Source organism: Diabrotica virgifera, chromosome 4 (assembly GCF_917563875.1).
Source record: "Diabrotica virgifera virgifera chromosome 4, PGI_DIABVI_V3a".
NCBI classification, from domain to species: domain Eukaryota; kingdom Metazoa; phylum Arthropoda; class Insecta; order Coleoptera; family Chrysomelidae; genus Diabrotica; species Diabrotica virgifera.
In genome coordinates this window covers 259,145,033-259,289,211 of record NC_065446.1, presented here as the reverse complement: position 1 = coordinate 259,289,211, position 144,179 = coordinate 259,145,033, and the positions used below count along the sequence as shown (strand labels likewise).

General features: G+C 32.5%; 1 protein-coding gene across 3 annotated transcripts; it reads right to left on the bottom strand.

Moving 5' to 3' along the window:
* Positions 1–52,899: 52,899 nt before the first annotated feature.
* Positions 52,900–133,066, bottom strand: LOC126884135 (aromatic-L-amino-acid decarboxylase). 3 transcript variants are annotated; one of them, XM_050649993.1, is made up of 12 exons: positions 132,969–133,066; positions 105,770–106,085; positions 96,098–96,149; positions 95,975–96,045; positions 95,535–95,771; positions 88,266–88,541; positions 87,707–87,970; positions 86,289–86,454; positions 85,979–86,049; positions 57,460–57,668; positions 54,808–54,891; positions 52,900–53,188 (listed from the first exon to the last, which is right to left on the bottom strand). In XM_050649993.1, exons 2-12 carry the CDS (start codon positions 106,082–106,084, stop codon positions 53,032–53,034), a joined length of 1,902 nt encoding a protein of 633 aa, XP_050505950.1. In that variant the 5' UTR covers position 106,085; positions 132,969–133,066; the 3' UTR covers positions 52,900–53,031. The 3 variants fall into 3 exon arrangements, with proteins under 3 accessions (XP_050505950.1, XP_050505952.1, XP_050505951.1); XM_050649995.1 differs by having other exon boundaries at positions 54,808–54,888; XM_050649994.1 differs by lacking the exon at positions 132,969–133,066 and adding an exon at positions 132,835–132,924.
* Between the last annotated feature and the right edge of the window lie 11,113 nt (positions 133,067–144,179).

The window sequence follows — 144,179 nt, the reverse complement described above, 5'->3', positions numbered from 1 at the left end:
CGTGTCACACAAAAAACTGGCCAGCGCAAGTACATGTAATAATTATTATTACATGTACTTGCGCTGGGCAATTTTCTTTGTGACACAGTGACAGGAAAATACAGCGTGTTTTATATGTTCGTTCATGGGTATTCTTTCATTTTTTCGACTGTATATGAGATGAAGATTTGTAGAAAGTTTGTTCGTAATCAGATTATGTAAATTAAAGCATTGCCTACTAATAGGTAACTACATTATTTTGTTTACATTTTCCTAATAGATAGGTATTGAAACTATTAGGTATTTCCAACTCAAACATTTAGAATTACGTACCTGCGGCTTTTCAAAACTATTAAAGTCACTATAATTTTAAATTTGATTTTATTTCTGTCCACACATCAATAAAAACTAATATTATACAATATTTTTGTTTACCGATAATCTCCATATTGAACAATTATTGACAGATCATTTCAAAATTTCAACACCCAATCAGAGCCCGTATAACCACTAATACCATACTGTCGGTGTGCGCATGCGCGTGGTAAATCAAATTTTACCCTCGATCGATTCGTCGCTAAAGAAGAATATCTTCAAAAAAGAAAATAATATGAATCGTCCGGGATTTAAACCCGCAATCTCGCGATTTTTTGATCTCTGGTCCAATGCTCTACCAACGACGCCATCAAGCCGCATGCTACTTACCTTTCAGATATACATAATTATACATCACGGTGACAAGTGAAATATAAAAATAGATCTTTTATTATTTTACGCCCAAGGAAGACAAATCCAAAGACACAAAATTATAATAAAAAACCTTTTAAACCACCTTTTTCAAATTGCGCAAGTTGTATTATTAATATTAATGTTAATAAATGAAATATAAATATTTTGACGTTTCACAATTTGACAATTCACTTTTAACTGCAGTGCCTTAAAAATTTTAAAGCACTATGCCTTAAAGTAGCATTTTTAACGCTCCTATGGAGTCCTAAAAATTGCATTTTTAACACGTTTGTAGAAAAATATATTTAAAAACACTAATATATTTTTTCCACACCTTTTCTGGACTGATACATACATAAATTAAAACATTTTGAAGTATAACTTCAAAAATATAATATGAAAACTATTTAAAAAGGCAGTATAACTATTAACTAACCTTTGTTGTTTCTCTTCCCACAAATTTTAAAACGCAACAACCATACATAACCAAACCGTCAACCGTCCAAACCACAGCTGCGCTACAGCTGCCATATTGGATAATTTTTGACATGTAATTTGAACATCCAATCAGAACAAAGTTATAATGCGCATGCGCCGGGATCGTAGGTTTTAACATATAAAAATTCACCCTCATATCGCGCGTAAAGAAGTATAACTTCAAAAATCCTCTTGATACTACGATAACCGAGGTGAAATTTTCTCTTTTGAAATTGACACTGGTAGCTTTAAAATACAATTGCTGGATTTATAAAACAAGGAAGTAGTACAAGTGGTGCTCTAAATTCGAACATATTTGTGTTGAATTAGAAATATTGAAGAAGAAAAAATGTGATCTTGGAGATGGAAGACATGATCATTTTCAATTCTTGGAATAGCATTTCTGATTCTTACGATCAGCGGAAAAAGCTCGCGTTTGATGTTCTTTCCCTTTTCTGTTCTACATATCGATATATCAAAAAAATTAAATTTTGCGCCAAAAATTAAAAAAAAATACAATTTTGTAGGAAATAAAAACCCTACAAAATGAAAGAAAATAGAAGTTTCTATGGAGATTCGAAACAAAAATATTGCCAAAAAACGAAAAAACACGTTTTAATTTTTTGGGGGGTTATGAGTAGGGTCTAAAAATTGAATACTTTTTTATGTAAAACAACATGGTATTTTTATTTTTGGAATATTGCTGGGGCTATTTTTCACTATCCTAACCGGTTAAACCCTATAGTTTTATTTAGTGTACTACTTATTTAGTATAATAAAAGTTCACTGAACAAGCAGATTTGGCTCCCAATTTTTTTTCAATTGTTATAATGTTCAGATTTGGCTCTTTGGCTAATAAGTTTGCCGACCACTGGCTTAGTGGGTATATCCTATGTTTTTAACATTGTTTTAATTTTGAGGTTTATTTGTGTATTTGATCGCAATCACTATTTGCATACTTGGTAAGTCAAAGTTTCTTTTTAAATTGTAATATATTGTTTGATAATTTGTATTTTAGTTAATAATGTTTCTTGAAAAAGGTATCCTGTCGAAACGTTTAAAGCTTAAGATTAAGGCCCGCTTAAAGTAAATATTTTTGTTGCACCTTATGTCAAACTCGATTTAAACCTCACTGAATATAAGTTTTCTTAGGCCGATGCCACATTATGCGTTTTGACCGGATGCGTTTCCGCCGCATCCGGTGAAAACGCATAGTGTGACAGATCGGTCCGGTTGCGTTGGAAACGGATGCGTTTTGAGTCATCGGTACGCGCTTACAAACTGCACCAGACTAAACGCATAGTGTGACAGGTCGGTCCGGTTGCGTTGGAAACGGATGCGTTTTCAACGCATCCGGTCAAAACGCATAATGTGGCATCGGCCTTAAGCCGCCGAATTTGACGGCTTAAATTGTTAAAGTGAGGTTTAAATCGAGTTTGACATACGGTGCATCCACGGTTCTTAGACATTACTACGGTAGCCTAAATCGACTAACCAATGAACATTAAGGGTGAGATTACGTCACGAGAGTTTACTGTCATTTGAATCGTAATATGATTTTTTTCGAATCCTGAGGAAACAAAGTATTTTAGAAAAATTTAAACGCAGGATGCAAGATTACATTATTACTGAGAGCGGAAAGCCCCTTAGAATAAACAAGCAGATTCTATTGAATGAAATATTTGAAATTAAATATCACACTTCTCTTTTATTTTCAGCCCTGTAACTTATTAAAATAAACATTATAGAAGTTTTCAGGGACTTTCAGCCCTCGGTAATAATGTAGTCTTTCATTCTGAGTTTAAATTTTTCAAAAATATTTATTAGTTTTCTCAGGATTCGAAAAAAATTAATACAATTAAAACACATTGGGAATTTTGACATGCGTCAAGGTTTTGCATTAACTCAATGTAAAATTCTGAACTGTTGAATTCCAGCTTCCCTAATAATTATTTTACATCAAAAGACATTAGAAACTATTTGAAGAGGATTGAAATCTGTATTGGAAATAACTGTTAAAATTGGTCTACGTAATTAAACATATTCCAAAATTTTGTAAAAATGTAATACATTTTAGTTTTCAGCCCAAACTTAGGCCACACACAATGCAATAATCTTCACATTTTTGAACTGTCAATATTTTTATTTTATCATCTATTGTTTAAAAACAATACAGTTGATAAGATACCCTCAGTTGCGGAGAAAGGATTAATAATAAAGATTTTTTTATTCAGTCAATGGTGTGAGCACTGTCAGTTAAATAGTAACGTGTGGCCTTACTTTTACACGCATACCTATTGTGGCAAATGTATCATATTTTTCAAAATTCTGGAATGCATTTAAATCGTAGAACAATTTTAACTTTTGATTTGAATACAGATTTTAATTCTCTACAAGTATTATCTCATGACTTTTGATGTAGAATAATTAGGGAAGCAGGAATTCAACAATTCAGAATTTTACATTGAGTTTCCTATGGCCCTTTTTACGATTCACCACCCGGTATAAGATAAAATGTGTACTATTTGTCTTATTATTTCATAATAACACAAATAATACACATGTATACACAATAACACACATTCAATGATCGAAAATAATTTAAAAATATGGGAATGTAAACTCTTGTGACGTAAGGTCAAAAATATAAGTCTCCCCACCACCGTCGGACAAGACAACCGTAATAAAGTCTAATAACCGTGCGGTGCATCGAAAATATTTACTTTAAGTGGGCCTTAATCTTAAGCTAGTCTTAATGTAGTCGGTGCAAACGGCCCTAAGAAAAAAATATAAACCCGTTGTTTGTGGCAGTGACGAATATGAATAGCAAAAAAATCTTTACATTAAATAATATATTTATGAAGTACCATATACCACGGATTTTGTTGTGTGCATATTGAGTCACACTTTTTATGAATTTAATGAAGCTATTACTTTACTGTTATGACATAATAGATGATTTGAAATGTCAATATTTATTTTCCTAATAGTCTTTCTCATCTCCGCACAATTGGCGCCGTTCCAAAATATGCAGGTATTTTAATGTAAGTACGTGATTTGCTGAATTTGTATAATTTAATTACTAGTCTGTGAAGATCATGCCATCATTAAAGAAGAATTTTTGGTAGCACAATAAAAACTACAAATAGATACGAAACTACAAAATGTGAAAAATAACAATAATCAATGACAAAGGAGCTTATAATAAGGATAAAATAAAGGATAAACAATCTGAACACGTTATAGAGTATTCAACAGCAGATTAAGACAAAATGGAAAACACAAAGGAACGGCAGGCGAAGAAAAGAATGAGGAAGCAACAAAAATATTGAAAAAGCAAGTAAAAGGAAAAGAAATACAACGGTACTGGACCTTTAGACTTATTAAATGATGAAGAATTTAATAATTAATAAATGTTACAGTAGACCAAGGAGAAAAGGAAAATATATTGGTAGGAATGGAGAAAGAAGATTTTAAGAAACTAGTTATATTCGGCTTGTATTGAAATTTTTCTAGTAATACTACTCCTCATTCCTTGAGCCCTTGTCAGAACGTAGACGCTCTAAATTACTATTGTTAGCTTGTTGTCTCCATTGGTTGCGATCCTGTTCCAGATGGCTTCATGTAGGGATTTTTGCACTAGAGTCTTCATTTGGTCTACCTATCGTATTGGAGATCTTCCTCTTAGCCTTAGGCCTTCTTTCGTTTCCTTCTACTACCAATAGTTCCATGGTCCCCGTTCTTCTGGCTTTTTCGGCTGAAGTAATTTAGGTATGCTTGGTTTACTTTTTTTTAATAGCCATTCTTTTATGTGAAGACCTTCCAGAAATGACAGGTTGGTTTTGTGTTCTGTCAAGTACATGCGTAGAATTCTTCTGCAGACTCATATTTCTAAGGCTTTGATCTTACCTCTATCGATTTTTTTGAGAGTCCATGTTTCAACTGCGAATGTAGCAATGTGAAATATTAGGACATTGACAAACATTGATAAAATCTTGTTGTTTATTTCTGAGGATCAATCGCCATTGTCGGTTATCATGGAGCCCAAGTATACAAATCTATCTACTACTCCGAAATTCGTTACTTGGTGTATTGGCCCGTAGATTACACTAGTCAACAAATAAACAAAAAAAGCTGCGACTGATGTTAAAATGGCTGTAACGGGGAGTTTAAAGCGTCCTGAATGCGAATTCAAACACTAAAATTTTCCACCACGTATATATTTTGAGTTATCTTCTTTATTCTTAAGGTGCCGTGCATTTCTGCGTAGGCGTCCACGTTACATTGTCTTGTCAGGTGAAATGTGAAATATTAGATTTTGAGTTATAGAATGCATCAAATATTGCTGTTTATTATAAAAATTGTTATATACTATACAGGGTGATTGATTAGTAGGGTAAAGCTCAATAGCTCCGCTACAGTAATAGATAGCAATAAAAGTTAATAACAAAAATTTTAGCCACCTTTGAGCTTCACATTACAAAATTAGTTAGAATGTTACAGGGTGTTCGATAACACAGTGGCAGACCTAACTTATGTTTTTTTTTTAATGGAACACCCTATATTTTATATTATATTCGAAATCCTGTTAACTTCTCCATCACAAAAATATAAAGGTTGGTAATGTTATACAGGGTATTTACAAAGTTATAACCAATTTTGTATGGAAATCGTAACAAGTTCAACTCCCTGTATAAATAAAAATAAGCACAACAGCAATGGTTTATTAATGCCATATTTTTTATTTATTGTCAAAATTTTTAAGAATTATTTATATTGCTAATTTTCTTTATATCAAATACAGGGTGAGTCAAAACGCAAGTACATTATTTTCTCAGTAATGTTAAATGGAACACCCTGTATTTTATATCATTATTGAAAAGTAACATTAACGTACTTTAATTTTTATATAACATTCCCTATGCCCAAATTTATTAGTTTTCGAGATATTTTCATTTTTCAGAGCAAATTATTTTAGGTGCTTAAATTTATCTAAATTTTAAGTAAGCCATGACTGAATTGACAATTGAAGATTACCGATTATCAATCCGGTAATCAATGTAACACTGTAGCAAATAAATAAATAAAAATAATTTATTAGTATTAAAACACAACCACTACATGCAACATTTTTGAAACAATTAAAAACTGTCTTTTTATGTAAATGCAACAAATAAACAAAGAAAATTAGTAATAAATTTTACAAAAAAACACACAAACACAAAATACAATATTTTGTGAAGACAATTAAACACTACTTTTGTATGTAAATGTGACAATGTAACAAATAAAGAACGAAACATAATTTATCAGTAATACATTTTGCAAAAAACATGTTTGAAAAAATTAGAAGCTACTTTTAATAAAATATTTTTAATATTTAATTACATAAGGTGTTCAAAATTATCTCCTAACACATTTATGTACGCCTAAAAACGATCATTGGATGAGCTACTTACTCTACGGAGCATTTGTAAATTAACACATCGAAATACACTTTGTATTCTCTTTTTCATCTCATCCCTTGTTTTTGGAGGTATTTTATAAACTTCATTATTAACGTAACCCCAAAAAAATCAGTCCAGTTTATTAAATTCTGGTGATTTGGGTGGCCACGCTACTGGTCCATTGAAAAATGAAAATATCTCGAAAACTAATAAATTTAGACATAGGGAATATTATCTAAAAATTAAAGTACGGTAATGGTACTTTTCAATAGAGATATAAAATACAGGGTATTCCATTTAACATTACTGAGAAGATAATATACTTGCGTTCTGACTCACCCTGTATTTGCTATAAAGAAAATTAGTAATATCGACCATTCTTGAAAATTTTGACAATACGTTAAAAAATATGGTATTAATAAACCATTGTTGTTTTGCTTATTTTTATTTATACAGGGAGTTGAACTTGTTACGATTTTCATATAAAATTGGTTATAACTTTGTAAATACCCTATATAACATAACAAACCTTTATATTTTTGTGATGGAGAAGTTAACAGGATTTCGAATTTAAAATAAAATATAGGGTATTTCATTTAAAAATACAAAAGTTTGGTCTGCCATTGTGTTATCGAACACCCTGTAACATTCTAGCTAATTTTGTAATGTGAAGCTCAAAGGTGGCTAAAATTTTTGTTATTAGCTTTTATTGCTATATATTACTATAGCGGAGCTATTGAGCTTTACCCTACTAATCAATCACCCTGTATACACATAAGTTCAGAACTAGAAACAACTCTTTTGTACACAATTTTGTGCATATCCCAAATTTCCCATAACACTACATATTTGGATTAACACAAACACACATTTTATCCTGTATAGTAAAAAACCAGGATAGCTCCTGGTTACGACTCCTAAATATTATACTGGCTAGTAAATTCCATTTAAAAAATCCATTATTGTAATCTAAAATCTAGAGTTAAGCATGTCCTTTGGACAAGTGAAGGTCTCAAACTAAATCATGTAATTCGGCTTGTTGGATGCAATAAGGTGCTTTTTCGTCGCTTTCGGGAAAATAAGAATCATTCTTTTCTGATACAACATCTGGTTCACTTTTATCACCATACATTTCCACATCTTCCTCCCAATTTTCCGGGGATCCTTAAACTGGTAAATCTTCTCCATGGAAACCAGTTTTATCGCTGAGGTAATATCCTGGATATTCAATTTTATGCTTGCTTTTCCTTGAAAACTCACACTTTTGTCATGAAGAAGTACCAGTCGTTAACACGGTTTAGAACTATATAAGTATAAATGGGTAGTTGATGGATTCGACCGTTACTTGATGGAAGTTCATTTTACAACAACTTAAGCAAATATATTAAGAACAATAAAAGCCGAAAGAGAAAGCAACTACAGAGTGGTGTGTACAAACTAACATGTGGTGACTGTCCGAAAACGTACATCGGTCAAACTGGCAGAACTTTTGACAAACGGATAGCAGAACACAAAAGGGCATTCAACAATAGAAAAACAGACACTTCTACATACGCACTTCACCTTCTAGATCATAATCATTCTTTCAATGAAGAGTTTCAAATTCTACATATTCAAAATAAAGGCCTTAAGCTATATTTTTTAGAATCTATGGAAATTAATAAACTGAAAAATACAGATATAATTCTGAATGACCAACTCGAGACAAATAGCTCCCCACTCCTCAACCTCTTCAGTTGAAGATTAAAAAGGCAAACACATTGTAAACTATATTACTTGAGAAAGGCACTCCGCCGAAACAGCTGTAGTCACTTAGATATAATAAATTTTGTGGAAGTATAGAAAACAAACGTTTTCAGTCTTTTATTGTTAGATAAATGGGTAGGTTTACTGATTAAGGATAACCTTTGGTTTATTCTGTATTTAAATGATAATGTGTTATTCGTAGACATTAAATGTTCCAGTGTTGCCAAACTATGCACAATTTTTTATGAAAATCGTTAATTTGATAACATCACGCCCCGATATATTACAAATAAGTGTTTTTAAAAATTTTTAGTAAAATACCTACTAATAACTCATAAATCGTAACTCATTTTTTTTAATCATAGCTCAAAAATCTTACGTGTTAGGAACTATTTATTATCATAATCATATTCAGAGAGAAAAAATTAACAAAAAAAAAACAGCATTTTGCATTCGAGTAGCAAATTGGTTGTAAACTAGTGTTATTATTTGCCCTGTCTACGATTATTATTTTTGTTTTACCTGTGTTGATGTGAAGTCCGAATTCTATGCTTATCCGGCTTAATAGTTCAGTGTTTGTTAATAATAATCTTCGGATAGTAATAGTTTCAATTTTCAATAAATAAAGTTAGTTATCATCTTTTTTGTTGCCTAAAAATAGACGAATATCTTTATTTTAGTGCTACCAAAATTTGTTTTTCTTTGTCTTTTAAAGCCTTGATCAAATGTTGGTTCCTTCATAATTTGTTAGGTAGGTACCCTAAAAAATTCCCCTTTTAAATTTGTTTCCGTTTTTAGATGGATTTTACTTTAGAAGCTAGCTTCAAATCCCTTTGAAAGTTTGATTACAACATCAGTGACGGACCAAACTTCCTTTGACTGCCCACGTAAATCATAACTTTATATATCAGGTGGGATAAAAAGTTCGTAGGCTGACATATACATAGCACTACTGGTGTTAAATCCATTTGATTTTTAGTCAGTGCCAACCTTCAAAAGATGCGTGTATAAATTTGACAGCTGTCGAACTATTAGTTTATGAGATATAGCATTTTGAGTGAAGCCACTTGTGAGAACAGCGACTATTACATTGCGTTATTGGAGCTTTTGAAGGACGAAATTCCGAAAAAATGGCCCCATTTGAAGAAAAATAAAGTACTATTTCATCAAAACAACGCACCGTGTCACAAATCAATGAAAACGATGGCAAAATTTCATGAATTGGGATTCGAATTGCTTCCGCAGCCACCGTATTTACCAGATATGGCTCCCAGCGACTACCACCTGTTCGCTGACCTCAAGAAGATGCTCGCTGGAAAGAAATTTAGCACCAATGAATGAACCGCCGAAACTGAGGCTTTTTTTAGGCTAAAGACAAATTGCTTATAAAAATGGTATTGAATGGTAACTACATATATTAAATATTAAAATCAAATTTTATCAAAAAAAATCTTTCTATGTTAGCCTACGAAATTTTCAGCCCAAGGATTACTAGGCAAATCATGGTAGGTATATATTATTTTTGAACCTATATCGTCTTCGGTCTGCTCGACTTGATTTTCTTAATTTATTTATGGAACTTATAAATGTATTCAGGGCCCCCGTAAGAAATACTGGCGCCTCTGTGCAAAAAAGGATTTTGGCGCCCCTTAAGGCATTTTGATAATGTTTTTTATTTATTTTTTTGAAGGTAGGTAGGTAGGTGCTTTAAATAAAGAAAAATAGGTACAAATAACACCATAGCAAACCTTAATTGAATAAGGTTTAAGGGGTTTTATTGGCTGGACCATCTTGTCACACTGAGGGTTTAAACTTAACCCAAAAACATTTTTTCTCACCCCACCCACAACATTCCACCTTTTTGTGTACGACGAAGTACCGCGATTTTCAAATTTTGTCCATTTAGATGGGACTGTATCGTCGCCCCCGTAAGCGAAATTATTCTGATTCGATTTTTTGCACAAACTTACTCAAAAAGAGGTCTCTTAAAACAAAGCCACAGGGTGCCAGGCGGTCCTGTGGTCGAAAAATTATTTAAACAATTTTTTTTAAACAAATTCACAATTTTTTTTTATTTCGAACAACTTGTAGGCTTGGATCTCGTATACAAAAAAATTAATTAATAGCAAGCTGAAAATTTGTTAATAGCTTAATGGTCGGACAAACTTTGATGTAAAGAAACACTGGAACAGGTGATGTTTTAATTGTGAAACAGGTTAAAAATTTGGAACGTCAGACTATGAAAACGTCCCATGTATTTTGTCGGATAGAACTTCCAATTGATTTCTTGCCCTTTCATTAAACTCTCATGCAGAAATCAGACTGCTATTTATCACCAACATAATTCCTGTCATTTAACATATTCTACGTGTCGGACTTATTAAAATACCCAGTTGGTGATAAATACTAGTCTGATTTTTAGCATGAGAAGTTAATGAATGGGTAACAAATCAACTGGAAGTTCTGTCCGACAAAATATATGTGACGTTTTCGTAGTCTGACGTTTCATATTTTTAACCTGTTCCACATTTTAAACTTTCCCTGCTCCAGTGTTCCCATACATCTTTCCCATACATCTTTCCCTTTCATTAAACTCTCATGCAGAAATCAGACTGCTATTTATCACCAACATAATTCCTGTCATTTAACATATTCTACGTGTCGGACTTATTAAAATACCCAGTTGGTGATAAATACTAGCCTGATTTTTAGCATGAGAATTTAATGAATGGGTAACAAATCAATTGGAAGTTCTGTCCGACAAAATACATGTGACGTTTTCGTAGTCTGACGTTTCAAATTTTTAACCTGTTCCACATTTTAAACTTTCCCTGCTCCAGTGTTCCCATACATCAAAATTTATCCGACTAGACACGGTTAAACCATTAACAAATTTTTAGCTTTAATCAACTTTTTTTTGGTACTCGGGATCCAGGTCGATTGGGTAATTTTGAGTAAAAAAGGTCCCTTGTCATTTTTCTCTAAAATTGTTGTCGAGTTATACGCGATTTAAGATTTGAAAAATGCGAAAATTGCCATATAACTCAACTTCAGAATGACCCAAATTATCTAAAAAAAAATTGTTCAAAGTGAAAAAATTATTTTTGTGAATTTGTTAAAAAAAATTTTTAAACAATTTTTCGACCAAGGTACCGCCTGGAACGCTCAGGTTTAACAACCTGAGGGTTTTATTAATAATCAAAACCGACAGCTTTGTAATAAAATAATGACAAAAAAATTTCTTCAGGATCTTCATGGAGGTTATAAACTTTGATTTGACTTTATAATTCACTTTTTGACTTTCATAATTATAATTTTTAATCGAATTATTAAGCCTTGAAAATGGCTATTTTGGCATTTTTCAAATTTTAAATCGCGTACAACTGATAACTCGACAAGAATTAATTTTGTGAAAAATGACAAGAGACCTTTATTACTCAGAATGACTCAAGTGATCTAAAAAAATTGTTCGAAATGAAAACATTATTTTTGTGAATTCGTTTTAACAATTTTTCAACCACGCCAACACCTGGCACCCTGTGGATTTGTTATAAGGACCTCTTTTTTAGTAAGTTTGTGCAAAAATCAAATCGGAATAATTTCGCTAACGGGGTGACGATGTAGCTCAGTCTAATTAGTCATTTGATAGGTATGCGATTTTTAAATCTTGTCGAATTATCATTTGAGCGCCACATAATCGTTCACTTATCGATGAGATAGAATTACTGCCCACACACTATTGCACTATGTCTGGAATTTTTCCACGAAATCAGGGTATAATTAGGTATTTGTTATCTACAGAATGGGTGTTTGGTATTTTTATAGCCGGATTTTTTTTATTTTATATCTATAGAGAGACTAATAATGCCATATTATGCCATCCAAACAAAGTAAAACTGAACTATTTAATTCCTCAACTTTTGTTTTAAAATTAATTTTTGCTTTTTGATTTTTTTTGTAAATATTTTTGCAAATTTTTACCCTCTGTTTTGGCGCTCCTAAAGGATGGCGCCCATGTGCATTGCACACTTTGCACATATGGTAGCTGGGGCCCTGAATGTATTTATGTATCACGCACTTCAGTAATAATAATAATTATATGTAAGACATGCAGGCAGATCAACAACGTGCTTTTGATGGATTGGTATCGGTAAATACTATGACGTCAATACCTAAATACCAGCAGCTTTCTCGACATTATTATCGCATCTTTTTGTCTGTTTTACATCAGAGGTTTATCTTGGGAACATTAACTACATTTTGTTGCAATTCAAGGTGCTAATCAGCGGAAAAACCACGCAAAAAATTATTTTCACTTGTAGATAAATTGAAAAGATTAACATTATTAGTATAATACCATTATTTTTTAGAAAACAGCACAGATTTTAGGACATAGTTGTTAATATTCAACGGAACTTCATAAAGCAGAAATGAAGAATTTTAATAGTTATTTATGATATAAGTGTTAAAAGTACAATTTTTAGTCCAAGTAATGAAGCTTAAAATAGGACAAAACCTCGCAATTTTTACAGAATCGATCGATTTGCTTAAAAATTTGAGAATAAGTAGTGGATAGTCCAAGGATCAAAATCTATATGATTCCGAAAGGCGATTTTACCATAGGGGTGTTGCCACCCCATCTCGGGGATGGAAATTTTTTATTATATTTTGACCGCAAAAGTTGGTAAAAACATTCATTCTAAGCAAAAAGCGATCTATACATTTTTTTTTTGATAAAATTAATAGTTTTCGATTTATTCGCTATCGAAAATGTTAGTTTTATATCGAAAAAATCAATGGTTTTAATAAGTTTTCTGCTAATAACTCCAAAAAGTTTTCGTTTTATCAAAACAACCTTACTTAACAAAAATGTACCATTTAAAAAAATAAACAAAACCGTCTTTTTTAATTTTCTTTAAGACCAATAGTAATCGAGCTATACTTTATTATATATTAGCTCTTCTTCGTCAAATGCTAAATATTGTAGTTTCAAAGTCAAAATACGGGAAAACTGTGCATTTTTCGAGGATAATTTGTTTAAACTAATTTATTTAAGTATTTATTTTAAGTATTTAAACTAAGTATTTAAAAATATATATCTCTAGAAATAAAAAAGTCTCTAGCTCAAAAATTAAGTGACGTAAATAATGAAAATAATGTCAGTCCCTATTTTTTTCAGCGAATAAGTGATCGGAAGCAACCTCCTAATCATCACCCTAATTAAAATTAGTCATTGACTTTATTTGGTCTTCTTTATTTCTTCTTTTGCCCTTTAATTCGTCCAATTTTGAACATAGGCTTCCCCCAGTTTCCTCCATTTGCTTCTGTTTAGTGCTTTCTGTTTCCAGTGCGTTCCTCCTATCTTTTTAATGTCGTCTACCCATCTCATCTGGGGTCGTCCTCTTGCTCTCTTTCCTGTCCATGGTCTCCATTGTTGTATCGTGCTATTCCACCTATTGTCCGTTTGTCTAGCGTTATGACCTGCGAAGCTCCATTTTAGCCTGGCTATATGTTGTCCTGCGTCTTTGACTTTTGTTTTATTTCTTACCCAGTTGTTTTGCTTTTTGTCTGTCAATTTTACTCCTAACATTGTTCTCTCCATGGCTCTTTGTGTCTTCATTATGTTATCCATGTTTGCCTTGGTCAAGGTCCATGTTTGGCATGCTTATGTGAGAATTGGGAGTATGCACTGGTCAAACACTTTTGTTTTTAAGTATTGTTGTATCATTTTATTCTTTAGGACCCATTTTAATTTTCCAAATCCTGCCGAGGCTAATCTGACCCTTCTTTTTACCTCCGCTGTTTTATTTTCCTTATTTATTTTTATCATCTGTCCCAAATATATATACAGTCGAACCCGCTTATATGAATACCGGTTATAGGAATATCCCGCTTTAAGGAATAGAAATTTAAGATTCGGAAACCTTTCTACTAGCCACCAATGATCGGTTATTAGAATATCCCGTTTATAGGAATATTTTTGCTGCGCACGATGGCTATTCCAATAAGCGGGTTCGACTGTATAATCATTAACCGCTTCTATTGTGGTGTCGTTTACTATTACGTTTCTATTATCTTGTGTGTTTGTCATTGTTTTTGTTTTGGCAAAATTCATTTTTAGACCTATTTGTTTGGATTCATTTGCTAGTTCGGTTAGCATGGTTTGTAGTTCTTCAAAACTTGATGCTATGACTACTACATCGTCTGCATATCTTAGGTGGTTTAGTTTCTTTCCATTTATGTTTATTCCCATGTTTGTCCATTCCATTGTTTTGAAAACATTTTCCAGTGCTAATGTAAATAGTTTAGGAGAAATAACATCTCCCTCTCGCACTCCTCTGTTAATTGGTATGGGTTTTGTGGTTTCTTCCAATTTTACTGTCATTGTTGCTTTCTTATATATATATATATATATATATATATATATATATATATATATATATATATATATATATATATATTATGTATTAGCATTCTGTATCTGGAATCTATTCTACAGTTGTTTATAGCTTTTTCTATTGCCCACATTTCCACGCTGTCAAATGCTTTTTCATAGTCAACGAACGCTAAGTGCAGATTTTGTGGTTTCTTCCAATTTTACTGTCATTGTTGCTTTCTTATATATATTATGTATTAGCATTCTGTATCTGGAATCTATTCTAGAGTTGTTTATAGCTTTTTCTATTGCCCACATTTCCACGCTGTCAAATACTTTTTCATAGTCAACGAACGCTAAGTGCAGATCTATATGATATTCGTTAGCTTTTTCTATTAGTGTCCTAATTGTTAGAAGATGGTCAGTGGTGCTATATCCCTTTCGGAATCCTGCCTGGTCTACTGGTTGATACGAGTCCAATTTGTGTGTCAGCCTGTTGTTGATAATCCTCATGAATAGTTTATACGTTGGCGACAGCAGTGAGATGGGTCTGTAATTTTTTGTGTCCTTTCTGTGGCCTTTCTTAAATAGCAGGATTGTAAGACTTTCGTTCCATTCGTCGGGTATTTCTCCTTTATGTAGACACTGATTAAATAGATTTCTTAATGTTTGTAAGATTTCTTCTTTCAACATTTCAGCAAGGATTCCATCTGGTCCTGGTGCTTTGTTGTTCTTTAATTGTGATAGTGCTGCTTCTATTTCATAATTTTCTATTTTTGGTAATGTTTCTGAGTTTACATTCGTGATTGTTTTCTTGATATATTCCTGAGTGTTGAAGTTTGCGTCTTTCTTTTGAGGTGTATAGTTCTTTATAAAACCTTTCTACTTCTTCTGATAACTTATCTTTTCTCCTCTCGTCCCGTCCTGTTTCATCCTTTATTGAAATGAGTAGAGGTTTCCCTAAATTTCGTCGTAAGCATTTTAGGCCCTTATTTCTCTCAAATACTTTCTCGATTTCATTTTCAGTGTGTTTTCTTAGATCCTCTCTGGTTTTTTTTTTCCTAATAAGTTTGTTTAGTTCTACGTATTCCACTGTTTCTTTTGTTTTCGCTTATTAGTTTTCGTCTACTTTCCATTAATTTAACTGTCCCGCTACTTAATCTATTTTCTTTTGTTGTTAGTTTTTTGGCAGTTTTCATTCCCGCTTCCAAGAGTTTTTCTTTCATTTCTTCATTAATCTTATTAATTTCTGACTCTTCCTGTGCTACTTGTTGTTTATAGTTTTCCCTTAAAGTCTGTCTATATTCTTCTGCGCTGTGTCTTATTCTGCTATGGTCAATAGCCGTTGGTTTTCTTCTAGATTTCTGCCTCTCTAGTTTGCCTATTTCTATTTTGGCTCGTAGTATGTGGTGGTCGCTGCCAGTGCCAGTTGAGAATTTATTAAGTGTAGTTACGTCTTCGCAGATTTGTTTCTTCGAAGATTTGTTTCTTCTTTATTTATGAATTATTAATAGGTTCTAGAAGTGTGATAGGCTTAAAATAATTAGTTTAAAAAAATGGAGTTTAAAGCGAATCGCGAATTTTTGTAGTTTGGAAAAAAATGGCTTTATCTTCAGAATAGAAAGATTAGCATCAGAGATACGAAAAAATGTTTAAATATGAAACTGTAGCTTATTTAATTCCCAAGAAGCTGGTTTGCAAAATTTTTTTCTATGGTTAAGTAAGTTAAAGGTTGAGTAAGTTATTGACAATTAACACTTGTAATAACATGCAAAAACCACATTTACCAAACCTTTCAAAGTTATCTCTTTTTGCGACTAAGTATTTTAAAAAGATTTAATATTAATAGGCTTATATAGATTTTATAAAAACCTACAAAATTATTTTTTATTAAACTTTTTAAGATAAGAAATAAAAAAAGTTACGGTTAAAAAATCAATATATTTTTTTTTGAAAAAAAAAGGAGAAATCCAATTGTAAGCATAATAATGTATGTTAGCGGTATTTTTAGTCATTGACCTTATTCAGTCTTCTTTGTTTATGTATTATTAATAGATTCTAGAAGTTTGACTGGATTAGAATGATTAGTTTTAAAAAAACTGAAGTTAAAAGCGAATAACGAATTTTTGTAGTTTGGTAAAAAATGATATTTTCTTCAGAATATAAAGATTAATATCAGAGATACGAAAAAATGTTTAAATATGAAATTGTAGGTTATTTAAATCCCAAGAACTTGGTTTGAAAAAAATTTTCCTACTGCAAAAATTGAGTGAATCGTAAATGAGTATTTTCGAAAAACATAGATTTTTTAGATATAAAACTAACACTTTCGATAGCGAATAAATCGAAAACTACTAGTTTTATCAAAAAAATGTATAGAACATTTTTTGCTTAGAATGAATGTTTGTATCAACTTTTGTGGTCAAAATATAATAAAAAATTTCCACCCCCAGGATGGGGTGGCAACCACCCCCATGGTAAAAGCGCCTTTCGGCATCATAAAGATTTTGATCCTTGGACTATCCACTACTTATTCTCAAATTTTCAAGCAAATCGATCCATTCTGTAAAAATTGCGAGGTGAAAGGATTCTGTTCCTGGACTATTTAGGGCACGCATGTGAAGGTTTCAGGAAGGAATTCGCTTCGCTCATTCTGCAATTCACATGAGTGCTTTAAAAATGTACTTTTAACACGTATATCATACAATATTGTTTCTACAAACGTGTTAAAAATGCAATAATACAGTTTAAATTAAATTTTAAAAACCTTGTATGATATAAGTGTATATAAATATAAATAAAGATATTACTTGCCGATGCTGGCTTAAATTTGACGACAATTAAGCGTCATGGGGTGGAGATCTTCTACCGTTGCTGAGAGGTACATCGAGGATTCTTTGGAAAATAAGAATTTGATTGTCCGAAAACTGCTGCCGGTGCAGCGAACATCACCAACAACATCCGAAGATATGGTGGCCTCAACTTTGACTGGAAATTCAGTTATTTCTACTCATTTCGCCTTATCCATGGAAAATGGTAAAACTGCAGTGCACGAAATTCATTTTTCAAATTGCGCAAATTGTATTATTAATTTTAATGTTAATAAATGAAATATAAATATTTTAACGTTTTACAATTCACTTTTAACGGCAGTGCCTTAAAAATCTTAAAGCACCCAGTGCTTTTAAGGCTCCTATGGAGTGCTAAAAATTGCATTTTTAACATGTTTGTACAAAAAATTATTTAAAACTTTCTTATCTCAAATGTTGCAGTACCTAATTTTAATGTTAACATGTCACTGTTAAAAATATGCTGTAAAAAACTAGCTCCGTATATATCAAAAAGTTCCATCAGACAAAGATATCGGTATAATAATCAAGTATATGATTTCCAAATATTTGCATCGTACAATAATTCAAAAGAACAACTTAAGCCATGGAAATCATCTGAGAAAATTATTCTTTTTATCCTCCGGAGTTTTATCCTTCGTTCCTCCTTGGATCCATTGCACATTTATACCTCTCCATATGGAGGTAACCAGGGCCGCGCCGTCCATAAGGGCGAAGAGAGGCGGCACCCCTCGGTGCCGAATCAAAAAGGCGCCGGGCCGGTAGGTGCCGAAAAAAAATTTGACAATACAGAAATTACTAAAAATATTAGTAATATTTTATTATCTTGTAAAATCGAAAACTTACCATTCGTAGGTAAATATTAAAATAGCATTTATTAGTATTACTTTGATCCCATAAGTGTACGAACCCTTATTTCTCTCATTAAACTGATCTATTAGTCCATTCACTCACGGTAAAATATTGCAAAACCTCTGAATCTTAGAACAGGTTAGATTTGACATCAAATTTGGCATACACATAGCTAACATCTCAAAGAAAAAAATTGATATTGTATCGACGTGTGCTTTTGCCCTGGGGGTGAGTACTATACCTCACCTTCTCAGAGGTGAAAAAATATAAGTTCAAAATAAGACCGGAGGTGGACAAACTGACGAATTATAAGTACCTATAAAGATAAATTGTTCTATAAAGTTTTCAGATACGTTATTACCTTCAGATACACAGAAAAGTCGATACTTTTCGAGTTATTTGTGAGTGAATATGTTCATTTTTCAATAAAAAACACGTTTTTAGACGCGTCTTTCGAAATAACAGTAAGTATTTTAATAAAAAAATATTCTTGGGAAAATTCTTGAAAAAAAAAGCATTTTTTTTCAAAATTTAAAATTTTTCTTAATAACAAATTTTTTTAAAAATAATCACTTCGAAACAGTGAAACTTAGAGATCATATAAAAATACATAAGTACATAAATACATAAATACATAAGAAAATTGTAAAGCGGGAACGATTCATTTCATTTATGATGCTAATTAGGCAGAGATTTTGGCGATGTTTTTTATCAAAAAAAAGACACCAACTTTATTTTTAGAGTAAGTGGCTTACTTTTGATCCTAGAAACATTTTTAAAAAACAAAAATAAAGCTTTTTTAAAGACTCTAAAAAAGGTATGATGAGTTTTACTCAAAAAGTGCTTCATTTTTTGGTTATCTCAACTTCGATTTGGAATTTGACTAATAAGAACCCGTTTTCCACAAGCTACAACTCTGCCTCTACTAGGTCTACTGACTTAATGCATACACAATTTTTTTCATTTTTTTATAAGCTATATTTCTGCGAAGAAAATTTTTTTCAATAAAATACAAACTTTTTGTGTTATTTGCAAAAACAGTCTAAAACCATGGTTTTATGTTGAAAAATGTAGTACCACCCCGAAAAAGGGTGGTACTCACCCTCAGGGCAAAAGCACACATGGACGCAATATCAATTTTTTTCTTTGATATGTTAGCTATGCTTACACCAAATTTCATGAAAATCCAAACTGTTTTTTAAAATATGGAGCAAAAATCGTGAGGAAACGGACTATAATAATATAAATATCTGTTCTCTGACAGTGTAATCGTTGTTTTGTAAATATTTATAGTATTCATAATAACTTATCAGAATATTAGCTTCATGCTGCTGAAAATATAAGAGCAGATAACTAAGAGTTACCCAGAGGGCCATACTAGGAATCACAAGGAGAGACAGAATACCAAATAATATCATCAAGCAAAGAAAAAAAATCAAAGACATAGTAGCAAAAAAGAAATGGAAATGGGCAGGTCATGTGGCAAGAACACCGAACAACAGCTGGACTAGAAGATTATTGGAATAGCGACCGCGGGCGGACAAACGAAGCAGGAGATCGACCACCAACGAGCTGGAGTGACGAAGTAAAAAGAACTGCCGGGAACTAAATGATGGTAGCTCAAAATAGAGAGACATGGAGAAAATTAGAGGAAGCCTGTGTTCGGTAGTGGACGATAACGGCTAGATTATGATGATGATGTTACTTTCCTAACACATAACAAATAGTTTGTAGGTATCCGTATACCGATTACCGATTCACTAAGTTGCAAAAAAACACTTACAAAGGGAGGAGGAAAGAGGCGCTTAAAATTACCTGCCCCGGGGCACTTAAAAGCCTTGGCGCTGCCCTGGAGGTAACAGCCCAGCTGCCTTGAACGCATAAACAGCTATTCTCCTCTAAGCTATACCCTCTTCCGCAGAACACACAGTGATTTATAACATCCAACGAGACCAGTGTGGCCACAAACAAACAAGAACACAACCTGAAGAGGCTCAAGAAGATACCTAAATTGGACAACCAACACAAACCAATCTAGCGACACCCGTTACAAAGAAACACGATGACATCGAGGCCTAGACAACAGTTTTTTCGAACATCTAAAAAAAGCGGAGCTAATCTGTCTTGATAATGGCAAGTGTGATGTTGCTGAAACGTCGATAAATTAATAGTTTTCTAAACACCAAGAGATTTCTTGAATTTTTTGTCCCTATTTTATTTTGCTGAAACTCTTATCCACGACCAATATCAAGTTTGTAGTTCTAGCTCCAGGAAAGTCTCTATCTAGGAAAAAGGAGGGTTATAATGCTATGCAGATGCAAGATATACATAAACAAAGGAAACTTTTTTATTCATCAATGCCAGTGTCTTGTTTTTGAGGATGGCTCAATGATAAAAGCAACACAAAAAGAAACTCAGTCTTAAGAATCACAAGAATGCGTTTCTTTGTTTCAGATGATGGAGACAGAGGAAGTGAAATCTAATTTGAGATAAACAATGACATCACTGAACTTAGTTGCTGAAATTAAAATAGTGTGTAGATATTACATTTTTACAATTAGGCGATTCTTCAAGAACCAAGAGGACGCCATTCTTTTCCTTAGTAATCTTATTTTTTTCTTCACTTTTGTTGCTATTTTAGGACCAAGAAAATATGGATATCTATGTATTAAGTTAACATTAATATATCACCTTTTCTTGTCATTGACGTTGTCACAGTCTGGTCTGTACTGTATCTTTTATCTTGTTCTTGTCTTAAATTTTTATTTCCTTTCAATTAATAAAAAAATCCACAGTATGGTAACCTCTATCAACAAGAACTTCTACAATGAAAGAATTCCAAATGAGATCGTTCAGCAACTTGGCACTTCAGCCCTAAGTACGAAATATAACTAAATTTTCATTGAAACGATTTTAAATGAATATCTGTTGAAAACTCACCAGGAATTGCGTAATATCGGTGAATTAATTGGTGCGATGCTAACATTAATTAAACGATTCCGTTCTAAACGTAACTAAAATTAACAAAATATTGCATAATATTTAATTTATTTTGATAGAACTGTGAATAATGTTTAAAGTAGTTGAAAGATAAATAAAAGCTTAAAAATAAGCGAGAAATTGATGGCCTGACCTATTAAAACCATTGGCAAATAACAAATAGGTAACTGTTATTAAAATATTTGTTGTTCTATAAAAAAATTAGTAGACCAGTAAGGATCTGCGAAAAAACGTCTATTTTTGGATGTGAGAGGTGGCATTCGGATTTTTGCAGATGAAGTTAGGTGACACCTTCAGTAATAATAATTGACTTATGCTCCTTCTCAAATATGCCCGGAACATTAATAAAAAAATTAAAATATTTAAAAATTTCGAAAAACATCGATTTTTTTCTGCTTTCTTTGCTTATAACTTTAAAACGATTCGTTTTGAAACAAAGTCGTAGAGAAATAAAATAAAGATAATTGAATTTTGTATGATATACATATGTACGACTGGTAAAAAATGTCTTAAGGTATTACCTTTTCTGCAATATAGCAATAAATACAAAATAAGGGGGCAAAATAAGTCTGTTGTTATTCAATATTTTTAGCCACTTTGGTGGCACTTAGAACCTTAATAATTCACTTAGGAAATTCTTTGTAACGTACTTAAATCGTGTACTAAATTTCGTTAAAATCGACTTAATAAATTTTGCATAATAAATTTGTAATCTAAATGTTTTTAAGAAAGTTCAAATTTTTTAAAATCTTTCTGAAAAAAAGTAGACCATTTAGAAGTTGGCTAATTTTTTTACATATAAAGAGGTGCTCTACCCATCTAATACACTTTACAGAATTAAAATCGGATTATTCAAGGGGCCCAAGCAATGTTTTAAATTTATAAACAATTTTTTGGCTTATAAACAAATAGTTTAATAATAAAAAAAATTAATTTTTAGCAATGCAAATAATTAAAACGGGTATAATTTGACTTAAACTTTCAAATGCTGTCAGCAGAATTGCTATTTTATTTTTTAATCAAACGTTATTCGCGTTCAAAAATTGCAATTTCTCGATTTTTGTAAAGTTCCACCGTGTTTATCTCGAAAACTATGCATCCTACGAAAAAATTTGTAAGAACATTTTTTGCTTAGAATTACCCAAGAAATACAAAAAAATGTTTTATTTTGCAGAAAATCGATGTTATGTAATTCCTCAAGTTCTTTGTTTATAACAAGCTTATCGGCATCCGGATCAACAAACAGTTACCCAAAAAAATCGTGTTCTACGGGTCAAAATACATAAAAAAACTTGGGTAAGTCCATCTAAATAAAGGAGCCCGTAGCTCCCCCTCCTGGCCACAGCACTAATTTGTTTATAAGCCAAAAAATTGTTTATAACTTTAAAACATTGCTGAGGCTGCTTAGTTAATCCGATTTCAATTCTGTAAAGTGCATTAAATAGGTGGAGTACCTTTTTATATGTAAAAAAATTTACAAATCTTTGTATGTTCTAGTTTTTGTTGTGCAAGATTTTAAAAAATTTTAATTTTTAAAAAAAAAGTTTAGATTGCAAAATTATTATGCAAAATCTAGTAAATCAATTTTAATGAAATTTGGTGTACGGTTTTAGCACATTACAAAAATTTTCTAAGCGAATTAGGAAGGTTGCAAGTGTAACCTAAATGATGGAAAATCATTGAATTAAGACAGGCTTGTTTTGCCCCCTTATTTTATATTTATTGCTATTTTGAAGCAAGGGTGATAAATTAAGACATTTTTAACTAGTCGTATATGATAGAAAATTTAATTATCTTTGTTTTATTCCTATAGGACTTTGTTCTAAAATGAACAGTTTTTAAGTATAAGCAAAAAAAGTAGAAAAAAACGAAATTTTTTGAAATTTTTAAATATTTTATTTTTTTATTAATGTTCCGGGCATATTTGAGAAGGAGCATAAATCAATTATTATTAACGAAGTTATCACCTAACTTTATCCGCAAAAATCTGAATGCCACCTCTCACATCCACCTAAAAACAGATCCTTACTGGTCTATAGAGGCACGGCTGCATAATCTCTCTAATTTTGTTTAATATATACAGCAAATACAATATGCGAAAGATACTAGATGGATGGAGGGATGGAATATCGTTCAGAAAATCAGTAACCTGAAATTTGCCGATAACACATAATTCTTCTTCGTCAACCATTTGCCATCACTTCTGAATGGAAGTATTTCCCAGTTGCTTCCATCTTTCTCTATCTTACGCCAATCTAACTCACTGTTTAACTGCCACTGCTCTTATATTTATCATCTACCCATCTCTTTTGATGTTTTCCCGTGCTTCTTGTCATCCTTGCTCTCCATTCTAGGATTCTCCGTGTCCACCTTTTTCTTTGGGAGGTGGGAATCTTCTTAAGACCGTCTGGGAAAGTGTCCCAGGTTTGTCGGATTCGGTCCATCCTATCTGTATCACGGGCCACCTACCGACAAATCCCACCCCCTCTTTCTCCAGCCGACGGGTCTGGAACCGCTCTTAGCAAGCATATCTGACCCGTCGACATGTCTTTTGATGTCTTCCAATGCTTCTTGTCGTCCTTGGTCTTCATTCTAGGATTCTCCGTGTTAACCTATTGTCATCACATCTGGCTGTGCTACCTGCCCAGCGCCACTTCATTTTTTTTTCAATTTCTTCTACGATATCTCTGACCTTTCAGATCAGGGAAATCGTGGAATAGAGACTTTTGAGATGTGATTGTACTGCCGCATGTTAACAATATCCTGAGTTAAACATCGAATAAATGTTTCAATATTAGAACAAAGAGGTCGTTTTCCTTCCCTAGGTCTTTTTCCATCAACAAAAGTTGAAGGAAAAAGATCTAGGTGAGATCACCAAGCATTTGAGTAGATTAACAAATGGGTTACACTAAGCCGAAAAACTAGCCCAGGACAGAGAAGAATGCAAAGGAATTGTAAAAGAAAATTATAAAATTTATAAAAATCAAAATACAGAGAATGCAAAGGAATTGTAAAAAAAAATTATAAAAATTATAAAAATCAAAATTAAAATAATAACAACTGTCAAAGTAATTTGACAGAAAGGGAAAGAGAACTTGGAAAACTCTCTTCCACGTAGTTCGTTCAAATATTTTGTCATATTTCCAACACTAAATTTCCCTGTTCTTTTCTGAAATATTCAGTTTCCTTTGGATAAACATGTCTCGTCAGCGTTTTTGTAGGGATGTGTGATTGATTTTTGATTTGGAGGAAATGGCAGCTTTATAGGGATGGATGACGCTCAGTGAATCAAATTTTGATCCAATAAGATTCTGGGTTTTAAATAAGCGGTTGAATCTGCATTTATTGCAGAAATGTGAGGGAATGTGTGTGATGTATGTTTCTGTATAATTTTCTGGGATGGGGCTGGCAGCTTGGATAGGGGCAGGTGTTCTGTGGTTAGATCTGTTTGTTATGGATAGGTTTTTGGCTCCGGTAAGGACTTTGAGTTTTTTGTCGAGGGACTTGGTATTTATGGTGTATAGGTAGGTTTTCTTATTCGGGTTTGTTAATGATTAATGAATGTTTCATGATTAGTGGGCCTTGTCCTTGGTAACAGTATTTGTATCGGAGGTGGTTCGTGATCGTAGTCGTCCCATGTGCTCACCGCTGCTTGTCTGATCTCTTCACCTGTTTGAATCGGGCGTCTATCTATAGTGATTCAATATGAGCATGTGCACGCTCAATCAATTGACCATCAATATCTTGTTTACTGTAGGTTGTATATTGGATGGTAGTCTAAAGTGTGGTATCTATCTATGGTGTGGTTATTATTCTAATGGTCGCTAGTGAGAATGGAATGGGCTCTGGTAGAAATGGGGTGTTCTGTGTCATACGCCTTTCTCCCCGGTTGACCTTTCTGTTTGTGAAACCTCTAGACTCTAGAATTTCCACTTCTTCGAATATGTGCCTCTCTAGCGAGCCAGTGACCTTGGTTTTGGCGCCCAGGACACTGGCTCTCCGCATTGGGGTTTTGTGTGTGCCGGATGATCGGCTGCCGACTTGATCAATGGTGTTTGCTTACCTCGCTAGTCGACCAACATCCGTAGGTCCCTAGGCGTAAGGTCTGACCACCATACTGGCCACCCAACTCGTGCCTAACGGTACATTGCCTCAATGTTCTATTAGATTTTTTAAAAGTTAAAATATTCCCTACTTCATTGAGAAACATGTGCTGGAATGCAGTTCATATTAATTAAAATCTCGCCATTCCAGCTATCAATTAGTTAAAAAGTTTTAATCGATTATGCGAAACTTTTCCGGTTATTTGTCTGACATTGAAAGTCATAAATAAAATAACAATCTGGCATTTCACAACGAGAATAATTCCGTCGTAGAATATGATGAATACAAAACGCAATTTTTTACTACATATAAAATATTATGTGTGAACGGTATTTAACTCAAATTAAAAATGAGTTTACATTTTACATAATAACTTAATCACAATGTAGCATTCATGTTTGTATAGTTTTTATTAAGTGGGTAGGTGCAAAATTTGCTTGCAATGCTTTTTCAATGCATTCATTTTTTCGAATCCTGAGAAAATTAATCAGTATTTTAGAAATATTTAAAAGCAGAATAAAAGAAAAAAGATTACGTTATTACATTACCAAGGACCGAAAGTCCCTGAAAACTTCTATAATGTTTATGTTAATAAGTTACAGGGGCGAAAAAAAGAAAATTTAGTGTAATTTTTAATTTCAAATACTTATCTTATTCAAAAGAAACCTTTTGTTTATTCTAAGGGACTTTCAGCCCTCTATAATAATGTAATCTTTCAATCAGCGTTTAAATTTTTCAAAAATATTTATTAGTTTTTTTCAGGATTCGAAAAAAATGAATGCATTTAAAAAGCATAATTGCGCCTATGCTCATAACTATGTTGTAGTAGGGTAGCATTGGGTGCTAAATTTGCAGTTACTAAAGCGTCATGGGAACCTATTGGGTTGTGCAGATTAGGTCCTAAAACCAATAAAAGTTAAGTTTTCCACTTTTTAATTAATTTTCCACTTCAAAAAACCCTTTTTTCCGATTATAGCGGAGGTCGTGTTTGGTATAAATCGATAGATTTTTGAAAAATATTGAACACGTATTGTTCACTTTTAGGCTATTGATTATATTCAAAATAAGATAGCTAAAAGGAACTACAACGTTAACGGGGTTTTATTATTTCATATGGTCAATGGACCGGATGAAAAAACCGCGGAGTGCTACCATTTAAAGGGGTGCGTTTTTGAGAAATGGGTGAATTAGTCCCTGGGCACAGGTTACATTAGGGTGAGTTCTATGCACTTTTGGTACAAACATATCTACATAAAAATTGCTCTTGGGTAAATTTCCTATCTAAATATCACTTTTTAAAGTCAATGATACTTTTTTTACAAAAATATTTTTTTACAAAAAAGAAAGAAATTTTGTTTTTTGTCCCATAACTTTTGTCCACGAGGATATAGGTATAGACATTGCTTTACAGAAAAAAAACATACATATTTCTTCTTTAAAATGTGGTTTAGTCGAGGCAATTAGGATTTATAGTTTTCGAAATATGATTTTTCAAATTTCGCCACTCACACCAATTTTGGGCAATTTTCCTTGTTATTTCGCAAATATTGTTCTGTAACTTTTTTCTACGTAACTTTAGGTATATGCAATGGTACACGTAATAGGAATAGAAATCAATTACCTTTAAAATGGTCTACTGTATAACTTTGTACGACTTTTTTTAAAAGAGATTATGGTTTTTTTAAAGTTTTATACTTTTATCGATTTTTTTATAATACCGGGTGTCCACTTATATTTTCCCCCATTTTAACTGCCTATAACTTCTAAACGGCTCAAGATAAAAATATGCGGTTTTCACTGAAATGTTTTATTTCAGTAAGAGTTTTGTCTGAATGGATTGAATTTTTTATGTCGGTTTCAAATACGAAATAAAATATTCCGGATTTTTGAAAAAAACGTTGTTGACTTTTTTTAATGGAACACCCAGTATATTCTTTTGTAAAGTGAAAGAAAGGTCATTCACCTATCTAGCAATATAAAGTTTTTTAAAATCGGTTGTCAAATCACTGAGTAATTAATTTTTAAAATGAGAGGTGCAACGTGGATATCACATAGTACCTAAATAACATAACTAACGAAGTTATGTGATTTCCACATTGCATCTCTCATTTTAAAAATTAATTGCTCAGTCATTTGACAACCGATTTTAAAAATTTTGATATCGCTGGATAGATAAATGACCGTTTTTTTTTAAGTTTTTAGGTAAGTGACCATTTTTTTATCGCTTTTAAATAAAAAATGGCGGATTTTTGAAAAAAAAACGTTGACTTTTTTTTAGTAAAACTCCCAGTATATTTTTTTGTATCTTGAAAAAACGGTCATTTACCTATCCAGTAAGTGACTGAGCAATTAATTTTTAAAATGAGAGATGCAATGTGGAAATCACATAACATAATATGTATCATTTTGCTCAGTAATGTTATTTAGGTATGTGATATCCACGTTGCACCCCTCATTTTAAAAATTAATTACTCAGTGATTTGATAACCGATTTTGAAAATCTTTATATCGCTGGATAGGTGAATGATCTTTCTTTCAATTTACAAAAAACATATTGGGTGTTTTATGAAAAAAAGTCAACAACGTTTTTTTCAAAATTCCGCCATTTTTTTTTCGTATTTGAAAGCGATATAAAAAATTCAATCCATTCAGACAAAACTTTTACTAAAATAAAACATTTCAGCGAAAACCGCATATTTCTATCTTGAGCCGTTTAGAAGTTATATGCAGTTAAAATGGGGGAAAATATAAGTGGACACCCGGTATAATATAAAAATAAAATAATATTATATAATATATTATATATTATATATTATATAATATTATAATATATAGTATATATAATATAATATTATATTATATATTATATAATACCTAATATAAAAAAAATATTATTTTTTACATTTTTTACGATTATTTTTGAAATTTCTCATTATAACTATTTTTTACATGAATATATTATATATAGCTCAATAAAGGCGGCTTACTTTCTGTTCTTTAAAATGGTGTATAATCTATAGTTAAATATGTAATGGAAACCGAGTGATTCTTTGATATTTTTTTACCTGTATTATTTAAAATTATTTCTTTTACAAAAATTACATAAACATTAGTCTTAGAAAACATCACTTTAATTAAAATTATTTAAACGTTGACATTTAAAAAATTTTCAAAATCAAAGTCCATCTCTTCGTTAGCATTAGCTTCAATATCTTCCTCTGACCCCTCAGTTATCTTAGAGTTCCCACAATTAATACCCATGCACATGCATCCTTTGCAGAATATTGAACAACTAATTCCTATCTTCTTACAACCGCAGTTTTTTGTACATCCTTTGGTACATTTACATGCTATTTTTTCAAGCAAAGCTTGTGGTGCAGGAGCTTTGACTGTAAATATTGGAATTAATCCATATTTTGAAGTCTGCCCGGCCGAGTCAAGTGGATCCAAAGTATTACCTACAAAAAATAAGATTCAATCATAACACACAATCACATAAAAAAGTTATAATGAGGAATTTAAAAAACAGTCCTAAAAAATCATCATCATCGTTGATCAAAAATCGTTGCAAGTACTTATTACATTTTGAAAAAGCATATCTTATTCAAAAATAATCCTAGAATTTTTTATAATACACCATTTTAAAGTAAACAGAATATGCTTTCCTTTTTATTATATAATATATACCTAAATGTAGAAAAAAAAGTTATAATGGGAAATTTAAAAAATAATCGTAAAAAATATAAAAACTCGTTAAAATTATAAAGTCTTGAAAAAGATAACCTCTTTAAAAGAAGTCGTACAACATTATACAGTAGAACATTTTAAAGGTAATTGATTTTTATTCCTCTTACATGTACCCTTGCATATGCCTGAAGTTACGTAGAAAAAATTTACAGAACAATATTTGCGAAATAACAAGGAAAATTGTCCAAAATTTGTGTGAGTGGCGAACTTTGAAAAATCATATTTCGAAAACTGTAAATCCTAAAGACCTCTACGAAACCTCATTTTAAAGAAAAAATATAATTTTTTTTCTATTAAGCAATGTCTGTACCTACATCCCCGTGGACAAAAGGTATGGGACAAAAAACAAAATTTCTTTCTTTTGGGTTTCCTTGTGCTTTTTCTTTTGAATATATATTCTTTTGAATATATACTATATATATTTAAATACTATAAAAGTATCTTTAACTTTAAAAAGTTATATTTAGATAGGAAATTTAACCAGGAACAATTTTTATGTAGACGTGTTTGTACCAAAAGTGCATAGAACTCACCCTAATGTAACCTGTGCCCAGGGACTAATTCACCCATTTCTCAAAAACGCACCCCTTTAAATGGTAGCACTCAGCGGTTTTTTCATATATAGAGATTCATTGACCATATGAAATAATAAAACCCCGTTAACGTTGTAGTTCCTTTCTATAGTACATAATCAATAGCCTATTTATCGATCTAATGTTCATTTCCCGAAATATCGTGGGGTTCCTATTTAAAATTTTAAAGTAACCCACACCCCCTCCGTGGGGAGGGGGTCGTGTTTGGTATCAATCGATAGATTTTTGAAAAATATTAAACACGTATTTTTCAGTTTTTCGATTTGATGTTAATTTCACAAAATATTCGTTTTTTTTTTGTGAAACTGTGTGACTAGCCCATTTTCCTTACGCCCTCGTTCAAATCGTCAGATTTTTTAAATATACATGTATGTACTTAATCCTTACTAAATCCTTACTAAACTTACCTTGTCTTAATCTGACGCTTTAGAGTTTATATAAGGATGGATTTTTTACGGACTGCCCCAAATGCACGACCCTGTATTAAGAGTCCATAATAGGGGTACATTTACTGACGCGCTCGAGTAACCGCAAAAATCCCCGCTTGGGCTCCCCTACCATTGTAATTGTAAGTAACAACGAATTTAAACCAATGATCAATATTTATATTATTTATTTATATACAGAGAGGATCCAAATTATGGAATAAATTCATTTGCTCTAAAATTGACGACGTTAGAGAAAAATCCCGAAACAGGTCGATTTTTATTTTCAAATTATTTGGCATATATTTCATACTAGTGACGTCATCCATCTGAGGGTGGTGACGTAATCGATGATTTTTTTTAATGGGGATAGGGGTCGTGTGGCACTCATTTGAAAGGGTATTCAATTCTCTATACAGTAATATAAACATTATTATCATTATTTATACAGGGTGGCCAAAATAATAATTTTTGAATTAAATTAATTGACGAAAAAAGAAGAATGTATGCAATTTATTCAACTCAAAATACATTTTATTGCTGTCATAAAATAGAAAAAAATATATTATTTGGCAAATAAACATTGCTTTTCGCTTAAATTAAATGTTCAAACTGTCAAGAGGTAAATGGGAGGCTGTTTGTGATTTAATTTAAGCGAAAAGAAATGTTTATTTGTGAAATAAACATTTTTTTGTATTTACTGACAGCCGTATTTTGAGTTAAATACATTACATACATTCTTCTTTTGTGTCAATCACCCTGTATAAATAATGATATTTTCGTTTATATTACTGGATAGAGAATTGAACACCATTTCAAATGAGGTGCCACATGACCCCTATTCTCATTTAAAATAATCAATGATTACGTCATCACGCTCAGATGGATGACGTCACTAGTATGAAATATATGCCAAACGATTGTAATTTAAAAATAAAAATCGACCTGTTTCAGGATTTTTCTTCAAAGTCGTCCATTTTAGAGAAAATGAATTTATTCCATAATTTAGATTTTAGATCCTCTCTGTATAATAGCACAATAGGACTATAAATACTATGTTCGAAAATTATATTGATAGTATCGTTTGTTTATAAATTAATTTTTAACAAATAATAATTATTAATTATTAATAAGAAGTTTGTTATATTCAATGTATTTCTCGATCAGAACTTTTGTTACTAGAAGATGGTTATATATTCATCTCGTATATTGATCTGAAACCTGCGTGTTTTTTGCAAGAAAGAAATCAATTTTATTTGTTAATCTTTCAGTTATTATCTTAGTATATATTTTATTTCATTTCATCTGTTGACCACGCTCTTGTTCTGCCCACCTGGTGGGCACATCTCTGTTTGTTTTAAAATTTTCCATATTTAGGTTAAAAGCAATAATCCTTCACGCTGGCCAGACGTGTTGAAGAACGATTTTAAGGAAGGCCTAAGAGATTTTGTTTTTTAGGTAGGGACATAAAAACTATTGACATGCCTTCCTCTCAGTGGCGAAATTAGAAATAAAGATATGGCTCGCATAGGCAGAGTCGCAGCTCTAAAGTAGACCTGTCTTCTCTCGGGATCATAAAGGAGTGTCTACCCCCTACCATATATTTTTGTCCAAAGACAACTTTGGACAACTTTTCAGCAGACATAAATAGTAACGACACTTTGCCAAGTCTATCTATCTATTGCCCTTCATTTGTCCAAAGTTGAACGTAAGCCTCCCCCTTATTTTTCCACTCTTCTCGGTTCAGTGCAAATCCTGTCCATCTGATCCCTGCGTATCTTTTCAGGTCATCCGACCATCTCATCTGTGGTCTGCCCTTTCCTATTTTATGGTTCCAAGGCATCCAGTGGGTTATCGCTTCATTCCATCTTCCGTCTCTTTGTCTGCTGTTGTGTCCTGCAAATTTCCATTTGAGAGTAGCTTCACGTTTACGTCTTTCACTTTGCTTTTATTTCTGATCCATGCATTTTTCTATTGATCACAGCTTGATACCCAGCATCTACCTTTCCATTGCCCTTTGAGACTTGGCCATATTTTCCATATTTTCCTTTGTGGAGGTCCAAGTCTATACTCTATATGTAAGTACTGGTAGAACACATTGATCATATACTTTTGTGTAAAGGTATTGGGCACATTTCTGGTTTTTCGGGATGTAATTCATTTTTCCGAATGTCACACCTTATTTCCTTTTTATTCCTGCTGTTTGATATTCTTTACTCAGTTTCATATTTGCCCTAGGTATATGTATTCCTTAACTTTCTGTATTGTACTTATTTCTATTTTCATGGTTTCGTTGTCCTCTTCTACGTCTTCTTCTTCTTTTTCTTCTTTTTATATAGACATTGCTCTGTCTGTTTTTCAATGTGCCTCCAGTAAGTTGTCATTCCATCTTTTTCGTGGTCTTCCCACTGATCGTCTTCCTATTGAGGAACCGTCTCTCGCCGTCCTTACTACTCTATTTGTTGTCATTCGGCTTATGCGGTCGTTCCATTTTACTTTTCTGCTTTTCACCCAGTTATTAATGTTGTTCACCTTGCATCTCCTTCGTATATCTGCACTTCCAGCTCTATCCCACAGCGTCTTACCATCGATTATTCGCAATGTTTTCATCTCTGCTGTTTCTAGCATTCTTTTTGTCCTTTACGTATCAGGTCATGTTTCTGCCGCGTATGCCATTATTGGTCTGATGACTGTTTTGTAAATTCTGTCTTTCACTTCTTTTCCGATGTTTTTATTTCTCCATATTGTTTCATTCAGGCAACCTGCTGCTCTGTTTGCTTTATTCACCTGATCTTCCACTTCTGTTTCGAGCTTTCCGTAGCTGCATAGTGTGATGCCTAGATATTTAAACTCCATGACTTGTTCTATTATTTGACCCTCCAGCTCTAATTTACACCTTATTAGATCTGCTGTTATAACCATGAATTTAGTCTCTTTTGGGGAAGTTAACATGTTAAATTTTCTAGCGGTTATATTAAATTGGTGCAGCATACCTACGTTGAGGAAAAACAGGAAAAACCCCATTAACGAATATAGAAGTTTAAATAAAATAGAAGCAGAACAATGGACCGCCTATATAGAAGAACTATATAAGGAAGATACTATAGTACCTGAAGAAGAGGAAGAAACAGAAAATGAAGACGAATCCAACATAAACACAGAACTAGAAATCACAAAATAAGAAATGAGGAATAACATACGTAAATTAAAAAACAGAAAAGCACCAGGACTCGATGGGATACCAAATGAACTCCTGAAATACGGAGGAGAAACCTTAATCGAAAACATAGAGATCCTCTTTCAAGAAATAACATGTAGGCACTGTGTACCAGACCAGTGGAGGACGAGTATAACAATACCTATTCACAAGAGAGGAAACATCCAACCCTAGCAACTACCGTACCATCACCTTGCTGAGCACAACTCTTAAACTCTTAACAAAAACACTTGCCAATAAATTAAATGAAGAATACACAATTAGTGAGGAACAACAAGGTTTTCGGACAAATAGGTCCACAATAGACGCCATATTCATAGCCAGACAAACTGCTGAGAAAGCACTGGAATATAATAAACCTGCATTTATGTGCTTTATAGATCTGACTAAGGCCTTCGATTGTGTAAGATTGGAAGATGTGCTAAGATTGCTAAAGGAGAAAAATCAGCCCAAGATGATAAGGATAATTAAAGACATTAATACGAAGAACAAAACCAGAATAAAAGTCGAGAATGAACTAACATCGAAAGTAGAAATCAACTCGGGAATCAGACAAGGGGGATAGCTTGAGCCCATTGCTTTTTAATTTAGTCATGGACAAAATCATAGAAAACATTAAAGGTACTGGAAAAGGATATAAGATGGCGAAAAAACAAATAAAAATCCTCTGTTATGCTGACGATGCAATCTTAATCTCCGATAACGAGGATAACCTACAGCGAACGGCACAAACTTTCAATACAGTGGCGAAGAGCTACAACATGAAAATATCAACAGCCAAGACAAAATCCCTGGTAGTGTCAAGGGAACCCATAAGATGCAAATTAGTAATTAACAACGAACTAATTGAACAAGTCTCGAGATTCCAATATCTGGGAATCGAAATATGTAGTTATGGAGATGTTAAAGAGAGCGTCCGAAAGCAAGCAAATAAAGCCAATTACGTGTCAGGATGTCTGAGGGATGTCATCTGGAGGAACAAAGATATGAGGCTGGAAGGGAAAGTACGCATATACAAATCATGTGTAAGACCGATCATGACGTACGCGATAGAAACAAGATGTGACACAGCAGAAAACAAGAGGATACTGAGAACATCAGAAATGAGAACGTTGAGGTCAATAACTGGGAAAACACTGAGAGACAGAATACCGAACGACAGAATAAGAGATCTCTGTAACATACAAGATATAGTACGGTGGGGAAGACAGAGACGACGAGAGTGGAATCAGCATCTGACGAGAATGGACAGCGAGAGAATAGCCCGTATAGCCAGGGATTCGAAGCCAACAGGCAAAAGACCAATAGGAAGGCCCTTTAAAAGGTGGCGAGATAGCTGGCAGTCAACATCACAGCTACGAATACAAGCTAAAAATCGGTAAGGAACAGGCCAAGAGGCCTGTTATAAGAAGAAGAAGAAGATACCTACGTTGTAAATCATCTTCACTTTGAGAGATTAGTATTGCGTCGTCTGCATAGCAGATTATTTTAAGTTGTTTTTCTCCCATTTGGTATACTTTTTTTGTTCTTACTTTTTTTATCATTTCGTCCATGATCAGGTTGAACAACAGAGGACTCAGGGAATCTCCCTGTCTTATCCCATTGCCAGCTTCAATTGGGTTAGTTAGTTCTTCATCTACTTTTACTTTTATTGTGTTGTTCTGGTAGATATTTTCGATCGTTTTAATTATTCCTATTCCTCTTCTACGTTTGTTATATATTTAGTTTTTGTGTAGTTCATTTTTGGACATATCTCGTTTGCTTCCTTGTCCAATCGTGTCATCATTTCGTTAAGATCTATCATAATATTGTCTGATATCACCGCTATGTCATCCGCATATCGTAGATGATTCAGCAGCTGTCCATTGGTGTTGATTCCTTTGTTGTGCAAGCTTTTTGAATACATCTCCTAATGCTTGTGTAAATAATTTTGGGGATATTGTGTCCCCTTGCCTAATTCCTCTATTTATTTTTATTGGTTTGGTGTTTTGGTGTGGATGTCTTACTGTGATTGTTGCTTTTTCGTAGATGTTTTTCAAGATTTAAACTTTTGTCAAATATAACAAAAAACAAATTATGGAAAAGTTTGCATGAATTAGACTTCGTTTGGGAGGAGCGCAATAAAAAATCTGTACTTGTAGAAAAAAAATATTAATTTGGTGGAGGAGCAGATGAAGAAATAATTTGTTGAATTTTACTGTCATGTATTTTCAAATCTGGTATAGTTACAAACTCGCTCCTGTCGCTCTATCTCTCAGCAGTCCCTAAGATATAGCCGATAGCCAATATTGTTGGAAGACCCTATATTATAATAATTATGCTTTGCTAATGTTTTAGCAAATAAATTGAGATTTTCGGAGAAAATGAGAAAACAGTTAATCAAGACTCTATGATGATAATCTTAAAACTTTAAAAACTTTTAAAATACTTTTTTACTGTCTTTCCAGATATATATTTCCCAAAATCCATTTCTGAATCATCACGTAGCTGCTCCTCTATGTTTGATTATTTCTGCCCAAACAACGTCGTACCTCAACATCAATACCTGTCACTATACAACTATCTCAAAATAAACTTGATGTGTGTGGCGTGGGACTTTTTTAACTTCTGAAATAGATTTCCACGTTATTAAGACATTCATCAAACAGTTTTTCTTAGAAGAAAAAAATAAAAATGATACATAACTTATACTTATACAGCTAATACGTCAACGTCTGCTTCCCATTTTTTGGTAATTCCAACGTACAGAAAAGTGACTGCTGTGGCAGAACATTAGAGGACATAAAATAATAAACATTGTTACTTTATCTAAAGTTAATAGGTGATAAATTTGTTAGATGATAATACTCTAAAATAGAGAGGGATATTAACTGGTATTTTTATTGATTTGAATCTCCTGATTTGATCAATAGAAAGATTCACTTACAGCTATACGCTCTAAGCTTCGCTGGTGTTGCTACTATTACCGGATTACTAATGCAACTTTCACCGGTAATTTTTAAATTTATTATTTAATTTTTATCGCTTAATATTTATAACGCAAAAAAGTAATTAAATTGTAATCGATTTTTTTAAGATTTTGCTAATCATTTAAACGTTCTATTAATGAAATATTAATTTCTTACTTCGGATACTTTCACAATTATCGTGTAGATGGCGCTTAGATTAATTTATAATTACATATTACGATATATTAAAAAAACTTAAATTCAGTATTTAAAACGTAAGTATATTTAAGGTAAAAATATACACCACAGCTTTGACCAACTAATATTTTTTCCTATTACTGTTTTTAATTTCAATGTTTTAAATTAATCACTTTGACATTTATGTCAAATTTCCACCGAATGTTCACTGATTTGTCACTACTGGCGCTCGCGAAATTTTAAATATCCCCTCTACCTACGAGCTCACAGCGTATAGTCTTGAATTGTAGGGACTGTATAGATTTTTTAAATGAGAAAGAGAAAGCTAGCCACTAAACTGTCATCAAAAAATATGATAATATGCTTGAAAATGACAAGTACAAACTCCCCTGATACTGTACTGTATCAAGTATGTTATTCGGAGAAAACGTAGGGGCGGATCTACGAGGAGATAAAATGGAGAAATTCCCCTCTCCTAAAAATGTCCAAAATTAATTTAAAAAATGGTTGAAACAAAAATATATTAGCTGACATGAAACTTTAACTACTTACCGACAAATTTCAACCAAATAAACTCGCTATAATAGTTAGGAAAATTAAGAAAACTTAATGGATGTAGATTATTATTTATGTCTTTTATATAGTTTTTGTTTATCTTTTTTATGTCTTTTGGTTGGAGTTTCATTGGAAGTTCCCCCTAAGGAAAATTTACCCTCCCATCCCAAGGTAAATGTCTAGATCCGTCACTGAGAAAATGTCATGTTTATATGTCAAAATAAGTAAGGACAGAAACAGAGTCTTCTAGACAGAGAAGATATTGTTTTATGGCGGAGACATTATCTGAAAAAATCAAAGACTACCGTTTGAAGGATGAAAAATTTACTATTTAGCTTACTTAGCTAAACGAAACAGCTAAATCAAGGCATTAGTATCTCAGAGAACATCCGTTAACTACGTTGTAAAGAGTTTGGGCTTTTAATACTCTCACACCCCTTTGTCGTAAAGCGTTGTTTACAGTCGAGCCCCCTTTTGTCGACGCGATGTTGCAATTGCGCCTCCTGGTCCACCTATGCAGTGATTTTTAAAAAAATTTCTGGATTTTTTTAAATTATCTATAAAGCTGAACTATACATTCGAGAAATAATAACAAAAAGAATTAGATTATGTTTATAGACACAATAGCGACCAATTGAAATAGGTATATTAGTATGGTATAGTTAGACCCAAACCCAGACATCCAAAGTGAAAGTTATCCTCCAACACCAAATTGTTCTATATGGTCCACATAATGTTCAGAAAAAAGTCACACCATTTTGAGCGTCGGGTTTGGGGGGAGAGAGGGGAGAAATCTGCAAATTCGTAGTTTTTTACGTTTTTCGTCAATATTTCTAAAACTAAGCGGTTTAGCATGAACAACCCTCTACACAAAATTGTTCTACATTAAATTTGAAATAAAAAAGGCCCTATGCATAACCCTTCTAAAATGAACGGTTCCAAAGTTACGGAAGTAGTATAGTATAATTGGTCCAAAAAAAGGCCTAACCCAGACATCCAAAGTAAAAGTTTTCCTTCAACACCAAATTGTTCTATATGGTCCACATATTGTTCAGTAAAAAGTTACACCATTTTGAGCGTCCGGTTTGGGGGGAGCTGGGAGAGAAGTCGGTAAATTAGTAGTTTTTTTACATTTTTCGTCAGTATTTCTAAAACCTTGCTTTAGCGTAAGGAATGTTCTATAGAAAAATATTCTACATATAATTTAAAACAAAAAAGGTTCTATACTTAATTGTTATAAAATCAATGGTTCCAGAGTTACATAGGGTTAAAATTGGAGGTTTTCGATACTTTTTATATTTACCGATTTCTCCCCCCTCTCCCCCCCCAAACCCGACGCTCAAAATGGTGTGACTTTTTCCTGAACATTATGTGGACCATATAGAACATTTTGGTGTTGGAGAATAACTTTCACTTTGGATGTCTGGGTTTTTGGTATAGTTATATCATAAATATTGCCCAAAAAATATAAAAAGTATCGAAAACCTCCACCTTTCGCCCTCCGTAACTCTGGAACCGTTAATTTTATAACAATTATGTATAGAACATTTTTTGTTTTAAATTTCATGTAGAACATTTTTGTGTATAACATTATTTACGCTAAAGCATAGTCTTAGAAATATTGACGAAAAACTTAAAAAACCTACTAATTTACCTACTTCTCTCCCATCTCCCTCCCAAACCGGACGCTCAAAATGGTGTAACTTTTTACTGAACAATATGTGGACCATATAGAACATTTTGGTGTTGGAGGAAAACTTTTACTTTGGATGTTTGGGTTAGGCCTTTTTTGGACCAGTTATACTGTACTACCTCCGTAACTTTGGAACCATCTATTTTAGAAAGATTATGCATAGGGCCTTTTTTATTTCAAATTTAATGTAGAACAATTTTGTATAGAAGGTGGTTCATGATAAACCGCATAGTTTTAGAAATATTGGCGAAAAACTTAAAAAACTACGAATTTACCGATTTCTCCCCCTCTCCCCCCCCCCCAAACCCGACGCTCAAAATGGTGTGACTTTTTTCTGGACATTGTGTGGACCATATAGAACAATTTGGTATTGAAGGATAACTTTCACTTTGGATGTCTGGGTTATGCCATCTTTTGGATCAACTATACTATACTATATATGTATTAGGTCGAATGGACACTCATGCCCCCTTCACTCTTGTCTTATACCACCGTAGTAAGCAAAGTCCCCCCTCCCTTTTCTCTACGACGTAGTTTATGAATGTTCCTGTCAAAGATATAGGTGTCGAGTAGACTTGTAAATGAATCAATCATTTAATTTCATGATTCGTTCCCTAAGAATCACAGTACCTCTACACTTTAATATACTTCCCATAATAATGGATTTGTTTGCTTGATCGACAGCGATTTCATAAACAAGATACTTTTTTAGACGGTTTTGTTACTCACTGGTGATTTGCCAACAACGTTGAAGATGTATTTACAAGCTGGTAACATAAACTTTGACTCATCTCTGTAATGAGACCGATCATCTGCTGCCTTTGTTTTGGTTCGTTGCAAAAGACGGAATTGTCGCCCACTCCCACCAGTTGATCTATTTTTGAGGAATTTCATCGTAATTGTATTTTTTTGATAGATATTTGTATTGGAGTTATTGCTTTTATCGTTTTAATTGATTAATAAAGATTCAGAAAGTGATGTAACCAAATATGGCAGTGATACGGTATAGCAGGGGTCACCAATTGGCGGACCGTGGGCTAGTTTTGTGCGGACCGTCAGTGAATTCAGAATATAGTGTTTGGAAATTTTGAAAATGTTTGGCCATGAAATTGTGTACTACGTTTGGCTCAACTTATAAATATTTATCAAGAATGAACTTTATTAAAAAACGGTACAGATCTCAGCTAACAGATGAATTTCTTAACTCCCAAATACGAATCAGTTGCATCAAATTCACTCAAAACTTCAGACAGGTTGTACATAATAAAAAATGTCATTTTTCTCACTGATAATTTAATTTTGTAAAGCGTTTTCCCCTAATTCAGTGATTCTCAACCTGTGGGGCGCACCCCCTTAGGGGGGCGCGCTTTTAGCCATGGGTGGGCGTGAAAATATAAAAAAAAACACTTAAAACATTGACTAATTTACTAAAATAAAAGCAAAACAAAATTCTGACAAACAAAACATAAAATACCCATGAACAAGGAGCTATACATAGTTATGAGCACTGAACACTAAATCAACAAGTTTAATGTAAATTAATGACTTCCTTGGGCCTGTTTTGCAGATCAAAGCTTATCGAAACAGGGTGTAATATTAGAAATAGACGCTCTCAGTTCTTTCTCTATATTTAGCTGCGATCTATATTTGGTCTTTAAAGCAGCCATCGCGGAAAATCCTGCTTCGCAAAGGTAGGATGGTGAAAACGGTAATAGTATATGGAACGCTCTGGTTTTCAGTGCAGAAACCTCATCATTTACCCCTGCCCAAAATTCAAAGAGGGATCTAATATTAAACTATTTCTTGATTTCGGCATTTGCTGTGAAGTCTATGAAGGTTTCTTCTTCTGCAGTAGAGAGCTCTTCGGGTGTTATCTGAAACGGATTCCCGACCCACTCATAACTATTAGGTACTTATTAATTGGTCGTCGGCAAAAAAGTATCTTTTAAAATTGTTTTTCAGCATTGCTAAATGATTTTCAATGATTACAAAAACAACTTTCACGTGTTGTGCTTCAACCTGGTAAGTTTTAAAATATTGATCCACATTTTCAAATATTTCTAGGTTTTTTGCTTTAAATTTCTGCTCCACAATTTCAATTTTCTACAGAAAGCGTCTACTTTATCATTCGTATCAAATATATTCGTATTGGCCCCTTGAAGTTGTAAGTTTAAAATATTTAGTTTCTCGAATATATCAACCAAGTAACTCAATTTCATCAAAAATAAACCATCGTGAAACATCTTTTCTTCTTCTACAAAAATGGCGATTTCATGTCTTAATTCAAAACACGTAAAAATTTCCCACGTAATAACCAGCTTGCCTCACAATAAAATAATAATGCTGAATGTACCTTATCCATGTCTTTGCAAAGTACAGAAAAGATTCTAGTTTCCAAAGGTCTCATTTTTATGTAGATAATTAACTATTGTTACAATCGTAGTTAGCACAATATTCAAGCCAGAGCTTCTTTGTTGATCATAAAGTGTCTCTATTTTTGCTTCATTTATATAATCATTTAACATAGCAAATAATGCAAGCGACTTTGCTATCAATTCTATTGGTGTGCAGAAAAGTAGTTCTACTACTGATCTGCCATCACAAAATCGAACGTAGGCAATAAAATTAGCATATTTATTGCTATTGTTGCCTCATCAAGCTGAATCGAAAACAGCTTTTCACGCAACTTCCTGATTAGCTGATCCTGTACATATTCAGCTATATCACTAATTCGGCGGGCAACAGTATTATTTGATAGAGGTATAAACTCCAATTTTTTAGCAAAATTATCTCCAAACTCAGTTTCTACAATTTTGATTGCAGTTGGTAATATAAGATCTTCACCAATAGTGTTAGGCTTTTTAGATCTGGCTATTTAATATCAGACTTTATAAGAGACAAGTAAAGCTATTTCATTCACAGCCAAAATTTTTATTAAAACTTATTTTTGCTTTTCACGCCATTTTAATTTTAACTCGAAGAATTCTCGGGGTTTGTTAATGTACTCACTGTGAAGCGTTTCCCAATGTCTTTTTAGTTTATTAGGTTTCATGCTGCTCAAGGTATATTATGTATTATTGCATAGATATATTGTTATTGAACGAGGGGGGCACGGTGAAAATAATTATGGAAAATTGGGGCGCAAATGGTAAAACGTTGAGAAACGCTGCCCTAATTATTATACATTTAAGTAAACTGCTATATAAAATTGTCACGTGCGTTTTTTTATATTTATTTCCTCTCTACTATAAGTAGATTTAAGTGGGAGTACTTTTCAGCTGTTCATTGAATTGAAATTGTTTTCAAATTTAATAAATTTCCAACAAACAGCTTGCATTGAAACTAATGTAGAAAAGATAACTTATTAATTACCATTTTGTACTATGATTATTTATTTTAAATTTCTCAGTTTCAATAACTGGATTTAAAGAAAGGGTCATTAACATTCAAAATATAAATTCTTAACTTTTAAAATATAACTGTGTTGCTGTGCCCAAAATAAAACTTTTCTGATTCGTTCTTTTTGCGGATTCCTGTTCAAATATGTCCCCTTTAAACAAATCAGAACAACAACATCAGAACTCTTTTAAACAAATTCAAAATGACCTTTCTGCCTTTTTTGGGTAATTCTAAACAAAAAAGGTTTCTTCTCGTATTTCTGAAAAGTTGATAGTTTTCGAGTTATCAGCGATTAAAATCTGAAAAATGCGAAAATAGGCCTCTTCGATACTTGAAAACTCATATGTAAATTATTAGTTTTCAGGTGGCCAAGTACCTAGATTGAAGTTTATTCATTCAATTTCAAGATTCTAATGGTAGGGGAGCAAAGTATGCTAAATGTGCAGTCACTCGAGCGTTATGGGTACCTATTGGGTTGTGAAGACTAGGTCCTAAAACAAAAAAAAGTTAAGTAAGGTTTTCCATTTTAGTGGGAACTTTCCATTTTTAATTTAATTTTCCATTTCCAATAATCGTTTTTTTGAAGCTATTCTTCTTTAGGCGCGATTGGCAGTGAATGTTCATTATTCTGGGCGCATGCGCACACAGACAGTATGGCGTTAGTTGCTAAATCTTTCAAGTTATGTATAAATATATCAGTGCAAAAAAAGGTGTGAAAAGAATATTATATTAGTGTTTTTAGTAAATATATTTATTATAATTTTTGCGTCTTTGGATTTGTCTACCTCAGGAGTAAGATAAGTATTATTAAAGCATTTATATTTCACTTCGTCTGTTTGTTACCGTGAATTGTCATTATGTTCGAAACGACATACACAGATGCCTCGTAGCGTAGTTGGTATAGAATTCGGCTAGAGATCGAGAGGTCTTCGGTTCAAATCCGGACCATTCCTATTCTTTTTTTTTATTTTTGGAAAGTGGTAAGTATTAAAATTAGTTTGGTGTTTAAATAAAATTAAAATAAACTCTTTAAAGTATATTAATTTCGTTGAAATCATATAATAGAAGTATAACTTCTTACGTGCGTACAAAGTACACACACATTCTTTTTTTTTAGATTATAGCGCCACCTATCCATAATTTGAAAAAATGTCTCGAATAAAAGTTATTTATTTTTACGTAAGGAATCAAAATCTACAATAAAAAATTGGGAGAGGTCGTATTTGGTGCCATTCGATAGATTTTTCAAAAATATTGAATAAGTGTATTTTTCAGTGTTTCGATCTGATGTTCATTTCGCGAAATTTCGCGGGATTCGTATTTAAAATTTTAAATTTACCCCCCCCCCCTCTCCGTGGGAAATCGTATTTGGTATCATTCGATAGATTTTTTAAAAATATTTAGCACGTATTTTTTAGTTTTTCGACCTGTCATTTATTTCGAGAAGTATTCTCTTTTTTCTTGTGAAACTTTGGGACTCACCCATTTCCATACGCCCCGCTCAAATCGTCAGATTTTTGAAATATACACTGTTTTGCATTTTATTAACTTACCTTATCTTAATCTGGCGGTTTCGAGTTTTTCTGTGGATAGATTTTTTTTTGTCCACCCTTAACAAAATCCCCTGCATTAAGACACAAATATTGTAGAGGTACATTTTCAGGATACAAGGTTTCTCCCCATGTAATAATCTGACGCGCTCGAGTAACTGCAAAAATCCCCGCTTGGGTTCCCCTACCATAATGGGTAATCGGGCTTATTTCGCGCGAATTATCGCGCGTAATTAACAATTAAAACAACGGTCTAAATAATTGAAATAAGCCTCGATTACTCATCAGAATCTTGAAATCGAATGTTTCAACATCAATTTAGGCACTTCACAACCTCAAAAATAATAATTTAAACATGAGTTTTCAAGCTTTAAAAATGCTTATTTTCGCATTTTTCAAATTTTAAACCGCACCCGAAATCTGTCAAGTTTTGGAAGAATGTCAATTTTTTTGTTTAAGATGACCCAAAAATACTAAAAACATATTTGCGGGGGGCAAAAAAAGGTGATTTTCTGCATGAAGATGAAAAATCCGCAAAGAAAGCGAATCAGAACAACTAGACATAGGTAGCATTAAATCCGGACCGCGGAAGTCTCACATGTTTTCGAAATGGACCCTCAGGGAAACTACTTAATTGGTGACCCCTGCGGTATAGTATAAGTATGAAATATAGTAGAACGGTCAGATCTATAGTAGTCTAGTAAAATAAAATTACACTACATGTAAATCAAAATGTAAATTCGTACAGGTTGAAACAAATTTTATATCAAAGTTTAGGTGGGTACAAAAGATATTTTCAAGAAAGTATCCAAATCATACAAGGGGATCATTGTTTAAATAATTAAAAAGGGGTCATTTTTGCAAAAAAAATACTTTTTTAACTGCTGAGGTCATTCAATTACCAATGAAGATCTATGGGATTTTTTTCTGCAAAGTTTAAGGGTAATTGTTTCACATAAGTCTTACTAAATTAAATTTGACCCCCTATTTATTTAAATAATTGTATATAAAACTTTAAAAACAATTTTGCAAATAATTATTTTTAGCGTTTTAAATAAGCACTATAAAATATCTTATTTTACAGACTAAGTTTTACTATGTTATCAGTATTAAGCGAAAAAAAATTGGTCCAAAAATATTTAATATTTTTTGAGATATTGAATTTGTTTATTAAATGTTACTCTATTTTCTATTGCAAAAACGCGGTTGTTGCCAAAGAAATATTCACCTGTATTAAATCTTATTATTTTTATTTTTATGTATATATTTGATAAATGTATTGATAAATTCAAATTTCAATTAAACTTTCCCCTAAAATGGCATTTGAAAATTATTCAAATTTGTTTATAATTTTTTTTAATAACGTCGCGGGGATTAAACATTTTGAAATGCCGTTTCGATAATTGGGTTCCTGGGAATTTTTCACTAATTAACAAATTTTTTTGTCTTTTTTTCCTCTTATTTTTTTTTCTTGGAGTTATATTATTACGGGCCCTTTTAGGGTTAAGTTTCATTAAGAATGTCGAATCTCTAAGTTGTAGATTCTAGACATAAAAATATTAAGATTGGTTTAAAATCACTTAAATAAAATGTGGCTACTTACTGAGTTACAGGGTGTTTTATTTAAAAATTTAAAAATTATTTTTACCAATTACTTTCAAACTATTTGACGTATCCTTATCATACTTGGCAGAAAGTGTATGTACTATACAGTCTACTAAATTGTGATAAATAAAAGTTTCTAGCTGCTACCAGAGGCGTACGAAAGGGGATAGTTAATGGTTGACCCTTCCCAAATTCTACGCCACTGAAGGAATTACTATTTTAGCGAAATTTTTCGATTCTCCAATACTTTCTATGTAAATAATATACTCTTTACTGCTAACGATTAAGTCATTAGTTTTCGATATATGGGACGTTAAAAATGAAACGGCATAGTTATTTTGATTAATTCATTCATTCATTTTAAACTTCCAATATCTCTCAAACTGATGGCTTTATCAATACCAATAAAGTTATTTACATACAAAGTATTGGAGAATAGAAAAATTTCGCTAAAATAGTAATGCACTCAGTGGCGTAGAATTTGGGAAGGATCAATCATTCACTATCCCCTGTCGTACGCCTCTGGCACTAGCTAGAAACGTTTATTAATCACAATTTAGTAGGGTGTATAATAGCCACACCTTCTGCCAAGTATGATAAGGATACGTCAAATAGTTTTAAAGTACTTGGTAACAATAATTTTTAAAGTTTTAAATAAAACACCTTATAACTCAGTAAGTAGCCACATTTTATTTAAGAGATTTTAGTTAAATCTTAATATTTTTAGGTCTAGAATCTACAACTCAGAGATTCGATATTCTTAATAAAATTTAACCCTAAAAGGGCCCGTAGTAATGTAACTCCAAGAAAAAAAAGAAGAAGAAAAAACGACAAAAAAGTTTTGTTAATTAGTAAAAAATTCCCAGGAACCCAATTATCGAAACGACATTTCAAAATACTTAATCCCCGCGACGTTATTAAAAAAACAAATTATAAGCAAATTTGAATAATTTTCAAATGCCATTTTAGGGGGGAGTTTAAATGAAATTTGAATTAATCAATACATTTATCGAAAATATACATAAAAATAAAAATAATGACATCTTAAGCAGGTGAATATTTTTTTGGCAACAACCGCGTTTTTGCAATTTAAAATATAGTAACATTTAATAAACAAATTCAATATCTCAAAAAATATTATATATTTTTGGACCAATTTTTTTTGCTTAATACTGTTAACATAGCGCAACTTAGTCTGTAAAATAAGATATTTTATAGTGCTTATTTAAAACGCTAAAAATAATTTTTTGCAAATTTGTTTTTAAAGTTTTATATACAATTATTTAAATAAATAGGGGGTCAAATTTAATTTAGTAAGTCTTATGTGAAAGATTTACCCTTCAACTTTGCAGAAAAAAATCCCATAGACCTTCACTAATAAGTGAATTACCTCAGCAGTTAAAAAAGTATATTTTTTGCAAAAATGATCCCTTTTTAATTTTTTAAACAATGATCCCCTTGTATGATTTGGATACTTTCTTGAAAATATCTTTTGTACCCACCTAAACTTTGATATAAAATTTGTTTCAACCTGTACGAATTTACATTTTGACTTTTTTTTATTTTATTAGGCTATAGGTTTTGGTAGTTATACTGCTTTAAGCTATAGGGCGAAGGCTTATTTTTCTAATGATTATTATATTTTAATAATAAATAATAATTTCGTTATGAACCGAAACCAAAGCCATATTACTTTAGTTAGTTCAGAGAGCGCCAAAAGTACTCTAAATAGTTTCTACCCTTATTGGGGTTTCCTCAGAGAGCGCATATTTGATTCTCTTTGAGAGAGCGCCAAAAGCACTCTACCTAGTTTTTATCCTTATTGGGGTTTCCTCAGAGAGCGTAAGACGGCTATTGTTTCGGTTCACAACGAAATGATTATTTATTATTTTTATTAGTTCTACTCTTATTCTGACTATTGGGAACTAATCTTTGTTGGAATTTTACAGTGCTTGGCAGGCGGGTAGTGAGATTCAACCTGATCGATCTCCATCGGCCTTCTTAGCCCCGGCAATTCGTTGGCTTTCAAATTTTAGAAGGCACGAAGGATGTAACCAGAAGATTAGTTCTACTAATACACGAGCGGGACACACTCAAAAAAGCGCTTAGTTTTCGAGATACTGACCACGGAGGGGTGAATGGCTAATTTTATTCATACTTTATATTTTCGAGGGTGCTGAAAACGAAAATGAAGTTTATTTTGAATTTTATGTGGGGGAACATTGTCAAAATCTAAATTATAACCTAAAAATAAAAAAAAATTAAATCAAGTTTTTTTGCGTTTACCTCGCTACAACTCTGTTCAATTTTAATATTTTTTTCTGAAATTTTTGTAATATATAGCTCTAACATTTCTAAATACAGCAGTACCTGTTTTAAGCTTTTATTCTTATCCTGATACAGGTTATGAATGTTTCAAAGAAAAAGGTGCGGATTTGTGCATTGCAAAGTTTAATCGCAACAGTTGTGTGACGAAGTTAAAAATTTAGCTTCTTAATCACGTTTATGTTAAAGTAGAGAGTACAAAGAAGTTTTCTGGTAAGTTTTAGATCAAAATGTTTTACAAAAAAAAAGAATGCAACTTTTAATGTCGACATTAGAAATCCCCAAAAGAACGCTTATTTTTCGAGATACTGACCATGGGTGGAGAATGGCTAATTTTGATTTTAGATTATGTTTTTGACCGCGATTAAAACGAAAATGAAGTTTATTTTAAATTTTAAATATATAACAAAGACTACCTGCAAGCAACCAGCTTAACAATTGAGGAAGCACACGGCCCAATAACAATATCTGCCTTATACTGCCCACCTAAACATGTCGTTAAAAAAGAACATTTCCTAAAATATTTTAACACTCTAGGGAACAAATTCATTGCAGGTGGAGATTATAATTCAAAACATCCGATGTGGGGTTCTAGACTAACAACACCAAGAGGCAGAGAATTAGCTAAAGCAATGGTAGAAAATAACCTGCAACAAATTTCTACTGGCGAACCAACTTATTGGCCGTCTGATTTAAACAAAATACCTGATGTCGTTGACTTCCGCATCACAAAAGGCATCGATACCAAAAAATGTAAAGCTGAATCATGCTTTGATTTATCATCAGACCACTCACCCTTTATAATAACAATCTCCGAAAAAATCTTAAACAAAGAACATCAACCAACTTTGCATAACACCAAGACTAACTGGTCCCAATTTAGAGAAAAACTAGACAGCCTGATCTCACTAAAGCTGTCCTTGAAAAATGAACTCGAACTTGAATCAGCTGTAGATAAACTAACAGAAAGCATACAAATTGCTGCATGGTACGCGACTCCCAGCTACGAACCATCTCAAAACAGAAATAATGTGTCTCCCAAAATTAAACAAAAAATTTTAGAAAAACGACAATTACGTAAAAATTGGCAACAGTCAAGAACGGCAGAAAATAAGAAAAAACTTAACAAAGCAACAAAGGAATTAAAGGAATTAATCCATGAAGAAGAAAACCATGGAATACAAGAATATTTAGAAAATTTAACACCAACTGAAGCTACAGATTATTCACTCTGGAAAGCCACGAAAAAGCTCAAACGGCCCCAACAGCATAACCCACCAATCAAAGATGAGGCAAACACCTGGGCTAGGAACGACAAAGAAAAAGCTGATCTTTTTGGCAAGCACCTTCAAAAAGTATTTACGCCATACCCTTCTACAGTATCTACAGAGGAAGAAACAGAACTAACCAGATTCCTAACAGCACCGTTTCAAATGGATCTGCCCCACACGAAATTTACAGTCAACCAAGTAAAACAAACAATAATAGATGAAATCAACATCAAAAAAGCCCCTGGATTTGACCTAATCTCTGGCAAGATTCTAAAAGAAGTCTCGGATAAGTGCATAAAACTAATCACCTTTATATTTAATGCAATTCTGCGCCTAAAGTACTTCCCTAGTTCATGGAAAGTGGCACAAATCCTAATGATACTTAAACCAGGAAAAAGACCGGAAAATGCATCTTCATACCGGCCTATAAGCCTTTTGCCTATGATTAGCAAAGTCTTTGAAAAAATGTACGTAAAAAGGTTGAAAACGATAATAGACGAAAATAAAATAATTCCAGAACACCAATTCGGTTTCCGAGACAAACACGGAACCATAGAACAAGTGCATAGGCTAGTCAACCAAATAAACAAGGATTTTAACTCCAAAAGATACTGTTCTGCTGCTTTCCTTGACATATCTCAGGCTTTTGACAAGGTATGGCACATAGGGCTACAAATAAAATTAAAGAAGCTCCTACCCTATCCTCACTTCCAGCTCTTAAAATCCTACATAGAAAATAGACACTTCCTTGTGAAGCACGTTACCGAGCACCCCAAGATATATCCCATTCACTCAGGCATCCCACAAGGTAGCGTTCTCGGCCCAATTCTGTATCTTTTATACACAGCGGACATTCCAACATCTAGTACAACTACAGTTGCAACGTATGCAGACGACACTGCTATCCTGGCATCCCACACAGATCCAACAACAGCATCAAGGAATCTTCAATCAAACCTAAATAGAATTCAGCAATGGATGAAAGTATGGCGCATCAAATCTAATGGAACTAAATCATTACATGTAACATTCACGCTACGCAGAGAAACATGCCCCCCTGTATATATTGATAATTGTCTAATTCCTCAATCCGAGGACGCCAAATATCTTGGCATGCACTTGGACCGCCGCCTTACTTGGAAAAAACATATTTTTACAAAACGAAAACAGCTTGGACTTAAATTGAGAAATATGTATTGGCTCATTGGACGCAATTCCAAACTATCTCTGGATAACAAAATTTTACTCTACAAGTCCATCCTCAAGCCCATATGGACTTATGGGATTCAGCTATGGGGCACTGCTAGCGTCTCCAATACAAACATCTTACAGAGATTTCAAAACAAGGTGCTGCGTTCCATAGTCAATGCGCCATACTATGTATCCAACGAGGTGATTCAACACGACATCCCCCTAGAATCCGTGAAAGAAGCCATACAACGTTTTAGTGTTAAATACTTTGAACGAGTGTTAGTGCATCCTAATGCGTTTGCCAGACAATTAAATGTGCGGGACGTCTTTGAAGTGCGTAGACTAAAACGGCAACTGCCGTCCGACTTAACCAACTGAACGTAATCAAAAGTGTATTCAGACTGATAAAATTTTAGTTTTAGAATTGTAAAGAGGTTACTCACTGGAGTAACTCTCTACATGTCTATATTTTTTACCATAACAAATGCTTAATGCCCAATGGGCAGATTGTTGTACTCAATGGAGTTAATAAAAAAAAAAATTTAAATTTTAGGTGGGGGAATCTTGTCAAAATTGCAATTGTACCCTAAAATTAGGAAACAATTAAATCACGTTTTTTGCGTTTAGCTCGCTACAACTCTGGTCCGTTTTAATATTTTTTTCTAAAGTTTGTACACTATATTATTATATCGCTCACTTTTTTGAAGACAATGCTTTCTAATTTAAGCTTTTAGTCTTATTCTAGTAAAAGTTATGAATCTTTTAAAATACAAGGTGCAGATAAGAAGTTTTCTGGAAAGTTGTGAATCAAAATGTTGTATAGAAACAAATGGTGCAACGTTTAACATCTACGTTATAAATCCTCAAAATAACGCTAATTTTTTGAGATACTGATCATTGGTCGTGAATGGCTAATTTTGGTCTTACTTTATGTTTTTTATGGTGCTGAAAACGAAAATCTCCAGTTTATTTTGAATTTTAGGTGGAAGAAAATTGTCAAAATCGCAATTTTGCCCTAAAAATAAAAAAAAGTTAAACCACGTTTTTCTTAAAATTAAAAGTTGCACCTGCACCTTTTATTTTTAAAAATTCATAACTTTTATAAAAAAAAAGACTGAAAGACTACAGTTACTTTCATAGTCTTCACAAAGGTAAGAAATATATGCCGTACAAATTTTGGAAAAAAATATTAAAATGGAACAGAGTTAAACATAAAAATTCGTGACTTCACTTTTTTTTTCATTTTTAGGTTAAAATTCCGATTTTGACAATGTTCCGTCACATAAAATTCAAAATAAACCTCTTTTTCATTGTTAGCACCATCGAAAACATAAAATAAGAAAAATAAGACCAAAATTAGCCATTCACCTCCCATGGTTAGTATCTCGAAAAATAAGCGTTATTTTGGAGATGTATAACGTCTATATTAAAAGTTGCGCCATATTTTTTAGTATTAAACATTTGTAACTAAAACTTTCCAGAAAACTTCTTTGTGCTCTATGTTTTAACATAAACGTGATTAATAAGATAAATTTTAAATTTTGCCTCTTAACTTTTGCGATTAAACTTTGCAATTCACGAATCTGCACCTTGTACTTTAAAACATTCATAACTTTTACTAAAATAAGACTAAAATCTTAAAACAGATGACGTTGTCTTCAAAAAAGTGAGAAACATTATAGTGTACAAACCTTAGACTAAAATATTAACATCGACCAGAGTTGTAGCGAGTTAAACGCAAAAAAGCGTGATTCCACTTTTTTTATTTTTATGGTAAAATTACGATTTTAACAATATTCCCCCACCTAAAATATAAAATAAATTTCATTTTCGTTTTCACCACCATCAAAAACATAATCTAAGACCAAAATTAGCCATTCACCACCCATGGTCAGTATCTCGAAAATTAACCGTTATATTGGGGATTTCCCGTCGATAATAAAAGTTGCACTATTTTTTTTTTCTACAAAACATTTTCATCTAAAATTTTCCAGAAAACTTCTATGTACTCTCTATTTTAACATAAACGTGATTAAAAGGCTAAATTTTAAATTTCGTCACTCAACTTTTGCGATTAAACTTTGCAATGCACAAATCCGCACCTTTTCCTTTGAAAAATTCATAACCTTTATCAGAATAAGAATTAAAACTTAAATCAGATACCGTTATCTTCAGAAATGTTAGAGCTATATACTGTAAAAATATTAGAAAAAAATATTAAAATTGAACAGAGTTGTAGCGAGGTAAACGCAAAAAAACTTGATTTCTTTTTTATTTTTAGGTTAAAATTGCGATTTTGACAATGTTCCCCCACATAAAATTCAATATAAACCTCATTTTCGTTTTCAGCACCTTCAAAAATATAAAGTATGAATAAAATTAGCCATTCACTTCTGCGTGGTCAGTACCTGGTCATTTTAGGGGTATCTCCCGCTCGCCTATAAAGTTTTATTTTCAATATTGTCAATATTGAAAGTAAAACTTTTGTTCGTATTATATTTTATTAAAAATATTTAGTTTAGACTTTCGGTTTTAGAGTTGCAACCGGAAATACTGTTTTAAAGTCTGTAAAATAGTACAAGCGATATATTATTCGACGCGCATTAGAAAATAACCAACTAGATCTCATGAATATAATTTATTATTGAAGACCTTAAGGATTTCCAATACTTCATATTGTCAGTAATTTACATTTAGATTCTTAAGTACACACATCAGACAGGTTTTTGCATAACCGTAGGACTTTTCTCCGAAGTTAGGACGACGTGCCGGACGGCGATGACCTTCGGGAAGAGATGGGAGACCTCTTGGGGGACCTGCTGTTTTCTCCATCAGGAGACACCGAAGGGGAAGGTCCGTTCGGGCCTTTGCCCGTTGTCTTCAAGCGAACTTTGGTGTCTAGATGCCTAAATCTGTAACGGAAAGTTTGTTAATGCTGTGATTGGTTAATTGAAAAGCGAGCTATTCTCCAATTTCTCTGATTGGAGAAGGGTTCTCTAATCTTCTTCTGATACATTTAGATACAATTTACCTCTAGATACCTGTAACTCTAAGTATATTATAATTTTTATAAAACACAATCATAAGATTAACTAATTACAATTATTTTAAACAAAACTCCAACTTAAGATATACAAAATTCTTAATTACTCTGAAGGACCTCTGAAGATGACGAACAGTATTTCTCCATTCACTTCTGTTTTGTGCTTTTCTTTTCCAGTCCCTCACTTTCACGTGTTTAAGGCCTTCCTACACTTTATTGTTATTAATCAACTTCGTCCTGGGTCTACCTCTTCTATTGGGATCGATTAGTTTTCTGGTCATAACTAATTTAGGCAATATGTTCGCTGCCATTCTTTCTACATGCCCCAACCATCTGATCTTTCGCGACTTGACGAACCTGGTGATGGTGGGTTGTTAGTACAAAGCTATTAATTCGTTATTGGTGCTTCTCTTCCACCCGTCTTCTGTCTTCCTTCCTCCGAATACGCGTCTCAATATTTTCCTTTCCCATCTCTCCAGAGTATATATTACTGTGCGTCTAATTACAGTTTTTATATATTTGGAGTTTGCCCTGTCTAGAAACGTATTTTGAATTCATTAGGGATCTTAAACTGCCTAATTCCCTTTTGCTATTCTGGCATCGAGCGCTCATTTCTTTTTTCCATTTTAATCGAATACAACACCCAGGTATTCAAAATGGTTCACCGTTTTAAAACTACAGCTTTTACTACTTACAGATCTCGCACTAAAGTCTTCCATTTTTCTTCTGTCCCTACCATGATTGTATAATTGGTTTTGTCTTCATTTCCAATCTGAATTTCTGCGCTTTTTCGATAATTTTCTTTCATCATCATCATTGGCTCTGGCTCTACAATCCATGGTGGGTCTTGGCCTGTTCCGGAATTAGCTTCCATTCCTTCCAATCCTTCGCCTTGGTTTTCTAATTTCGTACTCTTAACACTCGAATAATTTTCTTTACCACCCTTAAATATCATTGGAGCATCAGCAAATGCAAATCATGGGTGCTCATTTTTCATGATTTGTTCTTCCACCTTCATGCTGCATTTTCTGATTACAGTTTCTAACACTAAGTTGAATAATATACTTAGTGGATAAAGGGTCTTCCTGTCTCAAGCCTTTTGCAACCGTAAATTGATTTGAAATGAGACCGTGCCAAGCAATTTCATAAGCACAATTATTTACTGTCATAGACTCTATATACTCTATCATATACGTATCTCCTGTCTCCTGTCTAAAATCCTCAAACAAAACATGCAGAGGAACTTTACCTTCGTAATAAGTTGTCTGTATCTCCTTTAAGAAGATTTGGTCTATAGTAGATAATATGTTCTTACTAAAGCCGGTCTGATACCCATGTAGGATTTTTTCCGTACTGAAATTTAGTCTAATTCTCAATATTCTTTCCAAGATTTTCTATACAGTATCGAGTAAGGCTATTACCTCTATAGTTGTCACACTTCAGTTTTTTTAATATTATTTAAAACTGAATTAAAATGAAATTTTTTACCTAATTGGCAAGTCGCTAGCAGAACCATCTTCGGCAATTCCTTGAAATAAGAAGGCCAAAGGCCAACTTATCCAAGACGAACTTCTGAAACAAGAACCTTATTATTATTCAAAATAATACTAGGTATGTTATATCATTAAAATCCGCCAAAAATTTCGTGGAAACTAGAGAATGACCATATTTTTAAGAAAATGATTATACTCTTTAAACACTTGTCAATTATGTAATGGATATGAATAAAACATATCAATGGCTTATTGTCAATACCCCATATCATCTAATATCAGTATGATTTATTGAATATTTTCTTTATATTATTATCCTTATCTTAAATAAATTATCCAAACAAAAAAAATAGTAGAGCATCACCTGAAACACGAGAACTAACATCAAATAATTAATGCAATTAATAGTAAATGAACCTAGAGGTATTGCACAGCAATATATGAACATGATGTGAAACAGTAATTTACGAAACCAGATATAAAATAATCAAAGGGGAAGTAAACATTTTAAGCAAACATAATATTTTGAAAAGCATGATCAATTTTTAATTAAATTTCTTTTAAATTCGTACTCATATCATGACCATGAATGGATGATTTGACATGCCCCCATAAGAAAAAATTATTGGGTGACAGATTCAGTGATCGCACTGGCCAAAATATAGTTCCTTATCTGCCACATTTGGAAAGGAATTTGGAAAGGTAATACATATATAGGGTAATTTGGGAGGTACACTCACTATAGAGATGTTAGGTGAAGATCACCAATATCGTTGGAACAAGATGTCATCTAATATGTTACCAGCAATTCTACGAATTTTCGAAAAAATCGAACGAACTTCAAAAAACGATGTAGATTTGTCCGAGATCAATATCATACCCGAGATGAATTTCGACGACTAGCTGTCGTCGTAGTATTTTTGTTTTCGTCTCCCAATAGTTCCTCCATGTTTTTTTACGTTTTATAATTTTTTTGTCAGTTTCGGTAATTATTTTGTGGTTTGAATCTGAAATTTCTACAGAGCTTCATTTTTGGTATCTTTTCATTTCTTTTTATTTCTTATGGTTATAGAGATGTCATGTTTGGCTGTAGTATCTATATTCCACCGCATTTTTCCTGTAGTCATTGCTCTTTAGCCTCCTTGATTGCTCTGGTTACTTTTCTGTAAAAACCCTTTATTTTACTTCATTTCTATTCCTGTGTTGTCTTCTTTCTTCCATGGCTCCGGAATAATAAGAAACAAAACTGTTCTGTAGTCGCGCTTGTGTCTACTATGTACTTCAACAACTTCATCGTCTTTCATAATTGTTTACCACACCCGTTACCGTTTTTGTGGAGGAATAGATCAGTTTTCAAATGCACCGAGAAATAATTCTTGGATTTGTCGGAGTGCATTACCTTGGCAATACTATTTGACAATTTGACCTTTTTCTAGCAGCTTAACTTTACTTTATAAGATAAAACTCAAGAATTAAGAAAATAAATCAAGTCAGACAAATGGCTGAGAAATTAATAGAATACAATAAACCAGCCTGCATATTTTTTGAAGACTTATAAAAGACTTTTTTGAAGACAGTATCGGATATCATAAAACTCTAAACTCATCATCTAAACATGTATGTAAGAAACACAACTGAAGCAAAAATTAAAAATAGAAATAACACAACCTATAGAAATGACAACTGATATTAGACAAGGAGAATGGTTGAACCTTCTAGTATTGGTAAAGGTCATCAAACAAGTAAAAATAATAAAAACGACATTAAAAAACAACAATCTACCTACTTGAATACAAAATTCCTAATGCCTGGTTCCACCAACATATCTTAAGCTTAAGACGTGATTTAAGCTCAGCTTACGAAACATATCTACGCGTTACTCCATTGAGTCTTAGATCAATTTTCAGCTTGTCGCAATGGATTGCCACGTGGATTGGTTCGATAAGAATCGAAAATTATGATGCAAAGTAAGTTAGACTTAAAGCGGTTCTATCTATAAGCTGAGCTGGGCTAAGCTGGAGCTTAAGATTTGTTGGTGCAACCAGGCATAAGACTACAATACAATGAAAAAATACGATAAACGAGCCACGACTAAAACGCTAGCCGATTTAAATTCTACTTTATTTCATTATACTAAAACTTAAGCCTCAGGATCTACGCCAAAATAGAATTTTTATGTGTTCTGTTTTACCTTTTTAGAGAATGTATTTTCGTGGGACGCGACCTGCAATTTTATGTCCTATTAAATTATCTTGTAAATAAAACAAACAAAAAATATGTTATAAATATATATAATAATAAATAGGTACCACTGTATTACCTAGTGCAGTAAGTAGTGAGGATGTCGAAACCTGTTGAGTATAATACTCAATTTTGTAATAATATTAATCTAATTCTAACAGCATTTAACAGCATCTAGGCTGCTTTAACAGCATCTAGGCTGCTATTAGTTTTAAGATATCCCTCCTGCTAGCTAGACTGTGTTTACTTCTATTTGATGTTCAATTTTTAGAGTTACAACTATTCACCTTTCAGTTTTTCTCATTTTTATGATAGCGTCTTCTTTTCAGGCGTCGTAAAACTTATCCGCAAATATCCAACTATTAAAAACCCCCAACTAGCCCAACATACATAGAAAGAAACTTACGAGGGTGGTTGAATAGTGATATTTCCATCGGGTGACATGGGCGAGTCCGCAGTCTCTGTCAAATGCCTTCTCGTGGACGGCAGTGACTTCGCTATCGACGGATTGTATATTTTCGGATCGCTGACCATCCGTACGAAGAAACTGCGTTTGTGGGCCAAAGTTTCTTTCTTCTTTCTCTCCAAGAGGTCGAATACTTCGTCCTGTAATTCCTAAAGAAGAATAAAATGTTTAAAAATGAACATGACTCAAAACATTATTTGAAATTGTTGTTTCCTATATCGAAATTATAAAGATACAGCGTACAAATAATGCAAATATTTAAGAGATTAATTATTGTTTCTTGAAACGTTCCGTATTTGGGTCACATTACCAGAGGAGAGAAATATGAGCTGCTGAGAGTTATTATGCAAGGAAGGATCCAAGGAAAAAGAAGCATAGGAAGAAGACGCATCTCTTGGCTGAGGAACCTTAGAGAATGGTTTAAATGTAGTTCATTACAACTGTTCAGAGCAGCAGCCAACAAAGTGACCATAGCCATTATGATATCCAACCTCCGCTAGGAGATGGAACTTTAAGAAGAAGAAACGTTCCGACGAAAACTCCAAGAGGACGTCACCAATCAGATGGTCCGACCAAATGCAGAATTCAGTGGGCCACTTATAGAACAGCTAAAGATAGAGAGTAATGGAGAAAATTTTATATGAGTATTGGAGCAAATTGGAGTATCTCGGACATATTACACGTGAAGAGATATACAACTTGGTCCAACGGATCATGGAGGCAAAGATCTCAGGAAAAAGAAGCATAGGAAGACGTAGAATATCATGGCTGCGTAACCTGATAGAATGTTACGGATGCATGATACTATGACAGGATTATTATCTTACATATTATCTTATTTTTTTACAAATTAATTATACATTTTCAAACCACGTATTCACCATAAAGTAACTATTTATGAATACAGTGGAACCTCGATAAGTCGGCCCCCGATAACCCGGAGGTCCGGCTAACCCGGACCGATTTTCATCAGACAAACATTTCAACAATAAAAATGTATGTATTATGTTAAAACATTTTATCTGTAGCCGCTTCTGGAATGTCTTAAAAATATCGAGTTTCATTGATAAAACTTGGCTTGGACCATAATATAATATTTGAGAGATAATGGGTATTCGTAATTTGAACTATACGGTAAAAATGACTCATGGCACACGGCGGTAGCGGCGGCAGAGCGACGATCATTATCCATTATCGGGCTATCGCAAACAACAGGCACCTTTTATTTCTTTATTTATTTTCAACTGTCTTTTAAAAAATTATTTTTAGAACAATGGTCTTTTAAACTTTAAACAATGAAAGAGCCACGTTCTTAAATAACATAACATCGCTCCGATGGCAGACGAAATTGACACGTAACCGAAACTGACTGAGTTTTTTTTACCTAGAAATGAACAATACTCTATCTATACTGTATATGCTATACTCTATACAATATACGACTATAATAGGTAAGTTAGTTAGATGTGTACTGTGCATATATATTTCATGTTATTTTAAATATAACGGACTTTATCTATAAGTATACCGTATTTTATTAATTTTTACAATGCTCTCCGGCTAACCCGGATTTTCGATAACCCGGATTGGCCGCGGTCCCAATTAATCCGAGTTATCGAGGTTCCACTGTACTTAGTGCAACATATGGCATCAAGGGACACTCACCGTTAACAGTTCAAGTTTCAAGTTTTAGAGAGTTATCAAGTACTTCTAGGAGAATACGGTAACGTTATTTTAGAAATGGAGCATGCGTAGTATGAAGATTGAATAACGGAAATGATTTTAACTTTTACGGGCTCCGTTACGGTACGTCGAATAGCGGGCTTGAAATACGGTAACGTTAGAAGCGAATCGCACTAATTCGGCAAGACTCGGACATTTAAGTTCTGTTATGTGTGGTTATGTCATCTGTTCTTTGTTATGAAATTTTATTTCTGTACATTAATAGGTCTATTGTTTTGTCTTTGTTTTCTTGGTTGATTGACCATCTGCTAACATTTGGAGTTGGTGGAAAACATTTTATTTTCAAATTTTTTTTCTAAATCTTCGTCATTGGCTTCAAGTACCTTATTGCTTGTTCTAAGATCTCTTCCATATTTCTTTGGAAAAATTTTGAAACCCAAATTGTACAAAACCAGGCAAAATTACAAAATATTATGTATCTTGGGTGAAAGAAACCAAAAATAGAAAAAAATTTAAACAAATTTAATTATATTTATATTGCTGTCAAATACAACATTTGACTGACAGCTACCAACTTTTAACGTGAAGCACTTGATAACTCTAAAATTACATATACGTTAAAACTTATACCGTAAAAAAATAGCGTTTACGTGTCAAAATAACGGATGGATAGAATTTTACTTGATAACTCTCTATATTCATTTATAGTAATGAAAAAGCGTTGCCATATGATTCATCGTCAAAGTAAGATACACACAAGTTCCCTGGTTTAGTCTCGCAGTGACGTCATGCGCCAGTCGATTGAATTTAGAATTTCAAGTGTGTATATCTTCCTGTCATAGTATCATGGTACGGATGTACATCAAATGAACTTTTCAGAGCAGCTGTGTCTAAACTTCGGATAGCTATGATCGTTGCCGACCTCCGTCGCGGTGATGGCACTTGAAGAAGAAAAAGAAGAGTGGAGGAAATCATGATCCTCAGTAATGGGAAAACGAAAATAGAGAGCGCAGACAAGATAAAGATTGCCATGATGATCGCCGTCATTTGTCACGGAAAGTACATCATAAAGAAAAAGAGATGAAGACTGTTGAACAAAAATAATAAGTAAATTTGTCAAAACTATTAGAAAAGATTGCTTTATCATGTGATTATCCAGGCTTTCCAACTAGAACGACCAGTAAGAACTATTGGCAGATCCTTCTTATGATTTTTTATGATTGATAAAAAATAACTCAATCACAATTTTTTTGGGTCTACACGAAAAGTGAGATATTTAATTCTATCAATATAATATGTCTCATACCATGCTTTCAGATTTATTATTTATAATGTTAATGGTTCTTACGTATTTTGTAATCATCATAAAAGATCTTTCTACGTAAAATCAATTGGTGCTTTTAATAGTATAGTTATAGACCAGTAAGGATCTGTTTTTAGGTGGATGTGAGAGGTGGCATTCAGATTTTTGCGGATAAAGTTAGGTGATAACTTCGTTAATAATAATTAATTTATCTTCTTCTTCTTCTTCAGGTGCCGTCCTCGTTCCGAAGTTTGGCTATCATCAAGGCTATGCGTATTTTTGATACCGTAGATCTAAATAATTGGCAGCTGCTGCACTTGTACCAATCTCTTAAATTCTTCAACCATGAATGTTTTCTTCTGCCAATGGATCTTTTACCTATTATTTTTCCCTGAATAATTAATTGTAGTAGCTGGTACTTTTGTCCCCTCATTATATGTCCCAAGTATTGCAGTTTGCGCTTTTTAATAGTAAGCGCAAGTTCTTTTTCTTTCTGCATCCTTCGCAACACTTCCATGTTTGTCACTCTATCTGTCCACGATATTCTCAGTATCCTGCGGTACATCCACATCTCGAATGCTTCTATTTTCAAAAATGAATAACCATTTTCAATTTCGTTGCAAAACGAAAATACAGCCGAACCATATTCCAGTCCAATCAGAGAGTGCTGCAAGCACCTCTACCGGTTTCGAAACTCATTAGTCTCTCATCAGGAGGCACATATGCTGCTCTCCCTGATCCAACCAAAACAAACCCCAGCGTGCAGTCCCGAATTGCAACGAACGAAATGGCATAGATGCCCTAGCGGCAACTGCTAGCAAAAGACTAAGTTTTCACTCTAATGGCATATAACATATCCCACCAGAATGAAAACAATGGGAACCTTCATTCATTCATTTTTGATTTACATTTACTCTGTGTGGAGTATGAAGGGAACCAGTCTCGTTGGAACTTTACCGCGCTGAGCAGATGTGACGTGAATTGTAAATTGTAGAATTCCCTCATCTTCCTTAGTCTCAGCATCCGTATGGCTTGCAAATTGTAGAAGCCTCGGAGGTGTAACCAGAGAAGGTTCCCATTGTTTTCATTCTGGTGGGATATGTTATATGCCATTAGAGTGAAAACTTAGTCTCCTGCTTCTATTTTCCTTGTATCGATCTTTTTCAGTGTCCAAGCTTCCATTCCATAGAAAAGAACTGACAGCACGTAACATCTCATCAGGCGAAATTTAAGATTTAAACTTAGCTCTCTTCCGCATAAAACTGTTTTCATTTTGGTAAAAGTAGCTCTAGCTTTTTCTATTCTGATCTTGATTTCTTCAGAGTTGTCGTTGTTTTCATTAATCACAGTTCCCAGGTAATTATATTTTCTAACACGCTCAATTCTTTGATCATGTACGGTTATGTCAGAAAAATTTTGTGGAGATTTCGACACCATCATTATTTTTGTTTTTTTGATGTTAAGTGATAAACCGAACTTTTCGCTGCACTCTACTATTCTGTTTATCAGTGTTTGGAGATCTTCCGGGGTTTCTGCTATTAATACTGTGTCATCAGCGTATCTCAAATTGTTTATTAAAGTGCAAATTAATTTATGCTCCTTCTCAAATATGCCCGGAACATTAATAAAAAAATAAAATATTTAAAAATTTCAAAAAATTTCCTTTTTTTTCTACTTTTTTTGCTTATAACTTTAAAACGATTCATTTTGGAACAAAGTCGTATAAGAATAAAACAAAGATAATTAAATTTCCTATCAGATGTGATTGGTGAAAAATGTCTTAATTTATCACCCTTGCCGCAAAATAGCAATAAATATAAATTAAGGGGACAAAACAAGCCTGTCCTTATTCAATGATTTTCCATCACTTAGGTTACACTTGGAACCTTCCTAATTCGCTTAGAAAATTTTTGTAATGTGCTAAAACCGTACACTAAATTTCATTAAAATTGACTTACTAGATTTTGAATAATAATTTTGCAATCTAAACTTTTTTTAAAAAATTAAATTTTTTAAAATCTTGCACAACAAAAACTAGAACATACAAAGATTTGTCAATTTTTTTACATATAAAGAAGCACTCCACCTATCTAATGCACTTTACAGAATTGAAATGGGATTGTTTAAGCAGCCTCAGCAAGTTTCAAAGTTATAAACAATTTTTTGGCTTATAAACAAATTAGTCCTGTGGCCAGGAGGGGGTGCTACGGGCTCCTCTATTTAGATGGACTTACCCAAGATTTTTATGTATTTTTTGACCCGTAGAACACGATTTTTTTGGGTAACAGTTGATCCGGATGTCGATAAGATTGTTATAAACAAAGAACTTGAGGAATTACATAACATCGATTTTTCGCAAAATAAAACATTTTTTTTTTTTGTATTTCTTGGGTAATTCTAAGCAAAAAATGTTCTTACAAGTTTTTTCGTAGGATGCATAGTTTTTGAGATAAACGCAGTGGAACTTTCAAAAATTCGAAAAATTGCAATTTTTGAACGCGAATAACTTTTGATTAAAAAATAAAATAGTCATTCTGCTGACAGCATTTGAAAGTTTAAGTCAAATTATACCGGTTTTAATTATTTGCATTGCTAAAAATTAATTTCTTTATTATTAAACAAAGGTATTTTTTTATGAGCCAAAAAATTGTTTATAAGTTTAAAACATTGCTGAGGCCCCTTAAATAATCCGATTTTAATTCTGTAAAGTGTATTAGATAGGTAAAGCACCTCTTTATGTGTAAAAAAATTAGACAACTTCTAAATGGTCTACTTTTTGTTCAGAAAGATTTTTAAAAATTTGATCTTTTTTAAAAACATTTAGATTGCAAATTTATTATCCAAAATCTATTAGGTCGATTTTAATGAAATTTAGTACACGGTTTAAGTATGTTGCAATTGCCACCAAAGTGGTTAAAAACATTGAATAACAACAGGCGTATTTTGCCCCTTTATTTTGTATTTATTGCTATATTGCAGAAAAGGTAATAGGTACGTTAAGACATTTTTGACCAGTCGTAGATCATACAAAATTCAATTATCTTTATTTTATTTTTGTACGACTTTGTTCCAAAACGAATCGTTTTAAAGTTATAAGCAAAGAAAGCAGAAAAAAACGACGTTTTTCGAAATTTTTAAATATTTTAATTTTTTTATTAATGTTCCGGGCATATTTGAGAAGGAGCATAAGTCAATTATTATTACTGAAGGTGTCACCTAACTTTATCTGCAAAAATCCGAATGCCACCTCTCACATCCAAAAATAGACGTTTTTTCACAGATCCTTACTGGTCTATTATATTGTAATGAAGTAGAGAATGATTCCTGAAATACCTATATATTTTTATGGTGCCTGCCCAGTCACGGCCAAGAAAAAAACACATTTATTAGATATTAAATATTATAATAAAGTATTGTCTTCTTCTTCTTCTTCGCGTCAATCCTTATGCCGTTCACCATCGTGTTTATTTTAATTTTTGTTACTTATACCAACATTTCTTCCATTAGTTCTTTTCTTCGCATTGCTCTCAAGTCTTCCATCATATTTTTTTTCAATTAAGTAAAAACTTTCAATGTAGTTGGTGTAATATGTTTAATAAAACATGAAAATTTTAAAGATCCAAAAGGATTACAATTGTTCAAAACGTTTTCGGTCTTATCGGGCCATCATCAGTGAACTTAGGAGTACTTGCGAAGTAACTCCATCACAAAACAGTTGATACGTTTAGATTACATACTAAATGTGTAAAATCAAAAATTGAATAAATGTGGATGTTAAAAGATTTATTTTCAGGGGACACAATGGCCTCTACTCGAAACTACACCTGCATCTGGGTTGTTCAGAACCCACCAGCCAACTAACTTAGTTTTTCCTGGAATTCCTGAAATCGAGAAGAAGAAAAACGCGACTGCTATGATTTACCATAGTTATCCTATTATGTAAGCTATAAATAATTTATTATGGGGGTTTTCCACTAAAAGGGCGAATCAAAAACAAAACACAAACTCGTGTGGAATAAAAGCAAACTGCAATTTTTTGCAAACCTAAAGAAATGTTATATACCCTAATAGATGCCTTGCCGAAACAGAGAATCATGTAGATTCCTTGGATTCATACAAAGAAATTGCCCAATTATTTGACACCGATTGGATAGACATCCTAGAAATGCATTCAATAATATGAAACAAATATTATGTAGTAGAGTGTAAACAATGTCTCAATAGATTGGAATCATTTGAAATGTGAACATATCGAAGAATGCTGAGAATCTGCTGGACAGAGACAGAATAACTAATGAAGAAGTAGGTACTAAGAAGAATAGAGAACAGCAGGGGATACTGGATTCCATCAAAATAAGAAAACTACAATATCTGGGTCATATATCACGTGATGACAGATATAAATTCCTAAAATTAATATTGAAGGGAAAGGTTCAAGGAAGGCACAGCATAGGTAGAACAGAAATATCCTGACTGAAAAACCTCAGAGAATGGTTTGGATGCAGCTCAACTGAACTCTTTCGGGCTGTAGTGTCAAAAGTTAGAATAGCAATGATGATTGAGAACCTTCGTCGCGGAGATGGCACGTAAAGGAGAAGGATATACATTGAAAAAAAAGTTAAAAACATAATTTCACAATATCAACGGGAAAGAGGAAACTACAAAAATAATGAGAAAATCAGGCGCAGCACAGAATTTTAGACTTAAGTGGTTTGGCTATATGCAATGAATTTTCTACATGACAGAAATAAACCGTTTTTTCCAAGGAATTCGATACCGACCAGAAACAACTAAGAATCAAAAATCTTCTTCTCTAAACCTGTTGATTGGTTATTGAAGAAAAAACTGTTCTTTTACTTCTACGTGATAACCAGTCCAAAAGAACTGAAACAAGAACAAAACTAGAACAAAGTGTAGTTCGCTTAATAGTCTAAGAGCTAGTGAACCCTCCGACTAACGGTCGTCCTGTAAGGCTAGAAATTTGTCTAGTGATAATTTATAGCACACCAAGGCTAAAAATCATGACCTGGCAGGCATCAGCTGTGCACGTGTATCTACCAGGTGAATCGAAAAGTGCATAGTTTAGGGGTAAAATAAACTTTCTCCTGTAAGGTTTAAATTTAAGTATGCGTTTGAGTAAGTCATTTAGAAGAAATGTGTATAATGACAGGCGATTCTGAAAAGCATAAGACCTTGCCAGGCGAGGGGAAAGATTAGGGGCTTTTCCTAAAATTATTTTTTTTTGCATCGAACAATTTTTTTTCTTCCTTATTGGCTTTGGATTACTTGATCCATTCAGCCACGATAGATAATAAATTACTGTTTGCTACAATATTCCAAATATAATACATTACATAATACATTAGGTACATGTGCGCACATATAATACTTATGCACGCACATACATACATACATATGTAGAAGTGGAAACATTTAATTGACCAGTAGGTATACTCCTCATTCATGGCCCTAACCAACTTAAATTAATTTACAAGTAATTAAATCGACAAAAAAAACTACATGCTAATACTAAATACTAATACTAAATGCTAATAAATATGTTTTTTTTTACACAGCGATAAGGCTTCAACCCGGATCAATCCCGCGGAGGTTTACACCCTCTTTGTGTTTTTAATTTTTTTTTCTCTTTTTTATTTTTTTTATAATTTATTATACTTTTTTTTATTTATTTATTTATTTTTTTTTTTTAATAAGATTTAATTTTTTTTATACATTTTTTTTGTATACATATTTTTTTGTATAATTTTTTTTTTTTTTTAATTTTTTCAATATAAACTTTTATACAATTCTATTCTTATTACCTCCCTGTATAATCGAACAATTTTTTTTAGATTTTTTGAATCATTCCAAGCAGAAAAGGTCTTTAGTGATTTTTCTCTTAAGTTAATAGTTTTTGTTATATAAGCGATTGAAAATTTTGAAAATTGCAAAATCGGCCATTTTTAACCCTAAATCGGACATTTATCTAAAAATTTCAATGTTGCCAAGGTACGTAGATATTCTTTAAATATTGATTGATGAAATCCCGAAGAATTTTTTGCAATAAAATATCGAAAACCCCTTTGTTTTTTTAATTGCTAATCAAGCGGGCGGACACTGTAGTATAAGTGAGGACGTTTGGGTTTGCATAAATTCATTATCTCGAGAATGGGCAAATGTCAAGAGAAATCCTCAGACAGGTCGATTTTTATTTTTGAATTAGTACTTTTTGGCATATAGACTATACTAGTGACGTCATCGATCTGGGCGTGATGACGTAATCGATGATTTTTTTGTAGAGGTTGTGTGATAGCTCATTTGAAAGGCTATTTAATTCTCTATTCAGTAATATAAACATTAACATAATTATTTATACAGGGCGTACAAACAAAATTTTTCTTCTATTTGTCAAATTTAATCATAGTTAATTTAATAAAAAAAAATTTGTACACCCTGTATAAATAATTATGTTAATGTTTATATTAGTAAGTAGAGAATTAAATAACCTTTCAAATGGTTGTGTTTCACACAACCCCTACTCTCATTTAAAAAAATCATCGATTACGTCATCACGCGCAGATACATGACGTCACTAATATTATATATATGCCAAAAAGTCCTAATTTAAAAATAAAAATCGACCTGTCTGAGGATTTCTCTTGAAATTTGCCCATTCTCTAGATAATGAATTTATGCTAACTCAAACGTCCTCACTTATACTATAGTGTCGCGCCCGCTTGATTAACAATTAAAAAACATAGGGGTTTCCGATATTGCATTGCAAAAAACTTTGGGATTTCATCAATCAATGTTTAAAGAATATCCACCTACCTTGGCAACTTTAAAATTTTTAGATAAGTGTCCGATTTAGGGTTAAAAATGGCCGATTTCGCAATTTTCAAAATTTTCGATCGCTTATACCGGGTGTCCACTTATATTTTCCCCCATTTTAACTGCCTATAACTTCTAAACGGCTCAAGATAGAAATATGCGGTTTTCGCTGAAATGTTTTATTTTAGTAGAAGTTTTGTCTGAATGGATTGAATTTTTTATATCGCTTTCAAATACGAAATAAAAAATGGCGGATTTTTGAAAAAAACTTTGTTGACCTTTTTTGTAATGGAACACCCAGTATATTTTTTTGTAAATTGAAAGAAAGGTCATTCACCTATCCAGCGATATAAATTTTTTAAAAATCGGTTGTCAAATCACTGAGTAATTAATTTTTAAAATGAGAGGTGCAACGTGGATATCCCATACCTAAATAACATAACTGAGCAAAATGATATTTATTATGTTACGTGATTTCCACATTGCATCTCTCATTTTAAAAATTAATTGCTCAGTCATTTGGCAACCGATTTTAAAAGATTTTATATCGCTGGATAGATAAATGACTGTTTTTTCAAGACACAAAAAAATATACTGGGTGTTTTAATAAAGAAAGTCAACAACGTTTTTTTTCAAAAATCCGCCATTTTTTATTTAAAAGCGATATAAAAAATGGTCATTTACCTAAAAACTTGAAGAAACGGTCATTTATCTATCCAGCGATATAAAATTTTTTAAAATCGGTTGTCAAGTGACTGAGCAATTAATTTTTAAAATGAGAGATGCAATGTGGAAATCACATACGAGTAACTTGCTTAGTTATGTTATTTAGGTATGTGATATCCACGTTGCACCTCTCATTTTAAAAATTAATTACTCAGTGATTTGACAACCGATTTTGAAAAACTTTATATCGCTGAAAATATACTGGGTGTTCCATTAAAAAAAAGTCAACAAAGTTTTTTTCAAAAATTCGCCATTTTTTATTTCGTATTTGAAAGCGATATAAAAAATTCCATCCATTCAGACAAAACTTTTACTAAAATAAAACATTTCAGCGAAAACCGCATATTTCTATCTTGAGCCGTTTAGAAGTCATAGGCAGTTAAAATGGGAGAAAATATAAGTGGACACCCGGTATAGCAAAAACTATTAACTTAAGAGAAAAATCACTAAAGACCTTTTCTGTTTGGAATGATTCAAAAAATCTAAAAAAAATTGTTCGATGCAAAAAAAATAATTTTAGGAAAAACCCCTAATGTTTCACCTCGCCTGGCAAGGTCTTATGCTCTTCAGAATCGCCTGTCATTGTACACATTTCTTCTAAATGACTTACTCAAACACATACTTAAATTTAAACCTTACAGGAGAAAGTTTATTTTACCCCTAAACTATGCACTTTTCGATTCACCTGGTAGATACAAGTACACGGCTGATGCCTGCCAGGTCATGGTTTTTAGCCTTGGTGTGCTATGAATTATCACTAGAAAAATTTCTAGCCTTACAGGACGACCGTTAGTCGGAGGGTTCACTAGCTCTTAGACTATAATGGATACAAGAGTTTTGGTTTTGTCTCAGTTTTGTTTTTGTTTTTCGAGTTCTAGAAAACGCAACCAAAACATAAACTCAACAGTCTCTTTAGTGAACAACCGTCTTTAGACTTTTCATCAATCGATTTGATTTTGCCGTGTCGATAGGGAACTCCACTATGACACATTTCTTAATTAAAATCTATGGTTGAATAGCGGAAAATTACTTGCCATTATTCTTAGCTACTTTAAATCCTATTACTGTTGTTGTTAATATCCGTGATGCAATCTTATTCTATCCAGTAAATACATATAAACGAATATTCGAGTATTAAAAGACTGGCTTTTACTGTTTAATTAACACCTGTGGTGTCATTTTCATTGTCTGGGAATTTGCATCTACTAGACAATTTCATAACAGTTTTTTATTTTGCCGTTTCTGCTAATTAATTATTAATTCATAGTTGCATCCGTTTAGATGGATTAAGATTGTTCATAAAAGAAATTCATTCTGGATCTTATTTTTATTGGGAAGTAAGTAACGAAAGTTAAAAATATATATTAGGGTACAGATGAAACCTTAGAAAAGATAGGTAACAGAGAAAAATAGAAGCATCAGTTATAAGATTTTTAATGGACTAGTTGAAAGAGATGACGGTTTTAATGAAATAGCAGCGATGTAATATCCTAGAGGTCTTATAAAAAGAAGGAGCTAATTTGGACCCTGAGTATAACCTCTTTTTCTGTTGTCGTTTCCCCATTACTGAGGATCGTGATTTCTTCCAATATTCCTAACAATGTTTCTCCATTGGTCTCTATCTTCAGCTGCTCTAAGAGCTTCGCAGAATGAGTTTCCAGCTGAATGCTTTATTTGGTCGGACCATCTAGTTGGTGACTGTCCTCTTGATCTTCTCCCCGGAACGTTTCCAGAAACAATTAATCTCTTCAAACTGTCGTCACCTCTGCGAACCACGTGACCAAAGAATTGCAGTATTCGTTGCAGACATATTGTGGACACTGGACAGCCTTTTTTTAATCTTGAGTTGGTTTAGAATGGAAACGTTTGTCCTATGAGCTCTAAAGGTATGCACAGCATTCTTCTCCAGCACCACATCTCAAAGGCATCAATTTTTTGGTGCTCGCATGCGCGAAGAATCCAAGTCTCTGCTCCGTATAGAAATATTGAGAATACAAGGGCATTCACCAGTCTCATCTTAATATTTTGATAGATAGATCTGTCTTTCCAAACTTTAGTTAGGCGACTCATCGTATTTTTTGCCATACCAATACGTCTCCGAACTTCTGCTTCACAGTTACCATCGTTAGTTATACTAGACCCGAAATAGACAAAGATGTTTACTATCTGGTATTCCTGTAACATGTTAGTCAGTTGAATATTGTCGAATCTGAGTAGAGTATACCCTAGTTATTGCTAAATGTAACATAAAATCAACAAAAACAGTAAAGAGAAACAAGCACAGTAGAGGGAATATAGATAAACTCTAAGAAAGAGAAACCAAAGGAAAAGATGAAAAATAATTGTATGCACTTTGAAGAAAACGGAGTTAAAGAACACTAAAATAAAATTAAAAGAGGCATCAACAAAGCAACAAAAAAAGAAATATGTACCATCCTAAGAAAAAGTAGAAATGAGTGGTTTGGTATTAAACGTAATCCTGCAATAGAAAATAAAAACAAAGATTAAAATGGTTAAGATCGAACAACAAAGATTATAAAAATAAAATAATAAGATAAAGAAAAACATCAAGCAGATCCTTAAGCTGAAGAGCAATGATTGAAGACTTAAGTGATATGAATATCCCCAACAAACTGATATGAAAAATAATTTAAATGGACATCCTTAAAGATACTCCATATCATCAATTATCCTACAGCCTCTGCATCCACAGTTGCTCATAGTCCTCCTTAAGTTTTTCCATTTATTTGTAACTTGTACTGTTGCAACCCAATACGTCGAGATTCTCTTGATGTTTTCTTACCAGCGGGTGGGAAATCTGCTTTGGCTACGTTTTGGCCTCCATTACAGAATCTTCCTCCATCTTCTATCCCTCAATCGTGTTACATATCCTGCCCGTCTCCATTTAAGCCGTTCGAGACGTTCATCTAGCTTTGACTTTCTCTCCTCGTTTGTTACCCTGTCTCTTGTTTTTAAGCCAATCTTTGAGCATTCCATGTTTCTTTGGGTTATTTCTAATTAAGTTAATTAGTAAGGACTGACAAGACACACTAGTTGAACGCCCTTTTTTTATGTTGATCGGTACTTTCTCTTTAAAAATGTATCTTAAGTTACCACAGGCAGCCCAGCTCAGAGTTATTCTTCTTTCACGAGGAAAATAAACTTCCTGTAGCTGGCTGTATACCATAAATCACAAAAATACCAAGTTTCTTGTAAAAGTTATATTTTAAAATACCCTAAATAAATGTCACAATACAAAACGTTTTCGGATTAAGGAATCCATCATCAGTGTTTAAAAGCCCTAAAATTAAGTATAACCTAATTAAATGAGATAAAAGTTAAAATTGACAGAGGTTTTCAAGAACAAGAGGCCATACTTACAAAATTTGCATGCCTGGGCCACCAAAATGTATTGGGTAAAAACCCTTTAAATGTAAATGATAAAGTTATTTTACATATTTATATAAAAATCATCTGATGTTAAAAATAAACCTGGATGTTACCCAGGGCAACACAGGACTCTCCCCACTTGGTTGGAACTTTTTTTTTTTTTGGAGAAAACCTCACATATTGGATTTCAATGGCCAACTGACAACTTTTGAATTCAGTTGTCAGTTGGCCATTGAAATCCAATATGTGAGGTTTTCTCCAAAAAAAGTTCCAACCACGTGGGGAGAGTCCTGTGTTGCCCTGGGTAACATCCAGGTTTATCTTTAACATCAGATAATTTTTATATAAATATGTAAAATAACTTTATCATTTACATTTAAAGGGTTTTTACCCAATACATTTTGGTGGCTCAGGCATGCAAATTTTGTAAGTATGGCCTCTTGTTCTTGAAAACCTCTGTCAATTTTAACTTTTATCTCATTTAATTAGGTTATAATTATTTTAGGTTAATTTTAGGGTTTTTAAACACTGATGATGGATTCCTTAATCCGAAAACGTTTTGTATTGTGACCCTTATTTAGGGTATTTTAATATATACCTTTTACAAGAAACTTGGTATTTTTATTCTTCTTTGTGACTCTACTGTAACTAAACATGCCTGATTATCTCTTGTGGTATGAAATTGAACCTCACAAATATGTGAATTTAAAATTAAATATGGAAAATTTGAAAAAGAAATGCTTGTGGTTAAATTTTTCTTCATTAGCAAGTACTATATTATATTTTTTAATCTTTCCATCAATAGTTTTATTTATCATTAACTATTGTACATATTTTTACTTACTTACTACAGTAAAAATTTGTGTATGGATAATTTTTTACGTATGTATTATAGTTTCTCATATTTAATATGACTTCATGAAATAAAGACCAGATCCTCGACACCATGTGGGAAGTAAATGTCACCGTAAAAAAACAATCAAATACTCGCTGGTTACATAAAAAATTGTAAATTCCTATAGCAGTGAGAATTTCATAATTTACGAGGAAATACAACAACGCCATCATATTTATTTTTGTTTCAAAGATTATGTTAAGTTAGGTGGAAGTATTTATTTTGAATATGTGCGAGATCTACGCCGCAAAAGTCCGAATTTTTATGGGAAAATATGATTTATCAAAACTTAGATGACATAACAGGCACACAAAAAGTTTCTTTGAAAATATAGCGAAGGATGTGGATAGAATTGAATACATGTCCAACAAATAAACGGTAATATTGAACAAATTAACGAAAAATTAGATTCCGTAAGTTAAAAATGGTTCCTGGTTGCGAAATTTAGGGGAGTGGTATGGGTGCAGTTCAATACAGTTGTTCAGAGCTACAGCCAACAAAGTTAAGATTGCTGTGATGGTAGCCAACCTCCGATAGGAGACAGTACTGTAAGAAGAAGAAGAAGAAGTTAAAAATGAAAAGATGGAGGAAAAAGCAAAACAAAATTAAACAAAAGAAAAAATAGCTACAAGAATGCAAAAAATTGGTGTAGTTGTAGTTGTAGATAAAAACCACAATATACAGGAAATTAACAGAATTCGTATACCTGAATCTGAACTAAACAGACCAATAAGAGTCAAGTTTTGTAGAGAAAATTTTTTAAAAATGCAAAAGGAGAAAGTTGTTTGATCCAGAATCTGAATACGAAATAAGAAAGAAAAACCAGGAATGCGATTGCTACAAAATGTAAAAGACAAAAAGAAAGGTGATTATGAGGCATGTACTAAAAAATAATAAAAAGAAGAGAAAACACTAAAATGACTTGACACACAATATGAAAAAAAAATCTTATTTTTCAGATTTCAGTCCAAACTTATTTTCTATAAAAGTATCAATAGACCAGGGCGGATCTGTTTTGAGGTGGATGTGAGAGGTGGAATTCAGATTTTTGCAGATAAAGTTAGGCGACAACTTCAATAATTATAATTCACTTATGCTCCTTCTCAAATATGACCGGAACATTAATAAAAAATAAATAAAATATTTAAAAATTTCGAGAAACATCTAATTTGTTCTACTTTCTTTGCTTAATAACTTTAAAACGATAATTAATATAACGAAAGATAATTCAATTTTACTCGTATATTACTCTGGGCTAATTAGCAAAATTCATGGAAAAGTTATTTACCAGCAATTTTATGGCTGGAATCGAATTATAAGATCCTATATATTAATAATATAGGTATGCAAAGTCCGCAGATAGTGTGCTACTTTTTTTATAAACAAAATGGCGCCGACAAATCGTAGTTTTTCAATTATTGCTCTATAACTCTGAAGATTTTAACTTTACAACTAAAACACCTCAATAAAAATTCACCGCAATTAAATTCTGCATAAGCAAATGTGGGTTTTCCCAACAAAATCTCGAATTTTCAAATAAATTTTTTGGGCCAGTAATTATTTATCAATAATTATATAGCTTGGTGAAATAAAAGCTTTCTTGTTATAGATTATAAATTCAGAAGCCGGTGAAAATGAAACGAATATTTTAGCAACAATTCAATTATTAATTAACAATTTACAGTGGCAATAATAACCAAAATAAACATGAGACATTGATCAAACCTAGAAATATTATAAAGGTGTGATGCCTATTTAATATTTTGTCGACAAAATATAAATTTTTCATTTTTTGCATAATCTTTAAATGTTTAAAAAAATTGTTATAAACAAATTAACATTTCTCAGAAATTGTTTATTATATTCTAATTTAAAAAATACTTAAAATGCGTATTTCATAGGTCTTGAAAATGAATGCTTTAAAAAAATTTTCCAATCATTTGCAAAAAAGTTATGAAGCAGCAAAGTAAATATACGAAAGCTTCGTTGTTTATAATTTGTTTTAATTGTTTCAAAGCTTAAAAGTGAGTCTATGGTACAACCTAATTACTCACAAAGAATGTCAAAAATTAGTGCAATGGTTATATTTTAATCAAAGATTAAAAATACTTTTTTTTGTAATTTTTAGCGCAAGCGTAGGCCTGATACAGAGTCGGAGCTAAAATGTTCACTCGAAGCGACTAACACGCAGCATGCATTATTTATTAAAAGTGTACATCACGCGGCCGGTCGTCGCTCAGAGTGAAAATTTTAGCTACAGTACTGTGTTACTCTACTTTCGCGCGTGTAAATTACAAAAAAATATATTTATAATCTTTAATTAAAATATAACCATTAAACTGATAATCGATTTTTTTTTGTAAATAATTAGCTTGTACTTTAAACTCACATCTACGCTTTGAAAGAATTAAAAAAAAATTATAAACACAGTAGTAATCGTATGTTTAATTTGCTGTTTCATAACTTTTTTAAAAATGGTTGCAAGAAAGTTTTAAAGCATTCATTTTAAAGATATTTAAAATGCTCATTTTAGCTATTTTTTTAAATTATAATATAATAAAAACTTTCTGAGAAACGTTAATTTGTTTATAACTATTTTTTTTAAAACATTTAAAGATTATGCAAAAAAATAAAAAAATTCATATTTTGTCGACAAAATATTAAATAGGCATCTCATCTTTATAAGATTTCAAAGCTTGATCAGTGTATCATAATTATTTTGGTTATTATTGCTACCGTAAGTTATTAATTAACAATTGAATTGTTGCTAAAATATTCGTTTAATTTTCATCAGCTTCTGGAACTATAATCTAAACCAAAAAGGCTTTTAAGTCACCAAATTATTTAATTATTGGTAGATAATTACTTATCTAAAACTTTATTTGAAAATTAAAGATTTTGTTGGGAAAACCCGCATTTTCCGAGGAAAATTTTCGTCGGAGCAGATCGGTAAAAACGCGTCTCTATGCAGAATTTAATCACGGTGAATTTTTATTTGAGTGTTTTTGTTGTAAAGTTAAAATCTTCGGAGTTATAGAGCAATAATTGAAAAAAACACGATTTTCGTGCGCCATTTTGTTTATAAAAAAAGTAGCACACTATCTGAGGACTTTGCATACCTATATTATTAATATATAGGATCTTATAATTCGATTACAGCAATAAAATTGCTGGTAAATAACTTTTCCCAAAAATGGCCTATTCTCCGATAATCAGCCCAGACTATATTATGTTTTTGTTCAATGTTTTTCAACCACTTTGGTTTCAACTAGAACCTTCGTAATTCGCTTAAAAAATTCTTATAGCCTACTTAAACCGTCCACCAAATTTCATTAAAATCGACCTAATAGATTTTGCATAAAAATTTCGCAATCTATTTTTTTTTTTAAGTTTAAACTTTTTAAAAACTTTCTGAACAAAAAATAGACCATTTAAAAGGTTGCTAATTTTTTAACATATAAACAGTCTATCTAATACACCTTACAGAATTAAAATCGGATTATTTAAGCGCCAATGTTTCAAAGTCATAAAAAATTTTTTGGCTTATAAATAAATTCTTACTAATGAAGTAAAAACCTCACATGTAGGTAGGTGGTATATAATTTATTAAAAAAAATTTTCTAAAAATGATCCAAGATGGATAAAATCACAAACGTTTTCGGACCAATCAGTCCATCATCAGGTGGTAGAAACTTCAGATCCAAAGTAGTTGGAACTAGCTACATATTTAGGTCAAAAGACCTTAATGTAATAATAATTATGCCATTTAGGCTACAAAAATGTCGACAATAAGTCGATGTCACAAGAAATTAAATTGCAACGGTATATGATCCAGACATTGTGACACAAACCATATATCTAATTTGATGCTGTTCCTTTTTGTAGCTAGCCGCAAATACTCCATAGCCATGTTTACTGTACTGTCATCAATAAAATATAAAGGAAAAGATTCCTCTCATTGGCTGTATACCATAATAAAAACTTACTAATGAAGTAAAAACCTCACATGTAGGTAGGTGGTATATAATTTATTAAAAAATTTTTTCTAAAAATGATCCAAGATGGATAAAATCACAAACGTTTTCGGACCAATCAGTCCATCATCAGGTGGTAGAAACTTCAGATCCAAAGTAGTTGGAACTAGCTACATATTTAGGTCAAAAGACCTTAATGTAATAATAATTATGCCGTTCTGAAGCTATTTCCTTGTGGCATTTTTATGATTAATTATTTATATGGGAAATAAGCCACAATTAAAATGAAAAAAATAATTTTATTAACGTTTCGACGCCCAAATCGGGTGCCGTTGTCAAAATACAAAATATTACTAAAATAAACTAAAGTGTTGTTGCTAAGCAAAAAAAAATTCTTCTAATAATTTATTTAATCTCACTCATTTATATTGGCAATTCAGACATATATTATACATTTTAAAGTAGAAGACTTTAAAATGATATTGCCAATATTTATGAGTTGCGTTCCTGGGACGACTTACTGAAAGATAGTTCATTCGATTACATGAAATTAACCCCAACTCAAGAATATCCGTCATAAAAAATTATAGCATGTGATATGTCTTTAAAAAGACAACCAAATGCAACGACAGTAAAATTCTCGCGTTAGAGACTTCATAGTAAATCACAAGGGAAAACCAGGAAAAACCTTGTGATACTATCCCGACATCGTAAGTATTTGGTCTTACATTAATTTACTCTCAAAAAATAATACCAAATTCTGACTTGTAACATGTTTAAATTATAAATATTATTAATAATACTAGATATATAAGTAATACTAAAATATAAAATATGTACTAGCTCGATATTATTGACTTACTAAGAGGAAGTCAATAGAAAGAAAATACCAAGATTAGTAAGTCAATAATATCGAGCTAGTACATATTTTATATTTTAGTATTACTTATATATCTAGTATTATTAATAATATTTATAATTTAAACATGTTACAAGTCAGAATTTGGTATTATTTTTTGAGAGTAAATTAATGTAAGACCAAATACTTACGATGTCGGGATAGTATCACAAGGTTTTTCCTGGTTTTCCCTTGTGATTTACTATGAAGTCTCTAACGCGAGAATTTTACTGTCGTTGCATTTGGTTGTCTTTTTAAAGACATATCACATGCTATAATTTTTTATGACGGATATTCTTGAGTTGGGGTTAATTTCATGTAATCGAATGAACTATCTTTCAGTAAGTCGTCCCAGGAACGCAACTCATAAATATTGGCAATATCATTTTAAAGTCTTCTACTTTAAAATGTATAATATATGTCTGAATTGCCAATATAAATGAGTGAGATTAAATAAATTATTAGAAGAATTTTTTTTTGCTTAGCAACAACACTTTAGTTTATTTTAGTAATATTTTGTATTTTGACAACGGCACCCGATTTGGGCGTCGAAACGTTAATAAAATTATTTTTTTCATTTTAATTGTGGCTTATTTCCCATATAAATAATTAATCAATAATTATGCCATTTAGGCTACAAAAATGTCGACAATAAGTCGATGTCACAAGAAATTAAATTGCAACGGTATATGATCCAGACATTGTGACACAAACCATATATCTAATTTGATGCTGTTCCTTTTTGTAGCTAGCCGCAAATACTCCATAGCCATGTTGACTGTACTGTCATCAATAAAATATAAAGGAAAAGATTCCTCTCATTGGCTGTATACCATAATAAAAACTTACTAATGAAGTAAATTGATGACAGTACAGTCAACATGGCTATGGAGTATTTGCGGCTAGCTACAAAAAGGAACAGCATCAAATTAGATATATGGTTTGTGTCACAATGTCTGGATCATATACCGTTGCAATTTAATTTCTTGTGACATCGACTTATTGTCGACATTTTTGTAGCCTAAATGGCATAATTATTATTACATTAAGGTCTTTTGACCTAAATATGTAGCTAGTTCCAACTACTTTGGATCTGAAGTTTCTACCACCTGATGATGGACTGATTGGTCCGAAAACGTTTGTGATTTTATCCATCTTGGATCATTTTTAGAAAAAATTTTTTAATAAATTATATACCACCTACCTACATGTGAGGTTTTTACTTCATTAGTAAGTTTTTATTATGGTATACAGCCAATGAGAGGAATCTTTTCCTTTATATTTTATAAATAAATTAGTTTTGTCGCCGGGGGGGGGGGGGTCGTTCAACGGCCTGCTTTACTTAGATGGACTTACCCAAGCCTTTTTCATTTTTTTATGTATTTTGACCCGCAGAACAGTAACAGTTGATCCGGATATCGATAAGATTGTTATAAACAAAGAACTTGAGGAATTACATAACAGCGATTTTTCTTAAAACAAAACATTTTTGTAATTTTTGAGTAGGTAATTCTAAGCAAAAAATGTTCTTACAAGTTTTTTCGTAGGATGCATAGTTTTCGAGATAAACGCGGTTGAACTTTCAAAAAATCGAAAAATTGCAGTTTTTGAACGCGAATAACTTTTGATTAAAAATTAAAATAGATTCTGCTTACATCTTTTGAAAGTTTAGTCAAATTATACCGGTTTTGATTATTTGCATTGATTAATTAATGAAATTAATGAGATTAATGAAAATTAATTTTTTTATTGTTAAACAAAGCTATTTGTTTATGAGCCAAAAAACTGTTTATAATTTTAAGACATTGCTGAGGCCGCTTAAATAATCCGATTTTAAATCTGTAAAGTGTATTAGATAGGTAGAGCGCCGTGTCTTTTATTATATGTAAAAAAATTAGCCAACTTCTAAATGGTTTACTTTTTGTTCAGAAAGTTTTTAAAAAATTTGAACTTTTTAAAAAAAATTTAGATTGCAAATTTATTATACAAAATCTATTAGGTAGATTTTACTGAAATTTGGTAGACGGCTTAAGTATGCTATAAGAATTTTCTAAGCGAATTACTAAGGTTCTAAGTGCCACCGAAGTGGTTTAAAAACTTTGAATAACAACAGGCTTATTTTGCGCCCTTATTTTGTATTTATTGCTATATTGCAGAAAGGGTAATACTTTAAGACATTTTTAAGCAGTCCTATATTATACAAAATTCAATTATCTTTATTTTATTTTTGTACGACTTTGTTCCAAAACGAAACGTTTTAAAGTTATAAGAAAAGAAAATAGAAAAAAATCGATGTTTTTCGAAATTTTTAAATATTTTAATTTCTTTATTAATGTTTCGGGCATATTTGAGAAGGAGCATAAGTCAATTATTATTATTAAAAAATGAATAACCATTTTCAATTTCCATCGATATTATTATTAAGTTGTCACCTCACTTTATCTGCAAAAATCCGAATGCCACCTCTCACATACAAAAATAGACGTTTTTTCACACATCAGCCCTGGTCTACAAAGCAAGGGACATTTCTAAGTGATGAGACTGACATAATATTAGAAAGATGAAAGAAGAAACAGAATTAGATCATTGGATTCAGGGAAATTTATCGGATTTGTGATAGATAGAAAAATTAATCACAGTGTTGAAGCTAAATAAAAGCCCTGGAAGTGATAGCAATTCTGCTAAGTTTGAATGTAGTAGATCAAATATTTGCATTAAAAGAGCTACAAGCAGAAAGTTATCAGCACCACGTACCTATGTGTTATTGATTTTAAAGCAGGCACATGATAAAATAAAACGAAATTAAGAGACGCCGCAGATAGACACAAGGGGCGCAATAAAATTAAGAAGGAAAATTTCAAATACCAGTTGACCCGCAGTTTACTATATTACAAAAGACACCAATGTCTTGCGTACGCGGGTGATACAGGTATAGTATCCAAAATTAAGAATGAGTTGGAAGATGTGTTTAAAAGATTAACAAAATTGTCAGATACTTTTGAATTATAAAATGATGTACAAACAACAAAATACATGCACAATAGGGAACATCCATAAACTACGTCATTGAAAAGGGGGAGGGGGTCTTTGCTTATTACGACGATACCTATACGACAGTGGGGAGGGGGCAATGAGTGCACATCCGACGTCGTTTGATGTTAACGAAAATAAAAAAAATACCCTATTGTAGTATTAAACAGAATTAGTAGGTATATTACTTTTATCGCATTCTTTTCATTTCGTTTTTATCACTCACAGCCTTAATAATATTGCTAGTACCCCAGGCTGTGGGTGAAAAAACGTGATATAATTCAGGAATTTTTGAAACCTATCAGGTGTTGTAAAGAACGATGCCAGGAATAACTTATACTAAAATGTGACCAAAAATATTGTGAGCTTTTTTTTTATTGCGATTTTCATTTGTTAAATTTGCAATTTTTAAAGATTTTTAATTTTGCAGCTTAGGATATTGATTCTAGAGAAAAACTTTTTAATAGAAAGTTGTAGTAAATTAAAAAACTTACAATTTGAGTTATTGGTTATTGCAAAACAGCCTGCGAAAGGGCCAAAATCGCCGTTTTTTACAATTGCGTTATTTATTGTACAAATATTTTTTTATTTTTTAAAGCTTTAAAATAAAGATCTTTCCATTCCAAACATAAAAAAAAATGTAAGGCCGGATTAACTAATTTGTTGCTTAGATATTATAAATTGTTTATCCCAAGAGGTCAAATGTCGAAGGCTATAACTTTTTGAAAAAAAATCGTAGAGAGTTGGTGAAACATCCAATCTCCTTCTAAAGAGTTATATTTTCATATTCTGATGTAAATAAATGCGTAAAACATTTTTAACCCTCTAATTTTTGGGTTTGAAAATAAGGGGGCAAATTTCGTTATAAAAATTTAGAGCTGAAGCATGAGTTTTTAACTTACAGATTATTGTTGATTGAAGACGAAACGAAGATTTATAAAAAAATAAAAAATTTCTACGACCAACTGCAGCCGAGCTAAATGTTGGGTTGGAAAATAAGGGGGCAATTTCGTTAAAAACATTTAGAGCTGAAGCGGCCCTGTACATCCTATGAGTTTCTAACTTACAGATTATTATTGCTGAAGACGAAACGAAGATTTATAAAAAAAATAAAAATTTTCTACAACCAACTGAAGCCGAGGTAATTGTTTCTTTGTTCTTAAATCGTAGTGCCTTTATTTATAACAATTAAGAAATTATTTTACAGTCATTGACTAAAGAAAGACTTATATTATCTTAAAATAAAAATTATTATAAAATATAGTTACATTTAATTCTTAAAAATTATTTTTAAAATCGGTGCTTTTGCGAGCGGCCGAATTTTGCAAATCGCCCGGCTCGCTTCAAATCCGCGCGCTCGGAAATTATTTACGTAACTTGTATTAAATTTTGACCGAAAACAATTTAATAATATTACCATTATAATATACAGTCTATTTACCACTGTATTTGTTTTTCTTGATAAACTTTTATATGTGAAATCTCATTTCTGAAGAAATAATATTACAAAAATGATACATTATATGAAATATATAACTATATTTTTAATTTTTCCATTGTTATATAAATATAATAATAATAATGTTACTTCTTATTATACAATACAAAACTTTTTCTTCTTGTAGTGACTATCCGTTTTGGATGTTGGCGACAATCATGGCAATTTGGCAAACCCCATTTGGAAACTGAGATCCAGGAAGGCGAAGGATTACCTTGCTAGAAAATTTACGTACGTCGTTCAACACAACAACTACAAATCTTTTTAGAGCAGCAGTACCGATTTAGTGTGATAGTACAGATTGCCATGATGGTCGCCAACATCCAAAACGGATAGTCACTACAAGAAAAAAAAGTTTTATATTGTATAATAAAAAGTAACATTATTATTATATTTATATAACAGTGAAAAAATTAAAAATATAGTTATATATTTCATATTACAGTGGAACCTCGATAAGTCGGATTAATTGGGACCGCGGCCGATCCGGGTTATCGAAAATCCGGGTTAGCCGGAGAATGTGGTAAAAATTACTAAAATATAGTATACTTACAGATAAACTCAATTATAATTGCAAAAACGTGAAATACATATAATATGCACAGTCATGGGCGCCCATATAAACATTTTCAGGGGGGCCAGACGTGAAGATTTTACACATTACATTTTGTACACTATGGATAACAATATATAGTTTAAAGCATCCGAAAAGCTAGGGGGCCACGGCCCCCTGCCCATGGGTATGGGCGCCTATGTGCACAGTACATCTAAACTACGTACAGTTGTATACAGTATTGTTCATTTTTTGGTAAAAAACTCAGTCAAACTGAAAAAATGTTTGTTTTGTCTGATGAAAATCGGTCCGAGTTAACCGGACTTCCGGGTTATCGGAGGCCGACTTATCGGGGTTCCACTGTATATGTATCATTTTTGTATATTTCAATATATCAATATTATTTCTTTAGAAATGAGATTTCACATATAAAAGTTTATCAAGAAAAACAAATACAGTGGTAAATAGACTGTATATTATAATGGTAATATTATTAAATTGTTTTCGGTCAAAATTTAATACAAGTTACGTAAAAATTTTCCGAGCGCGCGGATTTGAAGCAAGCCGGGCGATTTGCAAAATTCGGCCGCTCGCAAAAGCACCGATTCTAAAAATAATTTTTAATAATTAATTTTCTATATTTTATATAATTAGTCTATATTTTATAATAATTTTTATTTTAAGATAATATGTCTTTCTTTAGTCAATGACTGTAAAATAATTTCTTAATTGTTATAAATAAAGGCACTACGATTTAAGAACAAAGATACAATTATCTCGGCTTCAGTTGGTTATAGAAATTTTTTATTTTTTTATAAATCTTCGTTTCGTCTTCAGCAACAATAATCTGTAAGTTAGAAACTCATAGGATGTACAGGGCCGCTTCAGCTCTAAATGATTATATCGAAATTTGCCCCCTTATTTTCAAACCCAAAAATTAGAAGTTTAAAAATGTTTTACGCATCTATTTACATCAGAATATGAAAATATAACTCTTTAGAAGGAGATTGGATGTTTCACCAACTCTCTACGATATTTTTTCAAAAAGTTATAGCCTTCGACATTTGACCTCTTGGGATAAACAATTTATAATATCTAAGCAACAAATTCGTTAATCCGGCCTTACAATTTTTTTTTATGTTTGGAAGTGAAAGATCTTCATTTTAAAGCTTTAAAAAATAAAAAAAATTATTTGACCAATAAATACCGCAATTGTAAAATTGCAATAACCAATAAACGAAATTAAACTTACCATAGCTCAAATTATAGGTTTTTTTAATTTACTACAACTTTCTATTAAAAAGTTTTTCTCTAGAGTCAATATCCTAAGCTGCAAAATTAAAAATCTTTAAAAATTGCAAATTTAACAAATGAAAATCGCAATAAAAAAAAGCTCACAATATTTTTGGTCACATTTTAGTATAAGTTATTCCTGGCATCGTCCTTTACAACACCTGAGAAGTTTCAAAAATTCCTGAATTATATCCTGAAATCGACCTATTTTTCACCCACAGCCTGGAGTATAGCAGTTTTGTACAGAATAACAAACAATGAAACATTGTTCTATGTATTTAAACAAATGCTTCTATACAGAACAACGTCTGGAAGCAATAAATATTAAACTGTTCATTTATTTACTGAATACTATGTGTGAAACAATTATTCTACAAGAATGAGAACTCCGATAAAATTATTGTCTTTTGTCTCAATAAAGCTAATTATGGGATATTCCACGAACATACGCCTGTTTTGGATTACTTCGACAACGAATATTTTACTGTGCAACATAAGAAGTACGAAAGTAAATGGCGCTAATAATTATTCCAATAAACAACAATGTAATATGCAATTTACTTTCGTTCTTCTTATTTTGCACAGTAAAATATTCGTTATCGAAGTAATCCAAAACAGGCGTAGGTATGTTCGTGGAATGGCCCATAGTTGTACAGTGAATTGAGAGAAAAAAGTACGTGGATATTAATGAGCTACATGGTAATACTGATTTGGATACATTCGTAAATAAACTTTGATAGCTAACTTTAAAAAATCCAGAAATAACATTGAATTTTAAAAAAATCTCTAAAAGGGGGGTCATAAGTTGCAATTGCGACGTCGGTATGAGGGGGGGTCAACTGTAAACGACGCTTTACGACGTAAGGGGGGAGGGTATTAAAACGTCCAAAATTTTTACGACGTAGTTTATGGATGTCCTCATAGTGCGATTGATTATTAGATAATTCTTCTATATTTATGCCATTATTATCGAAAACTATGACTCTCTTGTAAGTTGTATAAATAAGCTATTTAGTTAATTTACATGAGGCATTGTGTTATACGCTTCGTTTGTCTTAACGTGGTCTTAAATCCAATAAGTCGTTTGTCCATCGACCATCTGTCTTTTTTGCAATGTATCTCATCGATCTGCTTCTTAGTCTGTTTTCGAGGATGTTAGCCAACTTATTTATTTTTGTATTTTTTCGTTTTTAACTCTTCGTAAATATTCTCAGTTATAAATAATTAAATTGCTGAATTGTGGGTTCTGGAAGGAGTAGGAGAAAAAGACCAAAGAAGACCTCTGGGGAGACACTTATACAGGACATGTCGGTAAAGGTTATTGAACTTATGGAGAAATGCAATAGGGAACTTGCATAAAATTTTAAATTCGAAAGAAATGTTATAAATCACAACACAACATAATTTAAAACGTATCAAAGATAAAAAAAGTTTTGTTTGTCTTTCGTTTGGCCCCTAAAGACGATTAAAAATTCAAATTATACCAGCCAGCGCAAAACGCGTCGTGACGTCATCCGGTTATATGTTTACACTTTGAACCAACAAAGTAAACAAAATTGAATAAAATTTTAAATTAGACATTATAAACGTCAGTAGAAAATACAGTTATGTGACGTTACAAGTGTTTTTGATCGTTTGAACTATTCATAGAAAATTTGCACTTTTACAAAATGGTTTTATTTTCCATAGTAAACCTTCTTTCCTTTCCTTCAATAACTATATCAAACTCCAATCTTAACAAACTGGTATATATTATTAAAATGACATACGATAAATGGCATTAGAATATAAATATAGTCGGAAAAATGAAAGAATACCCATGAACGAATATATAAAACACGCTGTACTTTCCTGTCACCGTGTCACAATGAAAACTGTCCGGTGCAAGTAAATGTAACAATAATTATTACATGTACTTGCGCTGGCCAATTTTTTGTGTGACATGGTGACAGGAAAATACAGCGTGTTTTATATGTTCGTTCATGGGTATTCTTTCATTTTTCCTACTGTATTTTCCTTTATTCCGCGACGACGAGCTGGCCAAATACCCAAGTAGGTGGTGGCCAATAAACTAAAGAAGAAGAAGAAGAAGAATATACCTAAATATAACCATAAACGGAACCATTTAAACTATGTGACGTCACGGGTCGTTTGAACTATTTTAAAATATAGAAGACTTTGAATTTGTACTTCTAAGTTATTATGAGTTTTTAAAGCGTGAAATTTTGGAAATCTCATTTTTATACAATACTAAACAATATTATAATGTAATAAAAAAAAATGTGTGAGTTCCCTATTAGGGAAGCCGACCCCGCAACGGGATAAAGCAAAGATAATGATGATAATAAATAATTAAATTGAACTGCAAAATAAGCACAAACTTACTCTTTCTTTCTCCAACGACTGAGATTCCAGTAATTCTTCCGCGAATTCTTTTATGACCTCCCAGGCATGATCTGTGGCAAAAAAAACACGAAATCATTATAGCCAGGAAAATTTGAATTTTTGAAATTATTTCATTTAAATACAGTAGCAATAAAAATTGCTTGTCTGGTACAAATTGTTTGATAACAATACGAACAAAAGTATTTTTTACAATCTGTACTTTGTATTTTAATCTAAACAAAATTGTTCTTATATCATTTTGCACTGATTTTATTAAGTTGACGCTTACGATCGTTTTTCTCGACTTTACCTATGTCCTCTTCTTCTGCGTCAGCTGCTACTACACAAAACCTGATGACATATTTGTCGTTGACGTTCGATGGAACCATATGGAGTTTTCCAGAAGCGTTGATGCTGCTCAGCAACTTCTCGTTTAATTTGTCATTTCCTTTCAGTCGAAAACATACAAGACCTAACTGAAATCAGATAAATTATATATTCGTTTATAAAAAACAAAGCATATGTAACAATAAATTATTTATGAAGGGTGTTTTTTTTTCGAATAAATTGACTTTATCCGAAAAATAATCTTTTGGCTTTATAATCTAAATAGTATTTCTGGCATACGACTGCCACGGCTGGCTTTGATTTAGTCTAATCCGGAGGTCCAGTTTTCGATGAATTTTTCCAACATTCGTGGCCGTTTATCGACAATAACGCGGCGAATCTTGTGCACCAAGTGGTCAATCGTTTCAGGCTTATCACTTATCAGTGTATACTAGACTTCACATATTATCCCCACAGAAAATAGTCTAGCGGTGAAAATAAATCATTTGTGGCGCGAACTGTGTTACATGTTGAAACCACATATCTTCCACATCACGGTTTTTCAATTGAAAAAGTCAGTAATCATTGTTCTATAGCGGTCACCATTATCTGTAGTCTGTAATGTTCTGGCCAGCATCGTTTTTGAAGAAGTACGGACCAATAATTCCGCCAGCCCATAAAGTACACCAAAGAATTAGTTCTTATGCATTTAATGATTTCTCAACATACACTTGAGGATTGTCTTCACTCCAAATACGGCAATTTTGTTTATTGATGTAGCTATTCAACCAAAAGAGAGCTTCATCAGTAAACAAAATTTGTGTAGTTTCCATTCTTGCACGAGTTGGACTTTGTAAGCACGCAAACCAAGATTTTCCGCAAAATCTTCCATAATGTGGATGGACATATATCCAACTGCTATGCACAATATCCAACTGCTGTGCACGATGGCAATATAATGATTCGGGTGTTCCTCTCTGCTACGCTCTACAGCAGCAACAACTTCTTCTGTACGCATTGTACATCTCTGTGAATGCGTATTATCATTTAGAATAAACGTAAACGTGGTGTGAAAAGGTTCCATGATTAATCGAATTCATTGCTCTGATGAACGATTATGTTGACCATAAAATGTTCGTGGTGCGCGATAAAAATTTCGAATAAAACCATGATTTACAAAATAAATTTACACAATTTGGAAGCTTTGTTCAGGCGTCAGTCTATTCATATTGAAACGACAAAACAAACTAAACATAAATCACTTGACAGCTGTCAAAATGAACACCAGTTAAAAAAGTATTGCTAATCTTTCTTTACCTCTACAAAAAACATCCTTTATTATGACATCTGACATATTTATATGAACAATAATTTCTAATTGTAATACCCTAAACCTCTTACTTTGACTTCGTTACATATTTCAAATCTTCTATCCTTCGCCACATGCTCTTCAAATCTATGCGCAAGCGTTATGTGGTTCCTTATGTACTTCTGTAGTCCAGAAATGCCGTAGCTCCTCAGGACGAACCATATCTTCAACGACCTGAACCGTCTGCTTAGAGGAACCCCCCAGTGTCTGTAGTCAATTGTAGCATCTGAATATCCGTGTTGGAGGTATAAGGGATCGACTACAAGCGCAGAGGTCAGTCGAATTCTGTCTCTGACCTAAAGAGAAATACAAAAATGATAATTAAGTGTCATTATCTGAGTTGATAAATGGATTTTGATGAGTAAACAGGAAAAACACATGAATATTTCACAAAAGAACAGAAACTATATAATTATTGGAGAAATATTGGATAGCTATTGAACCCTATTAGCGGTACCAGTTGGAAATAAAATTAGAGGTAGACCAAGCCCTATACACTGGCCCCACGTTGGGCGCCATTTAAATGTATACCAATGTGTAAACCTTTTTGGATGTTGCTAGAAAGTTGATAATCCTAATATAACCACTTACCCAATACGTAGAGCAATCAAAATTTGTCAGCAGCCACTTGTTGGGGTTTGTGTTGAAAGAATCCGCGTACTCGATGCCTTTAAGAAGATACTTCAGCTCTGGACAGATCATGGCGCTTCCTGCATACGCTGCATCCACATGCAACCAAACGCAAGGAAACTTCTGGCATACCTGACCGATTTCTTCCAAGTTGTCGAAAGCGCAGCAAGAAGTTGTTCCTAATGTGGTAGATACGAAAAATGGAATGAGACCCATGGTCTCGTCTTCTTCCATAGCCTATAAAGCAAATATTGTATAGCTTAGAAGTGATTTTGTGATTTCAGTGTACTTTAATCAAACGACTAACATACTTTCAAGTACAAAAATACAGAAGCAAATTTCATGTGGATAGTAGTCGATATAGTAGTTTTGTAAGGAATATTACTTCTCTTCACTCTCTCTTAGATCTCATTCTCTCATCAGCTATCGTTGCCAAGTCTATTTTGCATTATATTTTCCTTTTTTTTTCTGTTTTCTTTCAGTTTAGTTGGTTTAGGTTTCGTTAGTAAGTTAGTAGTAATAGGTAAGTCACGGTTTAAAGAGATAATATCCAATCAAAGAAAGGAGATCGCAAAAACGAAAGAAAAATAAATTTTCATGAACTAAAAAATCCGGACATACCAAATGTATATAGAGAGCAAATAGAAGATAAAATAAGAAGAACGTAGAAAAACATACTGACATTGCTAGTCAGCATGTTCTACAAATAAATAAAGGAATCATAATGAATACAGGAAGATATTGACATTGTCACATACTCTAAGGACAGAAGAAGTAGAGGACCACCGCATAGAAGATGGATTGATAATGTAGAAGAAGATCTTAAGATTCTAAATGTCCAAAGATGGAGGGAAATTGCTAGGAATTGACGGGAATGGCGACTTCTCTGCGAGCAGGCCAAGGTTCACAAATAATTATCGAACCAATTATGATGATGATGAATCATAGAACAATGATAAAATTTCAACAGAAATACATAAGATAGAGGAGAATACTGACTTCATATAGAACTGGAAGACATAAACAGAAATGTATAAGTTGGAGATAATATTAAAGTCACTGTAAAATGGTAAAATATTTTTCAATTTTATACGAGGTATGTAAAAAATATGAATTTTTCTTAAAAGTTAAGTGCATTTGTTATTCACAATATTTTAATTAGAAGGATGTAATTGAACACTGAAAACATATCTTTTTAAGAAACATATCTTTTTAAGACACATATCTTTTTAAAAACATATCTATCTAAACATTTTAATTAGAAACAACTTTTCTTAATAACAATTTTCGATATTGTGAAATATAAAGGTACTTTACTCTTGAGTGAAATTCATATTTTTTGACATACCTCGTATAAAATTAATAAAATTTGATATTTGATAAAACTGATAATAAAAAAGTTATCAATAGGTTCCAAGTTACGCAGACATACTGTATAAGAGCTAATAATTTTTTTTTGTTGAACATTTATTATTGTTGAAGCTTATTATTAAATGTATTTTAGGTAAGTTTTACAGAAAAAAGTTTTGATCACTTTGTATAAACATTTTTTTAGCTGGTAATTTTAGGTTTTTGTATTACATTTTTGTTATCTTTCTTAATTTTCTCAAAAAGAAATAGTCTGTTTTATTTCTAAAGTAAAACAATTAAGATCATTTTAAAGACTACATTCTAAGCTTTAAAAAGCACCTATAAAATTGTAATAGATCTGTTCAAACTTGAGTAATACCGTCTTAAAGCGGTGGTAATTCTATAAAATTACGAAGATTTCAAAAATTACATTTTTTGAGACGTCATATCATTTGAATTAAATTTTTGAGATTTTTTTTAATGAAACATCGTTTAGTAAGATGTTTGAAAGGTAAGTTGTGCAAAATTGAGAGTTTTAAAAGAAAAATTGTATTAGTTACACATTTTTAAATTATTTTTAAACAAAATTCATGTAAGTCTCACTTTCCGCCCACACCGTACTTATGAACATACATTTTATTTCTTTTTATTATAACCATAAGATAGCTTAATTATTCTTCTTTCATGTCCAATTTGTAAAATTTCATTTGATCCATTAGTTAAAGAATTAGATTAAAATAACTCAACCGTGCACTTCGCCGAACGCTAGTTTACAGTGCGCCAATGTTTGTGAGAAGGGTGACTTTAGCGTTATAAATAAAAAATTATAGAAGCTACAGATTTAATTTCAGAAAAATCTTTATATAAGGTTTTTTGTAAAATTTTCTGAATTTTTAATGTTCAAGTCAATTTTTTTCTAAAGTTTATATTTTCGGAGTTATTTAAAAAATCATCTAATTTCGCAGTTCATTTGTTTAATAAAAAATAAAGCACCAACTTCTCGAGTAGAACTTTTTGATATATTGTTTATTAAACATTTCTTAATTCAATTACAAAAAGTTCTATCTTGTTTGATTTTTTCCGAAGTGAAAATCTATATGCCCTCCCCTATATTATGTATATAAATTATACTAAATAAATAGGTGTAAATACACTAAGCACCAAAATTAACGCACCACCTTAAAGATGTGACATTTTTGATGTCTCGTATTTCCTAAACCTGTTGTCCGATTTGAGTGATTTTTTAAGTATAATATACTTAGCTTTATTCTTCGGAAATATCCACGTAACAACACTAGTGCTAAAGAGGTAAGTGCCATTGTATACCGGGTGTAACAATGATAGGGTGTTTTGTCCTCAAAGTTTGGAAAACCATGTGGAATATTCTAGCGTATATAAAATATTGAAATTAAAACTTGACTGTAGCCTTAGGCTTTCTTAACATTTTGCTTTTTGATTCATTCGCTTATGTGGGATAATAACAAATTTAGGTACAATAAAACTAGCAATGTTATTCATCAATACAGGGTGTTTCTAAATAAGTGCGACAAACTTTAAGGGGTAATTCTGCATGAAAAAATAATGACCGTTTGCTTTATAAACATATGTCTGCAAATGCTTTGTTTTTTATTGCTCTAAAACTGGTTAAGATATGCATATGAAATTTGGTAGGTTTTAAGAGGTAGTTATGGCGCATTTTTTTGACATACAAATAATAATTTGATATTCACCATTGGCGTGTATACGGGTATAAACATTATAGATACATCCAGTATGCACGCCAATGGTGAATATAAAATTCTTAACTGTATGTCAAAAATGCGAAATGATTGCCTCTTAAAAACTACCAAATTTAATTTGCATTTATCTCAACCGGTTTTAGAGCAATAAATAAATCGTCAGTTTGTTAGAAAAAATTCGACATCCCGTATTTCGGAAACAAAGCATTTGCGGACATATGTTTATAAAGCAAACGGTTATTATTTTTTCATGCAGAATTAGGTACCCCTTAAAGTTTATCGCACTTATTTAGAAACACCCTGTATTGATAAATAACATTGCTAGTTGTTAAAGTACCTAACTTTTTTATTATCCCACATAAGCGAATGAATCAAAAAGCAAAATGTTAAGAAAGCCTAAGGCTACAGTTAAGTTTTAATTTCAATATTCTATATTCGCTAGAATATTCCACAGGGTGTTCCAAACTTTGAGGAAAAAACACACTATCATTGTTACACCCGGTATACAATGACACTTACGTATTTAGCAATAGTATTATTACGTGGATATTCTTGAAGAATAAAGCCATATTATACTAAAAAAATCACTCGAATCGGACAACAGGTTTAGGAAATAAGAGACATCAAAAATGTCCCATTTTTAAGGTGGTGCGTTAATTTTGGTGCTTAGTGTAGTTTAATATAAATTAAAAATAAGTAAGTGTAAATACATTAAAATAAAAACTAAGTAAATTAAGTATTTAAAGTCATTAATAAATTAAGTAAAAACGTTACAATAGTAAAAGTTATATGGCAAGGAATCTCATCGAAATAGTTCTCTATTTTCTCATTTAATAAATTTTTATTAAGGAAATCGTCTGATACAAGATAAGAATGTAGAGGCGCTGTGCCATTCGAAAATCAAACGTTTTTTTGTTTGTACAAAAGGCCCAATTCCGTTGACGGTGTCAATAATCGAGCTCACGACAAAAATTAATTTTCCAAATTCAATAAGGGCCGAAAATGCTGCAGGTCGCGGGAAAATGAAGTGAGAAAATGTGGTAGTGTTGGCAGAATGAAGAACGTTTTATCTGATCGTGTCAAAATTGAAAATTTATCAAATATAATTTGGCAAAACCGCAAAAAAGGTGTTCTTAAAATCATTCAAACAAAATTTACAGATAGAAGTTGAATAAATAAATTTAAAAATTTAAGATAGTAAGAAATGATATATAAATTTCAACAAATTTTATAACAAAATGAAAATTAAAGACAGCGTATATTTCAATTCATTTCAGAGGTGACCAGCATCCTTTTAGGTACGTTTCACCCTCTTTAGGGATCATCAGAGAGACTCTATGGTCTACTTGTAATGATATGATGCCTGCAGCGTTTCCATATCGGCGCAACCCCGGAGTAAATTGGAACCTGCCGATGTGGATGCGCTCTGTAGTGAAGAGGCGTTCCGCCGGAGCTGTAACTGCAGAGAGCGGTAGCCGCCACCTCCGCAAAGAGCTGGCTGATGGGTAACTGTGTGTCGATGTTTGATTGGGGACTACGAGTCTGAGTGTGTAATTATATAGATAGTGTAGCAAAAGAATGAGTCACCGGCCGCAAGTAGCAGCTCCGAACGGTTTGATCTCGAGAACTTTCTGGTAGAATAACGATATACGTGGAATCGGAGGAGGCGCGGTGGTTGGAAGGTCACACGATAGCCAGAGAGCTGGCGTAGCCTGGAATGATCGAGAATAATGGCTAGAGTATATAACGATACGAATTTTGTAAATTGAGTTAGTTGATAATATAAATTCGATCTGTAACTTATATAAATAAATTCGTATAAACGAACCGAGAGTATTATTTTAACAGTAATTACGCTACAATATATTGATTCGTATTATATATACTGTGATGTTATTATATTTTTGATGATAGTTAAAAATGATGAATTACTGCATCCGTACATTACAAATCCCCAAAATCTGGAGCAAAGCTAGAGTGGTTGCCCTCTTAAAACCAGGGAAGGATCCGGCGGATACAAAGAGTTTTAGGGCTGTCTCTCTTTTGTGCCACCTTTTCAAGGCATTTGAAAGAATGATACTGAACCGAATCACTGAATATGTGAAGACTAAAATTATTCCAGAACAAGCAGGATTCAGACCCGGAAAGTGCTGCTGCAATCAAATTCTTAATCTCACCCAAGATATTGAAGATGGTTTTGAACGGAAAGAAATAACGGGAGTAGCGTTCATAGACCTAACTGCCGCCTATGACACAGTTAACCATCAACGGCTACTCGCAAAACTCTACGAAACTACAAAGGATTTCCGACTAACAAGGTTAGTGAATTGTCTCCTCCAGAATAGACGCTTCTACGTAACGCTCCAGTCCAAGAACAGTCGGTGAAGGGACCAAAAAAATGGGCTACCACAGAGAAGTGTCCTCCCGTCGATTCTATACAACATATACACCAACGACCAACCCATACACCAACAAACAAGGCACATTATTTACGCTGATGATACAGCTGAGGCAGCTCAGGGAAGAACCTTCAATGAAGTCAAAGTGAAGCTGACAGATGCCCTGGGAGACTTAGCTCTATACTACGATAAAAACTATCTGAAACCCAATCCCACAAAAACCCAAGTATGTGCTTTCCACCTGAGAAACAAGAATGTCCGAAGGCCGTTGGAGGTGGAATGGCGTGGTCAGATGCTGGAACACAACGAGACGCCAAAATACCTTGGCGTCCGTCTGGATAGAACTCTGTCTTACCGATACCACTGTCAAGATGTCAAGAAGAAAGTAAGTGCCAGAAATAATATCATCCGCAAGCTCAAAATGGGGAGCACAACCACACACTCTCCGCAATTCTGCCTTGGCATTATGTTTTTCGGCCGCGGAGTTTGGAGCACCAGTATGGGCAAACTCTGCTCACGCAAAGAACGTCGACGTGGCTCTAAATGAAACGGTTCGTATAATATCGGGTTGCCTGAAACCGACACCTACCGAAGAGGTATACCCCATAGCTGGGATTGCTCCACCACCTATCAGGAGGAAGGTCACGTCAGAGGTAGAACGAAAAAAGCAGGAGAGGACCGAAGACCAGGAGGACGATAACTGCGACTGTGGCGCGGTTCAGACCAGCCGGCATCTACTATCATGCACAGAGATGAGAGAGACCTGCATAGAAGAAGACTTAATTATAGCAAATGACAGGGCCATCTATGAGGCCAATCATTGGAAATACAGAATTTAAAGTTGTTGGTGGTCCGGACACGGAAAGTAAGTAAGTATTATGATAGTTATAAAAACAATTTTATTTCTTTTGCAGACGACCGCCTAGGAAGATTGCTCCTGAACGGGGAGAAGATAGAATGATATTTTATTTTATTTTTAATTTTGAACTGTATATAAATATCCTGAATGTATTTATTTTATTTTTAACCTGTGTTTTACTGAGTCTGTTGCCCAGAAAGAACTACCCAACACATACTCTGAACCGAAAAGAAAACAAGCCGTATTCCAATGCTGAATTATACAAATAATTCGCTTACAGACGCTGGTAGCGACATCTACTTAAAACGGTTCGAAGTTTTAGATCCGAAGAACTAAAGACTTCTACTGGAACCAAGCTCTGGTAAACAACCCAAATTCATAATTTCTAAAACTTGCAAATCAAACGAACGATAAATTAGAAGAAGACTAGGAGGAATACTACCTGTCTAGTCATCTAGATAAAAATTCCATAATGATCCATAAAAGGGATAAAACATACAGATTGTAAGAGGATGTTGGTCACCTCTGAAACGAATTGAAATATTAGCTCTCTTTCATTTTCTATTAGTTTTACTCCTATCTGAGTAAGGGGAACCCTTACTCAAATCCGTAAGATTCGTTGGAATTTTTACCTAGATAAATAGACAGGCAATGTAATTCAATTTTAGATTTTCCCTAGTCTTCTTCTAATTAATTGTGCATTTGCTTTGCAAGTTTTAGAAAGCACAAATGTGGGTTGTTTACCAGAACTTGGTTCCAGTAGAAGTCTTTAGTTCTTTGGATATAAAATTCGACCTACATGTTTTATTATAAATCTTACGACAGTTATTTAGATATAGAGTTAATGGTCTAAAGTAGAGTAGTTCTATAAGTCTATTCTCACCATCAAAAGAGTTTTTCCTCTCAAAGAAGATTTCTCGTCTGGTTCTAAAATTCTCAGCTTCACGAAACAAATCATCGCAGCCTTTTCTACGCAGGAATGTGCTTCTCTGGAACAGTATGCCATGAGTTTGGATAGAAGTAAGCCTTCTTCAACAAAAGGATGCTGTTGCTTCAGTCTTTTGATCGCTTGAGCTCGCGCAGCCAACATTGAAACCAGAACGCATTCACTGGCTGATGTCTGAAATAGATAAATCAGAATTAGGATAATATGGGAGAAGGTAGCATTAAGATTGCACTACTTAGGTCTAATGTGGCAAGCTCTTAGTATGAGTAAGGTAGATTAGATAGTGTTGAATGGCCTCCTCGTTCGCCCGATTTGAATCCTAAAGATTATTTTTATTGGGGATACATAAATGTATGTTAAAGCATAAAGTTTCTTACCTGAATGACACCCCCTCCTCTGCTTCCTTCCTTAAATGCTAAAAATTGATCGGGCAATCCGATGGCTTTACCTAAATTCAAAAGAGTTAAAAATAATATTTGACAATAATTTTTTCAGATTACCTAGCCAGTCCAGTACTATAGTTTCCAGTTCTGTCAATGCTGGACTTGACGCCTACAAAAAAATAGGTATGTATAATACAAATACAAATGATAAATCTAAATAGAATAGAACTAAAATAAAAATGTATACTATTTTTATTCAGTTGCAATACGAAGCCAAAACTGTCTTAATTTTTACTTAGGTTAGAGAGCGCGGCCAGCACTCTTATCGACGATTTCACCTCTTGTTAGAGGCTCTTCAGAGAATGCATAGGCTGCTATCTCTACTCCAGGTAAAAATGTTCGACATTTATTAGTCCCCCCATTGCAACTGACGTGAAGGTAGTAGGTGCGTAGCGGCATCTGCTAAATGAAAGTCTAAGTTTTTCAACCTAATAAAAATATTTGTAAAATATTTTTAAAAGATATTTAATTGAAAAAATTTTTTGGACCATTTTCTTGGTGACACCTCCATGGCTTCTAAAAATTGCAAGCTAGATGGATGCTGCATTAAAGACAAGAGGGAATTCTAAAAAGTTGCAATTCACAACCCCGTCTACAGCTTGGTAAAGTCCAACGGAAAATGGACCTAGTTACTCTATAGGAGTAATACTAATAAAATAAAAAAAATGTATACCATTTTTATTCAGTTGCAATGCGAAGCCAAAACTGTCTTATTTTTTACTTAGGTTAGAGAGCGCGGCCAGCACTCTTATCGACGATTTCACCTCTTGTTAGAGGCTCTTCAGAGAATGCATAGGCTGCTATCTCTACTAGTATTACTCCTATAGAGTAACTAGGTCCATTTTCCGTTGGAACTTTACCAAGCTGTAGACGGGGTTGTGAATTGCAACTTTTTAGAATTCCATCTTGTCTTCAATGCAGCATCCATCTGGCTTGCAATTTTTAGAAGCCATGGAGGTGTCACCAGGAAAAGGGTCCAAAAAGTTTTTCAATTTTTAAAAATAGTTTACAAATATTTTTATTAGGTTGAAAAACTTACACTTTTAGAATAGAACTGAGTTCTAAAGTTCCACCTGGTATCATCTTGGTTACGTTTGGAAAGTCTCGTAGATACTTCTGCGAAAGATCACTGGTTAGAAAATAATAGAAAATAAAATTTAATTACTTTCATATTAAAATACGCAAGTGGCTTAAAAAGTTTTATTTATTTATGGTTTGGTGGTACAATCTCAGCTACTACTTTGCAATATTAATACTTACTTACAATTACAATATTAATAATACTTATTATTATGCTCCCTACTTCAAAAAGTCATAACTAAACAAGGAACGAGAGCCAGATAATAAAATTGAAGATAATCTTCGTTTAAGCAAACTAAAGCATTTTTATGCATTTTCCTTAGCAATGAAAGCTTTAAACACATTTATCTCCAAACGTGGTGTTTTGAGTTGTGTCGCTATTGCATCCCATGAGCGATATGAGAACTATATGTACATATGCGAAATTATTAAAATAATTTCTTACATATTAAGTTGTGTGGACTCAGTGGCGAACAATCTCCGTCGGGGCCCCCCCGCAGAATTGGAAATGGGGCCCACTTGAAAAAATTGGTAAGTGCGGCTTGTGTAACAAAAACTTGTTTGTTAATGTATTCATGCACTGTTTATAACAACTTATATTTTTTATCTTTATTGGTATAGAATAAAATAAAACCAAAAATTAATAGCGTAGGCGCAAAATTTAGTACCAATTCCTTTTTAAATGCATTCAGTTTTTTCGATTGATGAGAAAACTAGTATTTTTGAAAAATTTAAATGCAGAATGAAAGATTACATTATTACCGAGGGCCAAAAGTCACTGAAAAGTTACAGGGGTGAAGAAAAAAAGACAATATTTAGTATGATTTTTAATTTCAAATATCTCATTCAAAAGAAACATTTTGTTTATTGTAAGGGACTTTCAGCCTTCGGTTGTAATCTTTCATTCTGCGTTTAAACTTTTCAAAAATATTTATTAGTTAGCTCAGGATTCGAAAAAAATGCATGCATTTAAAAGGCATCAGTCCGAGATTTTGCGCTTACACTCTTTAACCTTCGGATGACCAAGCGGGGGAAATTTGGACCCCAGCGTATGTTTTTCTTTAATAAATTCAAAAGTATTTCAATTTTTAACTCATTATTTTTTTTATTTGACTTTAATATCATTCTAGATATCCTCATATTTTGAAATAAAAAAAAATTCCCTATATTTTACGAATAAAAAATATATTCTGCAGTTGATGTTTAGTAAAATTCCGTCTATGTGTAATTCCAAGTAGTTTTACGCTAATGACGTCGACTTTGCAAAGTAACGAGACACTTACTCAACATACCCATGACACTAATACTCATGTTGTGACTGGCTAAATGACATAAAGTCCATGCCATAAAAAAAACTTAATTTTTTTGTTAATTGTCATTTTTCACCTGGGGTCATTCCCCCCTCCCCTTGGTCATCCGTGTAACAAAAAAAGTTTGGTCATCGGAAGGTTAAATGATTACATTATTACATAGTATTATTTTATGAGATGAACAATTTTCTTCGTGCACTACTATCAGCAAATATATCTACAATTTTATTGATATCTATCTGATGGGCAACTTCGTTTTTAAATACTTATAAGCACTAGAGAAGATAACCGTGCTTCGTGCTTCTAACATTGTACTACGAAGATATGGTTTTACTAATTTAAGTTTAGAAAAGGATCTCTCTGAACTAGCGATCGTGCTGGATAAAGTTGAAAACAAGATGTATGCATGACACACTTGTGGTATTATGCAAGCACTAGTGCAGTGAATATCTATAAGAATAATTTTGGCGGCATCGGCATCATAAATAGAGTTTGCCGATTCTAACTATGTCCTTAATGGTTTTCAGACAAATTGCAGTTGCTCTAAAAGCTCATTACTTAAACTGGCGATTGACGGGTACTTAGCAACTAATTTACTGGCTTCTGCGAAAACTTCTGGATCCGATTTGAAAAGATATCCACTTCTAGGATCTATGACTTTAAAATCGTTGTTCACTTTGTACATACATACTTACACATCCAGCTTGAATTTGTTCAATGACTACATCGAGATTTCCGAAAAACACGCCTACTCCATAATATATAATATGTATTATATATCTTCAGGGTTTGAAATGCGTTGATCGTGAAATAATTCATCAAAATGCTTCCTAACTCTACCAAACCTTTTGATTTTAAAAGTACAGGAAAAGCCACAAGTAGTGTCAAAATCTTTGAATTGTTATAAAAATGACATAGTTTTGCCTAAAGATTTGACAAAAATTCTTTACAGTTACGTAAAAGTACTACATTATTTTGTAAAATAGATGGGAAGGCAAATTCGAACTGTTCCATTTTACTTTTTAAATTATTAGCTGTCATTCTCTACTCATGATTTATTTTAGACAGTGTTTTTAAAATTGATATGTAGTTCTGCTTTACACCAAGCACAGTTTGAAATCTGGGCATCCAGACCTAGTCAACGTAGTCACTGATAGCGTTTTTAGAGTAAGAGATTTTGGTTAGACGTTTTTCTGCATTGTTTGCTAAATCGAATCCAGGGAAGTTTTTTAAGATTTCCAGGCACTGCTTAAAAACTTTGCGTACGCATGAGTAAAATAATATATCTATAAACATTTTTACATAATATATTAGACGACAAGATGGGGCCCGTGATATATTGGGGCCCCCCGCAAGCTTCATGCTGCGGGGGCCTCTGTTACGCCCCTGTGTGGACTGTAGGTTGTGGTTCAAGGGAATTGATAGAGATAATGATGTAATACAGATAACATCTAATTAATTTTATAAAAAATCTTACCAAACTTAATTTTACTTTTTCGTGTCTGGATCCGACTGCAGTTTTTCTGCCCAGTATCAGGTTACACTACACCCTTTGTATTTGCGTGCCATAAATCATCGAAAGTGCACTGTGATGGGCAAAGTCTGCATACTCTCAGGTGCTCCACGTTCTGTATTTCCCCACATTCACGAAGTGCGTCGATATCTGTCTTGATGCACATTTAATGAGGTTATGTTTTACAGGGGCAGCACCTGTGTGTATGCGGTTGAGTGTCCGCCAGGTTCTCCAGTCCAGGTTCATTCCATTAAATCGTTCTGGATGTGGGGGGAACAGTTCGGGTGGTTCGACGCTGACATTTCTCATAAATCTTTTCTTTGATTTAAGTCGGCTGGTTCCTGGCGGTTCGTCAAACCCGTATAATTGGTGCCTTTCATCGAAAGTTTGCCTGAACTTCTCCACATATTGTGAGGCCTACGGTCGTCTGGTGATGCGAATCCATCTTACCAAAATCACTGATGAACTCGCGCATCGACTAACGTCACATATGCAGGATTCACACGCGATCGTTTCTCGTACATTTTGGTTTTATCGGACTAGCGGTTTTGCCTATAACGGATCAGCAGTATTTTTCACTTTATTGTCTTTAACCTTCCGGTGACCAACCTTTCTTTGTTACACGGATGACCAACGGGGGTAAAAAATTACCCCAGGTCAAAAATGACCTGGAATGAATGTTTTCAGCATTTAAATCTTCATCTTCATCTTCTATATCATCATAAAAATCGCTAGCAGTAACAATTTCCTGTAACTCAGCCTCAGTATAATATTTGCGGGCCATATCTTATATGTACACAAAATACTAAGAAACTATAATAATATACGCCAGGAAATAATAATAATGACTAACTGTAGCAGACAGGAATGTCATCATTCGTACATAACAGGCACCACAGTCTAAAAATAGATTTTGATAACGCGCAGTGTAAAACTACTTGGAATTCCACATAATAGACGGTATTTTACTAAACATCAACTTCAGAATATATTTTTATTCGTAAAATATATCTAGAATATCTAGAATGATATTAAAGTCAAATAAAAAATAGTGAGTTAAAAATTGAAAATACTTTTGAATTTATTAAAGAAAAACATACACTGGGGTCGAAATTTACCCCCCTTGGTCATTCGAAGGTTAACGGATTCGCGTATTTGTTGCCTTCAAGAGGAGACAGCAGAGAGAAAGTCTTCCGTTTGCAGTTCAAAAATATCTGCATATCTAACGGAGTGAAAATATATAATTTTTTTCTCATGTGAAAAATTTAACAAGGACTACTATTTTTGAAATGTGGCAACATCAGATGTTAACGTTAGTTAAGTCGATAAAGTTTGATATCTGAATGGTAAACGTGACAAGTTATTTTTTAATACACGAAGAATCACTCAAATATTTCACATTTGGTTCATCGATCATCAATCAATCACATTTCTCAATGGGTTTTTTTATTGTTATTTTCCCATATACTCTTCAATAGCAGTAGCAATTCCATTGTTGCCGTTTTTTGTAAACTGGTAAAACATCCCAGGAATATTTATTGATCATCAAGGATGATATAATATGGAGTTTACTGTTTTCCATATTCAGAGACATTTTCAGGATTCTTTTGCTGCATAATTGCATAATCTCCTTTGTCCTAATCGCTGTAAATAATAAGGAAAGTTTCTTACTTTGGTATCAGTTTCTGTGGAGGAGGAAGTTATAGAAACAGTAGGAGAATATATCATTTTCATCCATTTTACATTAAAAAAATGGTGAAAGCCTTGAATTATCTATGTCTGTCTGTCCATGAACACAACTCTTCCGTTATCAAAACAGATAGAATGGCAAATAAGGTGTTGAATTACACCTTATAACCCAAATATCGTAACTTTGCACTTCCGATTCGGAAGTTGCAACCGGAAATACTGTTTTAAAGTCGCCGAAATAGTACAAGCGATATACTATCCGACGCGCCTTAGCAAGATGAGAACAAATATATACTTCCGATTTTTATATCATTTCCGGTTAAAAAGTTATATGTATCCGGAAGTTTGGCAAAGATAAAATACACGAGAAGTTCAAATATCGACTTTCGGTTCTACTTCCGGTCATGTTGGGTGAAAACCTAGGACTTACCAAGTCCCTGTTCTTGTTTAATTGGGCCATCCTATAAAGTTACGCAAAGATAAGCAACACGCGGAAATAGACAAAATTATAATCTTGACATGGGCTCAAGGTAAAGGTTTGAGGACGTAATACAACGCACTGACTCTTAAAAGTGGCCTTGGATACGACATGTTGCCAAACAAGGTTGTGGAGTCAATGAATGCTTAATATGTGTACTTAAAAATTCTCTAATCAGCGCGATGCTTACTTTTTCTCTCAAACTGAAAACTATTAGAAGTAATAAAATTAAATAATAAAAAAAGACTAAAATACTAAGTTTTCAATCTAATAGCACATAAAACAACACCAAAAAATGTTGTTCCACATCCTACCAGAATGAAAATAATGGGAACCTTTTCTGGTAACACCTCCGAGGCTTCTACAATTTGAAAGATATAACGGATGCTGAGACTAAGGAAGATGAGGGAATTTTACAATTTATAATTCACGTCCCATCTGCTCAGCGCGGTAAAGTTCCAACGAGAATGGTTACCTTCGTACTGCAATCAGAGTAAACATGCAAATCAAAAATGAATAACCATTTTCAATTTCGTTGCAACACGAAACTACAGCCGCATCATTATTCCAGTTCAATCAGAGAGTGCAGCAAGCACCTCTACCGGTTTCGAAACTTATTAGTCTGGTATGTTTTCTATATGTTTTCAGTCTGGTAGGATGTGGAACAACATTTGTTGGTGTTGTTTTATGTGCTATTATATTGAAAACTTAGTCTTTTGCTAGCAGTTGCCGCTAGGGCATCCCTGCCATTTCGTTCTTTGCAATCCGTGACTGTACACCGGGGTTTGTCCTAGTTTGGTCAGAAAGAGCAGCATATGTGTCTCCTGGTGAGAGACTAATAAGTTTTGAAACCGGTAGAGGTGCTTGCTGCACTCTCTGATTGAACTAGAATAATGATGCGGCTGTAGTTTCGTGTTGCAACGAAATTGAAAATGATTATTCATTTTTAATAAAATTGTATGACTAGTCTGTCTGGCTTCTCTAAAGGAGCATGTAATAATTTGTGTATAATTGCCAATTTTGAAAAAATGTTTTGAGTTATACCACTATTGCAGCAAGACCTTTTTTCAATAAATAGACTAACTAAAGATTATAAAAACTGTAGTAACAAAAAAAATTACAAAATCCAAATTAAACTTTATAAAAAATAAGATAGGAAACTCTAGTGGCCCTCGCAAAGTGTCACTAGAGAAACCCAAATATTTCTGCAACACTAACCCAACTCAAAATGTGCCACTGTTGATGACAAGAACGTGCCCTGATCCTATCGGGCGTTGGACGCAAGCTGAGTGGTGTCAGTAATGATTCCATGACATCTCGTAACGCGACAGTTCGTAACCGGACAATTGGTATCGGACAATTCGTAACAGCGGCAGTTCGTAACGGCGACAGTTCGTAACTATACAAATTCGTAACGTCCAAATTGAATTATTCTGTTTATTTTTGTTAACGTGGAAACTAACTGTTATTAATGATAATAAATGAAATAATGTTTATCAATTTAACGAATCAGTATCAGAATAATCATTTTTCAAAATTATAATCTTTTCTTTACAAAATGTTTACTTAGAAAGTTGGGAATGTCTAAAGACGGTTGTCGGCTTAAAGATTTCACGAATTACTTCATTATTCCTTTGTCTACGTGTGTGCAAATTTAAGGAAAAATAAGAGGGATAAACTTTTAAAAATATTGTTAAAAGTTAAAAGTCACAGCGATGTTACGTAACAATTTTACGTTATTTCTACGTAACCTTTTAACGTCACAAAAACGTCACTTTTAGGAGAATTTTCGGTATAAATGATATTTATAAATAGGACTTAAAATTATTGTGTAAATAAAACCACATACATGATGCTGACACATTTATTAAATATTTGAAATAAACATTTAGGTATTATATATTTGACTTTTATGTGAGAGAAAGAGACAAAATTATTAATAGCTACTTTATATTACAATACATAAACGTACCCTTGAAGTAATCTTCATTCGTAAACTGCATGCACACTTTCATATAAGGACTAGTAGGTCTGGATCCGGCTTATGAAAAAAAAGTTGATTAATAGCAAGCTGAAAATTTGTTAATAGCTTAAGGGTGTCTAGTCGGAAAAACTTTGATATATGGGAACACTGGAACAGGGGCAGTTTTAATTGTGGAACAGGTTAAAAATTTGGAACGGTCACACCACGAAAACGGCACATTTATTTTGTCCGACAGAACAGACTTAAACTCTCCGAACAGAGATTAAACTCTCATGCAAAAATCAGACTGCTATTTATCACCTGTCATAATTCCTGTCATTTGACATATTCTACATGGTCCACTCATTAAAACGCCCATTTGGTGATAAATAGCAGTCTGATTTTTGCATGAGAGTTTAATCTCTGTTCGAAGAGTTTAAGTCTGTTCTGTCGGACAAAATACATGTGCCGTTTTCGTGGTCTGACCGTTCCAAATTTTTAACCTGTTCCACAATTAAAACTTCCCTTGTTCCAGTGTTCCCATATATCAAAGTTTGTCCGACTAGACACCCTTAAGCTATTAACAAATTTTCAGCTTGCTATTAATCAACTTTTTTTTTCATACGCGGGATCCAGACCTAAGGCTGCTTCCCCATTTTTAGAAGATATTTCCATACATTTCGTTTTTCAAGTAAACTGTCATTGAATAGAATTCTATTTTGTTTATCCTATTTATGGAAAGAATGAAACGATAAATTACTATTAGGTACGCTTTATCCAGAGATATGTCAACAATAGGTCTAGCTAGTCATGTGCCACTCAATGCATCGGGGTGTAACGCCGATATCAAGTACGGTGGTCTAGCTATCTTTGTCTGTCGTGCGAGTGTGAGCGTATCTACCAAGAGGTGGGAGTAATAGGGCTTTTCATTCACAGTCATTTGTTTCGAGCTTCTGTCATGTGTCACATAATATTAATATATCTACGTCATACGTTATTGATATAACCAATGATACAAACCAAAGACGTATGCCGTAGATATATTAATATTATGTGACACATGACAGAAGCTCGAAACAAATAACAATCGATGAAAAGCCCTATGGAACGACAGTTACACAGAGGCGGCAGCCATCATATGCTAGAGAGAGAAAGTTAAGCGCCGGTAGAGAGAGATAGATAGACCACCGACCCGAACTGCTCCGCGTTACGTTATTTTTCGGACTGGCCTAATCTATTCTGTTATTATATCTATGGCTTTATCCAAGAATCACATTGAGGCACACAACAATAATAATTCGATTTTTTTGACATAACTCCATAAAAACTATTTTAATCACGGAAATGTAAGGTTAGGTATTGTATTAATGAAAGGTTCGAAATAAATACGCGATGGCTCTGCAATTTCAAACGAGATCTTATACGTGTCTATACATACCAAAAAGCCACGTGTTAGAGACGAATAAATTCATACGCATTAAAACCTACCAAAGAGCCCCGTTTCAGAAACGAATAAATTCATACGTATAATATACGTATTAAAATTTCGTATCAGTAACGTCATTTTTTGATAGATGTTACGTAACAATACAAAAAAACGTAAATTTAACGTTAATGTAACGTTACCTTGCTAGCTGGGACGTATTTTTTAAGTTGTGCCACTATTGCGGCCGTCTTGCTACAGTGAAAAACTTACCCAAGAAAAACCAATGCATCCTATTCCCGCTGATAACATATCGCCAAGAATCGAAGGATACGAGTTTCCACTGGGAAAGTAAGCGTGGAACCTGGGATGCTGCCAATGCGTAACGCCGGGCATTATTTTTGACTCCACGTCCTCCATGATCTTATCCCAATCTTCTGGATTGTCTGGGGCGTTAGTAGGGAGAAGTTTTCGTAGATAGCCTGGCTCTATATTTGGAGTCACTCGCCGACTGTCTATGTTTTCCATGTAATTGCAAATGTAGTCCACCATGTTTTTGCCGACATGTCTGAATTCGTCGGTATCCATTCTAAAAAAATAGATGTCGGCAATATGAAAAAACATTCACTAAGATTCTGTAGTTATGTATGTAATTCATAATTAGTTTGAACTTGTAAGAACGAGTGATACAGGGGCGTCGGGCGTCATTTGAAATTTTGATTGGGGGGGGGGGCAAGCATTATATAGGTATACAATACATTATAATAACGTGTGATCCAAAATTATTGTCACCATAGGTGGCTCTGAACGACAGAGATAGCTATAGGTACAGTGCATGTCTATTCTTAATTCAGATATACTTTCCAGTTTACATCAACTTTGCAGTGTACGTCAACTTAACAAGAAAAGTAAGGTTATGTAGAGATCTTGTTTGATTTTATTTATTATTGTTACTTATAATTTTGTTAATTCTTTTTATTTTTGATTAAAGTTCTGGTTTTGACTGATTTTTTATGTTTATAATGTTAATCAAAATTAATTGATAAACCAATGAAATAAATTCAGATTCAAACAAGACATACGTAATTTTTTGCACGGATAGCTTTGATCCCAATAATTGTGGATCGCTCGTTACTATAGTAATAAAATTGATGTATTTTTTGTAAATTTCAGTTAGTAAAATGTGTAGGTATATTGAATGTTGTGTGTGTATGCTCACAAGTTGGTCTGGCTAAGAAAAGAAGAAAAGATCCTAAAGATACCACTGGCAGAACCTTTGACAAACGGATAGCAGAACATAAAAGGGTTTTCAACAATAGAAAAACAGATTCTACGTACGCACTTCGCCTTCTATTCTAGATGATAACCTCATAACCATTAGGTCTTTAATGAACAGATTCAAATTCTTCATATGTATTCAAAATAAAGGCCTTAATAGACCAGGGCGCATCTGTAAAAATATTAGTACATTTGGACGTTGAGAGGTGACTCAAATTTTTTTGCAGAAATTGCTTGAAAATAACTCAAATAATAATATTTGAGTTATCCTCCCTCTCAAAAGGTCCGGAACATTGTTTAAATAATCAAAATGTCAAAAATTGAAGGAAAAATTCGATTTTTTTCTTGGTTTTTTGATTATAACTTTAAAAGTATTCATTTTCGAAAAAAGTTGTACTAACATAAAAGTTGCGTAATTAAATTTCCTACAACATACAATTAGTTAAAAATTTAGAAGATAGTCACCCTTGTTGCAAAATAGCAATAATTGTGAAAAAAAACATACAAAAACAAGTATTTGCATTTTACGTTTTTCAACCATTAATGCTACACGTAGAACCTTCATGATATATTAAAACAATAGGGCTTTTCATCGATTGTCATTTGTTTCGAGCTTCTGTCATGTGCCACATAATATTAATATATCTACGCCATACGTCTTTGGTTTGTATCATTAAAATATACCAATAACGTATGACGTAGATATATTAATATTATGTGACACATGACAGAAGCTCGAAACAAATGACTGTGAATGAAAAGCCCTATACTGTAAATTTCATTATGATCGGTTCAATAGATTTTGCAAAATAAATTTTGCAATCCAGCTTTCGTAAAAAAAATTCATTTTTTCAAAATGTTACAGGACTGAAAATAAAGCAGATAGCAAGTTGAAATTTTTTTTGCGTATATAAGTGTACTGTACCTTTCATTTGCAATTTTGCAAAATTAAAATCGATTAACACCACGGCATCAGGAATTTTTTTAATTAAACATTAATTATTGGTGCTACGCGCAGGACAGAGAATAGTTTGCTCTGATTGGGCATTCCAATCACCTTTGATAATGATTGGTACATTTTAATTTTTATTACATTTCGATATAAATAAATAAATTTGTTTATTGCAAAATAAAAACACATACTCTATCCATTGAAATAACAGTTTTATTAGCAAAAACTTTCTTTGTTCATATATTTTAACTTAAATAATAAAATTTTATTATTTTTAAACATATGCAATTGTTTAAACAATATTTCACAAACAATAATAAAATTAGTTTGATTTTTGTGGAATTAAAATATTAAAATACAACAAAATATAGAGTAAGAAAATAATATATTAGATAAAGATTGGAAGAAATTTTGGTGGAAATCAACTTGTGTGAATCGAACACCGCTGTCCTGCGCGTAGCACCAAAAATTATTGTTTATTTCAAAAAATTTCTGACGCCGTGGTAATTAATCGATTTTAATTTTGAATTGCAAATGAAAGGTACAGTACACTTCTATAAGCAAAAAAAAATTTCAACTTGTTATCTGCTTTATTTTTAGTCCTGTAACATTTTGAAAAAATGAATTTTTTTTGCGAAAGCTGGATTGCAAAATTTATTTTGCAAAATCTATTGAATCGATCTTAATGAAATTTACAGTATTGTTTTACTGTATCATAATGTTTTTCTGGGTGAAATATGGAGGTCCTAAGTGTAGCATAAATGGTTGAAAAACGTAAAATGCGAATACTTGTTTTTGTATGGTTTTTTCGCAATTATTGCTATTTTGCCACTAGGGTGACTATTTTTTTAATTTTTAACCAATTCTATATTGTAGGAAACTTAATTACGCAACTTTTATGTTAGTACAACTTTTATCGGAAATGAATACTTTTAAAGTTATAACCAAAAAACGAAGAAAAAAATCGAATTATTGCTTCAATTTTTGACATTTTGATTTTTTAAACAATGTTCCGGACCTTTTTGAGAGGGAGGATAACTCAAATATTATTATTTGATTTATTTTTAAGCAATTTCTGCAAAAAAATTTGAGTCACCTCTCAACGTCCATCTCAAAACAGATGCGCCCTGGACTATAAGCTATCTTTACTAGAATCTATGGAAAAAAATAAATTAAAAATACAGATATAATTCTGAATGACCAACTTAAGACAAACAGCTCCCCACTACTCAACCTATTCAGTTAGAGACTTTAAGGCTCATCCTCGAAAAGTGTAGATGTAAATTTCATCTTCTTCTTCAGGTGCCATCTCCGCTACGGAGGTTGGCAATCATCATAGCTATTTTAATTTTTGAGGCAGTAGCTCTAAATAGTTGTTTTGAGCTGCATCCAAACCATTTTCGCAGGTTCTTCAGACATGAAATTCGTCTTCTTCCGATGCTTCCTCTGCCATATATCTTTCCTTGCATTAGGAGTCGCAGGATGACATACTTCTCGCCCCGCATCACATATCCGAGATACTGTAGTTTTCTTTTTTTTAAATTGTAAGTTCAACTTCCTTCTCTTTACCTATTCTTCTTAGTACTTCGTTGTTCGTAACTCTATCTACCCAGGAAACCCTCATAATTCTTCTATAGGTCCACGTTTCAGGCGTTAAGTCGTCTCATTGTCTCTACATTTACCGTCCATGATTCCACTCCATAGTATAGTACACTGTATACGTAACATTTTGTTAGGCGTACTTTAAGAGCTAATGTTAAATCTTTACTACATAATACCTTTTTCATTTTCATAAAATTAGAACGTGCTTCTTCGATTCTGACTTTGATTTCTGCAGTGTAGTCATTATTTTCTGTTATAAGTGTTCCTAGGTAAGTGTACTTTTTACTCTTTCGATCTGCTGGCCCTCTACTGTAAAGATTTCGTTAGTATTATGGTTGTTTTTACTAATTTTCATAAACTTCGTCTTTTTGATATTGAGAGAGAGTCCGTACTCCCTACTACACCTTACTATTTTACTCATGAGTCTTTGCAGGTCTTGTAAACTATCGGCTATTATTACTGTATCATCTGCATATCTGATGTTGTTAACTAAGACTCCATTTACTCTTATGCCGACTATTTATCTTCCAGAGTTTCTCGCATTACCTCTTCAGAATAAGCGTTAAATAATAGAGGTGATAGTATGCAGCCTTGTCGGACTCCTCTCTTTATTTCCATTTCTTCAGATGTTTCTTTTTCAATTCTTACTATTGCTCGCTGATTGTAATAGAGGTGTGTTATTAGTCTTAAATCTCTTTCATCTAGGTTTTTAGTTTTCAGAATTTCCATGAGTCGATCATGTTTTACTTTATTAAAGCTTTACTGTAGTCTATAAAACAGAAGTAAAGAGGACGGTTAACATCCAAACATCTCTGTGTCAGCACGTTGAAAGAGAATAATGCCTCTCTGGTACCCATACCATTGCGGAACCCATATTGAGTGTGAGTGTCACTAATATCCAGCTCCAGTTTAGAGTGTATTCTGGCGTGGATAATTTTCAGCAGAATTTTCAAGGTACAGTAGAGCGTCGATAATCCGAACTAATTGGTACAGGGGTAGTTCGGATTATCAAATTGTTCGGATTATCGAACATATGTTCAGGATACCTACAAAGCTCATAAACATAGTACATATGTACATACGTTTTAGTTACAAGGAATCAAACACCTGCGTAATAAACAAATATATTGTATGTATTTCTGCATAAACAAAACAAAAATCCGTGGTCATATTTTGCCCATATTGTCATATTAAAGCCAAAAATTCGGTCCGCGATCATATTTTTTAATTTTATATTTTTTTGTGTTCGGATTAGCGAATGTTTGGATTACCAGGGTTCGGATTATCGACGCTCTACTGTATGTGACAATAAGCTTATGGTTCGGTAGTCACTGCATTCTTTGTCATTCACTTTCTTTGGCAAACACACAAATGCTGATGTCAACATTTCTCTAGGGATTTGTCTAAATTTCATGGGCTATCTCTATTTCAAAAATATCTTTCTGTACGAAAACAAAATCTATTCATGAAATAATAGTATTTACGTCATTCAAATGCAGACACATAGTAAAATAAATCACTTGAAAAAGGCATTCTGCCGAAACAGCTGTAGTGACATTCAGGTATAATAAATATTGTGGAAGTATTGAAAACCAAAGTGTTCAGTGTTTTATTGTTATATTTTTATCTCTCTTTAACATTAACCCATTCAACATTATGAAAGACATGTATGAGGGAGTATCAACTAGTATTAATACAGGTGTGGGAGAGACTGATACATTTCATATAAACTCTCCTTTTTCAAATGCCCTTTTGTAGATATAAACAACAAATCGCAAGCAAAATTATTTATAATAAAAACAAAAATTGCCTTCCTTTTTTATATTTTCGTTGCATTTGAATAACAAAATTCTATCTGCCTCAGGTGCCATTTTTAGTTATGACTGTTTAAAGTTTTTATGTTACGTATATATTTTACTGTTATCGCAATGTAAAATAAAAAAATATATATATTTTTATTAACCGTAAAAGGTTACTTCAATAGTTAATACAAAGGAGTTCTGATTTGAGAAATGATTTAAACTTATTTAATAAAGGTTTATCTTCCACATATACATTTGTTTAACAATTATTATACAGGGTGTCCAGAAACTCTACCGACAAACGAAGACAGGAGATTCCTCAGATAATTTTACGACAATTTAACCCAATTCATCTAGTCCGAAAATGCTTCCTAAAGAAGCTAGAGCTATTTGAAGATGACATCTGGTAATTAGTTTTTCTTAAATATCTCCAGAGAGCTTCTATTTAGAAGAACGAAAATTGGTACTCATATTTATCTGTCAGGGATAAATCGATTCCATTAATTGCAAATTTCTAGTACCGGTCATAGGCGTCCGTTTTGGGTAGGGCAACAGCTATATTATCGCACAACTTTTTTGTTTTCAATTTTTAGGCATTTTTGAGTCTGGATTATTAAAATGTAAGATATTATAGTACTAAAAAGTACTCTTACTTTAAGTCGATAGGGTACACCGTTTTCTAAAAAAATCGATTTGAGAATTTTTCGTTGTTTGAATATCAAAAAAAAATTCATTAAAAAAACTATTTAGAAAAACGAAAATTGGTACATTTATTTATATTTCAGAGATGAATCGATTTTATTAATTGTGAATTTCTAGTACGGTAGGTCAACGGTTATTTTATCGCATACCTTTTTGTCTTTAATTTTTAAGAATTTTTGACTAGATTATTAAATTATGAGGTACTCGTATTCTACTACTAAAAGTTACTCTTGCTTGAAGTTGGTAAAATACACGGTTTTTTTTTTAAAACATTTTTCAAATTCAGGAAACGAAAAATTTTCAAAACGATTTTTCTAGAAAACGGTGTGTCCTACCGACTTAAAGCAAGAGTACCTTTTAGTACTAAAATACCTCACAATTTAATAATCCAAAGTGAAAAATGCTTAAGATTTAAAGACAAAAAAGTTATGCGATAAAATAACCGTTGCCCCAAAACGGACGCCTATGACTGGTACTAGAAATTCACCATGGATGGAATCGATTTATCTCTGGAAGATAAATATGTGTACCAATTTTCGTTTTTCTAACTAAAAGCGTTCTGGAGGTATTTAAGAAAAACTAATTACAAGACGCCATCTTCAAAGAGCTCTAGCTCCCTTAGGAAGCATTTTCGGACTAGGTGAATTTGGTTAAGTTGTCTTAAAATTATCTGAGGAATATCCTGTATTCGTTTGTCGGTAGAGATTCTGGACACCCTGAATAATAAAACAACTTCAAGTTATTTGATAAAGTCTTATTGTTAACTTATAAACACTTTTAGTTCTTGCAGATAGGACCTTGTGTACTTAGTTGACTGTTTTTTATTCCAGTTAGAACCTTGTTAACTTATCAACATATAAAATTCTCTCAGATAGAACCTTGTAACTTACATATTTCAGCCACCTGTTAATAAATGTCGGTGCTAGTATCATATTAAGGTGAAAAACATAAAATAGAACCAAGTTAGAGTTGGTGCAAAGCCTCGTGAACCTTGAAAATGCGTATACCTCGTCCAATTTACTTACCGTTGCACGTCATCCGCGTCATAGCCTGTGACACGATACCAACACGAAATATTTAGGCTGTGGGTGTGTTCTTTTCTAATTTCAAAATGATTCTAAAGGGGAACACACCTACCGCCTAGATATTTCGTGTTGGTATCGTGTCACAGGCTATGGCGCGGATGACGTGCAACCGTAAGTAAATTGGACGAGGTATATGTATAACCGAAATAAAATGAAGCCTAAAAACATACGACTATTTTATTTGCTGCGAATTGCACGACAGGGTCCCATCTGCACCCTGATATTTTCAGTAATGTCGGATTCAATCGTTTCGTTCGTATATTGACGTTGACGTCACCAAATGAATGAATTAGGTTCACGTGATTTTGTAACAGCAATACATAAAAATCTTAATTTAGACAAAAATTTCAGATAGAACCTTGTTATTCTGACGCAACGATTGGTGTTTCGACTCTTATCTGTAAAAAAGACTTCTAATCACTAAGAGCAGTCAAATCTGCAACAAAAATACTGAGGCACTATTCAATCAGATCATTTAATAATAATTAAAAAGTATAAAATATCTTAAAACCTCTTCTCTTTAACACAAACTTGACGTGGCTAGCTTGAGATTTAATTGTCTACGTCATTAAACGTTGATTGCCAAAAGAGCCATAAAAGGCTCTTTTAAAACAAAATTAATGATTCGAAAATATTCAGTGTAAAAGAAATCTTCCAAAGGACTTTTATGTAGGAATGGAGATAACTAAAAGGTATTATAATAATTTGGTACATTAAGAAACTATGTGGAATTTTACTATTTGATATTTCATTGCGTTGAAAAAGATAAAGAATTTCATATCACTTAAACAATTTATTTATTTATTCATAAATCTCAACAAGCCTTGAAGGCCTAGGGCTGAAAATTTTAATTTTCCGTTACAGTTACTATATTTACATTTATCATTTATATGTATAAAATGCATTGAATATTTCTATAGTCTTTCCATACATTTCTTTATTTAAGCATTCTGATTTCCGCCATATGCATTCGATGTTCACTTTTTTTTTTAACTGACCAGCATTCAGTTCCGTACATCATGGCTGGTCTTATATTTGTTTTATATAATTTTTCCTTCAGATTTATTGGAATTTTTCTTTTACACAGCACACAACTCGCTTCCTTCCACTTCATTCATACAAAAATAATTATATTGCATGCATCTCCATCTCTTCCTCTTCTTTGTCACTCCACTCATCCAACTAAGCATTCTCATTTCCGCCACATGCATTCGTTGTTCCTCTTTCTTCTTCACTGCCCAACATTCAGTTCCGTACATCATAGCCGGTCTTATGGCTGTTTTGTAGAATTTTCCCTTCAGCTTCATTGGAATTTTTCTGTCACACAACACACCACTCGCTTCTTTCCACTTCATCCATCCAGCCCAAATCTACTGCATGCATCTCCATCTATTTCTCCATTACTCTGTAATACCGATCCCAGGTACTTAAAACTATTGCTTTATACAATCAGTTCACCATCCAAAGATACCATTTTATTTGTAGTAACTCCATCTTTAAATGAACATTCCAAATACTCCGTTTTTGTCCTACTAAGTTTTAAACCTTTTTCCTCCAGAGCTTGCCTCCACTGTTCCAGTTTTTGTTCTCAGTCTCTTTCACTATTTCCTACTAACACGACATCATTATCGGCATACATTAAGCACCATGGAATGTTACCCTGTAGTTTCGCTGTTATCTGGTCCAAAACTAATGAGAATAAATACGGACTAAGCACAGAGCCTTGGTACAATCCTACTTTCACATGAAATTTATCAGTCTCTCCCACACCTGTCCTAACACTAGTCGTTACTCCCTCATACATATCCCTCACAATCTTTACATATTCACCAGGGACTCCTTTCTTATTGAGTGCCCACCACAGAATCTCTCGAGGAACTCTATCATATGCTTTCTCAATATCAATGAATACCATATGAGCGTTTGTTTCTTTACTCCTGTATTTTTCCATCAACTGCCTTATAATGAAAATTGCATCTGTTGTTGATCCGCCCTGCATAAAGCCAAATTGATTCTCGGATATTTCGGTCTCTTCACGTATCCGTCTATCAATTACTCTTTCCCATATTTTCATGGTGTGGCTAAGCAGTTTTATAGCTCTTTAGTTTGTACATTGTTGTATATCTCCCTTGTTTTGTAAACAGGTACCAGTATACTGCTTCTCCATTCGTCTGGCATTTGTCCAACTTCCATAATTCTATTAAATAGACCTGCTAGCCACCTTGTTCCTGTCTCTCCCAATGCTCTCCATACTTCCCCAGGAATATCATCTGGTCCTACCGCTTTTCCTTTCTTTATTTTTTGAAGCGCTTGAGCCACTTCCTCGTTTGTTATTTTGGTGAACATTGCTGCTACTGTCTCCGTTGATTCTACAGGCTGTCTGTTCATTTAATAAGCTGTCTAAGTACTTTCTCCATCTCTTTTTGACATCCCTTTCGTGAACTAGTATTTTATTATTTTCATCTCGACTACATCTAATCTGATTAAAATCTTTTGCTTTCTTTGCTCTCTGTTGGCTATTTTATTATGTACCTCCATCTATTTCTCCATTACTCTGTAATGCCGATCCTAGGCACTTAAAACTATTACTTTTCACAATCACTTCACAATCGAAAGATATCATTTGATTTGTAGTAATTTCATCTTTAAATGAACATTCCAAATACCCTGTTTTTGTCTTATTAAGTTTTTGCTCAAAAGCTTGTTCTCACTGTTCCAATTTTTGTCCTAAATCGACTTCACTAACTACATCATCAGCATGTATTAAGCACAAGGTAATGTTACCTTATAGTTTTGCTATTATCCGATCCAAAACTATCGAGAATAAAATAAGGACTAAGCACCGAATCTTGATGCAATCCTACTTTGACATGAAATTGATCAGTCACTCCCACACCTGCCCTAAAAGTTGTTACTCTGTAATAATAAGTGTTGTCTATTTGAAAATGCAATTGCTTAGGCCTTAGGCAGTTATACACCCACACATCGCGTTATACTCGCAAGGCAGATTTTACCCCTTTTGTAAATCTGCTTATTAAAAACTCTTTTTTTAATCAACCACCGTTCAGATAGTACCCAAAATTCACATTTTAAATAATAAACTTCCGCAAATAAAATTTCTATTTTCGTGACTCCCATAAATTGTAACTGTAGTATAATAGTAAATCCTTTCTTGTTAATTAGTTACAATAATAGGTCTGGATCCTGCGTATGAAAAAAAATTGATTAATAGCAAGCTGAAAATTTGTTAATAGCTTAAGGGTGTCTAGTCGGATAAACTTTGATGTATGGTAACACTGGAACAGGGGCAGTTTTAATTGTGGAACAGTTTAAAAATTTGGAACGGTCAGACCACGAAAACGGCACATTTATTTTGTCCGACAGAATAGATTTAAACTCTCCGAACAGAGATTAAACTCTCATGCAAAAATCAGACTTCTCTTTATCACCTGTCATAATTCCTGTCATTTGACATATTCTACATGTTCCACTCATTAAAACGCCCATTTGGTGATAAATAGCAGTCTGATTTTTGCATGAGAATTTAATCTCTGTTCGGAGAGTTTAAGTCTGTTCTGTCGGACAAAATACATGTGCCGTTTTCGTGGTCTGACCGTTCCAAATTTTTAACCTGTTCTACAATTAAAACTTCCCCTGTTCCAATGTTCCCATATATCAAAGTTTGTCCGACTAGACGCCCCTAAGCTATTAACAAATTTTCAGCTTGCTATTAATCAACTTTTTTTTCATACGCGGGATCCAGACCTATAAAGATTTGTTCGATTATTATTTTGCATCTGGTGCTTTGATTTGATAGCAGTTTCCCAATCATAATATACTTCATTCCATCTTTTGTTTGTGAGATTAGAACAAAATGCGCACAGTATTAATTTGTAAAAAAGTTGTGTGTACTTTTTCGATCTCGATTTTATATTTATGGTAGGGGAGCAATATATGCTAAATTTGCAGTCACTCGAGCGTTATGGGAAACTATTGGGTTGTAATTATTAGGTCCTAAAAAAGTTAAGTTAAATTTTCCAGCTTAGTGGAGACTTTCCACTTTTTAATTAAATTTTCCATTTCCAACAATCGTTTTTCTGATTACAGCGCCATCTATCCATAATTCGAAAAAATGTTTCGAATAAAAGTTGCTTATTTTTACGTAAAGAATCCAAATCTGCAATAAAAATTAAGGGGTCCCATTTAAGATTTTAAAGTAACCCCCACCCCACCTCCGTGCGGTGTCGTGTTTGGTACTATTCGATAGATTTTTCAAAAACATTTTGAAAGTGTATTTTGCAGTTTTTCGATCTGATGTTCATTTTGCGAAATATCGCGGGGTTTGTATTTAAAATTTTATACTTACCCCCCACATATCTCCGTTAGGGGTCATGTTTAGTACCATTCAATATACTCTGGACTAATTAGCAAAATACAAGGAAAAGTTATTTACCAGCAATTTTATTGCTGGAATCGAATCTTATGATTGTATATATTAATAATATAGGTATGCAAAGTCCGCAAATAGTGTGCTACTTTTATTATAAACAAAATGGCGCCCGAAAATCGTGTTTTTTTCAATTTTTGCTCTACAACTCCAAAGATTTTAACTTTAGACCAAAAACACCCAAATAAAAATTCACCATAATTAAATTTTGCATAGAGAAGTGTTTTTCCCGATTTACTTCGACGAAAATTTTCCCCCGAAAATGCGGGTTTTTCCAACATTATCTTTAATTTTCAACTAAAATTTTGGATAAGTAATTGTTTATAAATAATTAAATAACTTGGTAATATAAAATCTCTTTTCGTATAGATTATAATTCCAGAAGCCGATAGAAATTGAATGAACAGTTTAGCAACAATTAAATTGTTAATTACAGATTTACGATCGCTAGAATAACCACAATAATTATAATACATAAGAACAACTATGATTTTTGTATAAAAAGACACTGTACCGATCGAATGTACTTTACAGAATTGAAATTGGACTATTTAAGCGGCCTCAGGAATATTTTAAAATTATAAACAATTTTTTGGCTTAAAAACAAATAGAATATCTCGGGAAATATTAAATTAAATTAAGTCGTGAAAACCGTACTGAAAAAAAGCGGCAGGACACTTCTTTTAAAAGAAAAAAAGTTTAATTGTGATGAGTGGTTCCTGAGATACAACTGGTCAAAGTTCACCGAAATTTACGGCAAAGATATAAACAATAGGATCATAATTTTCGAACCATCACCTTTTTACTTTTGTCCTCTTTCTCCACACCAATTTTCAAATCTTTAAAATACTCATTACATATATTATTATAATAAAAACTATCGATATTACTAGTGAAAATTGCCAAAAATAGCAAAATTCCAATCAAAAATTTGGTTGGAGAAAAGGTAAACTCAAAGTTCAAAATCGGTATACGTTAAAAAAATGCATTTACTCTGCTTCCCATGTAGCAATTTTCTTCATTCTTTTTTTGTTCCCAAGTAACTCGAGTAGAGCCATCTAACTAACGCATTATTAAATGTCAAACTTGCTTTTGTTTTGTTATAATATATTAATTTATTTATAACAAAAGAAAACTACATATTTTTTCCAGTTGTAGACTTTTTTTAGATAAACTTACTACAAGTGTACTTTTCAACGTTAAAAACAAAAATATTTTCATTTGAAAGCTGTATAATTATTTAAACAATCTTGATTTAAACAAATTAAAAAATTTTGTTAAAATAAATAAATTAATTTATTATAACAAAACAAAAGCAACTTTGACATTTAATAATGCATTAGTTAGATGGCTCTTCTCGAGTTACTTGGGAACAAAAAAAGTATGAAGAAAATTGCTCCATGGGAAGCCTAAGAAAATGCATTTTTTTAACGTATACCGACTTTGAACTTTGAGATTACATTTTCTCAAACCTAATTTTTGATTGGAATTTTGTAATTTTTGGCAATTTTCACTCGTAATATCGATAGTTTTTATTATAATAATATATGTATTAGTATTTTAAAGATATTAAAATTGGTGTGGAGAAAGAGGACAACAATAAAAAGGTGATGTTTCAAAAATTATGATCCTATTGTTTATATCTTTGCTGTAAATGCCGGTCAACTTTGACCGGTTGTATCTCAGGAACCACTCATCACAATTAAACGTTTTTTCTTCTAAAAGAAGCTTCCTGCCGTCTTTTTTTTCAACACCGTTTTCATGATTTAATTTAATGTAATATTTCCCAAGATATTCTATTTGTTTATAAGCCAAAAAATTGTTTATAATTTTAAAATATTTCTAAGGCCGCTTAAATAATCCAATTTCAATTCTGTAAAGTACATTAGATAGGTAGAGTATTTTTTTATACAAAAATCATAGTTATTCTTATGTAATATAATTATTGTGGTTATTATAGCGACCGAAAATTTTTAATTAACAATTCACTTGTTGCTAAGCTGTTCATTCAATTTCCATTGGCTTCTAGAATTATAATCTATACGAGAAGAGCTTTTATATTGGCAAGTTACTTAATTATTGATAAACAATTACTTATCTAAAATTTTAGTTGAAAATTAAAGATTTTGTTGGAAAAACCCGCATTTTCCGGGGAAAATTTTCGTCAAAGTAAATCGGGAAAAAACGTCTCTATGCAGAATTTAATTACGGTGAATTTTTATTTGGGTGTTTTTGGTGTAAAGCTAAAATCTTTGGAGTTATAGAGCAAAAATTGAAAAATACACGATTTTCGGGCGCCATTTTGTTTATAAAAAAAGTAGCACACTATCTGCGGACTTTGCATACCTATATTTTTAATATATACAATCATAATACTCTCAATACTTCAATAATTATGTCATTAAAAGATCACTTTTGTTAGGTCAGTATAATTTAAGATTTGATAATTATCATATTGAAAGGTTCAATACAAGTGCAATGGAAAAACTCTTTTTGTTGAAGGACTAAGAATATTTAACAGTCTACCATCGAGCATAAAAGATTCACCAAATGTCAAAGTCTTCAAAAGTAGGTTAAAAAAATTGTATTTTAAGAATTAGTTGATTTTTCGTTTTTAAGTTATATTTATTTAAATATATGTAAATGTTTATTTGTAATATAATAGCTAAAAAGCTAAATAAATCCTATTATTATTTATAAGATTCGATTCCAGCAATAAAATTGCTGGTAAATAACTTTTCCCAAAAATGGCCTATTCTCCGATAATCTGCCCAGACTACCTAATAGATTTTTGAAAAATATTGAATACGTATTTTTTAGTTTTTCGATCTGAGGTTCATTTCACGAAATATTCGCTTTTTTGTGAAACTTTTGACTCGCCCATTTCCTTACGCCCCGCTCAAATCGCCAAATTTTTGAAATATACACTCTTTTACATGTACTTAACTTACCTTATCTTAATCTGACAATTTCGAGTATTTTTAAGGATATAGATTTTTTTTCGGGCCCCCCTTAACGAACTTCCCTGTGTTAAGAGCCAATATATGGTAGAGGTACATCTACAGGGTACCAGGTTTCTCCCCATATGATAATCTGACGCGCTCGAGTAACTACAAAAATCCCCGCTTTGGCTCCCCTACCATTATATTGATACTACTTCACTCATTTAGATTTTTACGTCCCATACTTTTAACATTCGCAGCAGTTTAATTAAAAATTATACTCTATTTACAGTTTTCTATTAGGCTATATCAAGAGTATAACTATAAACATTAGTTTCTTGGTGTTTTCTGTTTTATTTATCCTAATAGCCACGTTTAAAATTACCTAAAATACCTTTCGGTAATTACTTTACACAATTTATGGAGCAGAAACAAGTGTTATTGCCAAGATATATGACTCCTTCGACTTAAGGACAGTGGAAGCTCCAAAAATCGATGGAGGACCTTTGGAAATGCCCTTCTGTCCCAAAGCAACCCTTGAGGACTAATTGCGGCCGGATTTAAACTTTGTCGAGTGTGGCTATTACTGTTGTGACACGTTCAAAATCTACCAGCAGGAGATTGATAAAGTGTACCTACTACTGTACAATACGACTCATACAATGTAGATACCTATAATATTGTTTTTTATTTCTTTATTAACTCAAGTTATAATAGTCCAGGGTAATAAGGTTTTTTCCATGACACTTCAAAAGCCAGGGTACTGAAGCGTTTTTTCTGCATGTAATAACAAATTGTAACTATTTCCTGCGTAGGATCTGGCGGCCATTTTTATTTATAAATAATTTAGTGTCAAAAAAACGGTCTTTTTTCCTTTTTTTGCAAATTAATGGAAAACAGTAAACTTATGGTCTTCTTAGTACAAACATCTTCGAGGAGAATGGAAAAAGCTTTAAAATGGCGTGTTATTTACAAGGTTTAATACACTCATTTATCGTTAATGTAATTGCGAAAAAAGTTCGAAATTTCAATAAAATTAATATCGCAATAACTATTGTAAAAATAAGTATAGACCTTTGAAATTTTTGTCAAATGACGGTTCTTTGACGCTTAATATGAGACAAAATTTCAAAGCGATTCATTCAATTGTTTAAATTTTATTCAAAATGTTTATCCCAGAGAGCTTTTTTTGCAATAAAATAAGTCAGAAAAAAATAATGTTAGGACCATTCTACAGGTGTCAAATGAAAGAGCATGAGCTAAACTTTCAAACTGGTTTAAAAAAGTACATAAAAATACATTTATTAGTAATAATTAATTATGAAAAAACAAGTTCAATTTTTCCTTATAAACTTTTCATTTTTTTTTTATATAATAAATTATATAGGGTGTCCCAAAAGTATTGGAACGGTCGAATATTTCGCGAACTAAACATCGGATCGAAAAACTGAAAAATACGTGTTCAATCATTTTCAAAAATCTATCCAATGACACCAAACACCAACCCCCACTACACCCCCTGGAGGTGGGGTGGGGGGTAACTTTAAAATCTCAAATGGAAACCCCCAGTTTTTCTTGCAGATTTGGATTCGTTACATAAAAGTAAGCAACTTTTATTCAAGACATTTTTTTCGAACTGTGGATAGATGGCGCTTTAATTGGAAAAAACGATTTATCCTGATACCATAGGTAAATTATAGAAACTGTCTAATATCTCGAGAAATACACTTCCAAATGAGAAAACTAAAAAAGAGGTTTTTAATATTTTCGAAAACCTATCGATGAACGCCAACATGACCCTCCAACCCACCCCCTGGAGGTGGGGTGGGGGTAAATTTAAAATCTTAAATAGCAACCCCTACTTTTTATTGCAGATTCGATTTCGTCATGAAAAATTAAGCAACATTTATTCGAAACATTTTTTAAAATTGCTGATAGATGGCGCTAATAAATCGTATTTTTCCAATTAAAGCGCCATCTATTAACTATTCTAAAAAATGTTTCGAATAAATGTTGCTTAAATTTTCATGACAAATCCGAATCTGTAATAAAAAGTGGGGTTTGCTATTTAAGATTTTAAAGTTACCCCCCACCCCACCTCCAGTGGGTGGGTTGGAGGGTCATGTTTGATGTTTATCGATAGGTTTTCAAAAAATATTAAAAACCTCTTTTTTAGTTTCTCCTTTGGAAGTGTATTTCTCGAGATATTAGACCGTTTCTATAATTTACCTATGGTATCAGGATAAATCGTTTTTCCCAATTATAGCGCCATCTATCCACAGTTTGAAAAAATGTATTGAATAAAAGTTGCTTACTTTTACGTAACGAATCCTAATCTGCAAGAAAAACTAGGGGTTTCCATTTAAGATTTTAAAGTTACCCCCCACCCCACCTCCAGGAGGTGTAGTGGGGGTTGGTGTTTAATATCATTGGATAGATTTTTGAAAATGATTGAACACATATTTTTCAGTTTTTCGATCCGATGTTTAGTTCGCGAAATATTCGACCGTTCCACTACTTTTGGGACCTCTGTATATACTTCTTACAATGTTTCATCAATTATCATGTAAATAACATTACTTTGTAATTATGCACGTAAAAAACGGAGAAAAATAGACTTTTTGAAAAAAGTTATTCAAAAAGTTTAAAGGATTCAAAAAAAAATTGACGATACTTTTGCGTAATTATGTATTACTAAAAAATGCATTTTTTATTCACTTTTTTTAAACCAATTTGAAAGTTTAGTTCATGCTCTTTCATTTGACACCTGTAGAATGGTTTTAGCATTACTTTTATCTGACTTATGCTATTGCAAAGAAAAGCTTTCTGGGATAAACAATTTGAATAACATTTAAACAATTGAATGAATCGCTTTGAAATTTTTGTCACATATTAAGCACTAAAGAAACCTCATTTGACAAAAATTTCAAAGCTCTATACTTATTTTCGCAATAGTTATTGCGAAATTAATTTTTTTGAAATGTCGACCTTTTTTCGCAATTATATTAACAATAAATGAGTGTATTAAACTTTGTAATACGCCATTTTAAAGCTTTTTCCATTCTCTCGAAGATGTTTGTAGGTACTAAGAAAACCATGTCTTACTGTTTTCCATTAATTTGCAAAAAAGGTAAAAAAGACCGGTTTTGACACTAAATTGTTTATAAATAAAAATGGCCGCCAGATCCTCCGCAAGAAATAGTTACAATTTGTTCTTATAGGTATTACCTGTCGAAAAAACGCTTCAGTAGCCTGGCTGTTGAAGTGTCACGAACAGTGACAGTTGAAGTGTCACGAAACAGTAAAACCAAAGTGGTGTAAGTCAGATTTTTGAAATCATGTAAGTCTTCATTTATAATCTTGATATAAATACTTCTTAACAGGAAAAAAGGTATACATTTTTACTGTATTACTTACCTACTGTATTACTGTAAATACTTACACCACTTTTCCTGATTTTCCTGATGACAAGAGGTGTATATTATATCAAGGTTATAAAGTAACACTTACATAATTTCAAAAATATGACTTACACCACTTTGGCTTTATCACACTCAACTACAAACTCGCCGGTTCGGAAGAAGAATGAAGTAACTGCAAATTTTGCCAATTGCTGTTTATTGCTAATAGCAATTATCTTCTAAAATACTGTGTAGGTACAGATCATACAAAAACGACAGAACTGTAACTATGTCTGAGCCACTACAGAGTAGTTGCGTCGTTAATGAAATACGCGCCATTTTAGACCTTGTTTCAGATGCATAATGACGCAACTGTAGATAGGGTTGAAAATGGGGAGATTAAATTAAGATAATGAAATTCGAACTAATAGGGATGAAAATAAAAATCATTATTGTAAGAATAAATGCCATACTAAATATTTAAAAATCGTTTTTTCGTACACAAAAATTTTAAGAAGAACAATGACGCAACTGTAGAGAAGGTTGAAAAAGTTGGAGTTAAACTAACATAATGAAATTCGAAAAAGTAGGGATAAAAACAAAAGCTATCCATTGTAAGAATAAACCCCATACCGATGGTCCTGGACGATTGAATCACTATTTTAATAATTAAAAATTTTAAGATGAACAATGACGCAACTGTAGATAGATATAAACGCCATACCGATGTTCCTCAACGATTACTTTTCATTTAATTCCTATTTAAAATAAGAATCGTTTTTTTTTACTCTCCTGAACAATTTTACTTTTTGCAGTTACGTCCAGTGGCGGCTCGTCAGAGGAGGCAAGGGAGGCTCAGCCTCCCCATAAATTTTTTACACACTCTACACTGTTTTGTTTATCATGAACCGCGAAAACAACAAGTACAACTCTCACTATTATACAACGTGTAAATTCCATATTATCACTAATTATCCATACGTACGGAGCATTAGCATTAGAACGCATGATCGCGTCTCAGTTTTATTACATATTATTGTAGGCAGGACCCTGGGTTATCCCGAGATGCATGAACGGAGCACGGAGCCGAGAAGCCCAGCATTCTCCGTTGCTAATGCTCCGTGCAGCGCAGCAGGCGTTTACGGAGACCCAGTCTCCTAACAGTGGCATCTACCTACGGCGCCATCACACGCTGCCCGGAGATATACCAAGGGAGGCAGAATAGCTTATCGGCTCCGTTGCGTGGTTGCGTGTGTCTCGGGACAACTAATTTTAGGGTCCTGACTAAAAATACATAATGAAAAATCTAAAAGTGCGAATTTTGTTATGAAATTTGGTATGTGGGGTTATAATAATATTTGGAACAACTTGCTCAAATAACTTTTTCCGATATCTCTAACTCAAAGCAAAATATCGGTAATTTATGGTGTTTTTGAATTTGCAGTAGGCCGCGTTTAGAATTAAAAAAATTCAGTTGAGTATCTTAAAAAATTTGAAGCTTCATTATGTATGGACTGTAAAACTTCAAATCTGTATTTATTTTGATATGCGAGGTATCTATTTACAAATAGATGGAATTTTTAACAAATAAACGACACAAACTTTGGTATTAAACTTTTACAATTAGACTAACTATTTTTAAAATGATATGATATCATGAAATTATGAATTAGGATGATATTATGAAATGTAAATAAAAAATGGTCAAAAAATGGGGCCTTAATTTACATTTTTTGGCGCATTTTTTTGCTAGTGCAAATTTGTCTAGATATTTTACAGTTAGGTATAGCCTCCCCTATTGTAAAAATCACGAGCCGCCACTGGTTACGTCATTCTTCTTCCGGACCGGCGCGCGCTGGGTATCTAAATAAAATACGTATATTTAACCTTCGAGTGGTAACGTACGGTCCCTGACACCGACGTAGCAGATTTTTCGCGGTAAAACTCAAATGCCCATTTTTTTTTTGTCCCCGCGGCCAGGTAGCTTTCAAATTCTCATCACACTATTTAGCCTTGAAAAATCTATGGCCAAGTGTGGATAGTTCATATTATGTTATTTGACCTGACGGTGTGAGAGACCGAGGTTACCATTTATGTTATACTTGACGGTAAGTTTTTGTCGTTTTTGGTCCATAGTCAGTTTAAATAATAGATGTTAATTTTAGGAGTTGTATGTAAATATTGATTATGAAAGAGAACAAATCAGGTTGCAACAACTTTTTGACGAAATTGTTGCTAATTCCGAATCAGAACCGTACAGTGCGGTGCAGTGGAGTGTATAAAAAAATGAGGAAACAAACGGACAATAATTTCAGTTTGTGTTGGACATTTGTTGAATAATTTTATTTTTTTTGTGACATTTCAACCCTTGTCGATATGTTTGTTGATATTTTGTATTCAAAAACTTGACATGTTTTTGTAAATTGTTTGTCAATTATGTTAGTACCTATCTAAAAGAAGCCACTTTTTTTAATGTGCATTTTTTCCTGAATATAAATAAATATTGATCATTTCTTACTAAATTGTTATTTAAATAGAGTTATATTAAACATTTAGTCACATCAAAATATTAACACAAAATCACAACCTAAGATATTCATTATTAAAAAAGTCGGTGTCGTAGACCGACGTTACCAACTATGTTACAAGAATTCACGTTACCGGCGGAAGGTTAATAAGTAATTTTAGTGTCTTTAGGTACATGTAGAAACTTCACTTTTTTCTTTTACTAGCTCCTGGCTACGTATATCTCTTCGGCTAGTCTATTGTCATTCGTTCTATTTGTATCACCGAGCTATTAGTTTAAGAGCTAGAGCCGGAAAATAATCGTCATAAGTAAGATGTACGGAGTTAGGCATGTGAAATGTGTCCACTGTATATTGATAATTATGACCCCTTTCAGGCTGACACCTCAGTGGATACAGGGAGTAGCAATAAGGGATGAAAGAGAAAAGTTAGTGCAGTCATTAAAGGTTTTCACCTCCTATTTTGTTAAACCTCCATCGACTTGCATGAAAATTAGTGAATAGTTGGAGCATACCTCAAGAAACAAAACTGATTTGGTGTTAACTTGCACTTTTGCCCTGGGGGTGAATACCACCCCTTCTCGGGGGTGAAAACTATTTTATTAAAAATAGCCCCCCAAATCGATAGAGGGACAAATTTTTAGTAAAATTTGTTATATCATGTTATTAAATAAATCAATACTTTTTGAGTTATTAAAGATCAAAGATTTGAATTTTTTGTGAAAAAAAATGCATGGTGTAAGCGGTTTTTCATAAATAACTCAAAAACTATATAAGTTTTATCAAAAAAGTTATAATTATCAAAATTGAAGATAATAAAAAATAAAATAGATTTCTTATTCGAAAAACCTTTGAGAATTAATTAAAAGTGAGTTATAGGTGATTGAATCTATATTTTTTTCGGCTAGTACTCAAATCTAAGTATTCGAGCTTAAATAACGAGAAAACGATACATTTTATAAAATATATTTACTAAACACTTATCACAGTACTCAGAAATATGTATTAAATGAGCTCCCGGAGAAGTTGATACCATTAAACATTATGCTACAAACATTTTTCAAAGTTTAGGCTCCAAAAATTTGGAGCTTAATTATTATATTATTTATATAAGTTTTTTAAATTGTTTTAAGACATTTATATAAAATTTAGCTAAAATGTATTCGAGTATGTCAAGTGTACCCATTATTGGACACCCCAGTTTCTGGGCATATTCAGTTTATATTGATAGAAAAAATTCAATAATATTCAAAATAATATAAAAATAATATTTTACTAACATACAATTAATTAATATATAATATGTTCTTTTAATCATCCGTAACTTCACGCATGTGCTCTTAAATAGACGCATAGGTATTTACTTGTTACTATAGGTATGTACTTGCTACTGTCATTTCGGAGTCGGCGTTTGTATTGAATATAGTAGGTTTGTTCTAGCAAACAGTCAAACTAGTCAGAAACCGTCAGCAAACAGTTGATCAGTGAGAGAACATAATACAGTCACTAGTGCTATCCTCTCTACTCGCGCTGGTCCACTATTCGCTGATAGTTTCAAACCGTTTGAAACTGATGCTAGAACAAACCTATTATATACTCCAAAAAACTGTTTTCAACATGGTAACAGAATACACTTGCGTGCTTAAAATAAATTGTACAATTGATACAGATACTGCTGTGAAATTAATTAGTTAAAAAACATTGAAAATTACCAAAGAAAAAGTAGATATTATTAAAAATTAAAATTAAATTTAATTATTAAATTATAATCCTAATTTTATTCCCGAAATTCCTTTGAAAATTATTCTGTTAACTAATTTAAAAATAAATATATAAATAGCGTATGTTTTAATTTTCACTTTTTCCTAAAAAATTCGAAAGGGTTCTCTTATTGTCATCATCACTTGTTTCGCTTTGATGCTTTCAACTTCATCAGCTCACTTGATAGGTATGTTCTCAGTCGTCATTTTAACATTCTCAGTTCGTTTTACCTCGATGCCACTATTTGATGAAAAGTTGTTGTGTTTAGAATTGTTCGACTCTATTTTTTTGGTATTTTTTAAGTGCGTTGTTTTCTACATTATATTGCCTAGATATCTAAACATATAATTCTGGTGACTATTACATTTAGTTAAGCACTCATTAACGAATATTCTCATGTGTAGTCTATCTATCTTTACTTACACGTTTAGGCCGGATCCATTTTTCTTTTGAAAAATGTCTGAGGTGGACAAAACGGGACACTTATAAGTTGGATAAAATGGGATACAGTTTTTTATGTCCCGTTTTATCCACCTATTTATTTAATTGATGGATTCGACCCTTACTTGATGGAAGTTCATTTTATCTAACAATAAAACACTGAAAACGTTTGTTTTCTATACTTCCACAAAATTTCTTGAGAAATAAATCACTTGAGAAAGGCACTCTGCCGAAACAGGTGTAGTCACATAAGTAGTTGTAATAAATTTTGTGGAAGTATAGTATAGAAAAAAACGTTTTCAGTGTTTTATTGTTAGACCTATTTATTTGTTGGCCTATAAATTTTTTAAATAGCGATAAAGCGTGTTCTCATGCTGCAGAATAGAACAACATATTTTTATGTGACTTTTGTTCTGATATACGTACCTAGTCCTAAATAAAAGGTCTTATTTTCCATTTTGCAATAAAACATAAAAAAATGCCTATTTTTAAGTCTCTGATTACTAAAGATATTGTTTTTTAAAGGTAAATTTTGCTTTGCAGCCTTATATGCCTTATATCTACTTAAATATACTTTTTAGATAATTTTATGCAAAAAAATTCAATATTGTGAACCTATCCCGTTTTATCCAACCGTGGTATGCTAAAACGGGATGTGCAGGACTTTAATAAATATTTTTTTTTTAGTATTTTCCAGTCATTAAAAATAGCTAAAAATATGTTTTTTGTGTGCTTCAATAAATGTTATACCTATAAAAAATAATAATATGATAATTTCTTTAACATTTTTTCAGTAATAAAAATAAACAAGAATGGTATCCCGTTTTGTCCAACTCTCCCCTAATAGCCGAAAAGAATATAATATTCAATCAACTATAACTCACTTTTAATTATTAATTCTAAAAGGTCTTTCACGTAAACAATCTATTCGATTTTTTATTATCTTCAATTTTGGTAATCATAACTATTTTGTTAAAACTTACACCATGCACTTGTTTCACGAAAAATTCAAATTTTTGATCTTTAATAACTCAAAAAGTATTGATTTATTTTAATAACTTGATATAACAAATTTTGCTCAAAATTTGTCCCTCTATCGATTTGGGGGATTATTTTTAATAAAATAGTTTTCACCCCCGATAAGGAGTGGTATCCACCCCTAGGGTAAAAGTGCAAGATGGCACTAAATCAATTTTATTTCTTGAGGTGTGCTCTAACTAGTCACCAATTTTAATGCAAATCGATTGAGGTTTAACAAAATAGGAGGTGAAACCTTTAATGACTACACTAACTTTCCCCTTTCATCCCTTGTATACACTGAGGTGTCAGCCTGAAAGGGGTCATAATTGTCAATATACAATGGACACATTTCACAGGAAAAACTCCATATTACTTATAAAGATGATTTTTCGCCTCTAGCTCTCCGTCTATACAGGGTGTCCCAGACTAAATTACCCACGCTATATCTCTTAAACGAATAGAGATTTTCGAATGGGACAAAAAGTGATCTATTCTACTTGTAATACACTTTAATATGGCGTAGAAAAAAGTCATCCCCTAAATATTCATCCCTTAGTTACAACCCCTAACTTTAATTTTTTTAATAGCACCCTGTATATTTTCTTATAGTTTTGGATGTGGTCTTCTATTGTCTATTCAACACATTTTTTGAAAATAAAATCGGTTCGTAAATAACCAAGAAAATATCAGTTTAGGTTTGTTAATTATGTGTCCCAGACTAATTTATCCAGGCCATATTTCTTAAACGAATAGAGATTTTCGAATGGGACAAAAACTGATCCATTACATTTGTAATACACTTTAATATGGCGTAGAAAAAAAATTATCCCCTAAATATTCATCCCTTATTTACAACCCCTAACTTTATCTTTTTTTAAATAGCACCCTGTAAGTTAGGGATGAATATTTATGGGATGAATTTTTTCTACGCCGTATGAAAGTATATTACAAATGGAATAGATCAGTCTTTGTCTCATTCGAAAATCTCTATTCGTTTAAGAAATATAGCCTGGATAAATTAGTCTGGAACACACAATTAACAAAAATAAACTGATAGTTTCTTCGTTATTTACGAACCGATTTTATTTTCAAAAAATGTGTTGAATAGACGATAAAAGACCACATCCAAAATTATAAAAAAATATACAGGGTGCTATTAAAAAAATTTAAGGTAGGGGTTGTAACTAAGGGATGAATATTTAGGGGATGATTTTTTTGTACGCCATATTAAAGTGTATTACAAGTAGAATATATCACTTGTTGTCCCATTCGAAAATCTCTATTCGTTTAAGAGATATAGCGTGGGTAAATTAGTCTGGGACACCCTGTATATTCTAGTTGCCTCTCACTTATTATTGTTTCTGTTGGTTTTTCTTCTAAATTTACTTACCGTCATGTTTTGAATCCCATTTCTTTTAGTGATGCTTTCAATCTTTCGTAAAAATTTCATTTCCCCAGTTGTAATTTTTATTTTGTAATAAAGTTGTTGTTTGTTAGTATTCACGATTCCTTGCTATGCATTATTGAGACTCCCATTACTCTTTTTACTCTCTTAGGTATTTTTTCTGTAAGTTCTTTTAAACCATTTTCTAGGTTCTTTTTAAAGAACGATATTATTAAAGTTGTTATTTATTTCATATTTCATATGTACAGGATTGAACGTATTTCATATTATATTTATTATCTTTCCACTTTCTTTAATAATCGTAGATCTATATATACGTAGATTCCTTACCTTTTTTCCTAATTATTTACCGAAAAACCAATAAAAATGAGATACAATGAAAAGCTGGAGATTGAATTAGAAAATGCATGAAAAACTGACAGCATGGTGAAATGAAGAAGTAAACATACAAATAAAAGAAAAGAAGAAACTATACAATACGTACTTACATACAATACGAAACACCACAAAAATATGAAAATCGCAAACGACATAATATAATAGGTATAATAAAATATACATACCTATGTAATAAAAATTAAGGAAATGTTAAAAAATGAGAAAAAAAATTTTGGCAAATTTGAAGAAAAAAATTAAAAAAAAAACGGCAAAGAAAATGCAAAATAATTTTACAGCTCATTGAAACCCTTAAGTAGCAACAAAAAATTAAAATTAAAATACATAGTTAACAAGGAAAATGCGTAATAACCGACAATAAGGAAATAATGAAGAGATGGAGGGTAAATTTTGAGCAACTGAGAGCGAAAAAAAGTAGCAGAAAAATAAAGCAAAAACAAAGGAATGAGAATACACAAGGAAAATATTGGTAATAGAGAGGCTATAAAGGAGGAAGCGTTAGAAGAAGTATTACGAAAGATAAAGATTGATAAAGGTCCGCATAATCAGATTCGGCGATGATACGGTCTTGATTGTGGATTCCGACTTGGGTCTACAATGACTTATCGACAGGACAAACTCTGTCTGTGAGCAATTTGGTATGAAAATAAACATTAAGAAAACCAAAGTGATGTCAATCTGACACATTTAAGAACAGGTCAACAAGTTCAAATAGCTGGTATGTTGGTTTAATAAGAGCCTAAATTCTAACCTAGAAATAGGATCAAGAATAAAACAGTAAGAAAATCTTTCGAAAAAATCAAAAGACTGTTATGGTGTTATGTGATGCTTAAATATGCTTAAATAAAGCTTAACTTGCCGAAAGCTACCCTTTTGAAATTTTGAACAGCTAATCAGAATATCTGAACACAGAGAAGAGTTTGCAGTTGTACTAACCAACCTCCATTGAGGAGAGGAATTCAAGAAGAAGGCAAAATTAATCCTGCACAGAAAACCAGTACAGAGAAGAAAGAGAAAAAGGAGGAAAACACGGCAAATATTATAGAATACTTACTACAAAAGTTGGAAGAATGATGTACAGAATAGACGAAAGTGGAAAGAAATAATAAAGAGGTGCAGCGTTATAGTAGTATATAAAGACAATCTTCCAAAGAAAATGTGCTATTATCAATTTCCTAATTTAGATTATATGTTTTAATCTACATAGCTTCAAGGTTTGTTGAACTAATAAACGAATAAGAAAAATGGTAAAGTACTGGAAAATCACAAGGGGTATACAAAATAAGAAAAATAAAATATGTATCCTGGTTTAGAAGTAAATAAACGGAAAACTTATTTTTTTTAATATGGCAAATATTAAACAGACAATAAAATTGTTGTCAATTCTTTTATTTTGTTGTGGACTATCGCTATTAAGCTTTAAAAATAAATTTTTATTTTGCATTTTGACCTTTAATTATTGTAAATCCATTGTCGAAAACGTCAAACGTAAAGCCATTTCTATTTGATTTAAAAGTGTTACATAAAATTAAAGGGTGAATGAAATGCAATATGATAGAAAATGCAATAAAAATACAACCTTCCTCTGCTATTCTTAACTCGATATTACGTCACTATCACGTATCTATTTCCACATATACAACCCCCGGTGATAACGTATTCGTATTCGAAACTAACTGAATTAAAAAATCTATCCGGGTGAGAATTTCCTACCTGTTGATATCTATCGAATAGGTCTTCCCCCTACACAATTTTCAACCCGTGCCAGACTCGAAGGGATGGTGGAGAGAACTGAGACCACGATATTCCGTTTTCTTCAACAACAAAAAAATCAGTTCACCCATTTTCCCGCCCCTCGAGGAAAATAAAAAAAATCTGTGCATTTGTGGCGTGCGCAACGATGAGGAAATTAATAGGGAACTTGCATAAATTTTTAAATTCGAAAAAAATGTTATCAATCACAACACAACATAATTTAAAACATGTATCAAAGGTAAAAAAGTTTTGTTTGTCTTTCGTTTGGCCCCCAAAGACGATTAAAAATTCAAATTACAACAGGTGGTCCAAAACGCGTCGTGACGTCACTTGGTTTTACATTTACATTTTTCCAATAAAGTAAACAGAATTTTAAATTAGACGTTATAAACGTCAGTAGAAAATACATTTATGTGACGTTACAAGTGTTTTTGATCGTTTGAACTATTCATAGAAAAATTCGTACTTTTACAAAATGGTTTTATTTTCAATAGTAAACCTTCCTTCCTTTCTTTCAAAAACAGTATAAAACTACAATTTTAACAAACTGGTATATATTATTACAATTACATACGATAAATGTCATTAGAATATAAATATTTTTGACTTATTCCACGACGATGAGCTTGCCAAATACCCAAGTAGGTGGAGGCCAATAAACTAAAGAAGGAGAAGAAGAATATACCTAAATATAAGGTTTTGTCTAGGTATACGTTACCGTGTACGCAAATAAAAAAGTTAGAATGTCAGTGATTTCTTATTTTTTATTTGTTTAGTGTTTGTTTTTAAATTAACTACGGAGTATGGACAATTATTTAGTTCTTTTAATGGGTTTAAGAACATTTTCAAACAGTACGAAAAAGATAAGAGACTATAAATTAATATATATTTTTTTTAGTTATAAATGAAATAGTATGTATTACCGTAAAAGATTAAAATAAAAAGAAGACCTAAAGCTTTCACAATAATAATTAACTTGTTCTGAAGCTATTATCCTTGTGGCATTTTTGTAATCAACTATTCTAAATGGGAACTAAGCCACAATTTAACCAAAAAATGATTTTATTAACGTTTCGACGTCTAAATCGGACGTCGTTGTCAAAATACAAAATATTATTAAATTAAACAAAAATGGTGTTGCTTAGTAAAAAATTTTTCTAATAATTTATTTAATCTGACTAATTTTTGTATTTTGACAATGACATCCGATTTGGACGTCGAAACGTTAATAAAATCATTTTTTAGTTAAATTGTGGCTTATTTCCCATTTAGAATAGTTGATTATAATAATTAACTTACGTATAAAAATTATTTTAACAATATTTTTTACGTGTTATGTCAACTAAATACATATATTTATTTTGCTAACCTAAATATATACTTTAATATATACATTGATTTATTACAATTAAGTTTGAAACATCTGAATAGTTCTGCTTCCCTTCCTTTAACAAATATTTTTCTATCAAACACACGCTAAACATATCAAAATAGCATGTACCAAAATATACAGTCACTGCGCACGCTAAATAATAACGTCACTGGCTTGATGAAGTTTAATTCGCGTGTACATACCTAACTTTTTTATTTGCGTACACGTTAGCGTGTACCTAGACACAGCGAAATATAACCATAATAATAACTAATGTAAAACTATGTGACGTCACGGGTCGTTTGAACTATTTTATACCGCTGAAGACTTTAAATACGTATTTCTAAGTTATTACGAGTTTTTGAAGCGTGAAATTTTGGAAATCTCATTTTTAAACAAGACTGAACATTATTATGTAATAAAAAAAAATTGTGCAAGTTCCCTATTCTGATTATTAATTTTTTTGCTTCTACCGAAAGTAAAGTATGTGATTTTTCCCCAAAAAGGCACTAACAAAAGTGGTAATAATAATACAAAAAGTACTTTTACAACTCAAATACGGTACGCGTCAAAACAAAGGACACTGAAATCAGGAAGCCTGTGAAATATAATGGCGTCATATGAAACAAGTGACAAAGTTGTCATGCTATTTTTAAACATTGTTTATTCTAGCAAACTGTCAAAAAGAGTCGAAATGGTGCTTGTTTACAACGCAAGAAAAGATATTTATTATTGGGTATTATTTCCGCTCATACGAGAATGGATGACAGTAGCGGCTCGTCAGAGGAGGCAACGGAGGATTAGCCTCCCCATAATTTTTTTACACATTTTATGTCATATCTGGGACATAATATTTCTAGAATTATTGATGAAATGTCACTGTTTTGTAGAAAGTGTAAATTATTGCACACTTTTGTAACTAAACGCATCTGGAATGCATCAATATGCCCACCTGTATGCTGTGAGCAGCTCCTCATATCCCTACCAAGGGAGGTAGAAGCCAGACTTGACTCCGTTGTGTTCTAAGTTACGACAAACGTCTCGAAACCAGCGATATAGTTTCCTATGCGTACAATAATACTCGATAGAGAAACGTAATATTATATCGCTTCACGTCAAACTACCCAGAAATATATGCCAAGGGAGGCAAAACCAGAATTAGGCTCACTTGTGGTTTTACTTATATTCTATAAGGAAGTTAATAGTCAGGGTATTTCTTGGTGTGATTTTATCATTTTATTTCTTTTAATTAGTGTTTTGGTGAATTTTTGTATTTCATATATTTTTATTTGTGTTGTTATTGGCTTGGTAAGGTTATTTTTACAATTTACGTACCGTTGTTTGTTTATATAAAATGTATATAAATGAATAATTTTAATACTTTAAGTATATTATAATAACGCTTATATTATTAAAACCTTAGAAAGACTACAGCCAAATTTAACTATTATTAAACCCTCAGGTAATCGTCAAAATCGTGCATTTAATATTAACTGGTATAACAAATGGGACTGGGAAATTAGGGAAAAAGTTTTTTGTGTAAATTAAAACTTTTTGCTAAACAAAATATAGTAACTGCTTTATATACAGCTCAAAAAGAGGCCATAATTACTTACAATAATCAGGTTTTGGAGAATAGGATGAATTTTAAAAGGCTTATCGATATAACACTATATTTGGCTTCGCAAGAATTAGCTTTTCGCAGACACGATGAAAGTGATGATTATTCCATTAATCGCGGCAATTACAAGGAACTTCTCTCATTGTGGGGTAATTATGACTCAAAATTCGAAAAATTTCGTTAATTTTAGATTTAATCCTGTTTTTATAAAGTTCTTTTAGTAACAATAATATCATTATTAGTTACAAAAGCTATTCTACATCTCAGTTATCAATGCAAGCATGCGGTAAGGGACCGTTCAAGTATTACGTAACGCAGGGGGGGGGCTTCAAAAATCTTCAAAAATCGCGTTACGTAATACTTGAACGCTTCCTAAGAAGGAGGGTCCCCGTAAGGTGAAATGTAAATAAAAATGATCAAAAACAAATGGAGCCTTAAATTACTTTTTTGGTGCATTTTTTTGCTAGTGCAAATTTGTCTAGATTTTTTATAGTTAGAGCCTCCCCTATTGTAAAACTCACGAGCCGCCACTGATGGATGATCAAATGGACCTAGTTTGTTAATGGTTGCCAATCAATTTCGGGAAGAGTTTCAGAAGCCTACACCGACTAATAAGGACTTGTTAAGAGTCGTTGCAAAATTTCGACGAACAGGAAGCGTTCTAACTCGCAAAACGCAAAAGTTGTACTAGTCGTCCAGTTACCGTGACAACAAATGCGAATCAAGGAAGGCTATTTCAACAGGTGTTAGAATCACCAAAAAGAAGTTTCCGCAGAACATCTCTAAAAATGAATTTGAGTGAAACGTCTACCCGAAGAATGTTTAAGAAGATTGGTGGTTTTCCCTATAAAATACAGATTGGGCAACACTTGACAAGACAAGACGAGAAATCAAGAGTTGTTTATTGTGCTTCAGTCTTGGCAATGGTTTATGAACAACCCCTATTTTGTTCTAATGTGTGGTTTACAGACGAATGTCACATCCATCTGAATGGATTTATTAATCGACAGACAAATCGTTTTCTTGGTTTTGAACGACCAGACAACATCGTAGAGAATCCTCTTCATAGTGACCGTGTAACGATTTGGTGCGCAGTGTCAGGTAATGGATTATTGGGCCCTTACTTCGTGGAAGACGAGTGTAGAAGACCCGTTACACTAAATCAAGTGCGATATAGAGAACAAATTTTGACGCCATTTTTTATTGATCTCAGACAATTCTATCGTGCCAGAAACATACAGTTGAATACCCAATGATTCCAACAGGATGGGGCTACTTGTCATACCACGAGAGCATCCTTACATCTGATTCGAGAAAATTTTGAAGACCACGTAATTTCCCGTAACACGAATTTTCCTTACCCTTCTCATTCACCTAATCTAACAACTCTTGATGCTTACGTATGGGGTATGCTGAAACAAGCCGTTTTTACAGAAAACCCATCGGCAACTATTGATGAACTCCGTGAAAAAATGTTGACCTTTTTCAGAAGAATGCAGCAGCCTATTTTTAATAACATGCTAAGCAATCTTGTTGCGTTATGAGTACTGCTTGAACGCAATGGCGAGCACTTTGAACACATTTTGTATAGAAGCAAAACTTAAAATTCGCATTATTTGAAATGTTATTTAATTTTTCATGTTTAATAAAGCTTTAGTGTTTCAGTGTCGTTTGTTTTGGCGCATACTGTATAAATAAGTATAAGCATAAGTTACTTACTCCCTGGCGTTACAACCCTTCGTAGGATTTAACCTACTTGACAACATGCTCCCATTCCTCTGTATTGATCAATCTCCATCCAATTCTCCACGCCCATAGCTTCCAGGTCTCCTGGTATATTATCTCGTCACCGGCGTCGAGTGCGTCCGCGTGGTCTTTTTCCAGTTGGGACTTCCTCCCACGCCAGCCTTACTGTTCTTTGGTCAGAATGTCTTCTGAGGTGTCCTGCCCATTGGAGTTCCCAAAACCAAGCCTTGAAGGACATTATACATCAGAGATTGTTTTTGAGAATCACAATGGTTGAGATGAACATATTGATCGCGATTTGGCAGATACGAATCAATTAGCTGAATAGCATCGCTACGAAAACTATAATAAGGAAGTTTCTTAGCACATACCATGTTTGATACTAGATTTTGTAATGTTGATGTCCAGCTGTCATCTTACCTCTTCGGGGGTCCTCCTGGTAGTATTTTTGTACTGGGTTTATGTGATTTTACCTATTTCGTAATTCTTCCTTGGCTCATTCTGCCGACATGATCTAGACTCCCCCACACCATTATTCCATCTCTGAAGGAAATTCCTCTTATAACTGCGCGTCATAGAAAACGGGCACCCTAAAAAATGGGTCATTTTTGATGTCGCGTATCTCCTAAACCTGTTGTCCGATTTAAGTGATTTTTTGAATGTGTTATAGCCCTATTCTTTGTCAATATCACTGTATTAATATTTTTGCAAAACAGGTAAATTTTCATTATATACCGGGTGTACGAATCAAACTGTGTTTTTTTCTCAAAGTTCGCAACACTCTGTGGCATATTCTAGCATTTATAAAATACTGAAATTAAAACCCAACTAATAGCCTCAGGTTTTCTTAACATTCTGTTTTTTGATTTATTCATTTATGATGGATAAATAAAAAAGTTATGTACTTTAACAACTAGGCATGCTCTTTATCAGTACAGGGTGTTTCTAAAGAAGTACGACAAACTTTAAAGGGTAATTCTGCATGAAAACATAATAACCGGTTGCTTTATAAACATATGTCCGCAAATGCTTCGTTTCCGACATACAGGATGTTGAATTTTTTCTTAAAAACTGACGATTTATTTATTGCCCTAAAACCGGTTGAGATATGCAAATGAAATTTGGTGGGTTTTAAGACGTAATTTTTTAACATTTTTTGATATACAATTAAGATTTTTTTATTCACCATTGGCGTACATACGAATAATATGATCGGTCATATTACCCGTATGCGCTTCAATAGTGAATATAAAATTCTTAGTTGAATGTCAAAAAATGCGCAATAACCATCTCTTAAAACCTACCAAATTTCATTTGCATATCTCAACCGGTTTTAAAGCAATAAATAAATCATGAGTTTGTAAGAAAAAATGTAACATCCCGTATCTCGGAAACGAAGCTTTTGCGGATATATGATTATAAAGCAAACTTCATTATTTTTAATGCAGAATTACCCCTTAAAATTTGTCGAACTTATTTAGTCCCTAAAACACTTTAAACTTATAACACCCTGTACTGATGAAGAACATGGCTAGTTGTTAAAGTACATAACTTTTGTATTATCCAACATAAGCGAATGAATCAAAAAACAGAATGTTAAGAAAGCCTGAGGCTATAGTTGAATTTTAATTTCAGTATTTTATAAATGCTAGAATAATCCACAGGGTGTTGCGAACTTTGAGAAAAAAACACAGTTCGATTCGTACACCCGGTATACAATGAAAGTTTACCTGTTTTGCAAAAATATTATTACAAAGATATTGACAAAGAATAGGGCTATAACATATTCAAAAAATCATTTAAATCGGACAACAGGTTTAGGAGATACGCGACATCAAAAATGACCCATTTTTTAGGGTGCCCGTTTTCTATGACGCGCAGTTTAGTTCTTCAGACTTTAAACTCCACCTGAGGTTATGGTGCTACTGGCTGGGTATATTGAGTAGCTCAGGAGGTTGCATTGCTATCACTGTCGGTCGTATGACCCGACAAAGGAGGAGATTTCCCAGATGAGGCTAGTAACTTAGCTGTGGTAAAGAAGGACTTTATTCACAGAATTATCAGAGCATTCTGTAAATACTCGTATACAGTGAGGACGTTTGAGTTGAAATAAATTCATTTGCTCGGAAATGGGCGACTCTGGAGATAAATGCCGAAACCAGTCGATTTTTATTTTTAAATTATAATTTTTTGGCATGTACATATATCATACTAGTGACGTCATCTATCTGGGAGTGATGATGTCTTCGATGATTTTTTTAAATGAGAATAGGGGTTGTTTGATAGCTCATTCGAAAGGTTATTTAATTCTCTATTCACTAATATAAACATTGATATAATTATTTATGCAGGATGCCCAAAAACCGGTTTTAAAGCAATAAATAAATCATGAGTTTGTAAGAAAAAATTTAACATCCCGTATCTCGGAAACGAAGCTTTTGCGGATATATGATTATAAAGCAAACTTCATTATTTTTAATGCAGAATTACCCCTTAAAATTTGTCGAACTTATTTAGTCCCTAAAACACTTTAAACTTATAACACCCTGTACTGATGAAGAACATGGCTAGTTGTTAAAGTACATAACTTTTATATTATCCAACATAAGCGAATGAATCAAAAAACAGAATGTTAAGAAAGCCTGAGGCTATAGTTGAATTTTAATTTCAGTATTTTATAAATGCTAGAATAATCCACAGGGTGTTGCGAACTTTGAGAAAAAAACACAGTTTGATTCGTACACCCGGTATACAATGAAAGTTTACCTGTTTTGCAAAAATATTATTACAAAGATATTGACAAAGAATAGGGCTATAACATATTCAAAAAATCATTTAAATCGGACAACAGGTTTAGGAGATACGCGACATCAAAAATGACCCATTTTTTAGGGTGCCCGTTTTCTATGACGCGCAGTTTAGTTCTTCAGACTTTAAACTCCACCTGAGGTTATGGTGCTACTGGCTGGGTATATTGAGTAGCTCAGGAGGTTGCATTGCTATCACTGTCGGTCGTATGACCCGACAAAGGAGGAGATTTCCCAGATGAGGCTAGTAACTTAGCTGTGGTAAAGAAGGACTTTATTCACAGAATTATCAGAGCATTCTGTAAATACTCGTATACAGTGAGGACGTTTGAGTTGAAATAAATTCATTTGCTCGGAAATGGGCGACTCTGGAGATAAATGCCGAAACCAGTCGATTTTTATTTTTAAATTATAATTTTTTGGCATGTACATATATCATACTAGTGACGTCATATATCTGGGAGTGATGATGTCTTCGATGATTTTTTTAAATGAGAATAGGGGTTGCTTGATAGCTCATTCGAAAGGTTATTTAATTCTCTATTCACTAATATAAACATTGATATAATAATTATTTATACAGGAAGCCCAAAAAATTGTTTTTGAATTAAATTAATTGAGGCAGAAAGAAGAATGTATATAATTTATTTAACTCGAAATACATTTTACTGTTGTCCAAAAACAGGAAAAAATGATATTTTTTCTGTTTTCTGATAGCAGTAAAATGTATTTTGCATTAAATAAATTACATACGTTCTTCTTTTTGTCTCAATCAATTTAATTCAAAAATTTTGTTGGCATCCTGTATAAATAATTATGTTAATGTTTATATTAATGAATAGGTAATTGAATAACCTTTCGAATGAGCTATCACACGACCCCTATTCTTATTTAAAAAATCACCGATTACGTCATCACGTCCAGATAAATGACGTCACTAGTATGATATATGCCAAAAAATTATAATTTAAAAATAAAAAACGACCTGATTCGTAGTTTATTTCCAGACTCGCCCATGCTCGAGAAAATGAATTTATTCCAATTCAAACGTCCTCACTGTATACGAGTATTTACAGAATGCTCTAATAATTCTGTGAGTAAAGTCCTTCTGTGAGTAAAGTATATAAACCAAGTGAAAAAATGTAAATGGAAAAAAGGACATATCAGTGTACAGAATGATGAAGGTTGAAATGAGTATATAATATTATACTAATGTTGATTTTTTAACCAAGAGGAGTAAACTAAAAAGACAGATTCACACCCAAGAAAGTTACTAGAAAAGTCACTAAAAACATCTTCTTTTTGGTTGATCATGTCCACGGTTCTTAGACATTACTACGGTTGCCTAAATCGACTAACCAATGAACATTAAGGGTGAGATTACGTCACGAGAGTTTACTGTCATTTGAATCGTAATATGATTTTTTTCGAATCCTGAGAAAACCAAGTATTTTAGAAAAATTTAAACGCAGGATGCAAGATTACATTATTACCGAGGGCGGAAAGCCCCTTAGAATAATCAAGCAGATTCTATTGAATGAAATATTTGAAATTAAATATCACACTTAAAATAAACATTATAGAAGTTTTCAGGGACTTTCGGTATTAACAGGGAATTTCAGGGACTTTCAGCCCTCTGTAATAATGTAGTCTTTCATTCTTAGTTTAAATTTTTCAAAAATATTTATTAGTTTTCTCAGGATTCGAAAAAAATGAATACAATTAAAACACATTGAGAATTTTGACATGCGTCAAAGTTTTGCATTAACTCAATTGTAAAATTCTGAACTCTTGTATTCCAGCTTCCCTAATAATTATTTTACATCAAAAGACATTAGAAACTATTTGAAGAGGATTGAAATCTGTATTGGAAATAACTGTTAAAATTGGTCTACGTAATTAAACATATTCAAAAATTTTGTAAAAATGTAATACATTTTAGTTTTCAGCCCAAACTTAGGCCACACACAATGCAATAATGTTCACATTTTTGAACTGTCAATATTTTTATTTTATCATCTATTGTTTAAAAACAATACAGTTGATAAAATACCCTCAGTTGCGGAGAAAGGATTAATAATAAAGATTTTTTTATTCAGTCAATGGTGTGAGCACTGTCAGTTAAATAGTAACGTGTGGCCTTACTTTTACACGCATACCTATTGTGGCACATGTATCATATTTTTCAAAATTTTGGAATGCATTTAAATCGTAGAACAATTTTAACTTTTGATTTTAATACAGATTTTAATTCTCTACAAGTATTCTCTCATGACTTTTGATGTAGAATAATTAGGGAAGCAGGAATTCAACAATTCAAAACTTTACATTGAGTTTCCTATGGCCCTTTTTACGATTCGCCAACCGGTATAAGATAAAATGTATACTATTTGTCTTATTATTTCATAATAACACAAATAATACACATATATACACAATAACACACATTCAATGATCGAAAATAATTTAAAAATATGGGAATGTAAACTCTTGTGACGTAAAGTCAAAAATATGTCTCCCCACCACCGTCGGACAAGACAACCATAATAAAGTCTAATAACCGTGGATCATGTCGGCCTTCGACGGTAATCAATAAATATTATATAATACTAATTCGTCGCTAAAAAGTTCTAAAAAATAACTGCCTCTTATATAAAAGCAGTCTAAAAATCTAAAAATTAAAGGAATAACGCAGAAAACATAAAAAATCGCCGACATAACTTAATTAACCTATGAAATGCCAAAAGTGTCAAAATATCGTAAATGTCATTAGTGTCAAAAATTAATAACAGTGGAGTAAACTTGCCTGGAGTTGGACCAATTAGAAACAAGCATTACAGCGCGGTAAATTTGAATCACTCCTCTTGGTTAAAAAACGAACAATAGCGACCACACAAATACCACATGAATGATGAAGTTCTCGTATATACAAGATATAGTAATAATCTTAAGAAATATGCTGGAGTGGATAAGAAATAATGATCTGGTCTATACCCAAAACGGAGAAAATACGTCACAATTGATATACAGGGTGCGCCAAACCTCTGGTCTTCTTTGATTACGGCTAAGCTATGAGATATACAAAAAAATGTTTATAACAAAACTAATGTGTATCAAAGAGGTCTATAATTTAAAATTATTTTCAATTATACAGGGTGAGTCAGAACGACGGTATGAACCAAAGTTTTATTTTTTTAAATGGAACACCCTGTATATTAAATCATTTTTGAATATATTATTAAAAAATATGAAAAATTTGTATAAGGTCTTATAGGCCTAAAGTAAATAATTTTCAAAATATTTACATTTTTATCGAGAAAAATTGTAATATTTATAGGGTTGTGGATTATGTTTCCAAGGAAATAAAAATTTAGGTGATAGGTCAAAGTTTTTAAAATATAGTGTTATTTTTAAATAATTTAATATTTTTTTACTTTTAGCCATAAAATATACAGTGTAATCACTATTTGCAAATACAAAATTTACTAATTTTTTTAAATGGGACACCCTGTATATTGGTTTTGCGTTTGGTAGTAAATATTACAACCTTTCTTTTGGTATAAGGTTGTATGTACCTAGCATGTTTCGTTTTGTAGATATTTAAAAAAAACTATAGATTTTAC

Coding starts and splice junctions, on each gene's coding strand:
- LOC126884135 (XM_050649993.1), bottom strand. CDS start 106,084: ATGGATACCGACGAATTCAGACATGTCGGCAAAAACATGGTGGACTAC. Junction 88,542..95,534: donor GAGGAAAAACTCTTTTGATG/GTGAGAATAGAC, acceptor TTTGCTTTATAG/GCTATGGAAGAAGACGAGAC. Junction 87,971..88,265: donor TTGATTGCTCTACGTATTGG/GTAAGTGGTTAT, acceptor ATTTCTCTTTAG/GTCAGAGACAGAATTCGACT.